At 33.6% G+C, this 117,731-nt stretch overlaps 3 protein-coding genes across 7 annotated transcripts; 1 reads left to right on the top strand and 2 right to left on the bottom strand.

Moving 5' to 3' along the window:
* Positions 1-32,638: 32,638 nt before the first annotated feature.
* On the top strand, positions 32,639-41,714 carry LOC110619522 (inositol-tetrakisphosphate 1-kinase 3). 3 transcript variants are annotated; one of them, XM_021763029.2, is made up of 11 exons: positions 32,639-33,183; positions 35,799-35,880; positions 36,132-36,164; positions 38,563-38,683; positions 38,817-38,909; positions 39,953-40,072; positions 40,159-40,335; positions 40,669-40,724; positions 40,834-40,918; positions 41,149-41,330; positions 41,426-41,714. In XM_021763029.2, the coding sequence occupies exons 1-10, from the start codon at positions 33,017-33,019 to the stop codon at positions 41,238-41,240; spliced, it is 1,026 nt and encodes a 341-aa protein (XP_021618721.1). In that variant the 5' UTR covers positions 32,639-33,016; the 3' UTR covers positions 41,241-41,330; positions 41,426-41,714. The 3 variants fall into 3 exon arrangements, with proteins under 3 accessions (XP_021618721.1, XP_043814511.1, XP_043814512.1); XM_043958576.1 differs by lacking the exon at positions 32,639-33,183 and adding an exon at positions 36,031-36,037 and having other exon boundaries at positions 35,796-35,880; XM_043958577.1 differs by lacking the exon at positions 32,639-33,183 and adding an exon at positions 36,586-36,668.
* A 1,325-nt stretch (positions 41,715-43,039) lies between these two features.
* Positions 43,040-97,533, bottom strand: LOC110618927 (serine/threonine-protein kinase TOR). 2 transcript variants are annotated; one of them, XM_043958574.1, is made up of 58 exons: positions 97,376-97,533; positions 97,039-97,236; positions 95,685-96,023; positions 95,536-95,610; positions 95,142-95,314; positions 91,908-92,006; positions 87,953-88,112; positions 87,617-87,760; positions 87,303-87,472; positions 87,012-87,216; positions 86,746-86,940; positions 84,088-84,240; positions 82,531-82,652; positions 82,288-82,390; positions 82,111-82,206; positions 80,789-80,919; positions 80,208-80,310; positions 79,948-80,130; positions 79,786-79,878; positions 79,628-79,663; positions 76,340-76,438; positions 76,159-76,257; positions 75,849-76,011; positions 72,192-72,316; positions 71,532-71,584; positions 66,814-66,937; positions 66,527-66,712; positions 59,251-59,403; positions 59,028-59,180; positions 57,689-57,760; positions 57,433-57,567; positions 57,264-57,325; positions 57,070-57,167; positions 55,597-55,706; positions 55,348-55,521; positions 55,190-55,255; positions 54,769-54,837; positions 54,555-54,665; positions 53,341-53,481; positions 53,095-53,223; positions 52,801-52,966; positions 52,434-52,648; positions 50,210-50,416; positions 49,340-49,453; positions 49,049-49,252; positions 48,339-48,419; positions 47,385-47,459; positions 46,800-46,866; positions 46,550-46,710; positions 46,237-46,410; positions 45,992-46,120; positions 45,822-45,905; positions 45,106-45,167; positions 44,965-45,037; positions 44,728-44,862; positions 44,139-44,312; positions 43,766-44,031; positions 43,040-43,300 (listed from the first exon to the last, which is right to left on the bottom strand). In XM_043958574.1, exons 2-58 carry the CDS (start codon positions 97,156-97,158, stop codon positions 43,282-43,284), a joined length of 7,428 nt encoding a protein of 2,475 aa, XP_043814509.1. In that variant the 5' UTR covers positions 97,159-97,236; positions 97,376-97,533; the 3' UTR covers positions 43,040-43,281. The 2 variants fall into 2 exon arrangements, with proteins under 2 accessions (XP_043814509.1, XP_043814510.1); XM_043958575.1 differs by having other exon boundaries at positions 82,288-82,387.
* Positions 97,534-103,171: 5,638 nt separating this feature from the next.
* LOC110619179 (serine/threonine-protein kinase TOR) lies at positions 103,172-105,679 on the bottom strand. Of its 2 annotated transcripts, none has more exons than XM_043958592.1 (8): positions 105,533-105,679; positions 105,292-105,416; positions 105,128-105,211; positions 104,449-104,510; positions 104,309-104,381; positions 104,072-104,206; positions 103,543-103,608; positions 103,172-103,451 (listed from the first exon to the last, which is right to left on the bottom strand). In XM_043958592.1, exons 3-8 carry the CDS (start codon positions 105,134-105,136, stop codon positions 103,416-103,418), a joined length of 381 nt encoding a protein of 126 aa, XP_043814527.1. In that variant the 5' UTR covers positions 105,137-105,211; positions 105,292-105,416; positions 105,533-105,679; the 3' UTR covers positions 103,172-103,415. The 2 variants fall into 2 exon arrangements, with proteins under 2 accessions (XP_043814527.1, XP_021618144.1); XM_021762452.2 differs by having other exon boundaries at positions 103,181-103,451; positions 103,543-103,716.
* Positions 105,680-117,731: the final 12,052 nt, after the last annotated feature.

Here is a 117,731-nt window from a genome sequence, read left to right as displayed (position 1 = left end):
TTATTGTAGGCAAACTCCACCAGAGGTAGATGCTGCCTCCAAGAACCGCCAAAGTCTAACACACACATTCTCAGCATATCTTCAATGGTCTGGATGGTCCTCTCTGACTGACCGTCTGTCTGTGGATGGAAAGCAGTGCTGAAATCCAATCTTGTGCCCATAGCAGCTTGCAGACTTCGCCAGAATCTGGAGGTGAACTGAGGTCCTCTATCTGATACAATCGACACTGGAACTCCATGCAACTTTACTATCTCGTCAACATACACCTGCGCTAGCTTGTCCACAGAATAGTTACTCCTGACTGGAATGAAGTGGGCAGATTTAGTGAGTCTATCCACAATCACCCATATGGAGTCTAGTCTGTTAGACGTCGCCGGTAACCCCACTACAAAATCCATAGCTATGTTCTCCCATTTCCATTCTGGAATCGGCAGTGGGTTAAGCATTCCAGCCGGCTTCTGGTGCTCGAACTTCACCCTTTGACACGTCTCGCAGGCTGACACATACTGTGCCACTTCTCTTTTCATTGCTGGCCACCAATATACCTTTCTCAGATCCTGATACATTTTGGTGGCTCCAGGGTGAATACTATACCTCGCACTATGAGCTTCCCTCATAATGTCTTCCTTCAAACCGCTATCATCTGGTACATATAATCTCTTACCATGATGAAGAATTCCCTCACTGTCAAATCTGAACTCTGCACTGTTACCAAACTGAACAGTCCTGGCAATCTTTACTAACTCAGGGTCCTCGTGCTGTTTCAAAGCCACTTGCTCTAGAAACACAGGTGTAACTCTCATCTGTGCAATTAAAGCACCTGTACCAGATAACTGCAACTGTAGCCCTTCATCCATGAGCCTGTAGAAGTCCTTCACCACCGGCCTTCTTTCTACTGTGATGTGGGATAAACTGCCAAGTGACTTCCGGCTTAAGGCATCAGCTACAACATTAGCCTTACCCGGATGATACTGGATCTTGCAATCATAATCACTGAGCAATTCTACCCATCGTCTCTGCCTCAAGTTTAGCTCTCTCTGACTCAAGATGTGCTGTAAGCTCTTATGATCTGTGTAGATCTCACACTGTACCCCATAGAGGTAATGCCTCCACATCTTAAGTGCAAAGATAATAGCTGCCATCTCAAGATCGTGTGTCGGGTAGTTCAGCTCGTGCTTCTTTAGCTGTCTAAAAGCATAAGCTATCACTCGGTCATTCTGCATTAACACACAACCTAATCCCACTCGGGATGCATCACAGAACACTGTGAAATCTTCATCACTGATTGGCAGAGCTAATACCGGTGTTGAAGTCAACCTTCTCTTCAACTCTTCAAAACTCTCATCACAATCCTCTGACCATACGAACTTCTGATTTTTTCTGGTCAGTCTGGTCATAGGAGCAGCTATCTTCAAGAAGTCCTGAACGAACCTCTGATAGTAGCCTGCCAAACCCATAAAACTCTTGATCTCGGTCACGGTAGTGGGTGTAGGCCAGTTGGCTACTGCTTCTACCTTTTTGGGATCTACTGCTATACCTTCTTCTGATACTACATGACCCAAAAAGGAAATGCTCCTCAGCCAGAACTCGCACTTGGAGAACTTGGCATACAAGCTATGCTCTCTCAAGGTCTGTAGCACTATCCGTAGATGCTGGGCATGCTCCTCCGCATTCCTGGAGTACACCAAGATATCATCGATAAAGACGATCACAAAACGATCCAGGTACTCCCTGAAAACTCTGTTCATGAGATCCATGAATGCTGCAGGGGCGTTAGTCAACCCGAACGGCACTACTAGGAACTCATAATGCCCATATCTGGTCCTGAACGCAGTCTTGGATACATCTCCTTCCCTGATCTTCAACTGGTGGTATCCGGATCTCAGATCTATCTTCGAAAAACAACATGCTCCTGCCAGCTGGTCGAATAGATCATCGATCCTGGGTAAAGGATACTTATTCTTGGTAGTGACTTTGTTCAACTGCCTGTAGTCGACACAAAGTCTAAGAGGTCCATCCTTCTTTCTGACAAATAATACTGGAGCACCCCAGGGTGAGGTACTCGGGCGGATGAAACCTTTAGCTACCAAATCCTGTAGCTGCTCTTTCAACTCTCTCAGCTCTGCTGGTGCCATCCTGTAGGGAGGAATAGAGATCGGTCTGGTACCAGGCATCAATTCGATCTCGAACTCTATTTCCCTAACAGGTGGTAGTCCTGGAAGCTCTTCAGGAAACACATCTGGGAACTCGCTAACCACTGGTACTAAGGATGGTTCCCTAACTTGCTTGTCTAGCTCTCTTACATGAGCTAGAAACCCCTGAAAACCCTTCCTCAACAACCTACGAGCCTGGAGGGCTGATATCAAACCCTGCGGTGTCCCCCTCCTATCTCCTCTGAAGACACACTCTGACCCATCCTGGTCTCTGAAAAGGACTACCTTGTCCCTGCAGTTCAAGGTAGCATTATACGTAGGCAACCAATCCATCCCTAGGATGACATCAAAATCTGTCAACTCTAGAACCACAAGGTCAGCTGGAAGGTATCTACTCTCTATGCACACCGGACTGAACCGACAGACTGACTCTGCCAAAGATGGATCACATTTGGGTCCACTAACCCAAAGAGGACACTCTAACTCGGACACCATCAGACCCAACCTCTCTACGGCTCTAGAAGAAATGAAAAAGTGAGAAGCACCGGGGTCCATCAAAGCATACACCTCTGAACACCCAATGATGAGATTACTTGACACCACTGTGTTCGAAGTGTCTGCCTCCTGTTGCGTCATGGTGAAAATCCGTGCTGGAGTTGACGGACCTGCACCTCGGGAACCCATCCCTGATGAAGAGGCTGCCCCTCTTCCTCTACCTCTGCCACTGCTTGGTGGTCGGGCTGAAGCTACTGACTGTACGACACTTCCTGAGGTCATCTGCTGGGATGGTGGAACCAAAGTCGCCTGAGGACATTCCCGTGCATAATGTCCCTCCTGCCCACATCTATAGCAGGCTGTAGATCCCAACAAACAAGCTCCTTTGTGTGGTCTCCCACACCTAGTGCAAACTGGAATATCTGTGCCAACGCTGGAGCCGCTACTCATTCCTAGACCCGACTTAAGCCTGTTCCAGAACTTGCCTCTTTTTCCTCTGAGTTTATCCCATCTCTTCTTGCTCACACTCGCCGAACTCTGTGAGGAGGAACCTGGTTTAACACCAGAAAACTGTGCCTTTGGTTGCTTGACTACTCCCTGACTTATGGCACTGGCCTCCATCTTTCTAGCAGCATCCACAATGGAGTGAAAACTCTCTTTCTCCACGTGGAGAATCAAGGAGAAATACCTGGGATGAAGCCTCGTGGCATATCTCTTTGCCTTCTTCTGATCCGTATCATACGCCTGACCCACGTATGGTAACAATTCCAGGAACTTATCTGTATACTCATCAACACTCATCTCCTCCATCTGTCTCAACTGTTCGAACTCCACAACCTTGAGCTCCCTGGAACTGTCAGGGAAAGCCCACCCAGCAAATTCGTTGGCGAACTCTTCCCATGTCATGCTGTCCATTCTAGGGTCCACATAATTCTTGAACCATTCTCTGGCTTTCTTGCACTTTAAAGTGAACCCTGCCATCTCAATGGCCCTGCTATCATCCTCTCCCAACTCACTTGTAATCATTCTGACCGCACTGAGATACTCAAAGGGATCATCTCCCGTGTTGAATTTAGGAGCATCCAACTTTAAGTACTCCGTCATCTTCACTTTGTTTCCCCCTGAAGAACTGGGTTGCTGTGCTTCCACAACAGGGGCTACTGGTTCAGGTGGTGGTGGTGGAGGTACTGTTTCTCTAGCTTCAGGCGATGCTGAACTTGGATGAAAAGGTGGGGGTGGATACATGTGATATGGTGGATAAAAGGAAGGATAGGGCATATATGGCATGTAGGGTGGATATGGGGCAAAGTTGGAGTACTCCGACGTGCCTCCCATCGGATACCCTGGGCCCTGTGGAAAGGGTGGATAGCCAAACCCCGAGGCCTGTGCGCCTCCCTGAGACTCCCCCATACCTTCTTTCGACCTTCCTATACCCATACTTTCATCTCGACTCTGAGCCTCCTCCATAGCAACTCTAGCTTCTTCTGATCTTCCCCCTCTGCCTATTTCTCTTCTACTCTCGTCAGAAGACCTTCTAGGGTCTCGTGACGTTCCTTCCCTGCTTGACCTCTGAGATCTTGCCCTTGGCAATGCAGGAGGATGAGCAGCTGTACCCTCACCTTCAGGTGGGACTCCAGTCAATCTCGCGGATCGACGAGTTCCTCGCATCTTACCTCTCTGGAAACAAACACATAACAGAGCACATAAGCAACACATATAAAAGACTGCCCATGCATAAATCATGGCATAACACATCATCCTAGAGACAGGACTAACATCCTATCCTCGTGGACATGTTTTCCTATTGTGCTTGACCAACTAAACCTCTATGAGCCCAACTCTATCTCTATAGGTCCGACCATGTGAACCTAGGGCTCTGATACCAATCTGTAACAGCCCGAAAACCGAACTGCTACCGGCACTAGGATCCAGATCGACTTAAGGTCGCTGGGACCCGTAGTAAGCCTGCTATACTGTCTGTGTACCTGTAAAATCCCATACATGATCATACATTTTCTGTCAAATCATTAAAACTTTTCTTTCCTCCAGGGCTTAACCTGTGCATGCACTCTTTCTGATCTATGAACTCATAATGTTAAGCCTGGTCATAACAATAAACGAAAACATACATAAACTGATCATGTGTATACACAAAGGGATTACACCTCTTATAAGTCAAGCACAAATCTATACATTGTACACTATCTCTTTACATACATGTCCACACTAGCTATTACAGTACTCTTCTTCTTCCATACCCTGCTGGACTTCCTCTGGACTCTGAACCTGCACAATTGGGGTTAGGGGAGAGGGATGAGCTATACAAGCCCAATGAGTAGAACTAGAAAACAAGGTATGAAAACATGATCTCATGAAATGCATCACAGCACAGACATTTCATCTCAAGGACAGACATGACCACCAAAATTCCCACTGGGAGGATGTCTGGCCTAGCCAGGTCTTACAACCTCAATTTGCCTGGCCCGGCCAGGTCTTACAAACTCTGCTCGCCGGGCCCGGCCAGGTCTTACGATAATCTGCTGCCTGGCCTAGCCAGGTCTTACCTACAGAAGGCTGCCTGGCCCGGCCAGGTCTTACACAGAGCTAGGGCTATTGGGGTCGCCTTGGTCCATCCATCTCATCATATACATCGTATTATGCAATGCAATGCGCCATATTCGTGAAACTAGTGCAGTCAACCTACTAGAATCATCATGATGCATGAAGTATGCTATAAGCCTTGTAAAATGTAGAAGTTCCACTCACCTTTGGTAGACTCTGAACTAACTCTGCAGGTTACTGCTGACTTCCCTGATTCCTCTGGTCCGTACCTACACAGGTGGACTCAAATGAGGGACCAAACCTAGTCAAGAACATTCCTAAGCAACTCCCCAAAAGCCCTCTAAAAGATCCTAAAACAATCACAGAAAACATGCAAAAGAAGGCTGAACAGGGCATTTTCGGCGGCAGGTTCGGCGACCGAAACCCCTCTCCAGAGACGAAACTCATGCATGCTCGGCGGCACCTTCGGCGGCCGAAGGTCTCGTCCAGAGACGAAACTCACATACTTTCGGCGGCCGAACTTCATCTTTCGGCGGCCAAAAGCCCCTTTCTAAACCGAAAGCCTAGCTTTCGGGGGCAACCTTTGGCAGCCGAAACTGCCTCCACAAGGGGTTCGGCGGCCGAATCTTCCTTCGGCAGCCGAACCTGGTTTTGCCCGCTGGATAGAACCCTGCTCTGTTTCATGCAAACCTTTCCCCCCAACTTACCCAACATGCATATCAACTACTTCCAACTAGCACATACCATAAAACATGCATAAAAGGGTTTCAAACTCACTTCTAACCCCAAGAAACATATCAAACAACACTTAAACATGCTTAAACACAAAATCATGCAAAACCTCAACCAAAACCCTATTCATGCATACTATCCATACAACTCCCATAAAACCTTCAAAAATCAGTAAAAGAGGTTCTGGATCTGAACTTACCTCTTCCAAACACGAGATCAAGTGATCTTCACGTGGAGATATGGAGAAATCTCCTCACAACTCTCCAAACTGCAAAACGTGGTTCTTTTGCTCAAAACACTCAAAACCTTCAAAAACACATGAAAACTCTTCAAAACCTTACAAGATTTGAGCAAGATCATGAAAGTCAACTAGGGAGGGTGTTGGACTCACCTCTGGCTGAAGATGGAAGCAAAATATCATCCTTCCACCGACTTGGCGCCCTTTTATAGGTGGCTGGCCAGACCACCTTCGGTGGCCAAACGTGAATCCGAAACCATGCAAGGTTCGGCGGCCGAAAGTCACCTTCGGCGGCCGAACTTGCCATTTTCTCCCTTGGCTCTTTTCTTTCAAAAACTCATTTTCCTTTATACGTAAAACCTTAAAACAAGGCAAAATACATAAGACAACATATGTATTACCCTTCTCGAGGGTTCCGACACCCGAGATTCCACCGGTCTACAGGAATTCCGATGCCGGACTCAAGCCGGGTATTACACAACATGTGTGGAAACCTCTCAACAGAATGCAATAGTGGAAAGAAAGCACCAACACATCCTTAATATGGCAAGAGCTCTTTTGTTTCAATCCCATCTCCCTAAATCTTTTTGGTCCTATTTTGTTCTTCATTCAGCTTTCCTTATCAACAGAATTCCAACTCCCATCTTACAAGATAATTCACCTTTTGAGACTTTATTTTTAAAACAACTGAAAGTCTTTGGCTCTCTGTGCTATGCATCTACTCTTGTATCAGGGAGGACCAAATTTGATCCAAGAGCCAAGAAATGTGTGTTTCTTGGTTATAAGGATGGCACTAAAGGTTTTGTTGTGATGGATTTGAAGACCAGACAGATATTCTTGTCCAGAAATGTTACTTTTCAAGAACATGTATTTCCATACTCAGACTTATTAAGCAATGAGGTTATTATCCATCATGAGCATTCTGATCTTGACTATTCTGATTCTCTTCAATTGCCTAGTTTTGTTGATATTCCTAAGTCTCTTTCTGCCACTGAGTCTTCTTCTACTATTGAGTCTCAGTTAGTTCCTGAGCCTCATAGTGAGTCTTCAATTCCTCTCACAAGAGTCTCTCAAAGGATAAAGAAATCACCGACTTATTTACAAGATTATCATTGCAATTTAACATCTTCAAACTTCAATATGTCTCAATCTCCTAGTGTCCTTTATCCTTTATCTTCTGTCATTTCATATGATTCTTTGTCACCATCACACTTGCACTTTACTCTAAGCATTTCTAGTACTATTGAACCCAAAAATTATACAGAAGCTGTTAAATCTGAATGGAGAAAAGCTATGGCTGCTGAGATTTCTGCCTTGCAGCAAAATCAAACATGGTTGTTGGTAGATTTGCCTATAGATAAGAGTGCCATTGGCTGTAAATGGGCGTACAAAATTAAACAAAAGGCAGATGATAGCATTAAAAGGTACAAGGCTAGATTAATAGCTAAAGGCTACACACAAACTGGGGGCATAGACTATTTTGATACTTTTAGTCCAGTAGCTAAAATGACCACAGTAAGGATCTTATTGGCTTTGGCTTCTATTCATCAATGGCATTTACAGCAGTTAAATGTCAACAATGCCTTTTTACATGGAGATTTAAATGAAGAGGTGTACATGGTTCTTCTACCTGGTTTTAAAGCTGATAGTCCAAATAAGGTCTGCATGTTACAAAAATCTTTATATGGACTTAAATAGGCTAGCAGGCAGTGGTTCTTCAAATTGTCTCAAGCCCTTACTACCTGTGGTTATTGCCAATCCAAAGCTGATTACTCTTTGTTTGTTAAAAGGAATTCAAAATCATTTACAGCCATTCTGGTCTATGTTGATGACTTAATTCTTGCTGAAAATGATTTAGTTGAAATTGACTTGATGAAAGCTTTTTTAGATTCTACTTTCAAGATTAAAGACTTGGGCACTCTTAAATTCTTCCTGGGACTAGAAGTTGCTAGGACTAAGGCTGGCATATCCCTCTGTCAAAGAAAATATGCACTAGAACTTCTTTCAGAAACTGGATTTCTTGCAAGCAAACATGCTAAGAGTCCCATGGATCCAGCTTTGAAATTATCAAAAGACAAAGGTGATCAATTGCCAGATACTTCCTCTTATCGAAAACTTGTTGGCAAACTGATCTATCTAACTACCACCAAACCAGATTTATGCTATGCTACCCATCAGTTAAGTCAGTTCATTTCATCCCCAACCACTAATCATCAACAGGCTCTTCGAAGGGTATTGAGATATATTAAAGCTTCTCCTGGACAAGGATTATTCTTCTACTTCTGCTCTCAAACTTACAGCTTTTAGTGATTCAGATTGGGGAGGATGTGAGGATACTAGAAGATCTATCACTGGTTATAATGTCTTTCTTGGAAAGTCACTAATTAGCTGGAAATCTAAGAAACAAAGTGTTGTTTCTCGTTCTTCTTCTAAGGCAGAATATAGGGCCCTTGCTACTACCACCTGTGAACTTCAATGGATTCTTTATCTGTTAAAGGATCTTCATGTCACTACTCTTTGCCAACCAGCAGTAATTTATTGTGACAATCAATTCGCTCTTCACATATGTAACGACCCGAAAATCGGACCGCTACCGGCGCTAGGATCCAGGTCGGCTTAAGGCCGCCGGGACCCGTAGCAAGCCTAACATACAACCTATAAACCTGTTTAATCCCATACATGATCAAGAATATACATAAAAATTAAAATTTTTCTTTCATACATTCTATCATACACCAAACTCAACCTGTGCATGCACTGAACATAAACATACTGTAAACATTGACCCCTCTTTGGGATCTCATCAATGCCCCCAAAAGGTGGCATAACATGTGTTGAGTTGGTTTACATCTACATCATAAAACATCTGAGATCATGTAATAAAAGGGATAACAATACCATAGGGTCAAGCACAACTTCTAATCCTCATATCATTATACATAACATGACTATTCAACTCTACATCATCTTACAATTTTATCATGTCCACTTTCTATCTATTACAAACATGTGACTTTACTCTTCTTGACTTCCATGTCTAGCCCGTACCTGCAATCCTGGGGGATTAGGGAAAGGGGTGAGCTACTAGAGTCCAGTGAGCAGAATAATGAAAAACAACATTTAAAATCTCATGCCATCATGTAATGCAACACATCACAACAAATCACATCTCGGATGGTATTGTCACCAATAGTCCTCTACATTCCAAAGTGCTGAGACGTAGAATGGGTACAACCGGTCTTTCTCTTAACATAACATATCATAACATTCCAATGTGCCATGGACGTAGAATGGGTACAACCTGGACTTTCTCTTACATAGTGCCAGGGACGTAGAATGGGTACAATCTGGACTTCCATACCATATCATGCCGTAACATCATCATACCATATGAGGACTAAAGGATCATCCAATAACCAATCCACATCAACATCATAAATGCAATGCAACATATTCGTGAATTCTAATGCAAACAACCTAATTCATCACATGGCATTCATGATGCATGAACATGCTAAAAACTTTATCATTTATTTGCTTAAAATCGTAAAGGTTTATTCTACTCACCTCTGGCTGAAGCTCTACTGACTCAGAAGCAGCTGAACTCACTGCTGGGGTCCTCGGTTCCTCGGGTCCGAACCTACACAGGTGGACTCAAATGAGGGACCAAACAACTAGAACATAACTCTAAAACATCCCCCAAAAACCCCCTAGAACATCATGAAACGATCATGCAAAACATGCAAAGGAAGGCTGAACAGGGCAGGTTCGGCGGCACCTTCGGCGGCCGAAAGTCCCTCCAGAGCCGAAACCCAGGCAGGTTCGGCGGCACCTTCGACGGCCGAAAGTCCCAGACATAGACGAAAGTCTCTTTTCGGGGGCAGGCTTCGGCAGCCGAAAGGCTTGCCTCCCCAGCCATGTTCGGCGGCCGAAAGTTCTTCGGCTGCCGAACCTGGTTTCTGCCAAAGGGCAGAAACTTGGCTCCTCTATGCACATTTGCCTCCAAAACTTTCAAATCATGCATAAACCTATTCTACAACACACATACACAAGCATACAAGCTCCTAGGGGCTTCAAACTATCTTAGACCCCATTTACAACACATCAAACAACACAAATCCAACATACATTGCCCATAAACCAACATAAACCCAAAAACTCATAAAACCCTACATATGCATTTCTACTTCAAGAATCAACTTAAAACTTGTTAAAAACATGTAGTGAGCTCAAGATCGGCCCTTACCTCTTGTAGATCGATAGGAAAACGACCTTAGCTCGGAGATGGGAGAGATTTGAGTTCTTGAACCTCAAAGCTCCAAAACTTGCTTTAAACTCGAAAATCTTCAAAACAAGATGAAAACTCATAAGAAAAACATGAAATCTCGAAGGGAGAAGCTCAAAACAGAGGAGGGGCGGTGGAGAACAAACCTTGGCCAAAAACGGGAAGAAAAGCTTTGCCCGTTTCGGCCATGGGGTCCTTTTATAGGGCTGTCCTTACCACCTTTCGGGGGCCTAACGTGCCCCCCCAACGCATGCAAGTTCGGCGGCCGAACATGAGGTTCGGCGGCCGAACCTTGGCTTGTTCAAATAAGACTTTTGGAGGCCAAAAGCGCTCCCAAAACCTCCCCATGTTAGGCGGCCGAACATGACTTTCGGCGGCCGAATCTGGCAAAGTCTCCAAAGCCCTCTTCACTCAAAACTTGGATTTATTTTCATTAAAAACCATAAAATACATCAAAACATTTTAAGAAAACATGGTTTTACCCTTCTAGAGGTCTCCGACATCCGAGATTCCGCCGGACGGTCGGAATTCCGGTACCGGAGTCTAGCCGGGTATTACATTCTCCCCCCCTTAAGAACATTCGTCCCCGAATGTTTCTCAACTAGCACATAGCATGGCATACACATATCATTCATACAAAGAACATAAAACTCACAAGGAACAAACCTCAGAAAAGATAAGGGTATTGCTGGAGCATAGACTCCCGTGTCTCCCAAGTGCATTCTTCCATATTGTGGTGGTTCCACAGGACTTTCACCATCGGGATTTCCTTATTTCTCAGCTTCCTGATCTGGGTGTCTATGATCCGTACTGGCTGCTCAACATAGGTGAGATCCTCTTGGATCTCCACATCAGGCTCACTAAGAACCTTGCCCGGATCTGACACAAATTTCCTCAACATGGAAACATGGAAAACCGAATGGATTCTTTCCATTGAAGCAGGTAAATCCAGCTTGTACGACACATTCCCAATCCTTTGCAAGATTTCAAAGGGTCCGATGTATCGCGGGGCTAGTTTACCCTTCCTCCCAAAGCGAACCACTCCTTTCATTGGGGACACCTTGAGCAATACCAGATCCCCCTCCTGAAACTCTACCTGCCTTCTGCGGATGTCTGCATAACTCTTCTGTCTGCTTGCAGCAGTCTTGATTCTCTCTCTGATTATGGGTACCACCCTGCTGGTGATCTCTACTAACTCAGGCCCTGCCAAGGCCTTCTCTCCAACTTCCTCCCAGCAAACAGGTGATCTGCACTTCCTTCCGTGTAAAGCTTCATATGGAGCCATTCCGATGCTAGCATGATGGCTGTTATTGTAGGCAAACTCTACCAAAGGTAGATGCTGCCTCCAAGAACCGCCAAAGTCCAGCACACACATTCTAAGCATATCCTCTATTGTCTGGATGGTCCTTTCTGATTGTCCGTCAGTCTGGGGGTGGAAGGCAGTACTGAAATCCAACCTAGTACCCATGGCATTCTACAGACTCCGCCAAAACCTGGAGGTGAACTGGGGCCCTCTATCAGACACTATTGAAACAGGAACCCCATGCAGCCTGACGATCTCATCCACATATACCTGCGCCAACTTGTCCACAGAGTAGCCACTCCTGACAGGGATGAAGTGAGCAGATTTGGTGAGTCTGTCCACAATCACCCATATGGAGTCCAATCTATTGGACGCCGCCGGTAACCCCACTACGAAGTCCATAGCTATATTCTCCCATTTCCACTCTGGAATAGGTAGCGGGTTAAGCATTACAGCCAGCTTCTGATGTTCCAGCTTCACCCTCTGACACACTTCGCAGGCTGACACAAACTGTGCCACTTCTTTCTTCATCGCTGGCCACCAATAAGCTTTCTTCAGATCTTGAAACATCTTGGTGGCTCCGGGGTGAACGTTGTATCTTGCATTATGAGCCTCCCTCATAATGTCTCCTTTTAGTCCTATGTCATCTGGTACACAAAGTTTGCTCCCATAGCGGAGGATCCCCTTACTGTCAAATCTGAACTCACTGTCCTTGCCTGACTGAACAGTCCTGGCAATCTTCACTAACTCTGGGTCCTCATGCTGTTTCTGAGCCACTTGCTCCAGAAACACAGGTGTCACTCTCATCTGGGCCACTAAAGCACCTGTACCAGACAACTCCAACTGTAGACCTTCATCAATGAGCTTGTAAAACTCCTTCACCACTGGTCTCCTCTCTATCGTAATGTGGGATAGACTGCCTAGTGACTTCTGGCTTAGGGCGTCTGCTACAACATTCGCCTTACCCGGATGATACTGAATCTTGCAATCATAATCACTCAGCAGCTCTACCCATCTCCTCTGTCTCAAGTTCAAATCTCTTTGACTCAGGATGTACTGCAGGCTTTTATGATCTGTGAAGATCTCACATTTAACCCCATAGAGGTAGTGCCTCCACATCTTGAGTGCAAAGATTACTGCTGCCATCTCTAGGTCATGCGTGGGGTAATTTAACTCGTGCTTCTTCAGCTGTCTAGAAGCATAAGCTGATGGTACCCCGATCTCAGATCTATTTTGGAGAAATAACCTGCTCCGGCTAGCTGGTCAAATAGATCGCCGATCCTAGGCAACGGGTACTTATTCTTGGTAGTGACTTTGTTCAACTGCCTGTAGTCGATACAAAGCCTAAGGGATCCATCCTTCTTTCTCATAAACAAAACTGGTGCACCCCAAGGTGAGGTGCTCGGTCGGATGAAGCCCTTTTCTACCAGTTCTTGCAACTGTTCCTTCAATTATTTCAACTCGGCTGGAGCCATCCTGTAGGGAGGGATAGAGATCGGTCGGGTTCCAGGCATCAGTTCTATCTCGATCTCTATCTCCCTAGCAGGTGGTAAACCTGGCAGCTCGTCTGAGAAGACGTCTAGAAACTCTCTAACCACTGGCACCAAGGCGGGCTCTCTAACCTGACTGCTAAGCTCTCTCACATGAGCCAAATACCCCTGACATCCCTTCCTAAGCAACCTACGAGCCTGAAGAGCTGATATCAGACCTCTAGGTGTACCCCTCTTGTCTCCCCTGAAGACAACCTCTGACCCATCCTGACCTCTGAACCTGACTACCTTGTTCCTGCAGTCCAAGGTAGCACCATGGGTAGATAACCAGTCCATCCCTAGAATGACGTCAAAATCTGTCAAGTCTAGAACCACTAGGTCGGCGGACAAGCATCTCTCCTCAACAAACACGGGACTACACTGGCAGACTGACTCTGCCACTAATGGATCACACTTGGGTCCACTGACCCAGAGAGGACACTCTAACTCAGAGATCATCAACCCCAACCTCTGGACGGCTCTCGGAGCAATAAAAGAATGAGATGCACCAGGGTCCATCAAGGCATACACATCTGAACAACCAATGACTAAGTTACCTGCCACCACGGTGTTAGATGCATCTGCCTCCTATTGAGTCATTGTGAAGATCCGTGCTGGAGCTGATGGACCTTCACCTCTGAAACCCGCTGACGAAGAGGCTGTCCCTCTCCCTCTGCCTCTGCCACTGGCCTGAGTCGTGGCTGGAGCTGCTGGTTGAGCCACACTGCCAGAAGCTGTCTGCTGAGACTGTGCTCCAAAAACTGCCCTAGGACACTCCCGAGCCATGTGTCCCTCTTGCCCGCATCTGAAGCAGGCTGCTGTCCCAGCCCGGCAAACTCCCTTATGTGGCCTACCACACTTTGCACAAACTGCATTATCCGCACCAGAGCTTGAGCCACTCCCTAATCCCAGACTAGACTTGACTTTGTTCCAGAACTTGTTCTTCTTGGGCTTCCTAGTAGTGTTACTCCACTTTTTGCTACCGGAAGCTGCTGCACTCAGAGAAGAAGAGCCTGGGGTCTTGGAACCAGAAGGCTGTGCCACAAATTGTCTGACTGTTCCCTGAACGATGGCACTGGCCTCCATTTTTTGGGCCATATCCACTATGGCATGGAAGCTCTCCCTATCTGCTGACTGGATCAAGGAGGAATATCTAGAGTGGAGTTTCATGATATACCTCCTTGACCTTTTCTGATCCGAGTCAAGATTTTGCCCTGCAAATGGCAACAGCTCCAAGAATCTGTCTGTGAACTCCTCTACACCCATCTCATCAGTCTGCCTCAACTGCTCAAACTCTATCATCTTCAGCTCCCTTGAACTATCTGGGAAAGCCCATCCTGCAAACTCGTTTGCAAACTCCTCCCAAGACATGCTGTCTACTCTCGGGTTCACATAATTCTTGAACCACTCTCGTGCCTTCTTGCACTTAAGCGTGAACCCAGCCATCTGAATGGCTCTACTGTCATAAGCCCCAATCTCATCTGTGATCACCTTGACCCTTTCAAGATACACAAACGGGTCATCTCCTTTTTCATATTGAGGAGCACCCAGTTTCATGTAGTCGGTCATCTTGACCTTTCTCCCACTAGCTAAGCTAGGTCTAGAAGGTTGAGTAACTGGGGCTGCTAGTTTTGTAGGTGGTGGAGGTGGGGGTGCAGCATTCCCCGAGGTGAGGTTTGCAGGGTGAGGATAAAAGGGTGAGGGTGGATAAGCTGGGTACTGGGGGTGAGGTGGATAGAAAGGTGGATAAGGCATGTAGGTAGGGTAGGGGTTAAAGCTGGAGTAATCCGATGTGCCTCCCATCGGATACCCTGAACCCTGTGGGAAGGGTGGATAATGGGGTGGAAAACCATACCCCGAGGCCTGAACGCCTCCCTGTGACTCCCCTGTCCCCTCTTCCGTCATGCTGACATCTAGATTCCCATCCTTCCTTTGGTCCTCTTCCATAACTTCCCTCACATCTGAAGAACTTCCTCCTCTATCAGTCCCCCTTCTGCTAGCATCAAAAGACCTTCTAGGGTCCCTTGACACTCTTTCTCTGCTTGATCTACATGACATCGCCCTAGGCAATGCAGGAGGACGGGCGCTCGTGCCCTCATCCTCAGGTGGCACTCCAGTCAATCGTGCAGATCGACGAGTTCCCCTCATCCTGTTTTCTGAAAAATCGCACATAACAAGCAAACATTAGCATCATATGGTTCATGTGAGCACACATGAACCCTCATCACATACATCACATATCATTAATGCACATGCGTGTAATCATGGCATTTCACATCATCAGTCAAGACATGACTCTACATCCTATCCTAGTGGACATGATCTTTCCTATTGTGCTTGACCTTCTATAACATCTATGAGCCCGACACTCTAGGTCCGACCATATGAACCTAGGGCTTTGATACCATTCTGTAACGACCCGAAAATCGGACCGCTACCGGCGCTAGGATCCAGGTCGGCTTAAGGCCGCCGGGACCCGTAGCAAGCCTAACATACAATCTGTAAACCTGTTTAATCCCATACATGATCAAGAATATACATAAAAATTAAAATTTTTCTTTCATACATTCTATCATACACCAAACTCAACCTGTGCATGCACTGAACATAAACATACTGTAAATATTGACCCCTCTGTGGGATCTCATCAATGCCCCCAAAAGGTGGCATAACATGTGTTGAGTTGGTTTACATCTACATCATAAAACATCTGAGATCATGTAATAAAAGGGATAACAATACCATAGGGTCAAGCACAACTTCTAATCCTCATATCATTATACATAACATGACTATTCAACTCTACATCATCTTATAATTTTATCATGTCCACTTTCTATCTATTACAAACACGTGACTTTACTCTTCTTGACTTCCCTGTCTAGCCCGTACCTGCAATCCTGGGGGATTAGGGAAAGGGTGAGCTACTAGAGCTCAGTGACCAGAATAATGAAAAACAACATTTAAAATCTCATGCCATCATGTAATGCAGCACATCACAACAAATCACATCTCGGATGGTACTGTCACCAATAGTCCTCTACATTCCAAAGTGCCGGGACGTAGAATGGGTACAACCGGTCTTTCTCTTAACATAACATATCATAACATTCCAATGTGCCAGGGACGTAGAATGGGTACAACCTGGACTTTCTCTTATATAGTGTTAGGGACGTAGAATGGGTACAACCTGGACTTCCATACCATATCATGCCGTAACATCATCATACCATATGAGGACTAAAGGATCATCCAATAACCAATCCACATCAACATCATAAATGCAATGCAACATATTCGTGAATTCTAATGCAAACAACCTAATTCATCACATGGCATTCATGATGCATGAACATGCTAAAAACTTTATCATTTATTTGCTTAAAATCGTAAAGGTTTATTCTACTCACCTCTGGCTGAAGCTCTACTGACTCAGAAGCAGCTGAACTCACTGCTGGGGTCCTCGGTTCCTCGGGTCCGAACCTACACAGGTGGACTCAAATGAGGGACCAAACAACTAGAACATAACTCTAAAACATCCCCCAAAAACCCCCTAGAACATCATGAAACGATCATGCAAAACATGCAAAGGAAGGCTGAACAGGGCAGGTTCGGCGGCACCTTCGGCGGCCGAAAGTCCCTCCAGAGCCGAAACCCAGGCAGGTTCGGCAGCACCTTTGGCGGCCGAAAGTCCCAGACATAGACGAAAGTCTCTTTTCGGGGGCAGGCTTCGGCAGCCGAAAGGCTTGCCTCCCCAGCCATGTTCGGCGGCCGAAAGTCCTTCGGCTGCCGAACCTGGTTTCTGCCAAAGGGCAGAAACTTGGCTCCTCTATGCACATTTGCCTCCAAAACTTTCAAATCATGCATAAACCTATTCTACAACACACATACACAAGCATACAAGCTCCTAGGGGCTTCAAACTATCTTAGACCCCATCTACAACACATCAAACAACACAAATCCAACATACATTGCCCATAAACCAACATAAACCTAAAAACTCATAAAACCCTACATATACATTTCTACTTCAAGAATCAACTTAAAACTTGTTAAAAACATGTAGTGAGCTCAAGATCGGCCCTTACCTCTTGTAGATCGAGAGGAAAACGACCTTAGCTCGGAGATGGGAGAGATTTGAGTTCTTGAACCTCAAAGCTCCAAAACTTGCTTTAAACTCGAAAATCTTCAAAACAAGATGAAAACTCATAAGAAAAACATGAAATCTCGAAGGGAGAAGCTCAAAACAGAGGAGGGGCGGTAGAGAACTCACCTTGGCTGAAAACGGGAAGAAAAGCTTTGCCCGTTTCGGCCATGGGGTCCTTTTATAGGGCTGTCCTTACCACCTTTCGGCGGCCTAACGTGCCCCCACAACGCATGCAAGTTCGGCGGCCGAACATGAGGTTCGGCGGCCGAACATTGGCTTGTTCAAACAAGACTTTCGGAGGCCAAAAGCGCTCCCAAAACCTCCCCATGTTTGGCGGCCGAACATGACTTTCGGCGGCCGAACCTGGCAAAGTCTCCAAAGCCCTCTTCACTCAAAACTTGGATTTATTTTCATTAAAAACCATAAAATACATCAAAATATTTTAAGAAAACATGATTTTACCCTTCTAGAGGTCTCCGACATCCGAGATTCCGCCGGACGGTCGGAATTCCGGTACCGGAGTCTAGCCGGGTATTACAACATAGCAGCTAATTCAACATTCCATGAGCACATAAAACATATAGAAATGGATTGTCATGTTGTTAGGGATAAAATTCAACAAGGTATTATCAAGCTTTTGCCCGTCCAATCTTCTAACCAACTTGCTGATCTGCATACCAAAGCGCTTAGTATAGTTCCCTTCCAGGGCTTGTTATCCAAGCTAGGAGTGATAGACATTCACTCTCCAGCTTGCGGGGGGTGTTACAGAAGAAAAGAGAAATGGTAGTTAGCTTGTAATACTCCAAATATATTTATCCTATTGGTTAGAATATCTCAGTTCTTTTTTTTTTTTTTCTTTTTCCCGCTCAGCAAGTTTTTTTTTTCCTTTTTTCCGCTCAGCAAGTGAGCTGTCAACTCTTTGTATATAAAGTCTCTTCTAGCAATGAGAAAGCAATTGATTTCTTCCCTCCATTTCGTGATTCCTTTTCTGTTAGAGTGATTTATAGGCAGTCTCTTTGAGATATCAAGCATACACGATGTTCTCACCTCCTTACAGTTAAGCAAATGTCGGCAACCTAAGGAGATAGTGTGAAGATTAACACAAATGCATCAGGAAGAAGCAGCGATAGGCTGACTTTTGGCGACGGTCTCATCAGAGATGCCACCGACAGATGGCTCTGTGGTTTCATGGCTAATTTTGGCAGAAGCACGGTCATTAGAGCTGAACTACAAGCGATTCTAACGGGCATTAATATGGCGAAATACATGAACCTGAGTAATGTCATTGTGGAGTCACATTCGCTTGAACCCATACAAGAGGTGGAAGGCTGCATGGAGGCCACAAAGAATGTAAGAGGTCTTGTTAGGTGGAATCTCTCTGTCGTCCATATTCGCACTAAATTAATTCGTTAAACATTTAAGTATTCTTAATATTTTATATATTTATTTTATTTATAAAAATAAAATTTTTAATTTTATTTAAGAAAAATAAAATAAAATAATTTATTTCGTTTGATAAAATAATAAGATAATAATATTATTTTTATTATGTGTTAGGTATGTAATAGGTAAGAAGTTATCTGGCCAAATTTTTTGTGACAAAAGGACAGATATAAGAATGGATAAGATCCTATTTAATGTATAATATACATGCATGAGCATCGAATTTAGAATCCTATGATAGGTGCCTAGTCGTGCTAATATTATAATACATCCATTTGCACCAGATTAATTAATTGGCAGAATCATCTATTTTTTTAATAAAAAGTTATTTTTATTTTTAATTTTATACTTATTCTATTTAACAATAAATAATTTAATTTTTAAAATTCATGTGAAATGCACGTGGGATTTAACGATTCTCTATAAATGAGGGTTTTTTTTTTGAAATGAGGCTTATTAAATTTTTATATTTTTATTCAACGGATAAATAAATTTAAGTTAAATAAATTTTCATTTAATATAATATTATTTTTTAATATAATAAAATTTATTTTTATAATTTTAAAAATTATTTATTATATTTATATAAATATTTTAATGTTTTAAATTATAAAAAGTAATATTTTATTATTAAAAAATAATATTATATTAATTTACAATCTATTTAATTTTCGATAAAAATACATGAATTTAATTAGTCTAAAATTTTAAATTAATCTTATTTAGCACTTAAATAAAAATATAAAAATTTAATTGAATTTATTTTAATGTATTGGTTTTTGAAAAATAAAATTAATATAATAATAAAAAATTACTAAAAGTATCCATCTTAAAATAATTTTTTCTTGTAAGCATTAATAAATCTTACTGCTAAAAAATTGATTGATATGTTGTGTGAGACGTCTTGTTGCAAGTGTGTTAGACAGCTCATTAATAATAATAACGAGTTAGTTAATAAATACAAAACCGAATAATAATATTTTATTTATCGTATATATCATATCAATTTATTTTACTATTTACACCTTTATAATCTAATATTTCAAATTCAGGTTATCAAATTTATTTAAATTGTAAACACATATTTCAAATAGAAAGTGTCTAGTATAATATACTGTTATTAGTTTGAAATCAAAAGCGTGATAAGAATTCAATTTAATTAATTATTTTTTTAATAATATTTTATTTGAAAAAAAAATTAATTTTTTTAATTTAATATTTTTATTTAAAAAATTAAAAATCTTATATGATTTTATAAGAATTTATTTAAATTTTTATTTGAATTCTTATTTTTACAAAATAAATTATGGAAATTGAGGGTTAGAGTTGTTGCGGATCAAAAGTCATTTGCATAATTTTAAATTTGAAGATTATTAAAATTAGTTTTGAAAAAATATTAATAAAACAATTAAATCAAATATAATATGAGAGATCTTAATTATAAAAAAATAAAAAAATTATAGTCTAAAAGAGTGGTGGCTAGTGTTCATTCTACCCATTTGTGTTGAGGATGAGTATGCACATCAAAATCGATTCCATGAGATAATCATCGAACTGATCCCTCTTAATAATTCATCACCTTTCCCACAGGAAAACTCATAGGAATCAAAGGACTCTCACCGTGAATCACACTTGCACAATTAAAAATAAAATTCATAAAAAAAAATATTTACAACTCATCCAAGAAGAAAGAAGGCAATTATAGATTGAGTAAGAAAGAAGAGAGCTTCACCTGTTAAGATGAAGACATGGAAAACTGCTTGTTGCCAAAAAAAAAAAAACAAAAAGAATTGACTCCGAAGAACGATTTGACAGATAAGGAAGCCGTCTCATCAAACAGAAGGATTAGGTTTCTAGATAATTAAGATGAGTGAGAGAGTATATCATATGGGAAAATTATTTTTTAGTTCATAAAATTTAATATAATTAATATTTTTATTTTTTTATTTTAGCGATTTAATATTTAAGTCTCTCACTTTTTTTTCTATCTAAATTCATAGTCTTTCCGTCTAAAATAGTCATTTGGAACACGTGAATTAATAAAATTAACCCTCACTGACCCAAACTCAAATACCTCCTCCTCTTCTTCTTCTTTTTTTTTCCTACCATTTCTCCAACTTCTTCTTTTTTTTTTCTACCATTTCTGCAACTTCTTCTTCTTCTTCTTCCTACCCTTTCTGCAACTTCTTCTTCTGGAGAAAATATGAAAGAGAAAAAAAATAGAAATTTCACATTAAGAGATGGGTATTTTTGAAAAAAATTATCACCTTTTACCTTTGACTCTTTGACCAAATGGTTTAAGTGGACGGAAGGACTACGAATTTGGACGGAAGAGAAAGTGATGGACTTAAGTGTTGGGTCCCCAAAATAGAAGGATAGAAGTATTAATTACGTTAAATTTTAAGGACTAAAAAATAATTTTCCCTTTACAAATAAGAAAATATTTTTAAAAAATTATTTTTTAATTTTTTAGTGTTCATACATTTAAAAAATTTAATCCATAAAAAATATTTTTTTAATAAAAAAATTAAATTATTTTAATTAAAATAATTTATTTTTTAAAAAAAATTATTTTTCACGCCCTAAAATTTTTATTAAAACTTTATATATAAATTTATTAATATATTTTATTTTTTAAATTAAAATTAAACAATAAAAAATAAATTATTTTATTAAAAATATTTTTTAAATATAAATTATTTTTTATAAATAAAAAAAGTCGAAAAAAAAAATTTCCCAATAATTTAAGTTCCAAACAGGTGATTTTGATAACTAATTTTGGCTGACTAAAAAGAATATTCTCTGCATATTTATTTATATTTGCTATATTCTTCATTTACACGTTGGATGTTTAGATGAGGTTTTGATTCCGATAAATGCATGGAATAACTTTCCCATTTGGGAGGATAACATTATTTCTTTTTTTTTTTTTTTTAATGCTCCAATAAATATTAACGTTTATTTTTTCATTACTTCCCAAAATTTCTTTTTAGAAGACATGTTATTAAAAAATAATTGAATAAATCAATTTGAACGTTTAGGTTACTTAATAATTTTTGTTTCAGATAAATTATTTAAATTTTATTTTAATAAATTAAAATTAAAATTAAAAAATAATTAATTAGTTGATGATATTACACTTCAATCACGTATTATAAGTGAAAAATATTTATAAAAAAATATTTTTTATATTTTTTAATGGTTGAAATACTTAAAAAATTTAGTTAATAAAACATATTTTTAATAAAAAATATTTTTTAATAAAAAATAAATTATTTTAAAAAAATAGCTTTCACTTAAAAAAAAGTTATTTTTCACCTTTTAAAATACTTATTAAGATTTCTATATGAATTTGTTAATAAATTTTATTTTTTAAATTAAATTAAGTAATAAAAAATAAGTTATTTTATTAAAATATATTTTTCACAAAAATTATTTTTCATGAAAAACATATATTTTTTATTTTTTATAAATGAATGGAGTCTTAATATAATATTATTAAATTTTATTAATGCTCCATTTATTTATGAAAAATAATTTATATTTAAAAAATGTTTTTTTGAAAAATATTTTATAACAAAATAATTTATTTTTTATTATTTAATTCTAATTTAAAAAATAAAATATATTACCAAATTTGTATATTGAGATTTTAGTAAGGATTTTAAAGTGTAAAAAATGATTTGTTTTTTTTTTTTTAATATTTTTCGTTAAATTATCTGAGTGTACGCCAAAAAATATAAAAAAATATTTTCTATGAAATAAATAGAGATTAAAACTTATTTTTTAACGGTAAATATTTTTTAGAAAAATAGTTTTTATATTCTTTAATGTTTGTAGCATTAAAAAATTTAATTAACAAAATATATTTTTTTAAAAAAAGCCATTTTAAAGAGAATGATTTCCAATTTTGAAAGGAAGAAGTCAGTGTCCGCCTTTAATAAATTTTATTTTTTAAATTAAAATTAAATAATAAAAAATAAATTATTTCATTAAAAAATATTTTCTATAAAAAAATATTTTTTACTATAAATATTTTTTTAAATATAAATTATTTTTCATGAAACAATTCACCAAAAGTTTCACGAGCAACATTAAGTTATTTTTAAATTAAAATTTAATTTTGATTATAATTAATTAAATTAAAAATATAAATACCTAGTTTAAAATTAAAAAAATTGATGAAATTATAATTACTACAAACTTTATTAATATAAATATGGCCAAAAGGATATCAATATTTAGTGAAATATAAAATTTATTATTTATAAAAGCACATCACTTGGTTTATACTCTTGGGTTTATATTCTTATTATTTTAATTTTATTGAGAATTATAAATAATTTTTTAATAGTTAAAATTATTAAAATATTATTTTTTATTACTAAAATAAATATTTTATTAAATTAGAACTAATATGCCCCTTATTGTTGAATCCAAAGGATCACTTTGAACTTAGTTGGTTTTGTATGCTTATTTGAACAAGAAGTACAAAGAGTTGGAGATTATATGTATCTTGTCGGAAATTTTTTTCCCTAAGCTTAAGATAACATTATTATTTTTAACATATATTAAGTGGTTTTATTTCTAGTGTGGGTAAGAAATTCTACTAAAATAGATTTTTTATAAGCATCTTGAATTATATATAAAAAAATTAGTAAACTAAAAGAAGAGAAAAAAAAAACTCTCTCACTATAAATTTCCTAGAGAGAAAAATTTTATTTTCAGATTTTCATTTTTATTTATCTCAAAGCATTTGAGTAATTGTCTTTCGGTATTTTTTCCTACTAAAGTTAGCAATGGTTCCTTTTGTTTGATCCAATCGACAGTGGTCTACTCTCTTCCTTTGAAGTTTTTTGTGTGGATATATTATAGATTTCTCTTCCTCCTCTTCTTTTTTTTTTGTTAGTTTTTTTATTGGGTTGAAAGAGAGACAAAGTGGGTAAATCTAAAGTCATAGCTTTTGGTGAAGGCTTCATCTTGAGATTTTCAAGGATTTATTTTCTTTCTGTTATTCTTGCATAATGTTGATGAGGACATTTCAAGGTTGAACCTTTTGTTGAAATTCACTATACCTTCAGACTAGATAAGAGAGAGAGGCAGAGCTCTGCTTCGTCACTTCTTGATGACATAGTCCTTTAGTTGCAGAGCTTGAGATTTAGCTTTAGAGGGCTTTTTATTTTATTAGATCTTTGGAATCAAATGGCTTGATGAAAGCTTCTAGTGTGGGTTGAGTTCTTTCCCAAATTCGATAGTGATTCGTATTGGTTATTGTGGTATTATGGAGATGTGTGATTTTAGGTTTTCTAGGTTTGAAGAGGATTGATTTGTTAGTTGGTTAATTTGATTTGATTAGTTTTTTTATTTGGTTTGTTGGATTCAGTATGTGTAATTCTATGTTATAATGTATGCCTTGTTGGTCTTATTTAATGCAACTTTCATATGTATATTTAAAAAAAAGTTAGTAAATACTTTAAATTTTTTTCGTGATTAGCATTTAATACACAATATTGAGATGTAACTATTTAAATAAGGTCTATTGGCTCAAAAAAACTCCAATTTTACCTTTTTTTTTTTTACGTTTGTAATCTAAACTTCTAATTTTGAATAAAAAAATTCCTAAATTTCGAATTTATTATAATTATAGCAAATCTCTAATTTAATTTTGACTAGAAATAAAATTTGACACATGACACCCACATATTTTATTTTATTTTTACCTAAAATCCACATAATTGCTACTTAGCTCTAGACTAACTCATATTTAACCATAACTAAATCCTTAATTACCTTAAACCCATAATTTAAAGAATTGAAATCCCTAATTTAAAACCCCTAATAGTACCACAAATACAATCTAGAGGAAGACAAGCTTTATCATTCCACCATTATCCATCTTTACCATAGAAATAACATCCATGCGTGGTTCTTCATCAAGTAGGATTAGTGTCGAATGAGTTTTTTTATCCTGAGCACCATAATCATGCCCAACTTCTAACTGTTTATACAAGAAAAATCATGAGCGAAGGTTCTATTGTTGTCCATTGAGAAAGGTAATAGGTTTTCAATGCATGACTATTTCATGAGTTTTATTGTTGTCCATTAAGAAACATAATAGCCTTTGAATGCTTCTGATGCTTTTTTACTAAATATTTTCGCTTTTCTTTCGCTTTACTTTCTTTACATTGAGTTTATTATGAATAATTAATATATGTTCACATGATTTTATGGTTTCTTTCATTTATTGATGGGGGAGGACAGATGTGATATTGCGTTGAAATAGAAATTCACTTAAAAATGAACGAGGTATTATGTATATTGATATTGTTTACTTTAAAAATTTTGAAATTTTACCAAATGCCTTTTAAAATAGTAAATGAATTCCAACTATATAGTTTTAAAAGAGTTTTCTTAATATTAATAGAAGAACTTGGTTGAAAAGATTTATAAGAAGTGTTAGCTTTTACTTAAGAAGTTCAATGTTGACTATTTTGCTTGGTTTGTATTTGTGTTAATATTACTGTTGAAAAAATTTATGGTGAATCTGTTTTTGCATCAGGTTATAAATTGCAATTTTTTTATGGTTAGATGATAAGATCAGACTTAATTCAAGAAAAAGGATTGTGTTTGATATTTTTTTTATAAAATAAAAACTTTAGAGGCAATAATTGCTTTTGAGAATGATTATGTCTGCAATGTGAAACAAAAATTGAAGGCAGTAGAAGAAAGGTTATTCATGAAAAAACAAAAGATCTGTGAGCTAAGAGAAGACAAAATCAAGCTTCTTCAAACAATTCAGTAACTGCAACATGATAAATGTGCCAAAGAGTCGTGTGATAGAAGAGTTAGGCTTATTTGTACAATTTCACTATGCTTGTTGTTCCTTGTATTTGTAATAATAAATGTACCTATAGAACACAAGTATTTCATAATGTATCTTCCTTAATTTTTCAATGAAAGTGTTGTAAGATTGTTTTAATTTGTAAAATTTTTATTTATGACTAATTAAATGGGAGTTTAGTAGTTATAACTATGTTATTAAATTTTGTAGAGGACCTGTTTGTCAAGCCTATTTGTGAGTATTATATAAGTAGTGATTTGCACTATATTTCTTCACTATGAATGTTCTTTCCCCTTTTGACTGAGATGCATATTTCATCCACGGACATAAACCCTTGCATCTTGCTTTCATTTTCAATTTATTTATCCTACTCTATCTAATGTTATAGCCATTAGTAATGACATATTTAGTAATGTAGTCTTTAAATTGCTTATCACTGTCAAACATCATCCCTACTTCAAAAGTCCAATTATTGTGATTGCAGCTGGGATTATAGATCAATCTCTTTTCCTTTTGCTTTCTCATGGGATCAATATTGTTCTCATCATTGTTAATGGTGTATCAAATCCATCATCCTCATTTGAATCAAGTTATCTATTATCATTCTCAATTCCTTTGTTATCTGCCTTAATTGTGGTTTAAAACTCTTCAAGTAAGCCTTTATCAAATGTTGTCTTATTTTGTATTGCATGAAGAAATTCTTCATCATTTATTTCATAATCTCCAATTAAACTTTCTTTTATTGAATTATCTTCCTCATGTTCCTCTGTTGGTACATACTCACCATGATAAGATGAATCATTATTGTTATTAATAAATGGAGCATCATTTATCTGAACTTTTATTACTTATTCTTGGAACTGTGACTGTTGAGATATGGAATTTAATAATATATTATAGACTGTACACTATCCTCCACGATCGCGGATCCAACTATTTTACTTTTTTTTATATTTTCTTTAGACATATAAATATGTAATATTCTCCTAGTGTATCATGTTTGAAAATTTTAAGAGAAATAATAAAATTCTAGCCGTCATGGATGTAGCCAAATTGGTGAACCAAGTTCAATCTGTGTTATTTATTTTTTTTTCGTGCTTATTTTCTAGATTGTGTGATTATTCGATTCTTAACAGTGACTCACTTGCTTGTATAGTAATTGACACATCAACAATACTAACTTCCCCAACATCATTAGTACTATTCTCATTAAGACCTCTTCTACTACTAGACACATAATGATTTTCATAGAATAATTTATCTCCATCTTCACTATTTGCAGTGATAGGTTTGCATTTCATGAATAGCTTCAAAAATCCAAATTCAACACCCTCCAACTATATTTATTTTACTTTAGCATCATTCTTTACTAAAAACCGAATCTCTCAATCACTCCTATGCTTATAATATTCTATTTTTGTCACTTTACAATAGTATAATCCTTACATTTACTCACAATATTAGTTTAAGTCAAATTCTAACATTTTTTCTAATGATATGATATATAAATACCTCCAAAATATTTGACATACTATCATTCATTAAACTTTCATCCTACATGAATTTCAACAGAAAACTATTACAAATTTCAAATATACAATGCAATATTTTGAAATAACACAATTAGTCTATCAAAATACAAATAAAAGACCCAATGAACAAAAACCAAATGAGTCATATTAGAAATCTTAAATATAAATACTAATACTGTACAAATCAGTAACCCAACTACAAATTCATATCAAGTATTGTAAATAGTGCATAAATACAATAAAAATTGCACAATGCTTTACACTACAATAATAACATATTCATTTCACACATTTTCTTAAAGCTACTAATACAATAATATTTCACAAAAATACAAATCAATTTTTTATGGAAGTTAGTCGAATCTTACCTTGTCTGTTTTTTCTTTAGATATTCCTTCCAACTTTTTCGTTTGCTAGCTATTTTGGAAAGACAACGAAGCGTCGAAGGAAGGACAACGCTCGTGGGTTTGCCAAAATCGCTTCATCTCTTTCTTTATGGACACGCTTACTACCAACGAGGAAGAATGTGTTAAACAATAGGTATTTATCGTTTAAGAGGGACTAGGGAATTCAATTCCTTAAATGAGGGGTTTAAGCTAAATAGGAAATTGGTTATGGTTAAAAATAAGTTAAACTAGTGTCATATTTTATTTCTGTCAAAATAAAATTAAATAATATCGCATGACTGCCATGTATCATATTTTATTTTTGAATAAAATTAAATTAGAGATTTGTTATAATCATAACAATTTTGAAAGTTAAAATTTTTTAATTTAAAGTTAAAAATTTAAATTATAAATATGAAAAAACATAAATTTTTAATTTTTTTAAACCAATAGACCTTTAAATAACTATAAAATTTTATAAAAATGAACATTAAATTAGAGCCTGCATGATTTACATCAGCATATAAAAGTTGAATATTTTTTTTTTATAGATTAGAAGTTAAATATTAATTATAATTGAATTAAATTAATAAATACTTTTCTAAAGCAAATGATACACTCGAATTTCTTTTTAATCACAAAAGGAAAAGGTATCACGTTGGATAAGATTCTATCTCAAGTGTGAACACATTATATACATGAGCATCAAAGAATAACATGAGAGGTATAGATATTGCTTGAGATTAGAGAAGCTCCTTTTGTTTGCACAAAATAACTTATATTTATAAAATATATTATATGAAAAATATTTTTTTAACAAAATAAATTAATTTTTATTAATATTAAAAAATAATTTATTAATAAATTTATATATAAATATTTTAATAAAAATTTTAAAATATTAAAAACGATTTTATTTTTTAAAATAAAAGGTCATTTTTTTAAAATGACTTACTATTTTTTTATTAATAAAATATTTTCTGTATAAAAAATATTTTTCATGGGATAAACGGAAACTAAATAATTTTATATTTAACTGAAAAATAAAAAAGAAAAAAAATATGCATTTCAAAAATGTATTTATAATTTAATTTGTATTTTTATTGATGTTATTATTAAAATAAAGCCCTTTGATTAATTTCAAAGGCTATTAAATATTACAATAAATAAGAATATTTTACATTTTAAATTAAAGAAGTCTTAAATCAAAATAATTAAAATAATTTTAAATATTTAAAATTTTTTTAAACCGAGAATTGAGAATTGAGAGAAGAATTGAATCATCTCAAATTTACTCAGTTGCATTTATTATTTGAATTTATAAATTATTTTTCGTAAATAATATTTATAATCACTAATAAAGTAATATTAATTTCACTTATAATAATGTAAAATTCTAGCTATATAAAAAAATTTCGAATTTCCATTATAAAATTAAAATTATAATTGAAAATTGTAATAAAAAATACCTTTCTTATTTTCTGAAAAAGAAAAATATAAATTGAAATGGATTCCAGACAGGTGATATTAGCTGTTAATCATTATCTAAGATTATTCTAAGTTTTTTTCACTTAAAGTATTAAATTTTAACTTTCATTTTATGAAAAATAATTTATATTTAGAAAATATTTTTATTTTCTGTAATTTAATTTAATTTAATTTAAAAATAAAATTTATTAATAAATTTATATATACAAATTTAAAATGGTGGAAAATAACTTTTTTTAAAAGGAAAGTTATTTTTTTAAAAAATAATTTATTTCTTTAATCAATAAAATATTTTTTTAAACAAATAAAACATTAAATTGAGTGTATAAGATACCTATTGGTCCAAGATTAGAATAGATCTAATTTATTAATTTTTTTCTAAATATTTTAATATAATGAGTTAAGTTTGAGAAAAAAAAAGAAGGATAAATTGAAGTAAAGCATCCGTTATTAATTTATATTTAGAAAATAGTTTTCATAGAAAATATTTTTTGTGAAAAATATTTTTTAATGAGATAATTTATTTTTTATTATTTAATTTTAATTTAAAAATAAAATTTATCAATAAATTTATATATAGAGAAATTTTAATAAAAGTTTTAAAATGTGAAAAATTACTTTTTTTTCAAATAGTTTATTTTTTTATAAAAAGTATTTTCTACTTTAAATGTTAAAATATATATAAAAAATATTTTTCAAATTTTATTATACTTAAAGCAATAAAAAAAATCATAACTAAAAATATTTTTAGGAAAAATTAAATTATTTTTTTAAAAATAACTCTGAAAAAAGAGAAAAACATTTTTTATAATTTGAAAATTTTATTAACATATTTCCATATAAATTTATTAATATCTTTTTTATTAAATTAAACAAAAAGTCATTTTATTAAAAAAATTTTAAAAAATTTTTTTAATAAGAAATATTTTTTAAATATAAATTATTTTCATAAATAAAGATAATCTTAGTTTCTAAGAAATATTAAAACTATTTAATTATTTCTCAATTTCTTTTTAAAAGACACATAAACAAGTCAATTAAATAAAAAAAATTAAAATGTTTATCTTAAATTTGTAAAATGTTTAATTTTAATAAATTTATATCAACATTGAAATCATACTCAAATTATGTGTTTATAATTACTTATTAGAACACTATTAAATTTTGTTACTTTCATAAAATTTCCACAGGCAAATTTAAATTCTTCCCAAATTAAAATTTAATTTTAATGGAAATTTATTTAAAATTAAAATATAAATAATGTCTAAAATTAAATGGCAATAATTTAAATAGTTATACTGTATAAAATTGTATTTAATTTTAAGGAGAGGGAGATTTTGAACTCACAGACTTTAATATGGTGATAAGTGTATTTATTCATTTTAAACTCAAAAATATTTAGTCTAATGATAAATATATTTGAGTAAATTTGAGAGATTTTAGATTTTACTCTCCAATTCTTGATTCCCATTTGAATAAAAGAGAAATTTTAGAGTAATTTTGTAACGGTAAAGTGATCCGTTTTATTATTATTTTTATTATATTTATGAAAAAATATATTTTTTAATTTTTTTAATTATTTTATTTTAAATATTTTAAATTTTATTAATAAATATATTAAATATTAAAAAATATTTTAAAAGAAGATAAAATTAAATAGGATTATTATAATTAATTTGTGCTTAGTGGAGTAGGGTATTTCTTGATCTGTTGCGTATTTAGGAGTTGCTGTGTTCCCTGAAAAAGAGGCAAATTGTAAGGTTGAAATCCTCACAAATTGATTCATGCATGTGACCCTTTTGCTTTTTGACTTGTTTCTTTTGAGTCTCTGTTTTTCAGGTTTTGTTAGGAGATACAAGTTCCAGTCTTTTCTTACCCAACAAGACAAGGACGTTAGTTAGATATCAGAGATAATCAAGAAGCTGCGAGTGAGTCACTGAATAACAAATCACCTCCACCCTATCTTGAAAATAAAGGATTTGTCGCCTCCTTACCTTAGGACTCGATGGTCGTCTCCATTGAAAAATTGTGTATCTCAGTGGCTGTGGGTAGAAATTTGTTCTTCAGAGCCTTGAGAGATTTGATGGGTTTGCTGTGTCTCTGTTGATGTGTATCGGTCTAAATTCTCCTTCCATCATTTATCAAGCCGCCTTTATAAGAGATAAGTGTGAATAAAAAATTTATTATCCATTCCTAATATTTTTTATAATAAAATTAAATATTTTAATTTTATAAAAAAAGTATTTTTTATAATAAAATTAAATATTTTAATTTTATAAATATTTGTTTTTTGATGGGCCTAATAAATTCTCTTAAAATTTAAATTTATTGAGAGCATTTTATTTTTTAATTATAAATATAAAACATACTAAATATTTAAAATTTTTATTTAATACCCTTTAAATAATAAAACTATTCAAGCAATTTATTTTGTGTTAAATGAAAAAAAATTTTTTTTTCACTCTCAATCTCTGCTATTAACTTCAATTTATTTTTTAAAACTCTTTTAATTTCAATTTAAGTATTATTAAAGTCTTTATTCCATTTTAGCATAATTTTTTTTAAAAAAATTATTTATTTATTATCTCATCTTTCACACTATTCCTCCTCCCATTTCTCCCACAATTTCACCCTTATATAAAAATTAAAGGTTTAAATAAAAAGTAAAATAGAAAGAGCATTTCAAAATTATCCCAATATATTTTATTACTTTTATTGTATATTATTTTATTTTTTTTAAAATAAATATTAAATAATATTTAACAAGAATAAAAATTTTATTTTTAATAATAGTGTCTATAATAAATGAAAATATTAAACACAATAAAGTATTTAAAATTTTTTGAACTCACATGTTTAATATAGTGGTAAGCACATCTGAATAAATACTCAGATATTAGAAATTTTAGGTTTTACCCCCAATCCTCAATCCCCAATTTTCAATCTCTAATTTTTATTTAAAAAAAAAATTTCAAATTTTTTCTTTTATTTGTGTGTAATATTTAATATATAAAGAATAGTGGAATTCTAAAAGTAAAAAAAAAATTAAATTACCGAGTGGAATTCTAAAAGTAAAAAAAAAAATTAAATTACTGATTAAAGTGTAAATAATAAAAATATTACACACAAATAAAAGAAAAAATTTCAAATTTTTTCTTTTATTTGTGTGTAATATTTAATATATAAAGAATAGTGGAATTCTAAAAGTAAAAAAAAAAAATTAAATTACTGATTAAAGTGTAAATAATAAAAATATTTCTTATTTTTTTTTTTTTTTTTAACTTTTTTATGTATGTATTGACTTTAAAGCTTGCAGTAATAAAGTAACAAAGTACTGCTCAACAGAGTCAAAGGATTTATAAAAAAGAAATAAAAGTTGAGGGACTAAAAATGAAAATTAGCCTAAATGGTAGGGGCAGAATCGGGAATAAGAGGAAATGAATCCTGAAGAAGCTTCCAAATTCCAAACCACGTTCGCTTAGAACAGATCTTCAGTTTTTAAAAAACGTATATATAAAAATCCTTCATCAGCTCAACTCTGCCATTCTCCAAATCAAAATCTTCTGTCTTAGCTCTTTTCTCTCTCGTTTCTCTCTGCAAATTGAATTCCATTTTCGTTATAAATCCGATCAAACAAGGCATAATCCAGACCTAATCTCTCTCCCTCACTCTCTCCAAAGTGAAAACCAGAAGAAAGAGAAAGGAAAATAATAGTTGGGAAGGGAACTTTTGAATTATATTTTCCCTTTTTCATTTCATGTTCTTGTAATTAATCAAAACAAGTAATTTCCAGCGAAAGATTGAGTCTTTCAAACCGTTTATAAATAAAATTTTGAATTGGTGATTTGGGTTGTTCTAGGGTTTTCTGGGATTTTTGGGCTATGAGGATAAACGGAGAAATTTCTCCCCAAGAAGATGAAGAGATAGGGGAGGTGAAAACGACGCCGTTGTCCGTTCAACAGCTGCAGAAACTGGTGGTTGTTGGATACGCCTTGACGTCAAAGAAGAGAAAGAGTTTCTTGCAGCCTAAGCTTGAAGTATTGGCCAGGTACACTCTTCCTTCACTCTCACTTCACTGATTATATGTTTCTCTCTGTATATATCTGAATATCGTTGCATATTTGTTTATCAGTTTGCTTTTGATTTTGTATTTCTAGTTTCATGGGGATTTTACATCATCATCGTCTGTGTATAAATGTAAATTTGTATGTGTATTCTATACTTTGATATCTTTTTTTTTTTTTTTTTTAATTTTTAGATTTTGGTTTAATTTTTTTTGTTTTATTTAATTTTTTAAACCTTTGAGAGGTTAAAGGTGCCTTTGTGATAACGGTTAAGAATAAATTATTGGATATATGGATATTGCTTTCTGGAATAGAATTAGGCAACTGTGTTTTTGACTTATGAGATATGCTTTTACTTCTGGCTATTTGGACTCTTATCATTTTCGTAGTTTTGATTTTACTTTTGTTTTGGGTGGGAATATTCCTCCATATATACTCTTTGGATCTTGTTAACAAGGAACATAAAGTCAATGCTTGGTACGTTGTCTTGTTGTTCAAAATTTTTACTGTGTTGTCTAATTACTCGTTTGTAGATATATATTGTAACATATTATACATAAGCAGTCTGTTTTGAGTCTCAAATTTTTGGGTGGTTCAGCATGCTGATAGGGGTCCACCATTCCAAGACTGAAATAGAGTGTATATGCATCTAATGATATTCAGTCACACCTCATTGTGGGTCAGCTGGCTGAAATTCAGCATTGTTTTATTCTTAGGCCAAATTGCAATAATAATCTGAACATTTTTGCATTCTAATCCAAACATTTAATTTTTGGCATAATTTTCCAAGATTTCAAAATTAATAAAATTTATATTCAAAATTTAAAACCAATTTAGTGAGAGTCTGTCCATCTGACGTGGCAAGCGAGTGGTATTTTTTACTAAAATCTTGGGGCCCAATTGACACGTCAACAAAACAAAGAAGAAAAAAGAAAAAAATGATCATGGTTTGGATTTACCCATGGTTTAAACCAAGGATATAAACTAGAAATGCTTTAATATCTTATCGACTTTTGTCGTTTTTCCTTAGGAAATTGTAGCTTGAATCCATAACCAAATCAAACAATGATTAAGGTGCAATAAATTCATTCCATTGAATTCCAATTAATTCAATGTTAGTTGATTTTTTGGTAACTGTCTCATGGTCCAATACTGTAATAAAAAAACATGAAACTGATATCAAAATAGTGTACCTACAGAAAGCAAAAAGAGATACAGAGACTTGTTTAGCTGTGCCAAAGCCGCGAAGGCCAAAGGGCTTGCCTTGCAATTGCTTGATGAGGGAGAGAAGTCTTTGTCCACTCTTTTCAGAGCTTGACGATGTTGTACGACATAATAATCTTCTTTCTCTTCCATTGGTGCTAGGAACTTGTCTTTGGGAGATTTTGAAGTTCAATGTCAACCACAGAGTTCATTCTTTTCTTAGAAAAATCATGGCATGGACAAGATAGAGAAAAAGGAATACTGAAGGATATCGTTTTTTGTCGTGTAGTTTAGCTAAAAGTTGTCTAGTTGAACATTTGTGGCGACTATCACTATCTTGTTTCTTGTCAATGATCAAAGTTCAATAAGATCACATTTTTAAGCATATGGAAATGACATTTAAGTATTGTATCAATCATTTTTTTTTCTTTAGGTTTTCCTTTGAATAGGTGCAGTAATTTATTACACATCCTTAATTTCTCGTCCAAGATCAAGATTCCCCTCTTTTAGAATTATTTCTTCATCTTCACTGCAAACTGCAAAGTAGTCAATTGATGAAGATGTCACAATTGCCTGAAGAAAGAAACTAGAAGAGGAGATGATACAAGAATTTCTAAGTCACATTCTTGGTTAAACAATGGTCAGATTTTTATTTTGATTTTTCTTTTGATTTTTCTTTTCATTTTTATTTCGCTGAGTTGTCATGCAGGACCCAACATTTATTAATGAAAAAAAATAATATTTGGCTTGCCACACCAAATGCAGCATATTTCTTCCACATTGATTTTCAATTTTGGATAAAGTTTTATGATTTTAGTATTTTGGGAAGTAGTGTTAAGGATTAAAGAGTTTGGATGTAAATGCAAGAACACGAAACATTTGGATCATTATGGTAATTTGACCTTCATTTCATTATGGTTTTGGGTAACAAAAATAGGTTGGTGAGAGTCATACCAAAACAGCAACAGCCTACCACTGCACAATGTTTTTTTGGAAAATTTATAAAGTTAACGAAGTGAATAGATATTTAAAATATGAGTAAAACTAAGATATATAACTACATAATAAGCATAAATATATCAAATACAAACATTAAATTTATCATTTTTTAGAACTTTGTTGATGAAGTGATTTTCTCATGGAAGTAAGAGGAGAAAGTATATTCTGAAATGGCTGGATTAGTTGGATAAACTAATAAAGCTTGTTCGCATATTGCTTACTGTTGCTGAAGTGGCTGTATTATTATTATTTTTTTATTATAATGATGGGCGAGAGTTATGTTCGTATTAATTGGATTAAGGTCGTTTGATTATCTAATTTCTCAAATTTCTTGATGCATGTCTCATTATTTAATGATTTTATAATGATGGACAAGAGAGTTCATTTTTTGTTGCAGGAACAAAGGGATACTGTTCGTAGCTATTGATCTAAATAGACCATTGTCAGATCAAGGTCCTTTTGATGTTATCTTACATAAGGTTAGTGTTGGGCTCTGTATGCGTGTCTCTGAAAAACATGCACATTCAATGCTCGGTCATACCCTTCAGAAGTATGCTTTATTTTTGGAAAGCTTTTTGATCTGCATTTATTTGTTGTTGCTGCTGTTATGGTTTTGAATTGCTGATCAGATTCTAGGTGAGATTGCTTTCAGTATTCCTATTCATATATTCTTTGTTTAGCTATTTAATCCTAGCATATAAGTGTCTGACTGTCTTTATGTTCCTTGTAGTTGTCAGGAAAAGGCTGGTGTGATGCTATTGAGGTTTGTTATCTGTCTTTCACATTAATAATTGCATTGTAGTTTTTAGTGGGTTGAAATAGTAAGAAGATCTTGGTATGTAACATATTATCTAACTTAAAGTATTAAGTACCGAAGAATATCTTGGTGTGTAATATATGATCTAACGTAAAGTATTAAGTGCCATGCATATATGTTAGGGGTTGAGGATATATGCATCCAAATAAGTTTTGACATCTTCTTTTCCTGGCGTTTTTTAAGGATACGAGTTTTGGAATAGATATTTAATATGAATAGTGGCACTGGTTTTCAAGTTTAAGAATCAAGCATTTCTATGTTAGAGCTTCTCATTTTTCTTGACTACTGTTAATTATGAGGCACTAACATTAGATTAATATTTGGAAGTGTCTTTAACTTCAAGCTATTTCCTTCTTACTCCAAACAGATTTTGTCTTTATAAAGAAAAGAAGCTGCGACAGAACATTAAGACTCATAATCCATCATGAGCTTCTTCTCTTGCATAACTTGGTACAGAATATTCATGTTGACGTGTAATTTGCCTTCTAATTAGCAATCCACCCCGTCCCTTTTTTCCCTCCCAAAAGGAATAAAAGAATAACCCACTGACATAGACACACAAAAGGCATTGTGCTTTTTCTAATCTCTCTCTTTCTCTCTCAAACTGAATTTTATTTGTTTATTTGTTTATGTTTTTTACAAATTGAAACCTGAACATTATTCTGCTTTTGTCCTTTGGCAATTTGCTGCCCCTGTGCTTGTCTTCAAAGGGCAAATCACTCCAATATTAACCATATGAGCAAATTGGCTATGAGTTCTATTTTTTGGGCAATTAAGTCCTAACTTTACAAATTAAGCATGTAGTTTGAGCTTTTAGTCAGGATTTGAGACTTAATTGCCCTAGAAGTAGATCTATGGGCTAAATTGCCTTAAGGTTAGCTTTGGGTGGTTTGCCACTCGATGACAAGTTTAAGGGTTAAATATCTACTTTTTTGGTCTTCTTAATTTTGAGCTTGGCACCTGCTGCTTGTCATTATTCATTACCTATTAATTTGTGAGTAATTTATACAAATTGTCTCTCAAATTTAAAGTCTGTTACACTTCAAGCTCTCATTTTCAATTTGTTATTTCTAAATCTTTCATCTTTAAAAGTGTTATGTAGAAGCCCCTCATCTTTAAAAGCGTTATATAAAAAACTCTCATCCTTAAAAATTTTACATAAAAATGCCTCATTTTTTAAAATATTACATAAAGTCCCATCTGTAAAAATGTTACTTAAAGTCCTCGGGCCTTTCTCCATTTGTTTATCTGGTAGAATTGATATATAATGGTGCCACAATGTAAAAATAAGATTAAAAACTCCTAAGTGCGAGAGGAGGAAGAACGTTATTAATATTTTAGATGACATTTTTTGTTTTTTAATTTTCTTATTTAATACTGTTGCACTGCCACATATTAGTTTTGCTAGATAAATGAATGGAAAATGGCTCGAGAGATTTTTGTGCAACACTTTTAAAGATGAGGGACTTTGTGATAATAAATTGAAGATGAGGGATTGAAGTATGGCAACTTCTAAAGTTGAGAGATGTGCTACTGTAGATTACCCATTAATTTGTTGCCTTGCACTTGGTCAAACAAACACATGTATTCTCCAGATATTTAGAGTGTGGAACTGGAATCTGCGGATACCTTCTAATATTTGTTTTAACTTTACCATCTGAATGTGGACCTTAACTTTGTTTGGTCAACCAAACACCTCAATACATTCAGTTTTATTTCTTTAGTCAGTAGTAATCTATTCAGATCATGGCAATGTTTCAAAGATAGATGCTTATCTTGCCTAAGTTTCCCTTGGCTTGCTCCTCTCTGTGCCTAGCAACACCGAGTTGGAAACAATCTATTTATTTATTTTTTTACCCAAGGTCATGGCTTCTACAGCATTTGAAATAGTCGAGGAATATGTTTTTTTTTTTTTTTTTTCAGAAATCTAGATGTAATTATTTTATCTTTTGTGCTTTATAATATTCTTTTGAAAAAATAAAAAAAGAACTTCTCTCTGTAACAGGGAGACCTCTATTTGTCGATGATGGTTTTCCCCTCTCAATATATTTATCACCAGAGAACTTGTGAATAATTTGTCAGCAAATGTCTTGTTTCTCAAGATTATCGTGCTTAATAATGCATTAGGGATATTATCTTGTTACCATAGAAGTTTGTCTTGATTTGTTATATGTGTCTTGCTTAAATTGCTTTTAGATGCTTCATCTTTTCCAATCTTTTGTTATTACTAAAGTAGTATGGAATGTATACACATGGATACAGCTTCTTACTTTCTTCTGGGCTTTACCTGCCCCATCTAAAGTGCCCTTCCTTATCCTGTCTATTTTGTTATTTTGTCTTGAAGGATTACCAGCAAAAACATCCTGAAGTAGTTGTACTTGATCCTCCGGATGCAATAGAAAATCTACACAATCGCCAGTCCATGCTTCAGGATGTAGCGGACCTTGACTTGTCTGACTGCCAAGGTCATCTTTCACGTATTTTCTTAATTTTTTTTTCTTTCCTCTTCTTTAGGCCCTTATTTTGCCAGGCTTGGCTTGAAAATCTAGAGTAGTTCAGTAATGCTGACTGCTTAACATTAATTTATTATTCTTGTAGGCAAGGTTTGTGTTCCAAGGCAAACGGTTGTTAACAAAGATCCATTGTCCATTCCCCATGAAGTTATGAAAGCTGGATTAAAGTTGCCACTGGGTAAAGTTTCTGGGTAAATTTGCATGTTTGTAAATGTCCAGCACTCGTATCTGCTAAGCATTAGAATCTTGTGATTCTCGATTCATTCAATTCCTCTTCCTAGCGTCTATAGTGAATCTTAAATATACCTAAATCATAACTGAATCTTGTGATTAAATATTGAATCTCATGATTTGATATTAAATCTTATTATTCTAAACGAATCTTTTGATTCTGTAGATGGTTATTAGACTTTATAGCTTTAAAATTTGAGATTTCATTTCATTTTTAAAAGTTTCTCTTCTCTCTCTTTCTTTTCTACTAGTATCCTTTTCCTCTCCCTCTTCTTTCTTTTTGTTGGTCTACTTCTCTAATTATAGTTGTCAAATTCTGACATTTTATATTAATATATTATGGCATTTTAATTTAGTCCACTATCCTTTTTCAATCATTTTGTTATTTGATTCAATTTAAATGGGAGTTTCTTAGTATTTCTTTGAACAAGTGATTCAATTGATGAAATTTGGTATATTATTTATGAGATCGATGAGATTGATATTCCAAAATTTCTCAGGCACAATAATAGGAATAATTATCTACATTCAAGAGTTTATGGTTTCTAACGCAAATCACTCAACATAATAAGAATATATTGTTCTATTATAAACAAGTCTTCTCATTTGCTGACAATGATTCTGTATTTATCAAAATATGTAATTGTAATGATTTTTTTGTTCTTTTTTTAAAGAAAATATATAGTTTTTAATCAATTTTAAGAATTTGTTTATTGAAACATATGATTTGATTCTTGAATGAAGATTTAGATTCTCGGTTTGAATCTGATTATATGTTAGGGAAGAATGCATGAATATGACATTTAAGAACCAGTTGAAGTTCAATGTTTTTACAGTTAACCAGGGCTATACTTTTGATTAATAGATTCCCGTTGATTGGCTTTTGGAATCCTTTTACTATCGGTTATGACAGTTATCTAAATATTCTATGAAATTTTTTGATTGTTTAACTGCACCTGTAGTTTAATTACTTTCCCTATAACATTCTAGTTGCAAAACCGCTGGTAGTGGATGGAACTGCTAAGTCGCATGAATTGTTTCTCGCATATGACGAATTCTCTCTGTCTGAACTTGAACCTCCCTTGGTTCTACAAGAGTTCGTTAATCATGGTATGATGTTTTGACCAAGGCTTGAGAATCATTTCAATGTAAACATCCATTATATTTTATTTTGATATTTAACATGTCTTATATAGGTGGTGTTCTCTTTAAGATTTATATTGTTGGTGAAGCTATAAAGGTAGTTCGGCGTTTCTCTCTACCTAATATCAGTAAGCGTGAGCTAGCAAAAGTTGCAGGTGTGTTCCGTTTTCCGAGAGTTTCATCTGCTGCTGCTTCTGCAGATGATGCAGATTTGGACCCTTCTGTTGGTGGTGAGATTTTTTAAAAACCTTTTATTTTTCATGTGAATACTATTTTTAGTTTTTGACCAACCCTTCTCATTTCTTGCTAATTTTGAAGGGTATTTTGCTCTCAATTTGCATAGAATTTATTTGTTGCAAACCAACCAGAGATTTAATTAGATACTTTCTGTGAGACATAAATTCTGAATAGTCAAAGTTAGTTGCTTTAAAGGCCTTCATTTTGGTTTATGTATAGAGTGGGATTTATTTTCTTTTTTGGGTCATTGTTTCAGTAAATTGACTTGTAAGAGGAGAACCTAGCTGTTTATAGGTAGTCCTAACTAATTTGATGCCTTCTTGCAGAGCTTCCTCCGCGTTCTTTGTTGGAGAGGCTAGCAAGGGAGCTTCGTCTTCGACTGGTATCGCTCTTTCCTCACCCTCTCTATTTATCTCTGTGGTAGCTCTTATATATATATATATATAACTGGTTGTACGTTAATCTCAATTACATTATGATGAATTTTCTAGGGCCTTCAATTGTTCAACATAGATATGATTCGTGAGCATGGGACTAAAGATGTCTTCTACGTGATTGACATCAACTACTTTCCTGGCAAGTAGAGACATGAATTTTACTTTGGGTCCCCTTCCCCTTTTTTCTCCATGCTCTCTCTCTCTCTCTCTCTCTCTCTCTCTCTCTCTAATTAACTTGTCCATCTTCATTCCAATAGGCTTACAATTTAATTCACTTCATTATTACATAACACAACTATTCTTCATTTTTGCACTATGAATGGATATTGTAATGCTACAGAATTCAACATGATCTTAAACTAATGGCAGGTTATGGGAAAATTCCGGATTACGAGCATACTTTTACCGATTTCCTGGTGGGCCTGGTGCAGAGCAAATATAGAAAGAGACCCACTACTTGAAATATGCATACCCTTGTATATGAATGTTCCTTGCAGGTCTCTTGGAAAATTGAAGACAATTTAAACTTAACTCCCTGTAATTACTGAATGGTATGAGATGCTTTGCTCAAGCCACTACCATGTAAACTAGGTTCTTGCTGCTATTTCAGCTGTTCATATATCTGATATTTTTATACTGTTTTTAGGCAAAACTGAGCAAATCCCAGGAGTCCCATGTATCCAGAAGAACTTCCATTTGAGACAAATCAGAACTTTACCTTGTATGAGTTACTCAACTCGATCGTCATCTCTGTTGGAACTTGAGATCTATCACATTATTCAATAATTGATCATTGATCAAGTAGAATTATAGTTAACCGTGTCAATTGTCAGCCTTAATTCTTTTGTTCTTTTTTTTTACTTCCCTATCTCAAGTTAACATGATTTGTCTTGATTTTTAATTATTGAGAGAACATTTATATGGATTTTTATTTATTAATTTTTTTATAATGCTATTTTAGTGGAGACTGTATTCTCCGAGAAGGTTCTTGTTTTCACAAGTTGCAGGCGTGCCGTAATGTGACATGGGATAGTATAATTCGAGTCTTGGTGAAGAACCAATATGAACTTCGTTTTCCAAGGTAAAGCATAAAGGTTTATTAGATTAAAATGGTTCAAGAGCTACAAGGATAGCAAGGGCCCAAGGCCTAATTACAATTGGAAGTCCCAAGGCTAAGAGAAAGCCCATAGCAAGGAAAAGACGTTACGACCCAAAGCAAAACAAATTATCGGTTGGAGCTTTAAAACTCGATCCTAATGATTCGAAGAAACTCTAGATTGATAGATTTCAATGACCCAAAGGAACTTTAGATTCGACTGAGCCCAATGATTTCAAGGAACTCTAAAGTCGACACAATACATGCTGCTTTTTGCTTTCAGAAGGCCTAACAACCATGGGGGAGGCCACTTTTAAAAATCAATTGGAAAGATCTAAGAAACAGTCACTTAAAGAGAGAAAAAAAGCAAAATTGAGCATTGAAGCTACGAGATGAGGGGCCTAGCTTGATGCAAGAGATCCACATGCACCACTAAATTAAAAGCCGACATGAAGAAAAATAGATCATAGAGAATTAGCTGTTGTATGAAGTTTTTGTCTGGCTCTAAAGGAAGTAGTTCGGAGATGACATCGACTAGAGGAGAGATACGCTCTTTAATGATTACACGTCTTCGAAATTCGTACTCTACGAGTTACCATGACGTCTCTTGCTGGATTTTAGATTAAATACATGCACAAGACCGGTGGCAGTTCATTGTAAATATCAACGACCACTAGTCACAAAAAATTAAAGAAAAAAGAAAAAGCAACTCGCAAATTGAAAAGGTGGAGAGAAAAACAGTAAAAAGAAAAAAAAGCAACTCGCTGAGCGCGTTTCCAAGTATTTCGTAGGCCATTACTCGTGAGCGTTGCATGCTGCATGATAGAACCTGCTCTGAATCAACGATCTATGTTAATAAATGAGCTCACTACTGAACATCAGCTTGTAAAGGTACGATCTTATTAAGCTGTTTCCGAGATCATGCTCTCCAAAATTTATTCATTTGATTTTGGAAATTAAAACTGTACCTTAAAGACATTGACCTGGCTGAATGCATCCGATTTTGTTGGATTAAAGACGTAAGCTTTCCCCTTTTTTATCTGTAAATGATCAAATCCAACCCTCTAATGGCATCAAAAGAAAATTAAAAGGACATGTTCTCTTTCTTTTTTCTTTTTTTGACATGAGATGAAGTCGCCTTACAAAAATAACATACAAGCCACGTGGAGAAGAAAAGTCGATTGAACTAAATGAGCCTCTCTCAATTGCACACGAATTTTAAAGAAAAAATACAGCACCTTGTATAAATTATGCTATTTCACTCTACAAGAATATACATGCAACTTGTATAATTATGCTTTTGTGTACAATAAATATAATGAAAAGAGAAGGATAACCAGGACTTTATCCACAAGGTCCCACCATGAATCAGCTATGTACAACTATTCACACAAGTGATTTTCTCTTCACCAGAAAGGGCACCACCTGAAACACGTTAAAAGGATACAAGTGATTAGAGATCTTCAACGATAATTGGGGCAGGGTAATTTTTATTTTGCCAACACTGGAATCCTAGTACTTGCTCCTCAAATGAACTTCAAACCTTGGGTCAATGCACCAATTTTACTAGTTGTAATCGATATAACATTTTGGAAGAAGAGATTTTATTGTTCTTATACAGACTAATGACTTGTTTTTTGACCATGCTTTTTTTAAGCATTTAACGCCCTAAGGAGGGCATTACACAAAGAGGAGGAAGGTGGTGAGGCTCGATCTAGGACTCGGGATCAAGAGCTATGCTTCTTGGTTAACCAAGTAGGTGGCCTAGGTTATATGGACTAGTGACTAAATTCCTGAACTAGTATATATAAGGATTTTACTAACTTATCATTAAAAATAGATATAAAACAATGAAAGAAAAGGTAGACTAGCAAACTTTTAGTGTCATACCCAACATAATTTTGGCACAAATTTTCGTGTGATCTGGCTTGGTTAATTAGCTTCTGAACTTGTAATTTAACAGATAAGCCATGCTCTACTTCCCGAGTATCTCCTACAATTAGGGAGCTGTGATCTACTGCATGTTGATTAGAGCTGGCAGATACTGAAGATGATGTGGAAAAATCACGTCCAGTCAGTTTATTACTCATCCGAGCCATGACAACCACAGCACGCTCGTTCAAAACCTCATTAGCATCACCAAGCAGATTAACAGCCTGCACAAATATAAGCATACATGTAGAACCATTATGAAGTTTTTAATATTTCAGAACTAGCTATTTTAAAAAAAAAAAGAATAAATAAATTTCAGAATTGGTAATACCTGAAGAAGTTCTCTCTCGCGGGCACTTCGTTGAGGTTGGGGAAGCTCTCTACTAGCAGCCGATTCCTCAGCATTCACAACAGCAGAAGTATGAGTATTAGCAAACGTGGACATTTGAGGGACTTCATTGAAGTTGAAAAGACGCCAGTTGATGAGGGGATCATGAACAAATGCCTGAAAAGGATGAAATAAAAAATTAGAAATACTAATCTTATTATTTAATTAAAGAAGTTAAATTTATTTTCTTCTGTAGTTCTGTCTAGATCAACAATTTGAAAACTCAATCTATCCTACCATATCCAATCCATGTGACCCAGAGTCTTTTGAATTTCTCGCAAGTGAGATTTGTCAAACTTACAAGGAACACTTGCATTAGAGAAAAAAGGAACACCAGCAAGTGAGATTTATCATCAGTACTAATGCCAGCAAATGCTCCTCGCATTTCCACTTTTCACCATTATCAATACCTCTACATATGTGTAGTTTTCCGGCAAAGTTTTGAAGCTTGTTATCAATTGATTCAGTTTAATCAACCTTGACTACTAGTGACAAGACTCACAAAAGCATGAAAAGGCAACTTCAATCTCACCTCCATCATTGCCATAACACTGTCCTTATTTGTCCGAAGAACTTGCATCACATTTTCACAAGTGGACCGAAAGTTGCCCTCTATACCACTGACCTCCATAGCTTTCACAAGCATCCTAGTCAAGCGGAACGGGACCTACATCAAAGAAATTAAAGGATGTCATCTATCTTAACTCCATTGAAAACCATAGAACATTAGCAAGAGGACACAGCGATTATTAATTTAGTGAAAATGCACCTTCTCAGGGAATTTCTCTCGGTTCATTGAAGCTTCAAAGCAGTCTCCGAAGTCAATATGCAAGATCTTCCCACTGAAAAAACATGAAATATATGATAAAATCCATTGACATCATCTTAACTTTCTTCCAATATTACCTACCTAAAGCGGTGCAGCATAAGGTTGCTTGGGTGTCGATCACCTAAGCCAAGAAGGTAACCCACCTGAAACAAAAGAAATGTTCAAGGCAGTCTATCAATGCAGTGAACAAGTTACTCATAGGTGGAAAGGGCAAAAAAATTAAGAGGAACTGGGTGATGTAAGGCAATGTAGAATTGCCCCTACTCTCTCCTCAAGCCAGTACCCTGGTTGGACAATGTGAGGATCAAAATTTCATTCTTCCTATAAGTACAATGCAACAGAAAGTTCAAAATCTTTGCATCTAGGCAGACCACTTGTCATTTTATTTCTGTTCCCCCAATCCTGAATACAAAACATAAATGAATACATAAATAAATCTAGAGTTCTAGACGCTTCTGGAATTTACAGAAATTTTGAATCTTCTGAATCTCTCTTGTAATTCTTCCAGAGCATTCGAGTGTATATAAGCCAGAATCTACAATCGCCAAATGCTTCTCAAATGAAAGCCAACAAACAGTTCGACTAGAAGTTTGGCTACAACAGAAACCCACAAACAACAGTCCAGTTGGCCTTACTTCCTTCTCAATTATCAGACACTGCAAGTCTATCATATCAGATCACCAAAAGCTTGCAAATCAGGCAAGAACATCATGCAATGAAAAGTCATTGCATATTTCACGTCTTGATGGATCTAAGTGTTACCAGAAAAGATGATACGCTAGAAGGTAAGCTCTTACCATGCTCATGACTGCTAAACTTCTAGTGTAATTTGTTCTCCTCTCCAACCATACCTCAGAAGTGCGACTTTTTAACCAAAGAACCTAACAGAGAGCATAATTGGTTACTGGGAATAAAAGAAAAGAATAATACTGAAAGAAAAAGAAAAGGTATGATCTTCCATCCATACCCTTGCTAGGTCATTTCCTTCTGTATTTTGCAAAGCATATTCAAAAACTTCCACCTTTGCTATAAGTGGTAAATGATCATAGTCTGGAGCAAAACTGAGCATATACTTGTGCTCTTGGTTCAAGGTAATCTGAAGTCATTAGGACACACATGACTGAATCATTGGTAGCTTACATCACAAAGCAACAAAATATTAATCTAAATATGCACAAACGCACATGAACCCCCTTGTGAACCATAACATACCTTTCTAGCATCCCTATACTCTCGAATAAGCTGGTGTAGGGTGTCGCAATATGGAACCCATCCAATTAACCCACTGTTTGGAGATAATGGAATGACAGAATACCGTTGAATAGATAGATCTTTCTCGGATGTTTTTCTTGAATTCTCCAAAAGCGTATTTACCAAACCAAAAAGCTGTAAAAATTAAAATCAAAATCAGGGGTTTTTTCTGGAGAAACAGACACAAGATCTGCCTTGGAGCCCAAGAAAGAGGAGCTAAATAACCTCAACTACCAGAAGTTTACAAAACCAAGAAGAGGAAAAAAGAAACTACCTGCATAACACGCTCATCTTGGCGCAGATCTTCATGTCCCTTCAGCAAAAAGGCATAATCTTCACCATCACTCCCATGAATTGTCAATTTCCGGGGTCGCTGTTTTGATGTTATGACAACAAGCTGGCGTGCAAATGATGCAATTGTCACTACTGGTGAATCTGAAGAGTTAAAAGATCAGTTGGAATTTTAGTTATGAATGAAGACTTCATAATGGAACATTATTGTGAAACAGCAAGTAAAATTTTACCAGCAAGATACGTCCCAGGAATTGCAAGCTCCAAATTCCGGCATTCTAACAGCTCCGGAGAAACAGACTATTTTTATACAAGCAATGTAAGTTAGTACCATTAAGGCATGCCTAAAACAGAATATCTGAATTATAACACCTTTTTTTTCAGTTGTATTTGAAACTTCATAAGTTAAAAGTTATCAAAATCAAGTACTAAAACCTTAACATCTATGCCAATGTTATCACTGGTTGAGGAACTTTTCAAATTTGATCTATTTAACTGCATGACAATTATCCATGTAGATATTTCTTTTCATACAAGGTGACCAACAATTCAACATTAAACAAACTATTATATAGTATTTTGTTATATGTATATATTTTACCAGGCATCTAGGTGGACTTTTTTTCATGCAAGGTGACCAATAACTCAATATTGAACAGTACCAACTTAACTTATAAATTTTGAAGTTCTGAATCTTCTGATAGTGAAATGATAATTTGACATTCCCAATAGAACTGAAGACGTGTTAATCACTGATACTTTTATCATTAGGCATTCAGTAAAAAGCTGCAAATAAAACACAAAAAAATTCTTCTTGCCTGCAGATCCAGGGTAGTCAGGCTTTGTAGCTGCTTGTCTATCCGTCTGAATACATGGTAATATAGATCCCATGCCTAATGAAAAACAGAATTCACATCATTTACCATCTTGTCCTTATAATGCACAAACCGACACCACCTCATCCAATAATTTTGCTGACGCAACACAAGGTTCAAACACATGCGAATCGATTGCTCAATAAAGGAAAAAAAGTCAAGTTCCTACCCAAGGCTGAGTTCTTACTCCCAGTGGACTAACTGATGGTGCATCATTCAAACATCAGCCACTAACAGAGTGGTTGAACGTAATGTGTCTAGGGATACATTAAGCAGGGTTCATAGGCCAAAAAATGTAATACAATAACAATGGAATATAGAACTGACCAAATAGGAATCAATTTTTTATCAATCAAGGAAATGACCATAAACCAGTCTAGCATTGCACATAAACTTACTGGGTACTCAGTAATTTGGCCACACCATGTATCCTCCATTTGTCATGATTCATTTACAAATTTCAAATGAATGCTTACAAAATCATGCACGTTTTCATTTTTCTTAAAGATGAAAATTTTGTGAGTTAAAAAAGAAATGAATTCTTACACTCCAAACATAAAATTTGATAGAAAAGGAAAAAAATGAATTCTTGTGAAATATTTGATTCCAAACAAGGGGTTGATGTTTGATCATGGTGAAAATTACACAAACATGCAATAGACAGGAGTTATTCCAAAGCATCCACAAAAATGTTGAGTAATGGAGACCATATGAGGGTGCATATGCATGCCAGGAATTCTTATATTGAGCTTAATGAGTCCAACACCAAAATGGAAATGAAAAGGAGCTTCTCCTGCCCCTTACAATCTTTGGGAAAGAGATGTTCTCCATCTCTTTGACAATAGGGAAAGCCTCAAAATAAAGAACCACAAACCTCACTATATCTGGTGGCCATACCTGTGTAAGCTCGGCCTCTTTTACAGTTCTCCTGTACTTCATGCAACACTCCCAGGCTTCCAACAATTCATGTCGATATGCCTGCAATAATGAAAGCATAACTTTACTAGCTTAAAAATCTTAAAGAAGTAATTTCCCTCAGTTAATGGGTTCAAGGAAGGAAAAAAGATATAATTAAAAAATGAATCTCATTAAATTCGGAGAGAGTGTTGAGCATAGTAGCTTAAGAAAATGAGAGAAAACAATGTTACCCACATCATGTAATGGATAAGAAAGCTAAAGAAGGGAGGGATAACTAAAATATCAACATGCAGTTATTTTATTAAATTCATCTGCAACTTTGCCTGACATTAGGAAACCTAATACTGACAGCAAGCAATTACAAGATAGAAAATACATGCAATGCTAATGATAAAATCTCCATAGTAATATCATCCTATTAAAGATTCTAGTTGAAATATGTATTTATTAGCAACAACAAAATCTCCCAAACAATCTATTTATTCTAAACAAAAAAATCCTAACTAAACACATAGTTTTAAAGTATAAGATTATCCTCAATCAGACCAAGAAAGATGGATAATAATTCCATATTTGAATGAAGGTTAGTGATCCAAAACAGTTTCAACTCAAAATGATAAAGCACAAATTTGTAATATTTGTGGAAGGAAAATATCTGCCAGAACTAGTATAGGAACACGGATAGAAACCTCAATGAATGCTCTCTCCTTTATGGTGGTGTTCTCCCTCATAGCACCTTCCTCTAGCATTTCATGCAAAGGTTCCAACACTTTCAGCATGCCCTCAATGTTATGTTCACCGAAATACAAACGACTGGCTTCTTCCAATCCTTCATGCCACATTTCATGCCAAAGAATTGCTACCCTGATAAGCTCCTTTGACACAAGTTGTGCCTGCATGTAGAGGACCAAGAATAACTTGTAAGATGAACAAAAATACATCAACCAATCAGCTAACAAGTAGTTGTCCAACTGATTAACCTGATCCACCAGTACACCACTATGCTGCCGAACTTTGTCTACCACTTCTTGAGCTGCTGCTCTACGTAAATTGCTTATAGATTTACATGCCACAAGAAGCGGATACATAAGAGCCTGAAAAGAATAAATTACTTCAACATGTGTGAATCAAAAAGAAAAAAGTGATGAACAGAATTTTTCATTGAGAATATTAGTTGCATATAAAACTAAACTAATGGTCTATTTGGATAGTTGTGCATTTAAATAACGGTGGATAAGATACCACTTCATTTCAAATCTTGACATATTCCAAATGGACCACAAGTGAATTTGACAATGATCACATACAAGAACCAAAAGCAAATCCCACTTTCAAATAGTGTCCTCAAAACCTACTAAGGCCTATGATTTATTAGGACTTGGGTTGTATTTCAATGCAATTAGGGTTCTATTTCTTTCAAAATTTTCATATATTGTTGCAATCTTCTAAAAGATTTTACTATCAGAAAAGAAACAAAAGAAAATAGAACACTTAGTCTAGGAAAACCATTATGTTCTCTCACAATGAAAAAAAAATCAACATGCAATATGCATTTTTTTGAACCAAGACCATGTAGATTACCTTAATGAACAACCAAGTAGTTTGAGCAAAAGAGAAGTGAGAGAGAGAATTGCATGAGATTCTACACATCAATAATAAAGAAGTGGCAAATGATAGTTCCAATAGAATACACAAATTTATATGCAACCTTCTAGTATCGCAGGCACATTAATCACATTCCAAAAGCCTAGAAATTTAAACAGGGTTTGCATTTCAGTTCATTTATAAATGTACTCCACCTAAAACAGAGAAATATCAGTTTGGAAATCTGACATTATCATAAGTCAGACCTGGGGATGACTTTGCCCAATTCGCACCAAAAGTGATTGTATTAATTCCCTCACAGCATGATTATTTGAATGAATCCTTGCAATTATTTGAGGTAAAACAACCAGCCATGTGTTGATATTGACATGTGCAAATCCCTTCTGCAGTGCCATTTGAACTTCTGCAGTAGCTCCATGGTTGAACCATAAGGTAAGGAGACGAAGTATATCCTGAAACAAATAGCATGATTCAAAAGAACAATTGAGTACCAACATATTAAAAATAATGCAAGATCCAGGAAAAGGAAAGGGCAAACATGCCTTCAACCCTGGATAGACGAATAAAGCACACCATTTTGTTGAAGAAAAGCAGATATAGTCACATTAATCATATAACTGCACTATTAGTTAGGTTTACATGCAAACAGGATTGCCCAAAGGTTTGTTGGTTTGGTGTGGAAGTATTCTGCCTAAACTGAATCCTCTTGCACTTTCCTCCGTTAAATCCCACATGGTTTGTGATAGAGGTAATGTGCCACTCATATGGTCACCTCCCCTTTGAGCTAACTTTTGGAGATGAGTTAGGCCCGACCATTTGCTTAGATGGTATTAGAGCCTCCCGATCAAATGTTGGGACTTCCATAAGTACATGCTCCAGGTATTTGGTACTAGGTGTGAGAGGTGTGTATTAAATCCCACATTAGTTTGTTATAGGTGTAATATGCCCGTACATGACCTTGGGCACTTCTCCCTTGAGCTAGCTTTTGGGTAGCTTTTGGTTTGGGCTAGCTTTTGGGAGTGAGTTAGGCATGACTCATTTTCATAAGATGCTATGTGGAAACCAACTATTTCAATGACTATCTAAACTAATTTGTCAGAGAACACCAAGTGAAGAAAGTTTATCACAACAAAAGATAAGCATAAAAAACAGATTCAATATATAGATAAGTTTGAAAATCAAATAAGCCCCAAAAAATAAATTGCAACATCAGCAAAGAAAAAAAGGGCAGAAGAAAATGTGGATTCAATTGTCAAATGCCTACCTATGTGCAGAATTTCATGGAATCACACTTCCCAAGTTTTCATGGAAAAAATTAAAACATTTACTTAGCCTCATGGTTCATTTGAAAATGACTAAGCCTAAGGAGATCTATGAATGCCGAATTGTGGGACATGCAGTAAGAACTAAGATACCAAAAAAGAAATGCAAGATGTATGGGGTAAATTTTGACTGATTTTGCAGTTATTACGATATCAAGTAGATTCTCTACATTATGGGCCTCTAGTTCCAGAAGTTTAGAAGCAACATCATTCAATATATCCAGCAGGATCCAAGTTACTATGCATCTTCACTCTCTTGTTCCATGGTATCATTTACAATACAATTCCTTGTTCTTCTAATTAGACTATGACCATCTCTATCATTAACAAGTTCTGTTTATATCAAAAGAACTAAGAAGAATAGGGAGGAAGAAAGAAACAAAGATGGAAGCTGCGAGACATTTGTTACTTTTTTAATGTGATCAAGGGTTGTTTAGACTTAGAAGTTGCATAATGAATTTAATCGAAGTACAATAAATGATCTATCAAAAATCATCAATGCATTGTTCATATGATAGCATGCTAGTCCATAGGTAAGACTTGGAAGAACTTTGATTCATAAATTCTGTGGTAAATGATGCAATGTACTTTTTAACAACCCGGAAAAAAATGCGGCAATGCTTGATCTCAAAGCAACCTTGTTGATCTATTAAAAGTAGTGCATAACTAATATCTTGACATTAATTTGTCTCCAATTTGCACGTGTGATAATAAGGTAGCTCCTTTATGACTGGAAGTCACAACAGAAGTAATCAAAATGGTGCCTTGACAGGTAAGCAAGAAGAAGGGTGTATGTGATGGATAACATCTGTCAATCCTCACTAAGCAGGGAGTCCTGCACTAGCAGCACACACTTTTTTTTTTGGCACTGCTCACGTTTCTATCAAATTGACATTGACAACAGAAAGACAATAAATGAATAAACCATGAAGAAGAGGTTGTAACATAAATATAATTCACACTTTTAAGCTACTTAGACTATACAAACGGATACTAACAGAATTTGCAAGGATATAAAGAAATGAAACATTGAGGAAAGGAACAAAAGAACACAGTAAAATTTTTTTACAAACAATGATTTGGAATTATTTTAGTTGCTAAGATTTTGATATTCCAACCAGCCACCATATCCAGAAAAACTTTTTACCTGTAAGCTATCATCCACCCCCTTAGAATTTGCTGCACAAGCTATTGAATGAAAATACCCAGTAACAGCAGCAACAACAAACTGTGAGGTAACATTAGGAAACCCCCTCATGGTATAATGAGACATCACCGCCGTATTGAACAAAGCCCAAGTGTGCCATGCTTTTGCCCATTTTGTTGCGCATTGTGTGGCATTCCTGAATGCAGCAAGGATTTCTGCAAAAGAAAAAAGTAGGTTATGAAAAGTCTGAATTCCTAAGGAAAGAAACCTTCTCACTGCCACCCCTTCTCTTTACTTCCATTTAAGTAAAAAAAGGAGGTCGGAGGCCAGGGATTGGTGGTTTGTAGAAGTGTTTTGGAGTAAAAACCTTGTATGGAGTCATCATCCAATCCAGGACTAAGTGCCCACTGCCAGCTCCCAAGCTCAAGATATACACGAGCAAGAAGGGGGGCATTTGAACTTGAACTGCTAAATAAGCCAGTTGGTGCAATTGAATGAATATTTGGGGAACTTGAAAGTTCAATGGCCAAATTCTGTTACAATAAATTGACAGCTAATCAAAGTATGCTACAAGAGAATCAGAATCAGACATTAGAACATGCTAGCATAATTGGATGTTCATGTGTGCTTATATTCTAAGTGAGAAATCAGCTACAAATACCTGAAGCCTAGCAAATGCTTCTTTTCTCTTGTGATCTTCTCCCAGCGACCACTGGTACTTCAAGTATGCTAGAATTACTTGAGGTGGCCCGTGGTATCGCTCGTTTTCAAGACACGTCTCGGGGTCATACTGAATAAATACAAAATACAAATGGGTATCAACCACAACAATTTAGCATATTAGAAGGTTCTAAAATCTGGAGAACCAATCACAATAATTACCATATTCTTATGTTCTAACACTGACCTGCAAGAGTTTAACCAAAGTTGATCTAGCCTGACTAATCCGATTAGTTTTTAGACAAAGATTAGCAAATTTGAGCCAGGTGTCAATATCTTCTGTTGGAGGAAGCACAAGAGCTCTTACAGCCAAAAGAACATGCCAGACCTGAACATTTAAGAACTTATAAGAATGAGGAACAAGAGGATAAGGAAAAGGATGAAAAAGACTTCCAATTTCTAATATATTTACAATTAATCAGAAACGAGATCTCTACACGTTAGAGTGAAAACTTCAAAATGGATTTTTTTTCTGTGCTCCAAATTCAAGAGAAAACTGATCTAAAAGTAAAAAACTTCCAGGGTGCAGACCCAAGATTATGCTTGAGCATATCATTTGATTTCATTCTTATTTATTTAATACTCCCCTCAAAATGTAAGTTTGCCTTTTCTGAATCTTCTAAAAAATGTTTGCTTTTTCGGAAGGAACCTACTGAATCAGCACCTTAAAAAAGACTATTATGTCTAGTAAATAAAATGCACATAACTTATCTTTTTGTGCTCTATTTTTTAAATGATTTAGCACATATGATTGGGAAAGGATCAAATTACTCACTGATCAAATTTTACCAATGCAGTTGTTACATGACTTTTTTTTTGGCTTCTGCTGATAAATCATCAGAAGGAATTTGCCTAGTTCAAATTTATGAGACTGCAGAGTGCAGACCTTCATTAAGCTGGGTTTATTTTCCTTTTTCTAGTGATTTATTGAGAGGATACTTTCTTCCCATTTGTAATGCATCATTTTTCCCCTCTTGTAAAAACATTGAGGATAAAGTTTCCTTCTAGCCTAAACAAGCAGATGAAAACAACAAGATATATAGCAGTAGAGTAATCCATCACAGCTCTAAAAATACCAGCAAGAAGAAGTCCATAGAGAAAAAGACAAGAAAACCCCCTTATGCAGAACAACCAACACTACTATTACTTTAAGATAACAACCAAACCTGGTAGTAATTCCCTATAAATATGATTTGCTAGAATCACATTACTTGGGAAATAAAGGATTAATTTTCTATCAATTTGGATGCAAGTTCCTATGGAACTTGCTTGTAACCTATTTCTTTCTACACTTACCCACTGTGTCACTTATCACAAATATCGAAGTTGTAAAATTGCATGAACTTCAATTTGTTGGAAGAGAGATGATAGAGAAAGCAGTTACTATTATATGATATCTACCTCAACATTACGCTTTGCTCCTTTTATTCTCTCTGTCCACATGTTCCGAATAAGGGCACGCCGTCCTTCAGCGACAGGATTTCCCACAGGAAGAGTACAATAATCAATTACCTATTGAAAGATGAACAGCCACTCCATATTATACAATTTGTCACGCTCACATAAAGAAATTACAACCAAAAATAGAAAATAATATATGAAGCCCAGGACAAACCTCCTCTAGTTCTGACAGTTGCTGGACTCGGACCATATTACTGTAAGCACGCTCATAGCTCTCCAAAACCTGAAAGTAGACATCAGGAATCACAGACCATAATAACGGTGATAGTGGGGAACAAATCCCATTGCTTGTGGGAATTCATTCCGAACAGGATGGGGAATCAATAATTCCCCCTCCTTCCAAAGGGACACGAGAATCCTATCCTAGCTAGGTAATGGAGATGGAATATACTCCCCGCTCCTGTTGGGAAGGTATAGTGAAAGGTATTCACTCCCTGCTCCCAGCACCATTCAGTTGCGACAAGCAGACACAATGAAGAACTTCAATTGGGAGACAAGATTCAAATATACATTTTTTTTTTCATTAATAAGCCACATTTATAGTCAAGATTGCATGAAGGAGGTGAGAAACTAACCAAGGCAGCAAGTTCTGTTGCTAAACACTTCCTAGCTCTCTCAACATACTCCCGAGCTTCATCATACTAGGAGAAACAATGACGCCAGGCAAACAGTGTCAAAGATAAAAGGCAATAGAAGTAAATTTAAAGTGATATCAATATAGAACCAAGTGTACCTTTCCTCTACGAACTAATAAGACAGCCCTAAAGAATGTGCCGCTACTACTTCCATCACCACTGCCAACAGTATTTCCCAAACCTCGAAGTTTAGTTTCATCACCATCATCTAATCGAGATACATATTCTGCCATTTGATCCCACTCTCCCATGTTCCAAGCAGCACTAGCAGCCTGAGCCAACCACATCACTAATATAAGCAGTGACACCTAAGGAAACTGATGCAACTCAAAAAGTCAGAATACAACCATTGGTGCCATTTCCAATCGGGCAGATGGCTCTGCTGGGGTCCAAAAATCCTTGCATAGGTTGTTAAGCTCTTCCCATCTAGCTAATGCAGCAAGGCATCGCATTCTTCCTAGAGAATACACATGGAGATGCTGAATTTCAACTTTAGCACGACACATCCAAAATATTTGAAAATTTAAAACAAGACAAAACGCAAACAATGTTCTAGCTCTTCGTATGTAAGGAGAAAGGAAAAAGGAAAGCATGTTGTAGTTGAAGCTGGATATAAAATCTAAAATTTAATGAAACCTTTAGTGGAATTAATTTGAGAGAAGCAGCACAGCACCCAGCTCATGATATCAAGATGCTGGAGCTTTACAGAAAAAGTGCACAACACAAATAAAGGGCTTCACCTAATTGCAAGCATGGTTCCAATTCATGCCTAAGTAGCCAGACAATTGCAGCAAGTACATTGCAGTTGCAAGAAGCATTTCCAAAATAAAGATGGACATGACTAGAGGTGTCATAATTCAAGAAAATTCCTTCCATGCAGACTCTATGGACAATTAGTGGTAGATATCACAACATAAATGTGCTTGTCAAAGAAATACAGGCATAATCTAGAAAGGTAAGGTGCACTTTAATTTTTTTTACTACACCTGGAGTTGTCAGCATCAAACGTGTTAAAAAAGAATTATCTTTCAGCAAAACAAAATGGATCAAACTATGATGCTTTAGCCAGAGGGTTAAACTCGCTGCCATCATTAACCAATATCCTCACTAGGAAAAACTTAACAAGTCTGCAAAAATGGAGATAACGGGCAATAAGCAAAGCAAAAGTTGCACTTTATTTGGTAGATCAACAGCAACCCAAATATAATAGCACCAAAACTGCGCACTTTGATGATAGACTCCAACCTGCTTTTTCTCACCCCCCCCCCCCTTTCTCTTGCCAGGTCTGTTCAGAGTAGAACTAGTGTCCAAGGCAAACAGGTCACACCGGATAGCACCTCAACATTAAGCAAGATTAATGGTGTTTGGTATGACCAGTGTCCAGTAGATGAAATAATCAATTGAGAAAGCAACTATTTTCAAAATGATTGTCTTCCTTTCTCCAACATTTTAAGTCAAGTCTCACAAGTTAAGTCTAAGAATTTAGAAAAATCACCTTCTAGTATAAAAGGTATTGCTGTGCATCAATTATAGAATGAAGACACTAATTAATGTTGAGAATCTGTTAAAGGTTAGCAATCCCTAATATCATGCCTTTAGATTTATTCTTGTCAATTCTGACAAGAAAGATTGATGCCTGTAATCAGTTTTCCTTTTCTTTCGGTGTTTGTAAATTCTATTTAATCCCTAGAGCTTGAGGAAATAATCAAACTACTATTTTCACAAATTCCTTTCTTCCTCTATATTTTCTAGCTTTACAATTACAATGGGAAAAATAGGTCAAAAAAAAAAGAGAAAAACAAAAACTAGATGATACAGACCTAGTGTAGCTTCCAAGACAAGATGTGGACTTGATGCTTGAGCAGCTTTTGCAGTGTATGCCTTAAGAGCATCATCCCACCGCTGCAATTTCTCATACCTAAACAAGAGCCAGAAAATTAAGTTCTCCCTTTCAAAACATAGGAGACCATGATTTATATATAGTGAAATTATCTTCCTTCATATGAATCAATACCATGACTCCTTAAGTTGAACGTCAAGACGTTGTTGGGCATAGGTCAATATTCCAACAGCAGCCTGCAAACCATCAGTAAAAAATGGTCAAAATCAAAGAAAATGGGAAAATTTCAGAAGTAAAAGCTGAAAATATAGAAGTATTGACACTTAAGTTTATGAAAGAAGACCTCATGCTGGTGCAACTGGTTATTTATATGTATCAGAGCTTCAACAACAGCAACAGGATTAGCATCCGTCTTCTTGGATTGTGCACCTACAAACTCCATTTCTTTGTAATGCAGAGCCTTTGCAAATGCATGACACTGTTACACACCATTGATCATTGACATGCATGACCATATCAGTAAATTCTTGATGCAAAACCAATATGATAAAAGCATCAGGGTTCCGCAATAGCAGAAGTCACCTAAGAAGAAAGAATACCTTTTCTGCAAGGGCACCAAGGAGACGGATGTCTATTGGAAGAGGTTTCTCATCATGCTCCATGAACTCTGCCTACAAGGAAAAAAAAAACAAATTAAGCAGCAATTTTATAAATCACAGTCAAAGGCACATGACGGAAGATTTCTGCAGCCAAAGAACTCCATAATTCTTTTCTGTCCCTTTTCTTTCCTCTATAATGTATCATGAATCAGAACAGTACCAATTAACAGCAGTTACAAATCCACAGAAAACCTAACCTTCTTAAGACTCAAAAAATTGTGCATCAACAGAAGTACTGCCTAGGGGAATAAATCATTGAGGCCGCATTTGGTTTAACTATCATTAAACATTTTACTAGTTAAAGAATTGTAAGTATTAAAACTACACTTGAAGTTTCCCCCTAATGCTATTCAAGTCATTGAACTTAATTTTTCAAATTGATTGCTTAAACAGGCTTATCATATCTGATTTCTTACTGGAATTCTAGCATAAACTAAGGACAAACATTTTAGGGATAAAATGCCAAGTTTGCAGCAAAAATGTTTAGCCTTCAAACATCTAACAGCTGCTAATATTCATATTACTTTTATGTTTCCCTAGTTGTTGAGGCAGAAACAATATTAAAAACTAAAGCAAACAGCGAAACACTCTAGTTTTTGCATCTAACCATCTCTAAATAAAACATAGCTATAGATAAGGTTAGAATTCCCTCCAAGTACTTTCTTTTTTATATAAAAAGGGTGAAATACTAGCAATTGACATCACAAAAATATGTTTATCATCCACCAAGATGAGCTCAAGCATGATAAGGTAACCACAGACAAGCATTGACCATGTCCAGTAAGAAGACAGCTTGAGCTGAAAAGCATAGACTATTCATTATTTGTTGCAAAAATAATGTAAAAATCTAAAAGGACCTCCCAACAACCACATATTCCCATACTCAAACCAATTAAAGCACATTTTACTTAAAAAAGAGGAGGAAAAAAAAAAAGATGACCCAGTGCACAAAGCATCCCAAACTTGTGAGCTCTGTGGAGTTGATGTATGCAGCCTTACCCCTCCATGAAAACAATTACATCAGGTTTTTTTTTTTGGAGAGAAGGGCCATAGAGGTTGTAGATCATCAAGTACTTTCCTGTACCATAACAATCTAAGATTTTGGAGAGATGTAATTGGTTACAAAACAAAGGAACTCAAAGCTTATGGTGATACTGGAGGTTAATGAACCAAATAAAAATTTATAGCAGAAAAGCGCGCACATAGAAAAAAGGGATTCTCATCTTAAACTGATATGGCCTAACCTAATATGAATACAACATGAGAACACCAGACATACCAAGTTAAGGAGTGTTGCCAGAATTTCAGGAGGAATGTTTGGAGATGAAAATGCCATCTCCAAACTCCGAACTAGTTGTTTCTGACTACCATCATTCAGTTGTGCCCAACAGCTAACAAAACCAGCAGCAAACAACTCCCGCCCAACAAAAGGCTGCAAAGACTATGTATTAGTATGACAATTAAGAGGAGATGAACAGAAGTAACAATGCTTGCTACGGTACCTGTAACTGTGCAAGTCTGGCACAGGTTCGTAATGCTGGAGAAGGAGACTCCTTAAGAAGTTCGATACTGAAATGCCTCATCCACTCTGCCCAATCTTCTTTGGTACTGCGCTGAGAAGCTTCTCCAGCAGTCCGTAATCGACCATCATTTACCTGTACAGAACTCATTGGTGAGAGAAAATACTACACATAATGATTCTTCAATTAAGTACAAAAGGACAATTATCATTTCTTTGAGCAAAATAATCATAGCTTTAAGAATAAGTTCACTAGATTTTTATTTCCTAAAACAGAAGCATTATGATATCACAGTATCACTTACTGGAAAGACACACCCCTTTAAAATGCAAAATATTTTACAAAATCAAGAGTTATTACAGTTATTCTCTACAGGCTATGTATTAGTTTCAGTTTAACTGAAAAACTGAACCTCACTAATATAAAGGACTAGGAATGTGATAAATAAGGAACTAAACAAGCGAGCATGAACACAAACCAAGGTGAAGACACTAGCATACTGACGTGAATATGGAGTATTCTAGAAGAGATGGTAACAGAAAGGATGAAGCCTGTTGAAGAGAATTGGGGGCAGAAGCATGGGACAGGAGCGCTGGCAAAGGGTACAGGGGCAGGAAATAAAAAATAGAAAAATGGACTTCATTAGAAATTAAACCAAAATTGAATCGAAATTATAGAAAAACTGAATTGAATGAAACCAAATCGATTCGGTTCGGTTTAAAAAAGTAGGAACCAAAATTATAAAAAATTCACACTTCATCCCTTTCTCAGAATAAATCAGTAAGCAATATTACACAAATTCTCTATCAATTCAACGATTTCAACAATTTTTGAGTATTCTTGTATTTCACTCTTGATTTGTACAATATGTCTACATGGCTATTTATACACAAAGAATCATATCTAAACAGGAAGCAAATAATCAAATAATAATTACAGAGATAATTAAGGATCCTAATCAAATCAAATCAAATCTCTAGAATCAATTAGGATTAGCAAATAAGTCAACACTCCCCCTCAAGTTGGTGCAAAGATGTCACACATGCCCAACTTGCAAATCAGATTATGATAGATCTTGTTGTTAAGCCCTTTAGTAAACACATCCGCAAGTTGCTCAGTAGAAGTCACATGAACTAGGCTCAAGACACCGTCTGTTAATTTTTCTTTAATGAAGTGCCGATCAATTTCAATGTGCTTCGTTCGGTCATGTTGGACTGGGTTTTGTGCTATACTTATAGCAGCTTTATTGTCACAATACAAGGTTATCTTGTCTCTCTCGGACAATCTCAACTCTTCCAATAACTTCTGCAACCATAAGAGTTCACACACTCCTTGGGCCATTGCTCTGTATTCTGCTTCCGCACTTGACCGAGCAACAACACTTTGTTTTTTACTCCTCCAAGTGACAAGGTTTCCCCCCACAACTGTGCAGTAGCCAGATGTGGATCTCCTGTCATCGAGAGATCCTGCCCAATCTGCATCTGTAAAAGTTTCAATTCGGAGATGACCATGTTTGGAATAAAGAAGCCCTTTCCCTGGCGCAGACTTTAGGTATCTCAAGATGCGAAGTACAGCTTGCATATGAGTCTCGCGAGGGTCATGCATGAATTGGCTGACTAAGCTAACAGCATAGGCTATATCCGGTCGAGTGTGTGAGAGATAAATCAACCTTCCTACCAATCTCTGATATCTTCCAATATCCACGGACTCACCAGTTCCTGCTTTCAGCTTGTGATTACTTTCGATGGGAGATTCTGCTGGTTTACACCCCATCATACCAGTTTCTCCCAAAAGATCCAGAATGTACTTTCTTTGAGAGATGAAAATTCCTTTTTCTGATCTAGCCACCTCGATACCTAGAAAATATTGCAGTTTTCCCAGATCTTTGATTTCAAATTCCTGAGCTAACAACCTCTTTAGTTGAGCCATTTCCTCTTTGTCATCACCTGTCACCACTATATCATCAACATACACAATAAGAAGGGTGGTCTTACCCTTATGATGTTTGATAAACAGAGTGTGATCAGCATTGCTTTGTTGGTAACCGAAGGACATCATGGCTCTGCTAAACCTGTCAAACCAAGCTCTGGGAGATTGTTTTAGCCCATACAAAGCCTTTTTTAACTTGCACACCTTTCCTTGTGTCTTCTCATCAGCGAACCCAGGAGGAATTTCCATGAATACTTCTTCCTCTAAATCTCCATGGAGGAAAGCATTCTTCACATCAAACTGTTGCAAGTCCCAGTCCAAGTTGGCCGCGCAAGATAACAGAACTCTGATTGAATTCATTTTTGCAACTAGGGCAAATGTCTCTTGATAATCCACTCCATAGGTTTGGGTGAAACCTTTAGCAACCAATCTGGCCTTAAATCGTTCAATTGTACCATCAGCTTTGTGTTTCACTGTGAACACCCACTTACAGCCAACGAGTTTCTTTCCAGGTGGAAGAGTGACGAGCTCCCAGGTCTCATTTTTAGCCAATGCTTTCATCTCTTCAATCATTGCTTCCTTCCATTTAGGTTCTGCAAGAGCTTTCTTCCAATCCTGTGGAATAGACACAGAGGAAATAGACAAGGCAAAGGCTCTATAGGAAGGAGACAAGGATTCATAAGAAACAAAGTTAGAAATAGGATGTTTAGTACAAGATCTGACCCCTTTTCTTTGTGCAATCGGTTTATCTAAATCATTGAAGCATTCAAGAGTTGTGGATAACTCACCAGAAGAAGATTCTTGACTCTGAGTAGACTGCATAATGGCCTCTTCTGCCTTGTCTCTCCTTGAATACCTTCTCAAATCTGGCTTGTCCAAACGACCAATTCTTCCTCCCTGATTGGACATCTCCCCTGTCGATTAGAACTCAAACTCTCTAGTTGAACCATATTATCCGGAATCACACAATTTTGGATCACCTCTTCTTGCTCATTATTCTCCCCCTGAAGAGGTGAGTGGGTAGTATTGAAGTAGGGTTCAGTTTCTCGAAAGGTAACATCCATACTGACTAAGTATTTTCTAGAGGGAGGGTGATAACACCTATATCCCTTCTGTGTCGGAGAATACCCAACAAACACACATTTAAGGGCCTTGGGGTCCAATTTCCCTGCCGTTCTAGTATGGACAAAACAAACACACCCAAATATTTTTGGTGGAACAACGTATGAATTCTTCCCTTGTAGAACTGCCAAAGGACTCATAAAGTCAAGGGTCTTGAGAGGCATTCTATTTATAAGGTAAGCAGATACAAGAACTGCATCTCCCCAATATGCTTTGGGTAGATTCATGGTGAACATAAGAGATCGAGCTACCTCCAATAGATGTCTATTTTTTCTCTCAGCAACGCCATTTTGAGCACTAGTATAAGGACAACTAGTCTGGTGTACTATCCCATTACTCTCCAAATAGGCAGAAAAGCTACTATCCATGTATTCTCTTCCATTGTCAGTTCTCAAAATTTTCACCTTAGTATCAAATTGAGTACAAATCATCTTATGAAAAGATTGAAAACAAGAAAAAACATCACTTTTAGCTTTAATCAGATAGACCCAAGTCATTCGAGTGCAACAATCAATAAAGGTGACAAACCATCGATTACCAGATAAGGAGACAGTTTGAGTAGGCCCCCAAACATCAGAATGAATAGTTGCAAAAGGAATTTGACTTTTATTATGACTCAAAGGATAGGATGTTCTAGTGTGTTTAGCATACTCACAAGCATCACAAAATAAAGAGCCAAACTGGGTTTTAGCAAACAAATCAGGATAAAGTTTTTCTAAGACAAAAAATGATGGATGTCCTAATCGCCGGTGCCATTGTATTATTTCCCGATTGACATCCTTATTTTCTCCAAAACAAGCTTGAGATATCGAAGAACCCGGATCACTCTCCAACATGTATAAGCCATCATGCAGCCTACCATTGCCAATCCTCTTCCCTGTGCGAAGATCCTGAATAACACAATGATCAGGAAAGAATTCAAGTTTACAGTTAAGGGCATTGGTGATAGCACTGACAGATAAAAGGTTGACAGGAAAGTGGGGAACATGAAGGACAGATGATAATTTAATGTTGGATGTGCAAATAACAGAACCTGTTCCGGATATTGGAGTAAAAGAGCCATCAGCAATTCTGACACTATCTTTGGTTAGAGAAGGAGAATAATTGAGAAAGCCTTTAGAAGAGCCTGTCATATGTCTATTCGCACCAGAATCGATAATCCATGGAACATTATTAAAAGAGGAAGCATTACCTGACTTTACAAAGTTAGATGTGGCACCAGAGGATGAAGAGGTGTCAATATGAGACAAGAGGCGCTTGAGACTCTGAAGTTCATTAGCGGAAAGAAACTCGGTCGTTGTTGTCTCCTTAAAAGGCTCCTCCACAGTTTCTGCTAAATTAGCTTGATTTCTAGAGGTACCTCGTTTTCCTCCACGACCTCTAGTGGGACGACCATGTAACTTCCAACAAGTCTCTTTGGTATGCCTCGGTTTCCCACAATAGTCACAGTGTAATTGATCTTTCTCAGAAGTAGGAGGCTGTGGTGTGCTCAAACTAGTAGTCAACCCAGCCTTTTCAACTGGTGCAGTATAGAGCATAGCATGTCGACGACTTTCCTCTTGTTGAACATGAGCGTGGGCCTCTTGTAGAGAAGGAAAAGGATTTCTTCCCAACACTTGGACTCGAATTGAATCATATTCATTATTCAACCCTGCAAGAAAATCATAGACCCGCTCCTTTTCAATCATTCTCTGAAATTTGACTGTATCTCCAGTGCAGTCTGCCTGAAAGTCTTGATAGTAATCAAGTTCCTGCCATAAGCCACATAACTCAGAATAAAATTGGGAGATAGTCATTTCTCCTTGCTTAGTACCATGAATCTTATTCCGAATATAATAAATTTGGGCATCATTCCCAATCTTGGAATAAGTTAAGGACAAAGCTTTCCATATTTTTGCAGCAGTATCAATTAACAAATAGGACTTAGAGATATTAGGTTGCATCGAGTTCAGTAACCATGTCATAACAAGACAATTATTTGAGTCCCATTGAGGAAAATCTGGATCACGCTCATCAGGTTGCTTTTTATTACCAGTGACATAACCCTGCAGCCCTCTAGCCTTGATAAACAACAAACAAGACCTTGACCACGCAAGATAGTTGGTTCCATCAAGTTTTATGGGACTAATTTGCAAGGAAGGATTATCAGAGTTAGGAATCGAGACCCTTTTACCTTCTGCCATAGTAAAGATCTATGAACCCTGAAAGAATATGAGGTACCCAAGGTTGTACACACAAGAGAGCCCAATTGATTCACCAAAAAGACCGGGTAACAGCACGGGAAGGCCGGAAGATGGTCGGAATTGTCGCCGGAGTGATCGGAGCGGCGAAGCAGTGACAGACGGTGGGTCACGCGCCAGGAAGCGCCGGGTCACGCGCCGGGAAGAGGTGGCGCGTGAGCCTCACGCGCAAGCTTTTCCGGCGTCGGAGCAGGTCGGTCGGCCGGCGGCAGTCCGGCGGTTCTTCTGGTGCCGGCGGTGAGAGAGTGAAGGGCTCCTAAATGGGTTAGTACCAAAAAAGTAAATCTAGGGTTTTGAAACCCTAAAGAGGAAAAATTGAATTTGAACCCAAAAAATCAGGAAAAAGGCTCTGATACCATGAAGATTTTTGGGAAAATTTTGAGTATTCTTGTATTTCACTCTTGATTTGTACAATATGTCTACATGGCTATTTATACACAAAGAATCATATCTAAACAGGAAGCAAATAATCAAATAATAATTACAGAGATAATTAAGGATCCTAATCAAATCAAATCAAATCTCTAGAATCAATTAGGATTAGCAAATAAGTCAACAATTTTCTTCGAGCAATTACAAAATAATGCCTTGCATAAAGTTACAGGATTTTGATTGGACTTCTTTCCATTTTTTTTCTTTAGCATATTTTGATTGTTGATCACTCATTATTCATTATGTTGAGCAATTTATTGGATTATAATTTTTTGACAAACTTTTACAGTTATTATTTTCTTTGTTATTAATTGGAATCCATTGTCGAATGATTCATGCGATTGTGTTTTTGAAAATTTTAAGAAGATAGCAATTACGCGAGAACTTGTACCTATATCGTGTTAAGTATAAAAATTGGCAAGACCTATCTACCTGCCAACTTACATGGTTGATTGATATGTTTGAGATCAATAGGTTATAGGTCCTCCAATAAGATGGAAAGAAGGTTAACTCCATAGGGATCTCTATGAGATCCTCTGATGGTTAAAGTTAGAAAATTGGAAGGAGATACAATAGACTCTTGCTCTTTGAAAGAGCCTTTATGGCCTTTCAAATTCTCCAAGTAAGACGAGAGTGAATTCTCAAAAAAAAAAAATGTTGCGTTGTTTGGCTGGTTAGAGAGGTAGTATGCTCGTTTGAAAGAATGGTGATTGAGACAAGTGGCATTCTCAAGTTGGTAGAGTATAAATAGTCATAGAGACATCAAATGGTTAGCATGGGGATGTTGATTGAGATGCTTGCTTCATTTGTTGTGGAGTACATCACATCAGCAGTCAACAAACTGTCTACCTCATATGCTGGTAACAATTTGGAAATCAATTACCTTTTGCACTGGTACAAGTAGGAATCTTTAGCCATTAGTTAGTTATTGTTTGTTGAGTGGGTTGATTTGAGGAGCTCTCAAATCACAACTTTCAATGTCTTTGACAAATCAGTTATTGAAGACACATGTCATCGTCCCATAAATCAGATTTTTTTTTCCATATCATTGAGGAAGAAGCGACAAACCAATGAACCAAATAGAAAATTGTTTTACATCTTATGTTGCATTCTATTTTTAAAATAAAATTGCAATAGCAGAAAATGGACATTTGAGTTTGAATTTAATATACTAGCAGCTGCTTTAACATTTCCCTTCCATAAGTCATACAAAGGCCAAACAGCTCACATTGATGATGATAATTCTTTTTAAAAAGTCATGCCAAAGGAGACGCTCAAAATTTGAAAAAGTTATTAAACAAAACCATGCAATAGAATCCATTTTGATGAAATTATTAGCAAATACTGTGAAAATATATGTCAAGTTTGGCAGGCTAGTTATATAACTTGGCACAAAAGAGCTTATGCTAGCAACCTAGCATTTTCCTCAAGACCACCATGAATTAGCAGCTTATGCATGTAGACACTTAAGTTATACATGGCTAGCAAAAAAAGTCCCTGAACATACACCAAAAGAACAAACGTAATAAAGTTACCTGATGACCTCGAAGTTGTCTTTGCAAGTCAGTCCCATCCTCATAAGGGTCATTGTCCATATCATTTAATGGGTCACTGATAACCTCCACTGGGATTCTTCGGCTCAACCTTTGAGCAGCTGTGCTCCCCAGGATTAGAGGTTCACGTTTTCGCAAGCGTCCTTCAATTTCTTCAAATTCTTTATGCTGGAGACAAAAATGACATACTCAATGTGCAGTATAAAACAAAAAATCCTTTATTACTTCTAATTAATAATACAATATGATAATAATTGAGGTAAATTGACCCGTAATCGATGCTTCAACAGAAGTTTGTGAATTGATGGGATGAAAATGGTGAAATCCTCCCCAAGAGCATGTGCTAAACAACAAAGTGCATCAACAGCATCTTTCCTTATCTCATCATTCTTCCTGTAAATTAGAAATTACTGTTATAAGTTATAGAAAGTAAATATGTTAATATAGGAAGTAAATATTGATAGATTGGTCAGTTGCTTAATCCTAGGGATTGTATAATCATAGACTTGATTTTCCTTCCTATTTAGATACCCTCTCTCATGTATAAATAGATTGTAATCTTTATTGTGAAATACAACAAATATTATCATTCTACATGGTATCAGAGCCTTTCTCGTAGAGATTTAATTTTTCTCTCCCGTCAAAGTTTTTTTAAGAAAAAAACAAAAAAAAAAAAAGAAAAATTTTTTTTGGAGACTTAGGGCTCTGTTTATTTGGGTTACCCATAACGGGTAATATTTGGATCTCACCATCGCTGGAGCCGCCACATCGTTCCCTTGTCAGATCTGAGGTTTATTTGCCGTTCGGATTTTGGGGGAGGTGTTTTTATCGGTACTGTTCATCGGACTGTTCACGGGTACTGTTCATCGGTACTGTTCACGAGTACTGTTCATAGACAATGTTCACGTGGTACTGTTCACGTGGTACTGTTCACGTGGTACTGTTCACGCCGGGTACTGTTTTCTGATTCTGTGTTTCTTTTGTTGCTGTCGTTTTGGGTTTGTTGTCATGGTTGAAGTGAAAACCACCACCGTAACTGATGTGATTCCTATGATGACTAAAATCACGGAACACAAATTGAATGGATCTTCCAATCAAGGAATTTTGATATCTGCAAATGAGTATGCACAATTCGTCCAATACTAGGCATCTCTAAAATCCTCTAATTCCTCCTCTATCACTGCAATTGCCGAGTCAGGTAACTCTACTACATGTCTTGTGTCTTCATCCTCAAAATGGGTTATTGATTCTGGTGCTACCGATCATATGTCAGGTAATTCTACCCTTTTGTCCAATCTTGAGTCTCGTACATCGCCTTCTTATGTTACTCTTGCTGATGGCACTAAATCTTCTGTCATTGGTTCTGGTCATGTCAACTTAACCCCTTCTCTTTCTGTATCCTCTGTGTTATGTCTCCCTAAGTTCGCATTTAATTTGCTTTCCGTTAGTAAACTCACTCGTGCATTGAATTGTTGTGTCTCATTCTTTCCTGATCACTGTATTTTTCAGGATCTTTCGACGAAGCAGATTATTGGTAGAGGGAGTGAGTCAGAGGGTCTTTACGTCTTGGATCAGCAACTACCTCGATCTCCTCAATCTCTGGTATGCTCCACGCGTTTAACACCTTTTGATGTTCATTGTCGTTTGGGGCATCCTTCTCTCTCAGTTTTAAAGAAGTTATATCCACAGTTTCATTCTTTGTCTACTCTAGATTGTGAGTCTTGTCAATTTGCCAAACATCATCGTTTACCTACACTGCCTCGAGTCAATAAACGGGCTTCGTCTCCCTTTGAGTTAGTACATTCAGATGTTTGGGGTCCTTGTCCTGTTGTGTCTAAGTCTGGCTTTAAGTATTTTGTTACTTTTGTTGATGATTTCTCTCGTACTACTTGGTTATTTTTAATGAAGAGTCGTTCAGAATTATTTTCTGTTTTTTGTGCATTTTATACTGAAATCCAAACCCAATTCAATACTTCCATCCGTATATTGCAAAGTGATAATGCTAAAGAGTATCTCTCTGGGGAATTTCAATCTTATTTGTTACAAAAAGGGATTCCTCATCAGTCATCTTGTGTTGCCACTCCTTCACAAAATGGAGTTGCTAAAAGAAAAAATCGACATCTTCTTGAAGTAGCCAGAGCTCTCTTATTCCAAATGAAGGTACCTAAATGTTTTTGGGCTGATGCTGTATCCACTGCTTGTTTTTTGATCAATCGCATGCCTTCCTCCATCCTTCATGGTGATATCCCTTATAACATTTTGTTTCCCACTAAATCTTTGTTTCCTATTGAGCCACGTATGTTTGGTTGTACATGTTTTGTTCGTGATGTTCGTCCACAGGTTACTAAATTGGATCCTAAATCACTCAAATGTGTCTTCCTTGGCTACTCTCGACGTCAGAAAGGGTATCGTTGTTTTTCTCCTGATCTGAATCGGTATCTTGTGTCTGCGGATGTAACATTCTTTGAGTCCACTCCATTTTTTCCGCCATCATCTATTTATAGCACCGAGGGGGAGGAAGATGACCTCTTGTTATACACTGTTCGCTCTTTGTCTCCTCAGACTACTCCTACACCTTTCGCTCATGTGCCAGGTCGCCCTCCCATCTTTCATGTGTATTCCAGACGCTTAGAGGACTCTGACTCCGTTCCGCTACCTGCTTCTTCGTCGACAGATCCTGCTCCCACTGATCCTTCACCGTCTGATTTGGATTTGCCCATTGCTCTTCGCAAAGGTAAACGTACTTGCACTTATCCTATTTCATCTTGTGTCTCTTATGATCAATTATCCTCATCTTCTCGTTGTTTTGTCACTGCTTTAGATTCTATTTCAATTTCCAAAACTGTTATTGAGGCTTTGTCCCATCCTGGTTGGCGTGCTGCAATGGAAGAGGAAATGATGGCCCTTGACACTAATGGTACTTGGGAGTTGATGCCCTTGCCCCCAGGAAAGCGGGCTATTGGGTGCAAATGGGTGTTTGCAGTAAAAGTAAACCCTGATGGATCTATTGCTCGCCTCAAGGCCCGTTTAGTGGCCAAAGGTTATGCACAAACTTATGGAGTTGACTATTCTGATACATTCTCTCCAGTTGCCAAGCTCGCATCTGTCCGATTGTTTATTTCCTTGGCGGCTACTCATGATTGGCCCTTGCATCAACTGGATATTAAAAATGCTTTTCTTCATGGTGATCTTCAGGAGGAGGTTTATATTGAGCAACCACCTGGTTTTGTTGCTCAGGGGGAGTCAGGTAAGGTTTGTAGACTTCGAAAATCCCTTTATGGCTTGAAACAGAGTCCTCAAGCATGGTTTGGCAGGTTTAGTGAGGTGGTCCAACAGTTTGGAATGAAAATGAGTAAGTGTGATCACTCAGTGTTTTATAGAAATTCTGATAGTGGAGTAATTCTGCTTGTAGTATATGTGGATGATATCGTTATTACAGGAAGTGATATTGCTGGCATCACATCCCTAAAAGAATTTCTTAAAACACAGTTTCATACAAAGGATTTGGGTTCCTTGAAATATTTCTTGGGAATTGAAGTTATGCGGTGTAAGAAAGGCATCTTCTTATCTCAAAGAAAATATGTTCTTGATTTGTTGGCAGAAACAGCAAAATTGGGTGCTAAGCCTTGTAGTACCCCAATGACCCCTAACCTTCAACTTACCACAGAAGACAGTGAGCCATTTGCAGATCCTGGAAGGTACAGAAGATTAGTTGGTAAGCTGAATTATTTGACTGTGACTCGTCCTGATATTGCATATTCAGTGAGTGTGGTAAGTCAGTTTATGTCCTCTCCTACTGTTGCCCAGTGGGATGCTCTGGGACAGATTCTTTGTTACCTTAAAGGGGCCCCAGGGCGAGGCCTATTCTATGGTAACCATGGGCACTCAAATATTGAATGCTTTTCTGATGCTGATTGGGCAGGCTCGAAAGTTGATAGGAGGTCAACTACTGGGTATTGTGTTTTTGTGGGAGGTAACTTGGTCTCATGGAAAAGTAAGAAGCAAAATGTGGTCTCCCGTTCTAATGCTGAATCCGAATATCGAGCCATGGCACAAGCCGTTTGTGAAATCTTGTGGGTACGTCAACTGTTGGAAGAAGTTGGGTTTTCAAATTCGGTGCCTGCTAAGTTGTGGTGTGATAATCAAGCAGCTATCCACATTGCCTCTAATCCAGTATTTCACGAGAGGACCAAACACATCGAGATTGATTGTCATTTTGTTCGTGAAAAGGTTCAACAAAAGATAATATCAACAGAACATATCCGAACTGGAGAACAATTAGGAGATATTTTCACTAAAGCTCTAAATGGGACTCGAGTCGATTATATATGTAACAAGTTGGGCATGATTAACATTTATGATCCAACTTGAGGGGGAGTGTTATAAGTATAGAAAGTAAATATGTTAATATAGGAAGTAAATATTGATAGATGGGTCAGTTGCTTAATCCTAGGGATTGTATAATCATAGACTTGATTTTCCTTCCTATTTAGATACCCTCTCTCATGTATAAATAGATTGTAATCTCTATTGTGAAATACAACAAATATTATCATTCTACAAATACATCTAAAGAATCAGAAGGCAAATGAATAAAAATAAAAATGGAAAGAGTTGGAGAGTAAGAGATGCTAAAATTGAATCAGAGGTTCCATCATCATCTTAAAGAATTTAATAGATTAGCTTATACAAACTATCAAAATATAAAACCACAAAGTTATCAACAAAACATATGTAATAAGCAAGAAAGATTTCAAAGTCAGAAAGGAAATATCATTTTTTGTGTCTTTTAGGTTGAAAAGGAGGACAAGAAAAAAAATATTCAATTAAACAAAAGATAACTATACCTTTCCTTTGTGTTTGTTCTTGGATAAGAGTATTTCCAAGTCTAAGAAATCAGATATATATATATATATAAACAAACAAGAAACAACAAACAAACCAAAGAAGTATATTTTCTTGACATGAAAGGGAAGCAGAGACCCACCCATCCAAAACCAGCTTCAGGTGATGCACAAGAGCAGAAATATGACCAGTAACCTGATGAAAAAACAACAACATATGCAAGAACAATTATCGTCGGTTACATAAGCATGAAAGTGCACATTTGTTTGCTTTTTCGTTAAATACTGCACATGGGTTACGTATGTGGTATTATAAAGACTTGGACAATCCTCTCCCATTGATCTAGGTTTTTGGAGCAGAGTTAACTCCAAGTCCATTTTCTTAATATGGTACTAGAGACTCTCATTAATATTGAGCCTCCCATAAGTGTCTGATGCTCCAAGTGTTTAGCCCTAAGCATGAAGGGTGTCTTAAACTCCTACATTGGTTAGGTATGTCAGTAATGTGCTGCTTATAAAGACTTGAGCAAGCCTCTTCTTGAGCTACCTTTTCCAAGTTCATTTTCTTAATATTTTTATTTATTTTTTTCTTCTTTTAATGCAGAAATGGATAATAACTGCCCCTACAATATGACAAATACGCCACATGATGACTGGATCTTTTGATCAAATGCAAAGCGATGGTTACAGTTGTATAGTCATTAACAACACAGGCCAATCTTGTTAAAAGCAGGGGAAGAAAATAAGATAAAACCAAAAAGACTATAGAAAAGAACATTTGAAAAGTGGAAAAAGCCAGGCACCTGCACACGAGGTATCAATCTTGTCAATGTTTTGATAGCAGCACGTCTTATATCCACAGAAGCATCCACTTTAAACAATCGAATGAGTGCAGGAAGAAGTAGATGCATATGCTCATCCAATGTCCCTACAATGTTTTGTGAAGAGAAATGATTTCAAGTGTTGCAATTATACAAAGACTGAAAGTATAAGGCTTTCCAAATAATTTGAGCATCAACTTTTTTTTTCCATTCTATTAGTTATTTCATAGATAAATAAATAAGAATATAAGATAAAATTCTACACAATTGAGAACATTAGTTGGTTGACATAATTTTCCTTATAAACCTATCAGAATCAGTGGCTACATGTTCAAGCATCCTAAATTTATTCTCCTATACATTTATTGGAGTTTTAAGATAGACCCTCCACCAAAGATCAAAGCACAACTTGCGTTCCCACATAGTGCAGGAGCATCCAAATCAAATTAGCATTCAAATTTATCCTCTCTTTTTTTCCTTTTTTCCTCCTTTGTTTAGGATTCCTAGTGTTTTCTTCTTTATTTAGAATTCTATTTAGTTGGAATACTTTCAGTCTAAGACTAGGATTTGTCCTATCTAGCATCAATAGGACAGCAACAGTCGATTTTATGTATTGTATTGTACTTTTTCAATTTAGAATTCTAATTCTAAGGTTTTCTTTAAATCTAATTACTTTTGTGTTGTTCCAACCACAGTCACCCCATTCAGCCCTATTTGCTGAGATCTAATCGCCCTAAACTCTTCTTTATGTCACCACGTAAAATGGCACAACATTGTCCCTTACATGTGAATTATACCTTACATGAACAAGTGAGCTTATTTTGGAGAAGGAAACCAATGCTTTGATTGGTTATGGCTTACTATATTAAGCCATGTTATATTAGAAAACTAGATGAGTCATGAGATTATAGGGACCTATAAAAGACAGCAAAAGTTTATTATTCTCCGTATGTACTCTCTTACTTTCCACATTCTCTAATTAATAAACGTCTCTTTAGTTTTCTAGGAGATTATAAAAAGTAACATACAAATGTTTATTCCATATACAGTCACACGATTCATCACGTATGTCTACATACTCATTTTTGTGCAAGTGTGTACTTGCACAGTTTGATGGGTAGGGGGCCCAAAGATGAAGATCTTTAATTCGAAAAGGGCAGATATGAGCAATGATTCTTTCAACTCATAATAACTAGTTCCGAAGAGACAGAAATGGAAAAATAAAGAACAAACAATAGCTAACAAAGTGTGAAAGTGATCATTAAAGGTAAAATGATCATTTCTAGACAGTTAATTTATGCAAATTTTGGGATATCCTTTAGGGTTTATTGTCAACCAAAGTTAGGGCTTTGTTCCTGGTATTGATGGAATTGGAGACCTTGAGATTTTAGGGCCAATTAGTGGATATGGATACAGTTTGTGCAACTGATTAGGGCTTTGTTCTAACCCTCCATGGCACATCCTTGTAGACCTAGATGGGAAGATAAGCCTGGCAGTTTTGGTTCAAAGAGAGGCCTAAGGTTAGGGTTCAAGACCAGTTAGATTTCTAAAATTTGATTTCGGACTGGTAAACTTTCAGGCCTTTAAATGACCTAAATCATTTAATTATTGGGCATTTTAATTCTAGTTTCTGGAGGCTGATCTAGTGATTCACTGTTGGCCTTTTTAAATTAGAAGAAATCATATTGTAAGAGGGAGAGGAGCAAATCTAACTTGGCTACGGTTTGCTATAAAAAATCTGAGAGCTGGATTTGTTTAGCAACATGACTTGACCTACATCAAGTGTTCGTTGATGTTAGCATAAAAGTTCATCTCAGTTTTAGCATGATCCGTAGATCAGTTTCGAATTTTGCAAGCACATAATGCATTGTTGAGTTAAATCATGTACAGTTCGATTATGGCACCACTTATAAAATCCTTAGAGATTCAGGTAAATTACTATTAAGTCCAGGTATTTATCAATTTTAACTACTTAGTCTTATTTATTAAAAACAAGTAAAATATCCTTGTATGTTGCAAAATCAAACTCCTTAATCTTTCTATCGAAAAAAAAAAGGTCAAATCAACTTGTTAACCTCGAGTATTATATTATTTAGTCCCTGCAAACTTTCTGATTATTTAGTCTCTATACTTCTAATTACCCTTTTAGTTTCCTTGACCACGACTAAAATAAATTAACCGATTCTTTTACAGAAACATAACAAAATGACTAAAGAGTTTTGATATGCACAAGACAAGGACATTTAATCAAATTTTTAAATAATAGAGACTAAATTTAAATTTGACAAAATACAAGGACCCAAAATTCACCCTAGAACTTCAAGCAATGGAACTGCTGAAATGAAGATCAAAAGCAGTGAAGGAGTCACAAGCAACGAGATTGAAGGCAAACTGAAATGTAATAGGATTGGGGTTTTGAAAGTTTGTTGCAATTGTAATCCTAATCACCTCGGCCTCTTTAAATTCTCATTTCCACTTCCCTTTCTATTATTGTGCTAGGCCTCTTTAAACTTGTAATGCATATAACACCCCATTTTACAAATGAATCTGCCTAGATTAGATTTATTTTGCATTTTAACTTTCATTTGGATAGAAATATGCTCAAGACAGAATCCTATTTTTTCAAACATGTAACTTAGAAACACAATTATTAGGGAAAGAATATAGTCAAAGCTAACTCAAATAGGTAGAAATGTGACATATAGGATAGTAATTCTTTAATTTTTCATTCTTAACAAGTTCTGTAGTTTTATTTCTACTTCCTAACGGCATGTTTAATGGTTGTCCCAAATGATTACGTGTATGCAATTTATTTAAATAAAGGGGGTGACCAGACTTCAATTCCAACAGAAAAACCCAAACCAAATCAATTTAATTTCAAACTTAGTTCAATTCAGTCTTATATTTTTAAAAATTTGATCTATTTGTTGATTCTCTACAAAAAAAACAAAAAAAAAAAAGAACCTAACCAAACCAAATAAATTATTTTTTTAATTAATTGTTAAGAGGTCTAAACAAGAGCAACAAACAGAAAATATAACAGAAATTAATTCAGAAATGAGCACAAGATAAACCTCAAAAAAAAAAAAGAGAAAAGTCCAATAGGAAGACCAAACTGATAATCAAACCAACTCAAGCCAGTTAGGCTCAGTTCAATCAATTTTCTTCCCAACTCATTTTGGTGTTGTCTGCAGATATAATTACGGTGTTCTGATTTTCCAAATAGAACTGACTAGTGCTCACCCCCATTTGAATATATTTCTATGATTAAAAAGATTAGCAACAAAACATTAAGACAAGCCTAATGACATGATGAATAGAGGACAGTTTAATTGCACAAGTTATAACTAGTAAACTCGAGCAAAAAGGACGCCTAACAACTTGGTTTCTAGGTACCCACTATCCTGAGCCTACTGCATTTTATTTATGGATAGTGGATCCCTGCAAAGGGCATATGCCATTGTCTTGGTCATTTCCCAAGTGGAACCTCTGTCAACCCTCTGCCTTCCTGGCGTATTCCAAATAGTGCTAGACTAGATTGGGACTGAATATGCTTCCGCTCGCAGTATGTTTTTACATAAATCAGATTCCAGTATTAATGCTAAATAAAGGCACATACATTATCAGTAGAGTACTAACCACCAAAAACTTCAAGTGTATGTAGTATGTCCAGAACGTAGGTGTAATCATTACACCGTTCAGCATCACTTAAAACCTGAATACAACATGGAAGAATAACTGGAAGATGTGTTCTAAACTCATCATTGAGAGCTAAACAAAGCTGCTCCACAAGATGCAGAACCTGTTACGAAAAAAGAGTGCAAGAGAAAGTAATGATTAGGACAACTATAATCATGAAAGGTCATCTTACAGATAACCTTTAGTTTATTCTACCAGAAAAGAGAAGGGAGAGGAGGGGGGGGGGGGGGGGGGGGGGGATTCAACTTACTGGAAATCCACGACCAGGACGATTACTAGCAGGCAAACTAAAGGATGACCATAATTCAGACACTAGAGAAAGCAATTCCGGAAGATATTTTCGAATATGCTGCACGGCACATTAGAACTCCATAAATCATAACCTCCAAAAAGGCTATACACAAATAGGAATTTTGTTAAATTTAATTCACCTGGCGCACTATGGACACCAGAGTTCCCAACTTCCATGTTATAAAATCCCTAAGATGATCATCACATGTGCGGACCGTGTGAAAAAGATCGGGCAAAACCTACCCAAAAAAAAAAGATAAATAGAGCCCACATTTTAACATCAAGAATGTATCATATCTCAACAAAGTATCTAACAAGATCATAAATCAAACAAGCGTAAACTGGTAATCCAGCATCATATGCATGAAATCCGGAACATGGCTTCAAATTATTGTTGCATTCTCAATCAGTGTTATGGTCACGGTAAAAAAGTATCCAAGTAGACCACAGCAAAGATCAAACAGTTATGAACGTTGTAGAGAAGAAAGTTTCCTTTTCACTTAGTTCCTGGGTGATGGGACTTGGGACAGAGAATTACTCTAACATACTGGTTTACTAGAGTCTGAATATTTAATACTTTTAATGAGTTTACAGCTCCTATTTCAAAGTAAAAAACCATATACCATCATAACTTGTACATTTTAAGGAAACTGAAAAGAAACAACAACTATGCATTGATTCATACTAGCTGGGATCAGCTACATAGATCATTTGTTACCATTAAGCTCTGCTTGAAAACAATTTCACATCAATATTCCAAAATTTTAAATATTTTACCATTTTATTTTCCTCTTCCCTTCCTACTCCTTTGATCACTAACATATCACACTTATATATTTGGGCATTTGATATTCTACATGGGACATGACCAAACAATCTTCTCTCATTTTATCCCAATTGTCACTACATGCACTCTTTGGCAAATGTGACCATTCTTAAGCTTATCCATTATCATAATACCACTCTTAATCTTATCTAATACCAAATATCCATCTTAACGTTGCATTTCTACTACATTCATCTTGTGCATATGTTGTACCTTAAATACTCAACAGGGATGTGCAGGGTTCTTAGAGGTTCCAAACTGAACTGAAGAATCATATGGGAACCAAAAAAAAATATTGTAGGAACCAAACCGAACGTATTTAGCTGTTTGGTTTTGATTCTGGTTCTTCATCAAGATTCGTATTGAAAAACTGATCTTACGGATATGTTTGTTTAATGATTTTAGTGATATTATGGTTCCACCATATAGTTTTAACAATATCTTTTATATACTATATAGTTCCAATATACTCTTACATATTTATATGCAATAAAAATATGTGAATAAAAAATATATTTTTTTACCAAAATTATATGATAAGAATTCAAATCCTAAATTTATAGCGTTACATAAAATAAAGCAGTACACTATAATAAGTAGGGAAATAAGCAAAATAAGCTATTCGTGAGATGTTCAAGATTCAACTTGATAAAGACTAGTTCATTGCATGAGTGTCTATGCATGTATGTGTGTATATATACTCTCTTTGCTTACTTTTGTATTTAATATTGTCTACCTACTTTCATAAATTAAATTATTCAAATAATATTAACTCTCTCTATTAACTATTAAATAGTTATTACAATATTATAAAATAATCATATGTTCTAGTTAGTTAATAAAGATTTCTAACTATATAATTTACCAAATTTATATATATAATCTCCTTATTAATAGAATCTATAGCAATAGAATATAAATTAAAAAGATCAACTATATAGTTATACATAAATATTTGTTACTTCAACCAAAAATTTGTTAATTACTTTTTAGTTTTTAAATTATATAAGTGAATCACATATTAGTTATATAATAAACTTTTAAATATTGATTACAAATGTATCTTCTGATTCAAACATTATATAATTGATAACTATATATAAAATAATATTATATTCTAATTGAGAATCATATTAATATAATTTTTATATTAATATTAATGATATCATTATTTAAATGTCAATATTATTATTGTTTTCATGTTAATTATTTACTATTTTAAAATAAACATAAAAATATTGTAATTTTATGTGCAATAATACAAATTTTTGAACTAAAATTGAAGTTAAAATAGAACCGAAGTAAGAACCAAAATCGAACTGAAACTGTTCTAAATTCTGGTTTGAAGTCTGGTTCCCAAAAACCTAAAAATCAAAGAACGGGAGGTTTGGTCCGGTTCTTAGTTAGAACCATACCAAAACTAGAACCGAACGGCAATCGCCACTAATACTCAATTTTTCACTCCCATACAACATATTTGACCTAACCACAGATCTATAGGATTTACCTTTCCCTTTATCAGAGATCATGCGATCAAATAGCACAGCCATCATACTCCTCTATTTCATCCATCCTCTTTTGAGCCTATAAGTTATATCCTCATATGTTACTCCGATCTACTAGATGACAAAACCTAAATACATGAATTGGTTGCATTTTGACAACATATTCACTTCCCCTTTGTTCCTTCTAAACTCAGAATGCATATATTTCATCTTACTTATATTAACCTAAAGCCCTTTTTTTTGAGAATCCCTCTCCACAACTCCAATTTTTTGTTAATCCCTTTGTAATTAGAGTTCAGTATAGCTGTGTGGCCATAGCATCTATAATTTTTTTAAAAAAAAACCATTAGAGAACAGTCACACGTAACAGCCATTTTTGAGTTCCATGATCTGAAAAAACATTTAAGTTTTTGATAGACTTTCAAATTGAAAGACATCTCACCTTTGCAATAAAAGCAGAATAGCATAACTAATAACTTAAAGTAGGCATTGCAACAACTTGCAAAGTAGCAGGATGGACTTTTCATACAAATAATACTAATGCAACACCATGGTATAAAGAAATTCTTTAAAGAAACAAAAGCATGCATACATATAAATACAGCAAGAGAAAAAGAAGGTGGGCTTACTTCACGTTTGACTTGATAAATCATATTATTATAAACAACTTAAGAATTCAAGTAGTTATTGAAACAAGTAGCAAAACCAACATGATGAACTTTCCATAACAAGTTAGCATTGAGATTCGACAGAGGCAAGCAACAGCATGGCATATAGAAAATGTTTTAACATAAACATGCATAATTGGGTTCATGTCATGCATACAAGGTGTTGAGAACAGCTAGAGAGATGAGATGGGATCGGATCAGATCATGAGCAGGATCAGACATAATATTTATCCCAAAAATAAACAACCAACCTTACAGCAGAAAAAAGAACAAATAAGGCAGGGAGGAGAAAGGAATGAGCATATCACGTGATATTTTATCCTTGGCAAGTATACAACCAAATCTCCCGAACAACGAGAATAGAAAAAAAAGGTGGGAAGGAGGGGGGAGGGGGAACAAGTAGAGCTGAGAATTAATATGTAAACTAACCTTTGGTAAATATGGAACACAACCAAGGCCCATTGACTAACCTCGCAGAGATAAAAAAATAATAATAATAATTAAAAGGGCAAGAAGATCATAAACACAATGAATCTCTCATCGAAAAATGTAAAGAAACGGAACAGCATCATTTCATGTTCACTTACCTTAAATATAAACATAAGGGATCCTACCACCTTTTGGTGGTAACTAGCAAGTGAAGGATCTCTAAGAATTCGCATGAGAGAATTGATAGCAACCTAAATACATCAACAAATTATTATTACAATCAAGAGTGGAAAAATGATGAATGCAATTTTAAGTACTACCGTGGAATAATAATCTTCCGATGTAGCAAAAGATGGCCATAGGTCCAACGGTAGCTCATCCACTGACGGAATGTGCTGGCCAGAATCACTAGCTGCACGAACAACCTCTCCATGTGATCCAGGCAAGTTTTGTTGGTTTCGCTTATGTGCATGGGGATCCAAAGCTCCCATGATACCAAGAACCTGGTAAAGCCCAAGAAAAATCTTGCATCAAACACATCAAGGATATTTTCCAACCAATTTAGTTGGTGTGCAACTACCTTTAGCACTTCGCGTCTAGTGGACCACATTAGCTCACCATTCAACAATTTAAGAAGTAAGCCAAGTAACTGTGGATACTCATTGTAAGGAGTTATGACATACCTGTCATTGACAAAGATGAAGAATCACTTAAAATAATGTGATGAAAGGACCAATATATGTAATAACAAATGTTTCTAGAAACAATCACAAAGAACACTTTCCTACAATCATAAGAAATTCTAACTGTTTCTTAGAAATTCATCACCCTCCAACTTTGGACGAATAATTGGAATTATTAGGTTTTGACAATCTTTCCATAAAACAATAGAGACCTTAAACTAAGACCCTAACCGCCAGATCAGAGTCAATAGGATGCAGGGCATGCAAGTAGCTCACTGGGGAAAAAGTGTAAAACAGTAAATAACAAGGATTGACACAAATAACCAATCTTTATTGGAAAAAAAAGGGAAATTTAAAAGAAAGCTCACATCTTCATCGAACAGCATTGCACTTGCATTATTAATCGCAAATCAGGAGGTATAGAAATAATAAAACATTGATCCTGATCTGAAAGCAACATGACAAACATGGTACATACCCAGTACTCTGAACAACTTGACCAAGAGTTGCTACAGCAACCTCACGTTTTGTAGCTGCTGCTCCGTCCAGTAAAGCTTCAACAATCAAAGGCATAAGTTCTGGAATGTATTGCCTCATAGCAAAACCACCCTAAATAAGCAACATAAATCAACTAACGAATACACCATACTGTAATGAGCAAAGAAAAGACATACCATTAAAAAACTTCAAGGAAACAGTAATAATTGAAAGGCATATACAGATACTAGTTTAGATCCTAGCTAGGAGATTGAATAGACTTTCTCCAACAGCATGGATATAAATATTTCAACACAAAATTTTACATCAGAAAAAGAACTCGACTGAAACCTATCATGGACAATATTCAGTAAATTATGTGCAGGTCAACTAATGCAACTACGAATATCAACTCCTACTCCAAAGATTTTAGTGTAACAGCCAAAGCCGTGTGGTTTATTCACCACTCTTTGTGCCTGTGAGAGAGATGCAACCTGAGAAGCTCCTTAACTAGCTTCAAAGTATTATTCATGTTATCCGCAACTCCAAAAATTTGCTGCCTTAACCTGGTTAATCCACAAATCCTACTCCGAAGATCAGTTCTTAGCTTATTTATTCATGTTACAAATTACAAACAGAAAGTGCTAATATTGTACAAAGTATTTTCATGCTAGCAATTATTCTGGAAACAGCCAAGTAGTCGTTTTTTACGAAAAAAAAAAAAAAATGAGACTAGCAGTTGCACACAAACAAATTTATCATCAAGGATAAAGTTCAACCATAAGCACCAGTTGCTAATCACTGTACATCTTTTTAACCAAATATGCCAGAAATGAAGATTTAAATTGTAAACAAATCCATATACTTGCACAATTGCAACGCAATGTCGGCATACATCCATCTGCACCCCACCCTCTCAAAAGACAGAAAGAAAGAAAGTTCTCTTCATTGTCTCTCAATGCTAAAGCACAGAACACATTATGATACAGAAAAGGTATGCACAAGCCACAAAGTAGTGATGAAGGTGCAAGAAATCAAATTTAATTTAGACAGGTCAAGAGACTCAAGACCTAATTCCTTTAGGAGAAGGCATTAAAAGGAATAGTTTACTAATAGAACTCTAATGTCTTATTTAGGGCTGTCATGTGAACCAGAATTCTGAAAACGAATAGTAAATTTCATGGTTTTGTGACAATAAAATTCAGCATATTTGGCTGAGATTCCAATCTCTTTGTTCTCTCCTTTCAACACTCTCAAATATTCTACCACCTATTTAGGGCTTAGAGTTAGCAAGCCACATCAAGTAGGTAGGAGTTTACACACCACTCTAGCAAGATCTCCAACAGTTACAAGAACTCCACTGATGATGCCATTATTTGCATTTACTCCAGTGCCCTCAATAAGTCTTGCCACAAGTGCCTGCAAAAATGGCAATTGCTAAATTAACAAGGAACGCAGCAAAATAGATTAATACATAACACAAAAATATACAAATCAAACCTTGTGAACTGGGGCAATGTATGGAACTATCAGTCGTTCACAATTGCGTATTAAACAACCCAGTAACTTTGCACTTTCTTCCTTGCATTTGTTATCCGCACTGCTGACATTGAAAGAAAATTCAACTTCAGATATTTCTACAGCTTGTACAGACAGAGAGTTTTTTTCTTTTTGTCGAAACCAATTACTATATCAGAAGTTAACTGCAATTTTTAAGTAGCAGTTGAACTACGACTGCATCACCTTTGATCCAGATAGGTCAACAACTGTATCAGATGACGACGAAGTGCTGGAAGAACATATGCAGGATTTTTCTCTGATAATCTCCCCACTACAGAGATCGCATACTCTCTAACATCAAAATCCTGATACAATAGATTTTTTTTTTTAATTTTAACAAAAGTTCAATAGACAAGCATGCCAAGCAAGTGGTAACAAACAAATCATATTACAGTATCACATCATTCAGCAATATAACATTCATTCACAGAATATAAGGGGTTACACTAAGTACAACTAAACAGAAGAATAGAACACTTTAAACTGAGCTAATGTAGGAAAACAAAATTTGATCTATAAAATAACACACTGCCATTTGTAATGATAAGTGCAACTTGTACCCTAGAGTGACAACTGACAATTGAAGTTGCACTCACGTGCACAAGTCAACTTTGCAATTATCAAAAGACTATAAAAATTCGAAAAAGAAAGAAAGAAAGAAAGAAACAAGAACTTGACTCCAAATCGCACCGTATTGCAGTAGGCATCACTTGGTAAAAAAACAGAGAGGATGAGGTTGCATAAACGTATATCAACATTAAATTTTGTTAAAATATGGCAAAGAAAACACTAATGATATCACAAATTTTTAGCTTTATGATGATTTTCTTTTTGATAGAGTAAGGAATCACAGAACCAGTAGAGAAGCAAATAAAAACAGAATTAAGAAATAGCAACAGGAACAGAATTTTTATTCAAAGAAAACCAAAGGGTCCAGGGCGAATAAGATACGAACTATCTTCTTCACACCCCAGCAATATCCTTACTGCCCCCAAGCTACTCAAACTGGAAGAAAATACAAAATCAAGTCATGACATGTCCATTCCTCCCTTCCTCAATTTATCTCTTATCCACCTTTCCAGCTGTCATCACATGCCTATAGCACCCCATTTTTCCATTAAAAGCTCCTCTAAAATTCTCTAGGAATCTCCAGGCCTTACCCCATGACCCTATAACTTTCCTTTCCAATTTCTTTCATTTTCTATCAAAACTAGGCTACACATATTTGCATTGATAACCTTCCATCAAAGGGGCTATGATATATCATAACATACAACTGAAATTCAGCAGATGATTTGGCATGGTGACATGGAGGGATTGGCCATAGAGATTACAAAGAATGAGTAGAATGCATTACTGTTTCCACATGTACACCTAAAGATTAGTTGTAATCCACTGGACACTATTGTTGGATTTCAGAGCATTATGCAGGCTCTATTCATTAGCTACAATCCAGGTAGCTAACCCTTTCATATCATATCAATTTCCCAAATAAATGCCATGTCAATGGGAAAAAAAAATGCCTCAGGCAAAAAAAAGAAATAATCACAAACAATTGGAGGCATAAATAGATCTCTCTAGAACCCAAAGCAATGTTTAGAATCAGATGTTCTTTATTTGACAAACAAAAATCTTTAACAAATGAAAGCTGAATTAACTGCTAAACTGGTGCTATCAACCACAAAAAACACAAAAAAAAAAAAACTTAATCAGTGTAATATCTCCATAAGTCACACATACCTCATCATTTAAAGCAGCAAAAACTGCACTAAGGCTGTCAGCCTGCGCCAGAAAATCATCAAAACCTCGATTTCCATGAAGAGACGAAAAAATAGAATGGCGAACAGTCACATCAGCGTCTGCTACAGCAGCAATGAGAAGCTTTTCCACAAGCTGCAAAGTGTGCAAAATCAGTTCAGAACAATGCATCTTAAATCTCACATTATCTACCACATTGGTCGACATATTCACATTTCAGGGGGAAACACATCAGTCTAAACTGGATACTTGAACAGCAAATTGTGCTGTAAGAAAAGATAAAGTTACAGCATGCCAGAGTTATCAAGGCGAGAGACGACACTAAGGCAACGAGGTCTTTCATCGCCTTAGGCGAAAGGTGAGAGGCGAGGCGACGCCTTTTTCAAAAAGGCGACAAAGTAAAAAAAGAAAAAATATTTAAATATACATGTATTTATACATAAAATGTATCATCAACTATAGTTCATATATTTTAATCAACTAAATATTAATTTCTTTAGTTAGACTAAAATATATAAAATATAGCTAGTGATAAATTATATCTATATAATGTATAGAAGATTAATATTAATTTCTTAATATATATAAATAAATTAATACATAAATAAAATTTATAATTATTATAAGTATAAATAACATATAATGAATATATAAATAATTAAATAATAATATTGACTAATAATGAAATAATATATAAATTTCTAAATTATGTAAATTATAATATACTATATGATATGATAATATAATAGAAAAATTTACATAATAAGTAATAATATTATTTGATATAAAATATAAATATAGAATATAATTATAATATAGAATATAGAATAATAATATAATCTACATAATAAATAATAAAATATATAAAGATAACAAAAGAAATTAATATTAATTTTCTATAAATAAACATTATTTACAAATAATTAAAATATTATTTATTATATATTACTAATATCAATATTTTATTTTCATTTTACTAATACCAAAATAATTTATTACATTGCTACTAATACCAAGGAAAAAGCTACAAAGGTGAAGAAAAGTCAAAAGAATCATGTCTTTTCTTCTTCCAAGAGAAAAAATAACATTTAAATATTATTAAAAGTTAAAACTACTTTGTCTTCCATGTTTAATGTCACCACCTTCCTCTTCTTCCTTCTCCTTCTTCTTCTTCCCTCTCCTTCTCCCCCTCCTCATCCTCCTTCTATTCTGATTTCTTTTTTTTAACCATCTGAAACTTAAACATTAAAACAAAAGGTAAGTACGCATCATTGGAGATGGACGACGCCTCGCATGCCCATCGGCCATTGCCCCTCGCCTTCCTCCCCTGAGGTGCGGGAGCCTCACCTGAGCCGGGCGAGGCGAGGAAGGGTCGCCTTAACATCACTGCAGCATGCTTTTTCTTGTTGCATGTTATTATGCCATTATCATGCATGCACAGCCAAACGGGTATTTGCCAATTACCTCTTACATTTCTCATCCCGCTTTCCTTCATTTCTTGATATTAACGCACCTTTTTGTTATTTTTTTTAAGCTCCTCCCAATACTTTTCTGACAACTTTCTTTCTAGCGTTGTTTGGGCTGGGGATAGCCATTTCTTAATAAACATAGATCTATCTAATATTCTAACTCCCAGGATTTTGACTCTAGGACAGATACAGATTGTTTTATCCAACCTATAATAGGCAATTATAAAATAAGCAGACAAATAATTTTCACATTCAATAATTTCCTGAAAAATAGAAAAGAATCAGCCTGAAGGGTCGAATATTAAGACAATGGCCCAATATCACCACTTTCATGCATTGTGCTTGTAACAAAAGGCCAAATACATATTCACACTCTTGTACTATTTCATATTAGCTTATTAAACATCTAAACTAAAATTATAACTTATTAAACACTCAAACTTACAAAAATCATAATAATTAAAAAAGAAATCAAAAATAGTTTGACTTATTGCAAAATGTACTTGAAATTTTGATGATTGGACTATAAATTTTCATAAAATAATAAAATTACTTTTGTTTAACTTTGTCCATTTATAAGAATTTAGAGCACAGTTATCAAAATTTATTAATGTGTAATTAATTTTTACCTTTTTTCTTAAAAATTATCAATTATATGACTAATTTGTTTTTAATTGTTATAAATTTTATAAGTTCAGAAGTTAAATAAGTTAATTTTAGTTTAAGTGTCCAGTGTTAATCCCAATTAGTATAGAGGTGTAAGTATATATTTTGCCTATTAGAAACAACCTAAAAATTAAGCATACCATATCTTGTTTACAAATCAACTGGTAGTAATCCAGTACAACCCTTACTATAAGCCAGATAAAAAGTCATAACAGAAACTTCTTCTTAAAGAGTTGATAAGGCTTTCTTTCTGACAGCTGAAGCTCATAGTGTTTGTCTGAATTATTGAATAACTTTTCCATGCACTGCATTATCCTACATTTTAATACTACTCACAAATGCATTGAAACAGAGGGAAAGCAACCAGGGGAAATAGATTGCAGCATTTAATTTTATTGTTGTTTTTTTTTTGGTTGGGAGGGGAGGTTTAGATAACACATGCACAGATAAAATATTATTTAATAAGAACAAAATATCAAGAGAAAAGATGCAAAAAACTCCAAACCTCCTCAACAAGACGCCGTTGTTTTCCACCAGATCGGTTCGACCTACTAGCACCAAACTGTGTCGATGTGATGCCAGAAAAAGAATTTGCAATTAACTTGCAACAACAAAGTGCAGCATCTTTTCGTGTGCCTCCATCCTCATCATCCAAATATACTACTACTGATTCTCTCGCAAACTCAAGAAGATCATGACCCTGACCATAGCTAAATTTAGAGCATAATTAAAACTGCAGCAAGCTTCAATTGAGAAAATATTTGAGCAAACCTTGAAATTAAAACGAGCTAGAGTCTGCAAAGCAAGCTGCACTAGAGCTGAACCGCTAATGTCAGAAACTTTCTGGGGTGCATTCACAGCACTACCTCGAGCCACTGGAGCAGCTGGCCTTGCTTGGTAATAATGTGACTTTGAAAGGACTGAAGAAATGGATTCAAGCAACCGTTCTTGAATAGTTGGCAACAACGATGGAATACTGAAATGACAAGAACATTGCAATTGACAACAAAAAATTAAAAGTCCAAAACAGACACCTTCAGAAAATTTAATATCACACAATACCTTATAGTTATTTGCTCAAGGGCTTCAACCAGCGTGGAGGAAAGACCAGCAGAGAACATAACTTCCAAAAGGTTACGTACATATGGTTCCATAACAGTACCCATGGCTTTTGCGATGTTTCCAACACAGGCCAAAGCCTCCAGTGAAGGTCTATCTCTACGTGGAGCAATCTATAACATAGTAAAGAACACTAAAGTCAATATCATGTCAATTCATTGCAAAAACCATAAATTCCAAATAAATAGAAGTTGAAAACAGAAGGAAAACTAAAATATCAGCAGGAGAATAAGTCAACCACATATCAGGTTGCTTACAGCATCACGTATGTGAGGCATGATTGTTGGCAAATAGTTGGCGAGTTCCCCATCCAAAGCACCAGCCATTTCCCCTAGCGCAATGAATCCACTGCCACGTTCAGCTGGCAGCCGCAGCACCGCAAGAATATGATTCATGCATATCTGTATCACATCACAAAAGTTGCTCATCATAAGCTAGCTAATAGTCACTTAAGTTGAGTAAGACGCTTTGCCCTCTCACTCTCTCTCTCTCTCTATCTATCTATCTATTTATGTGTGCGTACATGTAGGTATATACATATATATACTTTCTGTCAACCTGATATGAATAAAGAAGAAGCTAAGCTCACAAACCGTTAGATAGTTTGTAACAAATCGATCCCGCAAGAAATGAGCAATGCGAGGCAGCAACGAGGTTATGCTAAGACGAACAAGCCGATCACGGTGCTCTAGGTATCTGAGAACTATTTCAGCTACTTCTCTGTACCTGGACATCATAAACTCACCCGTATTCCTGCCCAAATGATGTTTCAACTATATCAACAGCATATTCTGAAAGAAAATAAGTAGTGACAGCCATCTGATGACCAATCTCGAATGCTGTCCAACTGTCACAAGACTCACAACTGAATAATCCTTTCAGTTTCTATTTATGTTCAATCACAGAATCACAAAAAATCATAAGTTAATAATACATATATTAAATGATATCACAAGTCCAATGTCCCAGTGGATGTTTTACATAGCATATAATTCAATATCTTCTCACATTTATAACCAGTTGTAACCTTTCAGTTTCATAATGGTAAGTCTCATGGAGTGTGTCTTTGCATTATTCTGTCACACAACTATTTGAAAGAAAAGAAAAAGGAATGTCTGCCATTATTTCTGAATAACGAATCTCAGAACAATTAAAAATTTTTTGTTGAACTATTTTGTGGGCTTTGGAACAAAGGACTAGAACCTTTGGGGTTGCAAAATGTTCGTTGCGCTTCAAAATTTTTGGTTGAACCATTATGCCAGATATTGTCAGCCATGTAACCGAGTAAATGACCCACACCACTGGAAACAATGAATAAAAATGACATGCTCTTGATGAAGCTATAAGATTTTGTTGATAGGCAAAATTTATTATCAAAATTTACAATTACTAATATAATAAAAAAAATACACATTTCAAATGAAGAATACCAACAAAATACGACTTCAATTCTTCAACATAATTGAACAAGTAAATTTATTAACAAAATATATATATATATATATATATATATATATATATATATATATATATATATTTAGAATAGTCTACTTTATTAAAATTTTATAATAACTTGCTAGGTTATATGCAATCTTTTTTAAATTTTATAAGAATAATATAACAAAACCATAACAAATTTTGATGACAATAAGTACATTAATGTTAATAAAAAAAGTAAGGATTTTTTAGATATTTTAAACATGATAAGTCTAATGATAGAACTTTCAGTTCTACAAGAGAAGAAACAAAAAAGGAAGGCATGTTAATTATTTTGCAATTCCTTAATATGCACATACTTTGAAGAAAAGCATCAAAGCCGGTGGTTGAGATCAATTGTTGGCAAGCATAAACTATCAAAACCAACCAAAGTTCCAGTCCTACTATTAGAATTCGTGCATGAATATTTTTTATTAATGGCAACAACTACCCAAACCACTTGAAGTGCAACCAGGTTGACGAGGTCACAAGTTACGCGACTAATTCAAGTAGGTTTGGACAGGTTTACCCAAAATGGGCCTATGAAGACCAGATCGATGAATTATCTGGTTCTCTAAGTTCAACCAGCTAGGTCGGTCCACTTCTGAAAACTGGACTATGAAGTAGAGCAAAGTAGCAAGATTTAACTTCAAGATAATTACAATAAATTATTAATCTCCAACTAGTTGGGATCAGCTATGGGGATCCTTTTTCTCCATTCAACTTTGTTTAAGACCAGTTTCACATTAATATTCAAAGATTGTAATATTGAAGCTATTTTTTCGACGTCATTTTAGATTTCTTCATTTTCCTCGCCTCCCTTTCTACCATTAATTTATGACATTTCTATACATGACCATTTGATTCTCTAGTACTCTACGTTAAACATGACTAAAGCATCTTAATGAAGACCTTTGGCATTCTATTGCCAGTGCGTGTAATATGCATTCACTGGTTGATATTGTCATTCTTAATCTTATCCATTACAAATATCAGACATCCATGTTAGCATGCACATCTCCGTCACACTCATCCTGTGGATAGATTGCAACATAGATGCCCAACATTCACTTCCATACGATATAAATAGCCTAATTGCAGTTCTATACATTTATCTTTCACTTTTCCAGGTATATTCCGATTGCATAACATGCCCACTGCACTCCATTCATTCATCCTATTTTTATCAAATAAGTTACATCATCTGTTACTCCACTCTTAGGGTGCCAAAATCTAAGTATTTGAATTGTTGCATATAAGTGCCAAACTCCATGCAATCAAACATCCTGATGTAGCACAACAAAGAATAAAGGCAAAACAAACAACAAATCCTTAAACAAAAGAGAACTCATTCTCATTGGTATTACTCTCAAAATATTAACATAATCCAAAGGTACCAAAATAGTGGAAAACTGGAACTATTTATCAAGCTTATAGACCTAATCAATCAGGACCAGCAATCGTAATTCAAATCTAATTAGAATATTAAACAACAACAACAATAGCAACAATAATAATAAAGGGTAAAAATATTAAACTTCCTTGATAATTAAACCCTAAATTCCTAATTCTACAATAAACAAAATTCCTATATTGTATTAGGATCCTTATCATCCCATATTGCATTATTCTGCCCTTGCTGGTGAAAACCCGACCATGGGTTTTGAAGTGCAGGACTATCAGAAACCGAGTAAGGAGATTCCACAATTTTTTCCTTAGAATACAGCACCAAAGTTGAAATGAAGAAATTTTTAGTTTCCTTTGCATTCATGAAAACATCCAAACCAATAAAATCAATCACAATTAAAGTCAAATCAGTCTTCCAATTACTAGGAATCACTTGATTTTATTCAATCTCCATCAGAATATCCATAGCATGATCTCCCTTGTTCCCCATCATATTTCCATCCAAATTTTCTTGCATACTTCTTAAAGGCATCCCCATCTTTTTTTTTTCCTTAGCTAACTTTCTCTGTCATTATCTTTTCATCTTGATTATCTTTTGAACTCCCATACTGACTCTAGTGGATGTTCCCCAACTTAGATAAGCCCAATATTTGCACTACTGCTTCTTTAATGCAAAATAAGCAATCCACCATCGCCCTCCATGCAATATCAACATTATTCCGAAAATTCCACACACCTATTAATATTTCTCTGTAACGACTTTTTGGTTCATGCCTTTAACATTCCATCATTGAGTTCTAAGTTGCATAAATCTCTTTCTTTTCCTCATTGTACTCTTTAACTTCACATTTACACAAGTAGTTAGAGCCTCACAAAAGGTAACATTTCTATTATTACATAAAATTATCCTTTCTTCTAATGAGAAAGGTTTTTGGGCTATGGTTACCTCCACTATTAACGGTAATCAATGTGATTCCCTTATGAAAAGGTGTCTGCCAAAATCAAATCAAAAGCTTAAGCAAAGTCTAGAATGATTTTCCCTTCCACATTCATACTCCAATATCCAAACTCTACATGCACCTATTTAACAAAGTCATTGTTAATATTCAAGTGTCCTTTCAAATCTCCCCAGTAAAAAGCTTGTAATCATTGAGAAATCCTTGAACCAACGCATCCATACTTTCCCAAAACTTAGCTTCCTCATCTAGGCGTAGAAGAGGAGCATATGCACTAACAACGATAATAGCCTGATTACTGCACCATGTAACTCGTTCCTTTTTGTCTTTTGACCATATAACATATATGACTAGTGTGTGGACTTTGCTGGTCAGTTTCGAGAGTTGCCACTACACATTAATGAGTTCCAATCTAGTAGCCATCAAGCAATAGGGAAATTTTGTATATGATGAATAATCATTAGCAATAGAAATATTAAAAAAAAGTCTAACTGAAAAATATGCTAGCAATGGCAGAACACTTAAAGGCTAAAATAAGAATTTTTTTAAGATGTTAAGGAGCTGCTAGACATAATGGTAGAAATATAACATAAATATTACAAAAGTATCACAAGTATATCACCAATGTCAATGTACTCATTTTGAAACTTAAACCATTCTTAAGCAAAAATTATTTCCAGAGAAAAATGTAGGAGATGTTTTCACATACCTCAAAAGCTCTCCAACTGCAAGTAAGGAACCATGTATACTGTGAACAGGAGCATTTTTACCCAAGCCATCTTGTGTAGCCTCAAACATACGGTAGTACCTATCAAAAGCAAAACCAAATTGAATTAAACACTCCATAGAGTATTTTTTTTAAAAAAAATTACAAATTTATACATATTAGGAAGCAACGCTGAACTTTTTTTTCCTTAAACTAACATCCACCAAGTGCCACTTCCATCTATTAGGAGAAAAATGAATAATAAAGTCGAGAGCAAAGCAAAGCCAAGCAGGACATTTAACCCACTAGCATTTGACCAAAACATAAACAGATCATCCAACTAAGTGAAGATTTTATGAGCTTCACTCCTTTTCTCAACACTTGGAAAGGTGAGTAAGAGCACTAATTAAATTTGAACGGTAAATATAATGTTGAAATAATGAACAACAAAAGAAAATGAAACTAGCCAACCCTTGTATAAAGTCATGCAATGCCTTTTGCAAGTTTTTTCCCAATTAATCAGATCACTTATTCAACCTCGTGAATCACAAACCTACATTGTTGTTTTTAAACTTTAATTATGCTACTGTGTTCTGATATTCCATCCAATTCAGTTTTACTGAATCCTCACTCCAAGACCAATGACAAATCCAAGATTGACTTACCATCATCAATATTAGAGTTTTTTTTTTTTTAAAAGCAAAAATTGTTGCATCAAATTATCAAAAAGATTAGCTTTGATTCCAGTTGATTGTCCTAGTTGCTATGTTGATAACAAACAGATCTATTAGTTAGAATTTCGTAACTGCTAAATATGCAACCAAAACATAACATTGAGCCTACATTTACGAATTAGTACTACACCAAACATTTGAAGGATAACCCCAAGACAACATAGCCAAAGGAATGGTATCCAACACTTTCTAAGCTTTCCAACACAACAACAACCTCTCCTAGTTTTAAGCCCAGTTCACATTCCCTACATATGACAAATGATAGGTGGAAAATTTTCCTAGTCAGAAGAAAAATCAGTAAGCATATAACAAAAATCCACCTCTAAGACAGAGTGTACAAGAGAACTATTAAGCACATAGCCACCAATCCAGTTGCAAGAGAACTATTAAGGATATAGCCACCAGTCCACTGAATACTACTAGTTCTCAGTGGATATCAACAACCACCACAATTTACCTTTTGTCATGTAATTCTCACATACAGCTATGGAATTTGGAATCCTTATTGGTCCAGATATTTTCATGGTCTTTTTGTATTAAAAAGAAAAGTAATTTTTAATGAATTACAAATGTCAAAATAAAAACTATTTTACACAGAAAAGGAGCATAAAGTCCCTCTTTGTGGCACATAACTGCTGGCGGCTGGACTATAAAGATATCTCATCAAAATCACAATACATGCCTGTTTCTGAATATTGTTGATTATTTTTAAGACCAAGATCAACACAATCCATATATATGTGAGTACAAAGAAAGCAACTTATTAGAAACCATCATATAGAGCACCAACTTTTGATTCTTCTGAGGTTAATATTTTCCAGACAAGGAATCACACAAAAATTTGTCAACTAAAAAATTTTAATCGTTGCTGCCTCAACTGGCAAAAACTATAATTCATAGTTTCATACCCTCTCAACCAACTTCAGTAACTACTACTAAATTTTTAATGACAATCAGTCAAGACTAAATGCAACAAAGAAAGTAGCATTTTAACATTGTCTTTTAGCAGAGCAAATTTACCATAGAATTGAAAAAGGGAAAATTTGTAAATTTGGAGAAAGCACAAAAAAGAATTAAAAAAGAAAAAAGAAATCATTAATCAAGGGGTGTGAACCATAACATTTTATGTTGAGGTGCTCAATTGCAATAGCCTACAATCAAGACAGATTATATAGATATTTGAGAGAAAGAAAAAGAGGGAGTGCTATCTCCACTCCTACTATGCCTCCATAACAGAAATCTCTAGAACACTAAGAAAACATGATTTCTGCTACATATTTAACCCTGTGACAAGTTCACAACACAGCAAAAAACTTCCTTCTCCCAACCATGCAACTCTACAACCAATTCCTCAGGAGAGCTTCATTGAAAAGTACAAGATTCTCCAACCCTAACCCAGCTTTCAAGTTTCAACTACGAAAGGACCCCTCTCATTTCCCCAAATGGTATATAAATTTATTCCTCTAAATCTAATCCACAAATGAACCTCTTCTGGATGATCTCCAACCTCTTAGTCACCCAAGTTAGAAATCAATAAAATCATTTTATACTGGAAAGTCTATTATTTAGCATCTCATGAAGTTAGCCATATCTTTTAAACAAGATTGTCTCCTCTACCAATTACCTTCTTTCAAACTTCTAAAACATCTTGAACTTTTTTCTTATATTTTGTCCCCAGTGAGAGGCCAAATGATAAACCACAGGTTAAACAATCTACAAAGTATTGCTTTCATGATTAGCAAAAATTTAAATTCTTGATGCCAAATATATTTGAAGATAGACACACAGCAGGACCACAAGGCCCAACTCTGACTTATTCTAGAAGACTCAAAGGCCATAACAGAAAGAAGGTAACTCAGCATGCAGCATGGGAATGGGTCAGCTGGTTTTTAGAGAGAAGGGATATGCATAAATAGGATAATAGAGAATCAGGAATGTATGCTTTGAACAGCATCCTGTTTGTTATTACTGGTTAGGGAGTCGCTGGTTATTTCTCTGTAATCAGAATATTGGGGCTTTCGCCTTGGTTGTAAGGCATTGAATCAGGAATCATTTCCTAATCCATTAATACAGTTTCCTCCTCATCATTCGATCTAATTCCACATTATAGTTGCTTGCTTTGACGGACGCAACATTTACACTTGGGGGGACCAATGCAAAATTTGCACTTAGCAGGTCAATGTATTTACTAACACAGCATTTTATACTTAGAGAGCCAAAGTGTATATTCAATATAATTATACTAAACAGTAAAAATATAATTCTAATTTATTAAATTTGAACTCATTAAAATTTTATTTAGTTAGACCAATAAAAAAATCAACCTTCTAAATTGTTTTAAGAATTTGAGGGGGCTAAAAGTAGCAATTTATTCAAAATAAACTCATATTCAACTTACTATCATTTAAAAATTAAAACTTTGAGGAGGCGGTGTATCCTTGTTCCTTACTCTACCATTTACTATAACAAAATCAAAACATGCAATAAAATATAATTTACTAACCACTGCACACGCCAACGTGTCTCACGCTTTTCAATAACTCGAAGGCAAGCACGCAATGCCTCCACTGCCCGCTCTCTAACCTCTAGTGTTGGATGCCTTAGTGCAACCCAAATAGCGTCGACGAATTCAGGGACATGAACATTGAATACTGTGGAAGCATTTTCTGCCATTTCCTACCATGATCAATAAGAAAAGCATGTGTCTTGAAAATAATGGAATTTCAAATATTTGAATGAAAATGTTAACCAAATACGGATACCCCTAGTACACTGACCAAGTCTTCCTAAACCGGTCAATAAATTATTTTATAAAAAAAAAAGAAAAAGAAAAAGAAAACTGGCACCAAAAGCAAACGATATTGCCAATTGCTGTAAGAGGGAAAGAATGCCCTTACTTTTAAGATAGAAACAGCAGCAAAAAGACGGTATTCTAATCTGTCATTGCGAAGCCAATCTAGTGCCATTTTTACCTGTGACAACAAGAAAAGTCAGATGATGCAAGGCCATGACAAGATGCTAAAAATTGAATAGGAGTATAACAAACCTGAAATTCCACTTCATCTGCAGTCATAGCCCCACCAGCCCTGGCCAAGTGCCCAAGAACTCTACTACCAAGTGTCAATACATCCCGATCCCGCTTTACCTCAAACACATTCCGGATATAAATAGAAAACTTAGAGACCTTGGAGGCATTTTCCCCAAGAGCCACATCTATCAACTCATCAATAGCTCTTAATGCTCCCAAATTTTCAGCAACTTCGTTACTCTCCAGAAGACTGGAAATTCGTTCATATAACTGATCCATAAAGCGAGAAAATGCTTCTCCACTGAGATCACGGGCTTCTTCCTCCAAATGTTTTCTTAAGGCTAATGTTGTCCCTTCCTGCACAAAGAATAACATAACAGTTGTAATCAAGTACTTGAACAAGCTAAACCAGACAAATCCAATGTTTTAAAACAACTAATGTAGAACACCCTGTTAAATTTGGGCCAGGCCTAACTCACCCCAAAAGCTAGCTAAAGGAGGAGGATTGCCTATTGTCCATATAAGGGGCACATTACCCCTTTTCACAACCGACATGGGATTCAACACACCCCGCTCACGCCGTTTGTGGAAAGGGGTAATGTGCCCCTTATATGGGCCATAGACCCTTGAGCTAACTTTTGGGGAGAGTTAGACCTAGCCCAAATTTAACATGGTATCGAAGCCTCAAATACGATGTTGGGCCTCCCATAAATATGTCCATGCACCAATAAAATTCTGGGCGTGAAGGGATGTGTTGAATCCCACATTGGTCGTGGAAAGGAGTAATGTGCCCCTTATATGGACAATAGACAATCCTCCTTCTTGAGCTAGCTTTTGAGTTGAGTTAGGCCGGCCCAAATTTAACACACCCAATGCAATCAATGCAAATAATTAAGTGGATGAACAAGCTAAAATAGACAAAGAAGCTGATATAGACCACCCAAAGAAATCAATCAAACGAATTAAGGCTAATCAGACAAATACACAGTTTTAAAGAAGCTATACAGACAACCCATTGCAATCGATCAAACATGAAAACAGAACACAAAACTCAAACATCAGTTCCACTTCAGTAAACAAACTAGGAGTAATACAAAATAACAAAAATCCCCTAGAACACACGTAGAAGCTCTATCTGAAGCTAGGTTAACTGATAAACAAAAGAAGCCCACTTACTGAGACTAATGCTGACCGATATTCATACTAACCTGTTAAAACTAAATTTAACTCTGAGACAAAGGTCACTCCCGCACTCCAATTAACCAGCATTCAATTAGTAACAAAATAAGCCCAAAAAAATCCCTTTTGGAGAAAACAAACAGCAAAGAAAAAATTGGCACAAAATGAAAGAAAAGGGGGTAAATAGCAGTACCTTGGGGTTGCCACGGGTGCAGAGGTCAGCAATAATGCGACTGACAGCATCAAAGCTGCCGCTACCAGGGCCAGCAGAGGCAGACCCCAGATAGCGAATGGACTGGGATGTGGAGGTCATTCTATAGGCGCCCAAGAAACCTAAAATTCGCAAAGCTCGGCCTTGTTATGAATCTTGTTCAAGACATCTACTTGTAGACTGTAAGAGGAAATCACTCTGAGCAATCAGAGGACTGAGCTCTTCTAATAATGGATGGATAGACTTGATAAAGTTATTAAAAACAAAAAATTAGAAAGAGAAGACAACAAGGATTGAACAGAGGACTTCAAATTTGTACCACAGAGCTGAGATCTACAGCGTCGCACTCCTTTTTCTGTCTCGGTCTCTCTGAGTTTCGCCTGTGTCGTGCGAAATTTGATCCTTTGAACTAAACCTCCTTTATTTTTCTAATTTTCTTTTGGCTACAGGCTCTTTCCAACCCTTCACGTCGGTCTGCTCAGAACACTTAAACCCTTAATTTCATTAACTTATTAAAATAATTAGGGGCAAAAAAGGCTATTTAAATTCTTAAAGTATTTATTAAAAAAAAATAAGTCATTAAACTCCTTTTTTTTTATCCAAAGACGCATTTGCTTGCTAAAATAATTAAATAAATTTTTTAAAATAAATCAAATATGCGGAATACATTTATGCCTTTAAAATTTAAAATGTATAAATAAATCTTTAATTTTTTAAAATAAATAAAATAGAAAATAAATTATAGTTTATTTTATTAAAAGGTCAATAAATAAAAAAATTAAGGTTAAGTACTTTTGTTTAATAATTAAATAAGTTTCATTTACATTTTTTTAACAATTAAACTCATGTATTTTATTAAGAATTAAATAAATTTTAATTTAATATATATTATTATTTTCACAATAAAAATAATTTTTTATAAAATTATACTTTTATAATTTTAAAAATTATTTACTATTTCTTGTTTTAAAATTTTCATGTTAATTAAAATATTAAATTTTTTATATTTTAAATTATAAAAAATAATATTTATTATTAAAAAATATTATATTAATTCATGATTTAATTGACTTTTAATAAAAATATATTAATTTAATTGGTCAAAAATTAAATTAAAATTATTTGATAATTAAATAAAAATATAAGGGTTTAATTGGATTTATTTCTCAATATAAATTAATATAAACTAATATAAATTTACATGTAGTACTGACTCATATTTAAATTAAAAGAAAGGACTTATTTGTTATATATTAAAAATTTTAAAAATTTATTTAATTTTTTTAGAATTTGAATAATTTATATATTTTATAAAAATATATTATCTGAAAATTAAATTATCTCAACCCAAATCTAGTTTATATTTGTTATATTCGAATATCTCTCGAATTCGATTAAAAATTAATCTAAATTATCCAATTCGTTTATCAGAATAGAATTCAAATCCGTCTAATTTTATATATTTTAATTAATAATTTATATAAAAATATTTTCATTAATAATTTTTATTTAAAAAATTTAATATTTTAAAAAAAAATATTTAAATTTTAAGTTTTAAATAAAAATATATAAAAAAATTTATAAATATTATTGTAAAATATATTTTTTATATTAAATTAATTATTTATATAAACGGGTTGAGTTAATAATACTCTATACATAAAACTTAAACTCACAAGGAATATTATTTTTTAAATATAAATTCTATTAGAATTATCCAAATTCATCCTATTAAGGTTCGATTGAATAGAATATCTGAAAATACTAAAATTTTATATTCAATTACGATTATTTCAAAATTTTTAATTTTAATGTACAAAACTCAACATTTAAATTTATTATAATTATAGTTAATTTTAAAATGATTTATTTAATTAAATATAAAATATTAAAATTTTATGTTATTATATCAAAAAGTTTTAATATTATATTTAAACTTTTAATTTTTTATAGATATGGTCAATTTTTAAAATAATTTTAACTAAATTTAAATTAGTGTACTTATTATGCCATATTTATTTATTTATTTGAATATTAATTAAACTTATATAATTAATTATATATAATTTTAATTAATTATATATAATAAAAAGTACTTAACACGTATTACTATAATCTGTACTTTAAATCTGAAATCTCCATACATAAATTTAATTAATATTTAAAAAAGTAAATAAATAACACATAATATTATCTGTGTAATTCAGTGAAAATTAATTTAAAGATCAGTTATAATTATAAAAAAATATTTAAAACTTTAATAAATGAGCTTAAAATAATTTATTTTAATATATATTATAAAAAATTTTACTTTAATAAAGCATTGTAAAACAATTTATTTTTTTTAATTTTCTCTCCCGAAACACTAGATTTTAATTTCAAGATATCCTACAAATTTTTTTTTAAAGAACTATTAAAAATATAAAAGTATATTAAAATTATAGATATTATTTTTATATACAGGATGAATAACAAAAGACATAAAAATAGTTACAAATAATAATTAAAACAATAAAAATAAAATTTTTGTAATAAAACTAATAAAAATTTTAAGAAATTTATTTTTAATTCAAATATGATACGTATGTAATAAAACTATATTTAAATTTTCAGCATATTTTGAGGCCCTAATTATTTATTTTAAATATAGAATATAGTCATATTTTCTGTAATGATATTTTAAAAAAAAAAACTACGAGTTTATATAAATTTTCACATTTTATTTTAAATTTAAAATAATAAAAAATAAAATCAATTTTTTTACATTTAACTCGATTTTAACTATAATCTCAATTAATTTTAATTAATTTTTTTAATTAACCTACCATATTAAGTGAATATCATTTTTAAAACCCATCATATAAAAAAATCTAAACATTTATATTGATTTATATTTATATTTTAAATTTTAAATTTTTTTATAATAAAGTTAAATTTTTACTATTAATCAGGACTAAATTAAATATAAAAAATTAATGGTAAATTAGAATATAATTTTTAAAATTTTATTTAACTAATAAAATAATTCTTAAAATATATTTTTTTATTTTGACAATATATTTTTCATTAATTCTATTATTTATTTTTATTTTCATTTTATTTGCATATTATAGAGTAAAATATATAATATAATATTTTATTTTATTTAATATTATTAATATAAAGTATAATTTTTCATATATTAAAAATATACACATTGAATATAAATATTCAATAAAACATTTTAATACGTAATATTTATATTTAATACTTTATATAATGGAAATCTATTTGTAATAAATATTTTATTCAATATAATATATTTAATATTACATACAATAAATATAAAATAAATTTATGTTTAATATAAAATTTAAATTGAAAGATTGTGTTTTATTAATGTAAAGCTTTATAGCCTATATTATAATTTATGACTAACTTTTCCCTATTCAATTTAGTACCATTATTATAATTTGTTATAAATTGAAAATATTTAATTTTATTATTCAAAATTTAATGTAAATGTTTAAATTTTTTTATGCAATAAAGTTTAAAAATAATAATTTATATGCTATAAGTGAATTAAAAAAATTAATTGAGACTAATAGCTAAAATTAAAGTAATGCTTGTTTTAAAAACTTATCCATAAAGTCATTGCAGTCCTTGCCCCCATCAGCCCTGGCCAAGTGCCCAAGAACTCTACTAGCAAGTGTCAATACATCCCGATCCCGCTTTTCCTCAAACACATTCCGGATATAAAATAGAAAACTTAGAGACCTTGGAGGCATTTTCCCAAGAGCCACATCTATCAACTCATCAACAGCTCTTAATGCTCCCAAATTTTCAGCAACTTCATTACTCTCCGGAAGACTGGAAATTCGTTCATATAACTGATCCATAAAGCGAGAAAATGCTTCTCCATTGAGATCACGAGCTTCTTCCTCCAAATGTTTTCTTAAGGCTAATGTTGTCCCTTCCTGCACAAAGAATAACATAACAAGTACTTGTAGACTTGTTCATTCTACAGCGACTGGGATGTGGAGGCCATTCTATAGGCGCACAAGAAACCTAAAATTTGCAAGGCTCGGCCTTGTTATGGATCTTGTTCAAGACATCTACTTGTAGACTGTAAGAGGAAATCACTCTGAGTTTCGCCTGTGGGGTGCGGAATTTGATCCTTTGAATCCACAGTATAAACTAGAAGCTCCTTTATTTTTCTAATTTTCTTTTGGCTACAGGCTCTTTCCAACCCTTCATGTTGGTCTGCTCAGAACACTTAAACCCTTAATTTCATAAACTTATTAAAATAATTAGGGGCAAAAAAGGCTATTTAAATTCGTAAAGTATTTATTTTTTTGGCTTCTTAAAATAATTAAATAAATTTTTTTAAATAAATTAAATATGCATAGAAAAATAAATAGATATAATAACCGTGAAAATTAAATTATTTGAATTTAAATTCTGATTTATATTAATAATATTTGAGCCATTTCAAATTTAATTAAAAATTAATTTAAATTATTTAAACTGATTTGATTATTGTTATTCGAATAAAACTCGAACCTATTTAGTCATATATATTTTAATAAATAATTTATATAAAAAATATTTTTTATTAATATTTATTTTAAAATGAGAATTGAAAATCGGAGAGTAAAATCTCACACCTATATTTACTATGAGACTAAATTTGTGAGTACAATATTTTTAAAATATATTTAAATTTTAATTTTTAAATAAAAATATATATAAATTAATAAATATTATTATAAAATATATTTTTTATATTAAATTAATTATTTATATGAGAATAGTAGAAATTCTATATATAGAATCCAAACCCGATCTAAATCCACAATGGATATTATTTTTTAAATTTAAATCCGTTTTAAATTTGATTATAAATATCCAAATACATGCTATTAGAATTCGGTCGGATCATATAATCAAAAAAATATTCTATCTGTTGATATTTTTAAATATGTGAAATACATTTATGTCTTTAAAATTTAAAATGTATAAATAAATTTTTAATTTTTTAAAATAAATAAAATTGAAAATAAATTATAATTTATTTTAATTTAAATTCTGCTAAAGTCGTGTACAAAAATTTTTTTTAGTGTATAAAGTTTTCATCCGGTGTTTTGTGTTGAGACATGAAACATCCTGTGAGGTTTTTAGTGAAACAAATTAAATTGATAATTTATTTTTTTATTAAATGATTCAGAATATTTTATCATAAATTTATTTTTTTTACTGATTATTATTTTTATTAATTTAATATGATTTGATAAAATATAATGTTGATTATTTTATTAAAAGATTAATAAATAAAAAAATTAAAATTCAGTACTTTTTATTCAATAATCAAATAAGTTTAATTTAATCTTTTTTAACAATTAAGTTCATATATTTTTTTAAGAGTTAAATAAATTTTGATTTAATATATTGCATTATTTTAACAATAAAAATAATTTTTTTATAAAATTATATTTTTATAATTTTAAAAATTATATTTTTATAATTTTAAAAATTATTTACTATTTCATGTTTTAAAATTTTAATGTTAATTAAAATACTAAATTTTTATATTTTAAATTATAAAAAATAATATTTATTATTAAAAATATTATATTAATTCATAATTTATTTGACTTTTAATAAAAATATATTAATTTAATTAATCAAAAATTAAATTAAATATTTAAAAAATTAAATAAATAACACATAACGTAATGGTGAAAATTAATTTAAAGATCGATTATAATTATAAAAAAATATTTAAATATAATATTAAAACTTTTTACTATATCTAAAATTTTAGATTTTATATTTAATTAAATAAATTATCTTAAAAATTAAATATAATTATAGTATTTAAAAGTTAATTTTTTTATCATTTAAAATTATATTTTTTTTATTATAATCATAATTAAACATAAGATTTTTAACTTTTATTATAATCATAATTAAATATAAAATTTTGAACTTTTTAGGTCTAATAGCCAAATAACTACTTGAGTCTAAAACTCTTAATTTTGGGTTAAAAAAATATTTAAGTATTTAAAAAAAAAATAATGATCCACAACCATTTGAGTAATTAAATTTAAAACTTTAATAAATGAGCTTAAAACAAATTATGTTAATTTACTAACTTATCCCAACATAATTTTGGCACAAATTTTCATGTGATCTGGCTTGGTTAATTAGCTTCTGAACTTGTAATTTAACAAATAAGCCATGCTCCACTTCCCGAGAATCTCCTACAATTAGGGAGCTGTGATCTACTGCATGTTGATTAGAGCTGGCAAATACTGAAGATGATGTGGAAAAATCACGTCCGAGCCATGACAAAGCCATGACAATCACAGCACGCTCGTTCAAAACCTCATTAGCATCACCAAGAGATTAACAGCCTGCACAAATATAAGCATCCATGTAGAACCATTATGAAGTTTCTAATATTTCAGAACTAGCTATTTAAAAAAAAAAAAGAATAAGTAATACCTCAAGAAGTTCTCTCTCGCAAGCACTTCGTTGAGGTTGGGGAAGCTCTCTACTCGCAGCGGATTCCTCAGCATTCACAACAGCAGAAGCATGAGTATTAGCAAACATGGACATTTGAGGGACTTCATTGAAATTGAAAAGACGCCAGTTCATGAGGGGATCATGAACAAATGCCTGAAAAGGATGTATCTGTAGTTCTGTCTAGATCAACAATTTGAAAAACCAAATCTATCCTATCATATCCTATCCATGTGACCCCTTTTAACAGCCTTTTGAATTTCTCGCAAGTGAGATTTGTCAAACTTACAAGGAACACTTGCATTAGAGAAAAAAGGAACACCAGCAAGTGAGATTTATCATCAGTACTAATGCCAGCAAATGCTCCTCCCATTTCCACTTTTCACCATTATCAACACCTCTACATTTTCCGGCAAAGTTTTGAAGCTTGTTATCAATTGATTCAGTTTAATCAACCTTGACTACTAGTGACAAGGCTCACAAAAGCATGAAAAGGCAACTTCAATCTCACCTCCATCATTGCCATAACACTGTCCTTATTTGTCCGAAGAACTTGCATCACATTTTCACAAGTGGACTGAAAGTTGCCCTCTATACCACTGACCTCCATAGCTTTCACAAGCATCCTAGTCAAGCGGAACGCGACCTACATCAAAGAAATTAAAGGTTGTCATCTATCTTAACTCCATTGAAAACCATAGAACATTAGCAAGAGGACACAACAATTATTAATTTATTGAAAATGCACCTTCTCAGGGAATTTCTCTCGGTTCATTGAAGCTTGGAAGCAGTCTCCGAAGCCAATATGCAAGATCTTCCCACTGAAAAAAATAAAATATATGATAAAATCCATTGACATCATCTTAACTTTCTTCCAATATTACCTGCCTAAAGCGGTGCAGCATAAGGTTGCTTGGGTGTCGATCACCTAAGCCAAGAAGGTAACCCACCTGAAACAGAAGAAATGTTTAAGGCAGTCTATCAATGCAGCGAACAAGTTACTCATAGGTGGAAAGGGCAAAAAAAATAAGAGGAACTGGGTGATGTAAGGCAATGTAGAATTGCCCCTACTCAATGTGAGGATCAAAATTTCGTTCTTCCTATAAGTACAATGCAACAGAAAGTTCAAAATCTTTTCATCTAGGCAGACCACTTGTCATTTTATTTCTGTTCCTCCACCCCGACAACAGGAAATAAATGAGTAAATAAATAAATGTAGACACTTCTGGAATTTACAGAAATTTTGAATCTTCTGAATCTCTGTTGTAATTCTTCCAGAGCATTCGAGTGTATATAAGCCAGAATCTATAATCGCCAAATGCTTCTCAAATGAAAGCCAACAAACAGTTCTACTGGAAGTTTGGCTACAACAGAAACCCACAAACAACAGTCCAGTTGGCCTTACTTCCTTCTCAATTATCAGGCACTGCAAGTCTATCATATCAGATCACCAAAAGCTTGAAAATCAGGCAAGAACATCATGCAATGAAAAGTCATTGCATATTTTACGTCTTGATGGATCTAAGTGTTACCAGAAAAGATGTTATGCTAGAAGGTAAGCTCTTACCATGCTCATGACTGCTAAACTTCTAGTGTAATTTGTTCTCCTCTCCAACCATACCTCAGAAGTGCGACTTTTTAACCAAAGAACCTAACAGAGAGCATAATTGGTTACTGGGAATAAGAGAAAAGAATAATACTGAAAGAAAAAGAAAGATCTTCTATCCATACCCTTGCTAGGTCATTTCCTTCTGTATTTTGCAGAGCATATTCAAAAACTTCCACCTTTGCTATAAGTGGTAAATGATCATAGTCTGGAGCAAAACTGAGCACTTGTGCTCTTGGTTCAAGGTAATCTGAAGTCATTAGGACACACATGACTAAATGGATGGTAGCTTACACCAAAAAGCAACAATATATTCATCTAAATATGCACAAATGCACATGAACCCCTTTGTGAACCATAACATACCTTTCTAGCATCCCTATACTCTCGAATAAGCTGGTGTAGGGTGTCGCAATATGGAACCGATCCAATTAACCCACTGTTTGGAGATAATGGAATGACAGAATACCGTTGAATAGATAGATCCTTCTCAGATGTTTTTCTTGAATTCTGCAAAAGGCTGTAAAAATTAAAATCAGGGATTTTTTCTGGAGAAACAGACACAAGATCTGCCTCAGAGCCCAAGAAAGAGGAGCTAAATAACCTCAACTACCAGAAGTTTACAAAAACCAGGAAGAGGAAAAAAGAAACTACCTGCATAACACGCTCATCTTGGCGCAGATCTTCATGTCCCTTCAGCAAAAAGGCATAATCTTCACCATCACTCCCATGAATTGTCAATTTCCGGGGTTGCTGTTTTGATGTCATGACAACAAGCTGGCGTGCAAATGATGCAATTGTCACTACTGGAGAATCTGAAGAGTTAAAAGATCAGTTGAAATTTTAGTTATGAATGAAGAATTCATAATGGAACATTATTGTGAAACAGCAACTAAAATTTTACCAGCAAGATACGTCCCAGGAATTGCAAGCTCCAAATTCCGGCATTCTAACAGCTCCCGAGAAACAATTCAGTACTTTTTATTCAATAATCAAATAAGTTTAATTTAATCTTTTTTAACAATTAAGTTCATATATTTTTTTAAGAGTTAAATAAATTTTGATTTAATATATTGCATTATTTTAATAATAAAAATAATTTTTTTATAAAATTATATTTTTATAATTTTAAAAATTATTTACTATTTCTTGTTTTAAAATTTTAATGTTAATTAAAATACTAAATTTTTTATATTTTAAATTATAAAAAATAATATTTATTATTAAAAAATATTATATTAATTCATAATTTATTTGACTTTTAATAAAAATATATTAATTTAATTGGTCAAAAATTAAATTAAAATTATTTAATATTTAAATAAAAATATAAGAATTTAATTGAATTTATTTCTCAATATAAATTAATATAAACTAATATAAATTAACATGTCGTCTGAAGGTAAAATATGTGAAAAATATTTGAATTAAAAGAAAAGACTTAAGACTTATTTGTTATATATTAAAAATTTTAAAAATTTATTTAATTTTTTCTAAAATTTAAATAATTTATATGTTTATAAAAGTATATTACCATGAATCCAATTTATATTTAAAATATTTAAATTCATTCTGAATCCGATTAAAAATTAATCTAAATTATTCAATTTATTACAAAACCAAACCCGATTATTATTATTGGAATAAAAACTGAATCCATTTAGTCTTATATGTTTTAATTAATAATTTATATAAAAATATTTTTCATTAATATTTTTTTAAAAAAATTCAATATTTCTAAAAAAAAATTAAATTTTAAATTTTAAATAAAAATATATTAAAAAGTTTATAAATATTATTATAAAATATATTTTTTATATTAAATTAATTATTTATATAAATGGTTCAGTTACCGGTACTCTAAAAAAAAACTCAAATAATACTAAAAACTCAAATTCAAGTATTATTTTTTAAATATAAATCCATTCCAAATTTTATTATAATTATCTAAATTCACTCTATTAAAATTTAGTCGGATGCTATTCGAAAATATTAAAATTTTATATTTAATTATGATTATTTCAAAATTTTTAATTTTAATGGACAAAACTCAACATTTAAATTTATTATAATTATAGTTAATTTTAAAATGATTTATTCAATAAAAATTTTATATTTAATCATAATTATATCAAAAATTTCAATATTATATTTAAACTTTTTAATTTTTTATAGTTATAGTGAACTTTTAAATTAATTTTAACTAAATTTAAATTAGTGTACGTGTTATGCCATATTTATTTATTTTTTTAAAATATTAATTAAATTTATATAATTAATTTCTTAATTTTAATTAATTATAAATAATACAAGTACTTAACACATTACTATAATCTGTAATTTGAATCTGAAATCTCCACATGACATAGATTTAATTAATATTTAAAAAATTAAATAAATAACACATAACGTAATGGTAAAAATTAATTTAAAGATCGATTATAATTATAAAAAAATATTTAAATATAATATTAAAACTTTTTACTATATCTAAAATTTTAGATTTTATATTTAATTAAATAAATTATCTTAAAAATTAAATATAATTATAATATTTAAAAGTTAATTTTTTTTATCATTTAAAATTATATTTTTTTATTATAATCATAATTAAACATAAAATTTTTAACTTTTATTATAATCATAATTAAATATAAATTTTTTAACTTTTTAGGTCTAATAGCCAAATAACTACTTGAGTCTAAAACTCTTAATTTTGGGTTAAAGAAATATTTAAGTATTTAAAAAAAAATGATCCACAACCATTTGAGTAATTAAATTTAAAACTTTAATAAATCAGCTTAAAACAAATTATGTTAATTTAAATTATTAAGGAATAAATAAAATAATTTATTATTTTAAAACAACTATTAAAAATACAAAAGTATATCAAAAATAGTTACAAATAATAATTAAAACATTAAAAATAAAATTTTCATAATAAAACTAATAAAAATTTTAAGAAATTTATTTTTAGCTCAAATATGATATGTATGTAATAAAATTATATTTAAATTTTCAACATATTTTAAGACTCTAGTTATTTATTTTAGATATAGAATATAGCCATAATTTCTGTAATGATATTTAAAAAAAAAACAAGTTTATATGAATTTTCACATTTTATTTTAAATTTAAAATAATAAAAAATAAAATCAATTTTTTCAGCATTTAACTCGATTTTAACTATAATCTCAATTAATTTTAATTAATTTTTTTAATTAACCTACCATATCAAGTGAATATCATTTTTAAGAGCTATCATATAAAAAAAGTTAAATATTTATATTGATTTATATTTATATTTTAAATTTTAAATTTTTTTATAATAAAATTAAATCTTTATTATTAATCACAATAATAATTAAAAAGACTAAATTAAATATGAAAAAATTAATAATAAATTATAATATAATCTTTAAAATTTTATTTAATTAATAAAATAATTCTTAAAATATATTTTTTTATTTCAACAATATAATTTTTCATTAATTTTATTATTTACTTCTCATTTTCATTTTATATACTTATTATAGACTAATAAAAATTTCAAATTAAAAAAATTATGGACTAAAATATATAATATAATATTTTATTTTATTTAATATTATTAATATAAAGTATAGCTTTTAATATATTAAAAACATGCATATAATTTATAATGTTGAATATAAATATTCAATAAAATATTTTAATATGTAATATTTATATTTAATATTTTATATAATAAAAAATTATTTATAATAAATATTTTATTCAATATAATATATTTAATATTACCTTTAATAAATCTAAAATAAATTTACTTTTAATATAAAATTTAAATTTGTATTTTATTAATATAAAACTTTATAGTCTATATTATAATTTATTGGTAACTTTTCCGTATTTAATTTATTATTATCAGTTATAATTATTATAAATTAAAAATATTTGATTTTATTATCTAAAATTTTAAATATAGTATTCATTAACATACTTATATATTTTTTTATGCAATAGTCCTTAAAAATAATAATTTACATAGCATGATGGATAAAAAAAATTAGTCAAAATTAAATGAAATTAATAATTAAAATTAAAGCAAATATGAAATAATTGATTTTATTATTTAAAATTTTAAGTTTAAGTGCTAACTCTCTACATTTTTTATAAATTTTAAAGACTCTTATAAGAGTTTTTTACAAGTCTCACTTTAAACTCTTATAATATGCCCTTTTATATTAAAATCTCTCGTGATATGCCCTTTTATATTAAAATCATATCGTTTCAGTATAATAGTAATTAATTAATTAATTAATTAATTAAATTATAACTATGGTTCATAACTTGAATAAGAAATTATATAAATTTTAGACAATTTAATTAAGTCCCTACTTAATTAATTAAATCAAAATCATAATTTTTTCAAATTATAATTTTATTCCGATATCAATTTATATACAATCGAGTTTTACTTGATTGAACTTTTTCATTTTATTTTCTCATACTGATTTATGTACGTGATTCATTAGATTTCAAATATGTTGGCAATAAATGTAATTAACTAGTTAATTAATTTGAAGGTCAATGGCATTTTCTAGCAATATGTCAAGATTATCCAAATATTCAGAATATCAAAAGTGGTTTGACTTAACTTTGTAGTGTAATTAATATCCCTTCATCACAAATGTTTCGATTTAACATTTGATACATGGAACGTATTTGCTATTAGAGCTGTAAACGAACCAAATTATTCGTGAGCTATTCGAGACTCGACTTGATAAAAACTCAATCGGGCTCGATTCAATTTTTAAACGAGCCGAGCTCGAACTTAATTTTTAGACTCGTTTATTAAACGAGTCAAACTTAAACTCAGTAGTATTCGACTCGTTAAGGTTCGTGAGTTGACTCGTTAAGAGACTCGTGAACAAACTCGTTAAGAGACTCGTGAACAAGCTCGTTAAGAGACTCGTGAATAGATTCGTTAAGATGCTCGTGAATAGATTCGTTAAAATGCTCATCGAGCAGACTCGTTAAGATACTCTGCTCAAATTCGATTACACCATGCCGCTTAATTTATTTAACATATATATTGTTAATTTTTATATTTATATTCCATTATATAACTATATTATTAATTTATATATTTATTTTTACTATATATCTTTCTAAACACTCTTTTCAAACTATTAAATCTCTTAATAAATTATTATTTTTATTATTACTTTCATATGTTTATATAGAAATAGACAAAAAGGTCTATACGATCTAAAGGAATAGTAAAATAAACAAAAAGGTCTATACGATCTAAAGGAATAGTAAAAAAAGATTACGATATTAGGGAATTATAAAAAAAAAAAAAAAGGAAAGAGCTCGAAAAGATCTTTTTCCTAGAATTCGTTTGGATCATTTAGAACTTCTAATGAACATTCTCTTTATCTTTATATTGTCTTGATTATTTTGTTCATTCAATTCCAATTTTAGGACTCATAATCTGAATAAGAATCCTTTATTTATTTAATAAATTATTGTTATTATTATTAATTTTATATGTTTATATATATATATATTTGTATGATTTTTTTTACTTAAATTATTCATTTGATTTTATAAATTAATTTTTTTATATAATTTAAATATAAATTAATATGATTCTATTAATAAAATTTGAGTATAATATATATATATATATATATATATATATATATATATATAAAATTTAAATTGATTATACTTATATTAGTATATTTGTTTTATGTAATATTTTATATTTATATTATATGTATAGTATTTTTAATATAATAAAATAATTTAATATAAATTATATATTTAAATAAAAATAAATAATAATATATGAATAATGAAATGATAACGTATGAATAATTAATGATAATATATTAATAAATTTTATATAAAAATATCCATTAATACTAATAATAAAATTATATAGATTTAATTAAAATTATGTAATTAAAAAAAATCTCTCTCCTATGTGTATAAAGGGTTTATATATAAATTTATATATTTATTATATATTTTTAATTAATTTTTCATATAATATAAATATTTAAATAAATATTTATTAAATTTAGTATTATATCTTTAATCTTATATTAAATACATTTTATATAATTAATTAAAAATTTATAATTAGTATTTGAATAATAAATATTATTTGATGTTATAAATAAATAAATAAATAAATATTTAAATATTAAAATTTAAATAATAAAAAAATAAAAAATTTAAATATTAAAATCTAAATAATAAAAAATAAAAAATTCAATCATTTGTTATTGATGAAATAAAATCCAAAACCTTTCAAAAATCACCTTTTATTAACTATTAGACCATAAATCCATTTTGGTAAAAACTTTTTTATTTTACATATGAGATTTTCTATCCCACGGGAAATTTATAAAAATGGAGGGGTAAAACTCTTCTATAGATTAAAATTTTACTTTTTATTGTATTTTAAATTAAGGATTTGGTTATAATAGCCTTTAATTAAATTATATTTAATTTTATTAAAATTTCTTTGATCTTTTAGTTTAAATTTTAATATTTAAAAATTTAAATTAATTAAGTTTTGTTAACGAGTTTTTTTATCAAACTTTCGAGATCGAGTTTAAATTAGACTCGTTGTTAGTTTAAACAAGATTTTTAATCAAGCTTTCGAGCTCAAATTTAATTAGGCTCGTTATTAGTTTAAACGAGTTTTTCACGAGTCGAACTCGAATCAAACTTGATTATAATATTTAATTTTTAGTCGAACTCGAGCTAAATATTAGAACTCAAGCTTATAAAATTTTTTAATAAACGAGGCTGAACTTTACAAAACTCGGCTTGATTCTATTACATCCCTATATCTGCAATATTAAATTATATTAGTTCTCATTTAATAGTTATTGACCTATTGAATGAAATTTCAAATTTCATTTGCTAATTTCATTCCATCTTGTGTAAAGAATTCATGAATAATGCTAGCGGTGAATAAAGGTGACATTTACTAACTTAATTTTAGGTGATTAATCCTATCTCAATTATATAAATACCTTCATATAATTTATAATATATCCAATTTATCATCATTTGTTACTCATGAACCAAATAACGTGTAAGATAAATCAAATCTCATTTGCTAATTTCATTCCACCTTATACAAAGATTTCATGATCAATGCTAGCAGCGAACAAATGAGACATTTTCTAATTTAATTTAAGGTGATAAATCTTATCTCAATCATATAAATACCTTCATATAATTTATAATATATCCAATTCATTCTCATTTGTTACTTATAAACCAAGCAACGTGTAAGATAAATCAAATCTCATTTGCTAATTTTATTTCACCTTGCGCAAATATTTCATGATTAACTCTAATATAGAACAAATGAGACATTTCCTAGTTTAATTTAAAGTGATGAATACTATCTCAATCATATAAATACCTTCATATAATTTATAATATATCTAATTCATTCTTATTTGTTACTCATAAACCAAGTAACGTGTAAAATAAATTAAAACATAAAAGTCTCTGTATAATATTATTTATTGATTTCAAGTTAAAAGATCATTTACACAACTATCATTCGAGTAATCCATAAACACGAGTTATTTCTCATATGGATTTCTTAGACGGGTCAGTTCACTGCACTTATTCATAAAATAAGCACCTACGTATTAGTTCTAGATATTTTACATATCTCAAATCACGAGATTAGTTGCTTTCTCTAAAAGAAAAGTACATAATATATATGAGTTTCGACAGTTATAATTATTATCCAATCGTGATAAAAACATCGACCAGGAACATTTTGGAGATATTACTTAAATGCAATAGAAATTTTACAATTATAACCACATTATAATTATAATTTTTTCTTGCACAATAATATAGTCTCATGAATTTTATTTTTACTCGAAATTCAATTAAAGTAACACTGAAGATAAATAATTGTCTTTATATAATTATATTTAAATACTTAAAATATATGAATAATTATATCTAACTACAACTAATAAATTAGCTGTAAGCATATTACTAACGGTTATAATATTTTCTTTAAATTAAATTGTGGAAAAGAAAAAGAAGTGATCCCACACTGGAAAAACATAAAAATTTAACTAGTATTTATAATGTAGAATGTGTTAACTCAAATGCAAGAAAGTTTGGAGGGATCCAAAATTTGATTAAAAGCCAATGATGCAGCAAAAGGCAAAAACAAGTTTTAGAAAAATTTATTAAACAAGGATGAATTTGTCCATCTCAGTAATCTACCACATGGCCGGCAATGCTATGGAGTTCGGTGGGTTTCTGCTTTTGGCTTGGTGTTGTGGGGGTGGGTTTTGTGTTTGGTTATATTTTAATCTCTATTTTTGGCAAGAACGACTTATAATTGGTAGGATATTTGCAAATTGCTTGGAAGCAGATTCACTACATGCACCATCATTTTGATTCAGTTGCGAGACCAAATCTACCAAACCAGTCTATTCAAAAGCATTCCTCTCTCCAAAAGCATTCCTCTCCCCAAAAGCAGCATTATCATCATGCTCAGACAAAGCCAGTCTCCCATCTCCATCGAGGTCTATGACACAGGTTCCACTACAATGCTGTAGTAAATATTAAGAAGATTAAGAGAAACTAACTTATATATATGTAGTATGAGTAATTTGCGGTAAGAAATTGATTTGGTTGTAATATATGAATTTATTGATGGATAATAAAAGATAGATATTCATAATTATAGCTCTGATCTATTTTGAAAGAATGAATCACCTTAAAATTTTATGTTTATTTTTATTATTTATGGGTAATTGTTATAACATGTAATAAACAAGCAGGCAAGACCATATGTCAATTTCTCCTTGCATTCAATTATTCTCGGTAGGGCCAAATGAAGATCTTGTCCTCTCTCAAGGTTTTCGTCCTGCTAAAAGGCACTGTCTGCTATTACTATATGGACAACTTTTTTTTTTGGATTTTAGGTTTAAGATTTATGTTTTTTCTATGCATGGCTGAAATCAAATAACATTTTACAATAGCTCTAGGTGGATTCAAAAATTGTCTCAAACCACCAAAGGTTGATGTCATAGCTAGATTAGCTACTCCATTCGCAACACAATTTGCTTGACCTCACTAATTGAGGCACAACAGCCGACAACATTGATACAATACATTAGCATGGTGCATTGATACAATACATTAGCATGGTGCAAATTTTCACCTATGTCAGCTTCTATTAGAGCAAAGTCAGTTTGAGTCCATTTCTACCATTAATTGTTTGATCTCCATATTCTATGCTACCTGGAAATCAAATAATTCAGCATGCAGCAACACATCCATTGAGGAACAAACACCCAAATGAATGTAATAACCCTTTAACCATACTCCACACCAATTGCACAAGACCTCTACACCTTCCCTTCCTGGGTTTCTTTTAGCCGCCCCATCTGTGTTTACTTTAACCCAATCAGGCAAGAAAAGTTGCCAAGTGATCAAGCATAAATTAGCCACATTTTTATTATCTTTTTTATTGTTTATTTACACATTTTTTAGCTTAATTTATGGTTTTTATCTTGTTTTTACAGAAAAGGAAGAAATTGGAGAATTGGAGAAAAAGTGCAGAAAATTGACAGAAAAGTGATTGGGTCAGTGATTTGCCCAGTGATCTGCCCAGATCAAGCTGAAGCAGAAACCTGGAGGCAACAGGCAGAAGTGATAAGGTCAGTGATTTGCCCAGGACACTCGAGGACACTGGCCAAATCACTCGCAGAAGACAGAGAGAACTGACTGGCAGAAACGTGATCAGGTCTGTGATTTGCCCAATCACTTGAAGAAACTGGTCAAATCACCGGGCAAATCACTTTGACAGCAGAAACTTACAGCAGAGCGGGAAAATGGGCAGAAAACAGAAATCCGAATTTTCAGAAGTCCAAATCCAATCCAATCACTTCCAACACAAAACCAAGAGCCACGAAAGAGTCTCTCATCCAAGGAATTCCAATTGCAATTAAAATCAACATCAAAAGAGGAGTCAAACACCAAATCAAATAGGGATTTCAAAACCCTAGATGGAGAGAAATTCTGCAGCCATAAAAGGAGAGCCTCCAAACCAGCAAAATCACCTTCTGATCAGGAACTCAGCACCCTCTCCCTCGCCAGAAACTCTGCAACTGCTCTTCTTTTCTTTCTTTTCATCTTTTTGTGTATTTAGTCCACCATGAGTGGCTAAATCCATTCTTTTCTAGTTGAAGTTGAGAATATTCAGATTTGTGATGAATTGGGAGGTTTAATACTCCATTGTTGAACTCTTATTTGTTTCAATATTTATGCAAACTGATCTTTTCCATAATTATTACTTTGCTTTTAGAATCAATAAGGGCCCATTGCTTTTAAATTGTTTAAGTAATTTTGTTTGAATGATTTAGGTCCGTAATTGCTTAGGTTGTTCAAATACACATTTAATCAAGTTGCATAATCTAAACTTGACCACGCGGTTGGCAAGGTTAGAATTGGGTTTTTCTAAGTCTTAATGCAGTCAACAGTTGTTCGATGCTACAATGCCCCAAGGACGTTCCTTGGCAACTTGTTGATTAGTGTTTGATTAGCGAACGTTTCCTAATCAAACTAGAACTAAGGAAGAATTTGGATTGTGAGAAGCGTCTTCCACAACCAAAACTGATTTATTGAAATCAAATAGGAGTCTTTAATAATCAATGATCAATTCTGAACAAACTGAATTAGACTCACACTTCAGCTAGAATCTCTTTCTCATTGAAATTCTCATCTATTTAAATTATTGCTTTCTTTTCCTATTTAATTTTAATCATCAAATCAAAACCCCCCTCTTTTAATTACTTGTTATTTACTTGACCTAGTCATTATTAGGAAAATCATTGGTGTCATTTTCCTGTGGTTCGACCCTATTGCCACAATCTACAAGTTTATTGTTGATTGTTTAATAGGTTTATTTTTGACGGCTTCGACAACCGCCTATCAAAAATTGGCGACGTTGCCGGGGACTTGATTTAAACTAACGTATTTTCCCTTTATGACCAGGTCTGGCCGTAAAGACACTCTTCTTTACGACCCGGAGATTGAAAAGACTGCCAAGAGCTTAAGGAAGCAAGCAAATTTGAGGAACCAAGCCTCAAAACCATCTTCATCAACAACTCCACCTCACAGACCACCTACTGCCCCTGCTGAAGAAATTTCTGCACCAGCAGAAACTTCCATCACAGCACTTGCTACAGCAGAATTTTTACCAGAAACTGAATTTCTGGTCATGGCAGAAAATCCAGCAATGGCAGCACCACCTGCTGCACATGTAGAAGCTGAAATTCAAGCTGGAAACGTGCCCATCCAAGCACCACAACAAAGGGAAAGAACTCTCGGAGAGTTAGCTGAACCAACAGGAGATCAAACACCCTTATGCATTGAATATCCCCTATTGACAGCACCATTCGAGCTAAGGACAGGTCTGATTCATCTCCTTCCTAAATTTAGAGGCCTAGAAAATGAAGATCCTCACAAGCATTTGAAGGCATTCCACGTTGTGTGCTCAACTATGAGACTTCAAGGCATTCTAGAAGATGATATCAAGCTTAGAGCCTTCCCTTTTTCCCTTGAAGACTATGCCAAAGAATGGCTATTCTACTTGCCACCCGGATCCATCACATCATGGGCTGATATGGTAAGAGCATTCTTGAGAAAATTCTTTCCAACCTCAAAAGCCATAGGCATCCGTCGAGAAATAAGTGGCATAAAGCAAAAGCACTCTGAAGGCTTGTATGAGTACTGGGAGAGGTTCAAAAAGTTGTGCACAAGCTGCCCTCGGCATGATATTTCTGACCAATCTCTCATTGAGTACTTCTATGGAGGTTTGCTACCCTCGGAGAGAAAATTTATTGACGCAGCCTGTGGAGGAACAATTGAAAAAAAATCACCTCGAGAGATGAGGGACTTAATTTCCTCCATGGCTGCAGCTTCTCAACAATTTGGAGACCAAGAGCTGCCAACAAGGAATGTAAATGAGGTGAGTAATTCCATTTTATCATCCCAACTTTCTGAACTCACCAATGCTGTCCGTAGCCTTGTTGTGAGTCAAACCCAACAAGTCCAGCAGATTCAGCAACCCAAGACATGTGGAATATGTGCCAACAACCACCCAACTGATCTATGTCCTTCCCTTCAAGAGGAGGACCAGCAAGTCAATGCTGTTGGAGGTTTTAATGGACAAAGAAGGTATGATCCCTATGCAAATACTTACAATCCAGGTTGGAGGGACCATCCAAATTTCAGTTATGCAAGGGGACAGCAATATCCAAGTTACCAGCAAAGAAACCAAGCTCAAGCTGCACCTCAAAATTCTAATGCATCTCTTGAAGAGATTGTGAAAAATTTGGCAAATACTGTGCAGAATCTTGAGAAACAAATGGGGCAAATGGCTTCATCCTTAAACAAAATTGAATCACAAGGAAAGCTACCTTCCCAAACTGAGATAAATCCAAGGCAAAATGCTAGTGCCATCACATTGAGGAGTGAAAAGGAGTTGCAAGACAATAGGGCTGAAAAA

The sequence above is a fragment of the Manihot esculenta genome, chromosome 7 (assembly GCF_001659605.2).
Source record: "Manihot esculenta cultivar AM560-2 chromosome 7, M.esculenta_v8, whole genome shotgun sequence".
In the NCBI taxonomy this organism is placed as follows: domain Eukaryota; kingdom Viridiplantae; phylum Streptophyta; class Magnoliopsida; order Malpighiales; family Euphorbiaceae; genus Manihot; species Manihot esculenta.
The sequence above is the reverse complement of the archived record's forward strand: the minus strand, read 5'-3'. Positions and strand labels throughout refer to the sequence as shown.

Excerpts from the sequence above, each read along its gene's own strand:
- LOC110619179 (XM_021762452.2), bottom strand. Across the intron at positions 104,382-104,448 it reads CTTATGCTGCACCGCTTTAG|TGGGAAGATCTTGCATATTG; the intron begins GCAGGTAATATT and ends TATTTTTTTCAG. Across the intron at positions 103,717-104,071 it reads GTGTTATGGCAATGATGGAG|GCATTTGTTCATGATCCCCT; the intron begins GTGAGATTGAAG and ends CATCCTTTTCAG.
- LOC110618927 (XM_043958574.1), bottom strand. The coding sequence starts at position 97,158 with ATGACCTCCACATCCCAGTCCATTCGCTATCTGGGGTCTGCCTCTGCT. Across the intron at positions 79,879-79,947 it reads CGGAAGATTATTATTCCACG|GTTGCTATCAATTCTCTCAT; the intron begins GTAGTACTTAAA and ends TGATGTATTTAG. Across the intron at positions 50,417-52,433 it reads GGGTGGATGATAGCTTACAG|GATATACTTCGTCTCCTTAC; the intron begins GTAAAAAGTTTT and ends TATTTGTTTCAG.
- LOC110619522 (XM_021763029.2), top strand. The coding sequence starts at position 33,017 with ATGAGGATAAACGGAGAAATTTCTCCCCAAGAAGATGAAGAGATAGGG. Across the intron at positions 36,165-38,562 it reads GCTGGTGTGATGCTATTGAG|GATTACCAGCAAAAACATCC; the intron begins GTTTGTTATCTG and ends TTTGTCTTGAAG. Across the intron at positions 40,725-40,833 it reads GGGAGCTTCGTCTTCGACTG|GGCCTTCAATTGTTCAACAT; the intron begins GTATCGCTCTTT and ends TGAATTTTCTAG.